This window comes from Symphalangus syndactylus, chromosome 22 (genome assembly GCF_028878055.3).
Source record: "Symphalangus syndactylus isolate Jambi chromosome 22, NHGRI_mSymSyn1-v2.1_pri, whole genome shotgun sequence".
NCBI lineage: Eukaryota > Metazoa > Chordata > Mammalia > Primates > Hylobatidae > Symphalangus > Symphalangus syndactylus.
Genome location: NC_072444.2, coordinates 11,130,376 through 11,243,337, shown reverse-complemented (window position 1 = coordinate 11,243,337; position 112,962 = coordinate 11,130,376). Strand labels below are relative to the sequence as shown.

Genomic DNA, 112,962 nt, shown 5'->3' with positions numbered 1-112,962 from the left:
TGTAGATGGGTAATTTTTATCCTAAAAGCGGTGTCCTGTTCCAGAGGAAACTTAGAGACATCTTAGAGTGATGAGGGGTAGTGCGCTGGTATTTGAGCAGAGGTTGCAGAATTTGAGAAAGTTATAGCTGGGGTTCTTTGTGAGTGGCGAGTCTGCTAAGCCCTGGGCTATGCTAGCAGCTCTGCCTCATGCTCTTTAGTCTTTGAGTCAGTCCTATGGAGATACAGGTGTAGCCCCATTTTGTAGTTGAGAGTGAGGCTCAGATGTGAAGCGACTGGCTGAGGTTAAACTTGATAGTCTGTTTTTACTTACTTTCTGGCCCTCTTCTTATTGCCAAATAATTAGGATGAGTAGGGTAAGCTTGAACTTTTTGGAGTTTTTTTCTTTTTTTCCTTCCTGGGAAATACTGATTTGACTGGCTCTGGACCATGAAAGTAGCTGGGCCTAAAACCAAACGAGACATGAAAACGCGGTAAGGACCGTTCACTAAGACAGCGATGGTAGCATACTGAGTGCCAGCCCTGTCTCCAGGCCCATTCTTACGATCTCGGGAAAAGTCACCAGATGCTTGGGGTCTAAGTAAAAAAAAAAAAAGTAAAATAAATGGCACAAACTAGAGGATTCATCTGATACAAGTCCTGAGGTCAGGCAGTTGTGAGGGCCCAGGTGGGCTTCCTATCTTTCTGCTGTGTTGCCCTCAACATGTTCTTCAGCCACCTCACCTTCAAGGCAGTTGCTCCAGACGTCGTAATTTGCCAGACCAATGGCAAGAGGCTGGAGAACTGCTCCTTTTCTCCCTGTATTTAAGAATAATGAAATATTTCCTACAAGCACCCCAGCAGCGTGTGTTTCGTTGGGCAGATCTGGATTGCCACTCTACTCCTAAGCCAATCATAGCAAGAGGAATGAAACCACAGAATCTGCCTAGACCAGTCAGAATTGTTGGAATTCAATAGAGGAGGGATGATGATAGAGGAAAATGGCTGTTGTGTGGACAGCCTGCTGCACGGTCTCTTCAGGCCTGGTCTGATTCATTGCAGCAGTTAACACTGCTGAGAATTACCCCACCCCTTCTTTTAAGTTGAAAAATAATCATATACCATTAAAAGTCACCACTTTATTTTTAAGAGATGGAGTCTTGTGTTGCCCAGGCTGGTATTCAACTCCTGGGCACAAAGCAGTCCTCCCACCCTGGCCTCCCAAAGTGCTGGCCACCACACCCAGCCAAAATTCACAATTTTAAAGCATATAGTACAGTGGTTTTAGTACATTCACAACATTGTGCAACTACTGCCACTATCTAATTCTGGAATATATACGTGTGTGTGTGGTGTGTATGTGCATATGTGTACATGTATATATATATATATATATTTTTTTTTTTTTTTTTTTTTTTTTTTGAGATGGGAGTGTCTCACTGTGTCACCCAGGCTGGATTGCAGTGGTATGATCTCAGCTCATTGCTCACTGCAGCATCTACCTCCCAGGCTCAAGCTCCCACCTCAGCCTCCCAAATAGCTAGGACCACAGGCACACACCATGCCTGGCTAATTTTTTGTGTTTTTGGTAGAGACGGGGTTTCGCTATGTTGCCCAGGCTAGTCTTGAACTCCTGACCTCAAGTGATCTGCCCGCCTTGGCCTCCCAAAGTGCTGGGATTATAGGCATGAACTACCCTGCCCAGCCTCTGAATATTTTCATCACCCCAAAAAAGCTCCATGCCCATTAGCAGTTAGCTCCCCATTTCTTCCTCCCCCCATCCCTAGACAATCACTAATTTCTGTCTCGACCTTTTCTGGATATTTCATCTAAATGGAATCAATCTGTGTTTTTTCTCGACTGGCTTCTTTCACTTAGCATGTTTTCAAGGTTCATCCATATCATATGTATTTGATAACTTGTACTGCCAAATAACATTCCATTGTATGGATATATCACATTGGATAAATCACATTTTATTTACTCATCAGTTGATGTACATTTGGCTGATTTCCACTTTGGGGCTATTGTGAATAATGCTGCTACAAATATATAGAAGTTTTTATAGGCATATGTTTCTAGTTCATTTGGGCACATACCTCGGAATGAAATTGCCGGGTCATATGGTAACTCGTACTTTTTTCTTTCTTTCTTTTTTTTTTTTTTTTTGAGATGGAGCTTTGCTTTCGTTGCCCAGGCTGGAGTGCAGTGGCATGATCTCGGCTCACTACAACCTCCTCCTCCCAGGTTCAAGCAATTATTCTCCCTCAGCCTCCCAAGTAGCTGGGATTACAGGCATGTGCCACCACGCATGGCTAATTTTTTGTATTTTTAATAGAGACGGGGTTTCTCCATGTTGGTCAGGCTGGTCTTGAACTCCCGACTTCAGGTGATCCACCTGCCTTGGCCTCCCAAAGTGCTGGGATTACAGGTGTGAGCCACAATGCCCGGCCTTTTCTTTTTTTCTTTTTTTTTTTTTTGAGATGGAGTCTTGCTCTGTCACCCAGAGAGTGGAGGGCAGTGGCGCGATCTGGGCTCACTGCTGCAAGCTCCGCCTCCTGGGTTCTCGCCATTCTCCTGCCTCAGCCTCCCGAGTAGCTGGGACTACAGGAGCCCACCATCACGCCCAGCTATTTTTTTTTGTATTTTTAGTAGAGGTGGGGTTTCACGGTGTTATCCAGGATGGTCTCGATCTCCTGACCTCGTGATCCGCCCGCCTCGACTTCCCAAAGTGCTAGGATTACAGGCGTGAGCCACCGCACCTGGCCCTTTTCTTTCTTTTTAAGACAGTTTTGCTTTTGTCACCCAGGCTGGAGTGCAGTGGTGTGATCTCAGCTCACTGCAACCTCCCGCTCCTAGGCGATTCTGCTGCCTCACCCTCCCGAGTAGCTGGGATTACATGCGCCCACCACCACACCCGGCGAATTGTTTGTATTTTAATAGAGACGGGGTTTCATCATGTTGGCCAGACTGGCCTCAAATTCCTGACCTCAGGTGATCTGCCCACCTTGGCCTCCCAAAGTGCTGGGATTACAAGTGTGAGCCACCATGCCTGGTCTCACTTATTTATTATTTTTTATTTTTTGAGACAGAGTCTTGCTCTGTCTCCTAGGCTGGAGTGCAGTGGTGCGATCTCTGGTCACTGCAACCTCTGCCTCCTGGATTCAAGCGATTCTCCTGCCTCAGCCTCCCAAGTAGCTGGGACTACAGGCGCCCACCACCACACCCGGCTAATTTTTGTATTTTTAGTAGAGACAGGGTTTCACCATATTGGCCAGGCTGGTCTGGAACTCCTGACCTTGTCCTTGTGATTCGCCTGCCTCGACCTCCCGAAGTGCTGGGATTACAGGCATGAGCAGGAGCCACCGTGCTGGCTTTTTTTTTTTTTTTTTTTTTTTTTTTTGGAGACAGAGTCTTGCTCTCTCGCCCAGGCTGGAGTGTAATGGCTCGATCTCAGCTCACTGCAACGTCCGCCTCCCGTGTTCAAGCGATTCTCCTGCCTCAGCCTCCTGAGTAGCTGGGATTACATGCATCCGACATCATGCCCAGCTAATTTTTGTATTTTTATAGAGAGGGGTTTCACCATGTTGGCCACCAGGCTGGTCTTGAACTCCTGACCTCAGGTGATCTGCCCACCTCAGTCTCCCAAAGTGCTGGGAATACAGGTGTGAGCCACTGTGCCCAGCCTGTGTATCTTTTTTTAAAGAAGTGTCTATTCACATCCTTTGCCAAGTTATAACTGGGGAGTGTGTGTGTGTGTGTGTTTAACATGCCCCTCAGGAAAGTATTCTTTCTGGGTTGTTTTTATTGTTGAAGTGTAAGAGTTCTTTTCTCTTACTTTTTTTTTTTTTTTTTTTTTTTGAGACGGAGTCTCGCTCTGTCGCCCAGGCTGGAGTGCCAGTGGCGCAATCTCGGCTCACTGCAAGCTCTGCCTCCCGGGTTCACGCCATTCTCCTGCCTCAGCCTCTCCAAGTAGCTGGGACTACAGGCGCCCGCCACCACGCCCAGCTACTTTTTTTTTGTATTTTTAGTAGAGATGGGGTTTCACTGGGGTCTCGATCTCCTGACCTCGTGATCCGCCCTCCTCGGCCTCCCAAAGTGCTGGGATTACAAGCGTGAGCCACCACGCCCGGCCTTCTCTTACTTTTCTTTACTTTTTCTTTTTTTTTTTTTTTTGAGAGGGAGTCTTGCTCTGTCACCCAGGCTAGAGTACAGTGGCATGATCTCAGCTCACTGCAACCTCTGCCTCCTGGGTTCAAACAATTCTCCCTGCCTCAGCCTCCAGAGTACCTGGGATTACAGATGACCACGACTGTGCCCGGCTAATTTTTTTCTACTTTTAGTAGAGATGGGGATTCGCCATATTGGCCAGGCTGGTCTCGAACTCCTGACCCCAGGTGATCCGCCTGCCTCGGCCTCCCAAAATGCTGGGATTACAGGCATGAGCCACCTTTTCTATTCTTTCTTTTCTTTTATTTTCAGACGGTCTCGCTGTGTCCCCCAAGCTAGAGTGCAATGGTGCGATCTCGACTCACTGCAACCTCTGTCTCTCAGGCTCAAGAGATTCTTATGCCTCAGCCTCTCAAGTAGCTGGGATTACAGGCAATGCGCAACCACGCCTGGCTAATTTTTGTATTTTTAGTAGAGACAGGGTTTTGCAATGTTGGCCAGGCTGATCTCAAACTTCTGACCTCAGATGATCCGCCCGCCTCAGCCTCCCGAAGTACTGGGATTACAGGCGTGAGCCCCTGTGCCTGGCCTCAGAGTTCTTTATGTATATGCGTGCGTGTGTGTATGTGTGTGTGTATAATTTTTGATTTTTGAGACAGGGTCTTACTGTGTCTCCCAGGCTGGAGTGCAGTTGCGCAAACACAGCTCACTGCAGTGTTGATCTGGGCTCAAACAATCCCCCCTTGTAGCTAGGACTACAGGCACACAGCACCATGTCCAGCTAGTTTTTTGTTTTGGCGGGGTTTTTGAGGCAGAATCTCAACTCTGTCACCCAGGCTGGAGTGCAGTGGTGCAATCTTCGTTAATTGCAAACTCCGCCTCCCCGGTTCAAGCGATTCTTATGCCTCAGGTCTTCCGAGCAGTTGGGATTACAGGCATGTGCCACCGTGCCCAGATAATTTTTTTTTTGAGACCGAGTCTTGCTCTGTCACCAGGCTGGAGTATAGTGGCAGGATCTCGGCTCACTGCAACCTCCGCCTCCCAGGTTCAAGCGATTCTCCTGTTTCAGCCTTCCAAGTAGCTGGGATTACAGGCGACTGCCACCATGCCCAGCTAATTTTTGTATTTTTAGTAGAGACAGGGTTTCACCATGTTGGCCAGGCTGATCTCAAACTCCTGGCCTCAAGTGATCTGCCCACCTCAGCCTCCCAAAGTGCTGGGAATTACTGGCATGAGCCACCACACCGAGCCTGAGTTCTTTATATGGTTTCCATATTAGATACTTATAAGATCCGTAATCCCCTCATTCTGTGTGTGTGTGTGTGTGTGTGTGTGTATTTTGCTTTTTAGAGAGTCCTGCTTTGTCACCCAGCCTGGAGTGCAGTGGCATGAACACTGCTCACTGCAGCTTCAGTCTCTGAGCTCAGGTGATACTCCCGCTTCGGCCTCCTGAATAGCTGGGACTACAGATGTATGTCATGACGCCCAGCTAATTTTTAAATTTTTTGTAGAGACGGAGTCTAACCATGTCGCCTAGGCTGGTCTTGAATTCAAGCGGTCCTCCTGCCTCGGCCTCCTTAAGCGCCGGGATTACAGGAGTAGCCACTGCGCCTGGCCCTTCTTTACTTTCTTAATACTGTCCTTTGACAAACCAAGTTTTTAATTGTGATGAAGTCTTGTTTACTTATTTTTGGTTACTAGTGCTTTTAGTGTAAGAAACCATTACCTAGTCCACAGTCATGAAGATTTACACCCATGTTCTCCAAGAGTTTTAAATAGTTTTAGCTCTTCATTTTAGGTCTTTGATCTATTTTGAGTTAATTTTTGTATAGTGTGTGAGGTAGGAGTCCAAGCATTTCCTTCTTTTAAAAACTTTTCTAGCCCTCTTCCTGGGCTAGAACTTCTAGTTTCTGAGACAGCATTCCTCCAGCCCCTTTGCAATCCCCTCCTCTTCAGTTTTTCCTCATGACGTCATCGAGCGACTCACATTTGCATCCCTCCCAATCTCTCTTGAGGTCAGTGTTTCCATCAACCTCCTGTGTAGTCTCATCCAGATGTACCACAGGCACACCAAACTCAACATGACCAAAATTCAACTCTCCTTGCTCTTCACAAACCCACCTCCTCTAGTTCCCCTCAATCTTTTACAAGTATTACAGGAAAGAGGTCTTGATCCAGACCCCAAGAGAGGGTTCTTGGATCTCGAGCAAGAAAGAATTCAAGGCGAATCCACAGTGCAAAGCAAAAGCAAGTTTATTAAGAAAGTAAAGGAGGCTGGGTGCAGTGACTCACACCTGTAATCCCAACACTTTGGGAGGTTAAGGCAGGTGGATCACCTGAGATCAGGAGTTTGAGACAGGCCTGACCAATACGGTGAAACCCCATCTCTACTAACAAATACTAAAATTAGCTAGGCGTGGTGGCGGGTGCCTGTAGTCCCAGCTACTGGGGGACTGAGACAGGAGAATTGCTTGAACCCAGGTGGCAGAGGTTGCAGTGAGCCGAGATCATCGCTCCACTGCACTCCAGCCTGGGCAACAGAGCGATACTCTGTCTCAAAAAAAAATAAACATTAAAAATAAAAGAAAGAAATAAAAGGATGGCTACTCCATAGACAGACTAGCCCTAAGGTCTGCTGGTTGCCCATTTTTTTGGTTATTTTTTTGATGATATGCTAAACAAGCGGTGGGTTATTCCTGCCTCCCCTTTTTAGACCTTATAGGGTAACTTCCTGACATCGCCATGGCATTTGTAAACTGTCATGACACTGGTGGTGAGGACGACCAGAGGTCACTCTTGTTGTCATCTTGGTTTGGGTGGGATTTAGCCGCCTTCTTTACTGCAAGCTGTTTTATCAGCAAGGTCTTTATGACCTGTATCTTATGCTGTCCTCCTATCTCATCCTGTGACTTAGAATGCCTTAACCATCTGGGAATGAAGTCCAGCAGGTCTCAGCCTCATTTTACCTAGTTCCTATTTAAGATGGAGTTACTCTGGTTCACATGCCCGTAACAAAAAGCACCACCACCCATTCCACCCCTCAAGCTAGAAACCTGAAAGTTATCCCAGATTCATCTCTCACTCCCCATCGTCGCATATTTTCAGTGAGTGTGTTATGTCATGGTGACTTGACTTTGAAAAAAAATGTCTTTTTTTGGTCATGGAAAATTTCAAATATGTGCAAAAGTAGGATAATACAATGAGTCCCATACTCACACCATACAACTTCAACATTTAGTAACTTGTCACAGTTCTTGTTTATACCACTGTCCACATTAATTTCTTAATATTATGAAATACCCAAATTTTAAAATTTCTAACTGTCCAAGTATCTTCTTTTAAAAATGCACTTGTTTTCCGGGCGCAGTGGCTCACACCTGTAATCCCAGCACTTTGGGAGGCCGAGGCGGGTGGATCACGAGGTCAGGAGATCAAGACCATCCTGGCTAACATGGTGAAACCCCAACTCTACTAAAAATACAAAAAAAATTAGCCGGGCGTGGTGGTGGGCACCTATAGTCCCAGCTACTCAGGAGACTGAGGCAGGAGAGTGGCATGAACCCGGGAGTTGGAGCTTGCAGTGAGCCAAGATCGCACCACTGCACTCCACCCTGGGCAACTGAGCAAGCCTCCGTCATCCTCCTGCCTTGGCCTCCTGAAGTCCAAGGATTACAGGCGTGAGCCACCACACCCAGCCCATTAACCTAACTCACCTTTTCTCCACCAGTCCCCTCCTGTCTTCACATACCTTCTTTGTCAGCTTAGATCCTATGGTCCAGCACGAAGAGAGTTAGACACTGAACTCACTTCTCTATCGCACTTAACCCAGCACTTAGCTGGCACCTGTACCCAAACAGCTGGACGTTGCACAAGAGTACTACACCATCGTGCCAACTAGACGCACCTCATAGGTACAACCGCAGATTTCAAATGGACCCTCAACACTGCCAAACTCTCCAATTACTTTCCCTAATATAGGCACCTTTCCTGTCTTGGATAAACTATTTGACACCTTCACCTCATCTCCCATCTCCAACCTCCTGCTTTCTTCACCCACATCAGCAGTTTCCCTTCATACTTCATGGTGATAGAAGATGTGGTGAGAAAAGAGCTATCTCGTCTTCCCACCACCTCCTCTACTACCTACCTGCAGCACAGTGCACACACCCGTTGGGTCCCCTCCTATTACGGGGGAAATCTCTAAAGCCAAACTTTCAACTTGTGATTGGGACCTATCCCTCTGCTCCTCTAACACTAAACCCACACAGGTACCTCCTCGCTTTCCTTATCCATTTCTTCTATTGGATCATTCTTGCATCTCCCAAATAAAGTGTCAGCTTTAAATTTTTTTTTTTTTTTTTTTTTTGAGATGGAGTCTCACTCTGTCGCCCAGGCTGGAGTGCAGTGGCGTGATCTCGGCTCACTGCAAGCTCCGCCTCCCGGGTTCACGCCATTCTCCTGCCTCAGTCTCCCAAGTAGCTGGGACTACAGGTGCCCAACCATGACGCCCGGCTAATATTTTTGTATTTTTAGTACAGACGGGGTTTCACCGTATTCGCCAGGATGGTCTCGATCTCCTGACCTCGTGATCCGCCCGCCTTGACCTCCCAAAGTGCTGGGATTACAGGCATGAGCCACCACGCCCGGCCTAAATTTTTTAAATATATTTTTAGGGGGCATACATGAAGTTGAATTACGTGGATACTTTGGGTAGTGTTGAAATCTGGGCTTTTAGTGCAACCATCACCTGAAGAGTGTGCACGTGTGCACTGTATCCATCAGGTAATTTCTTTTTTTTTTTTTTTCCTGAGACGGAGTTTCACTCCTGTTGCCCAGGCTAGAGTGCCCAGGCACAATCTCGGCTCACTGCAACCTCTGTCTCCCAGGTTCAAGCGATTCTCCTGCCTCAGCCTCCCGAGTAGCTGGGATTACAGGCATGCACCACCACACCTGGCTAATTTTGTAATTTTAGCAGAGACGGGGTTTCTCCATGTTGGTCAGGCTGGTCTTGAACTCCTGACATGGTGATCCACCCACCTCGGCCTCCCAAAGTGCTGGGATTACAGGTGTAAGCCACCACACCCAGCCTCTATCAGGTAATTTCTCATCCTTCACCACCCTCCCACCTTTCCAAGTCTAGTATCAGCATTTTAATCCTTTCCTCGGCCACCTGTTTCCGAAGGGCCAAGGGTAACACCAGGATGAGACACAATCTAGTCTATGCCACCATTATCTCTTGGGGACCAGTGCATCAGCATACCTGTGAATTTAGCAATGCAGTTCTTATGCCCTGCTTCAGACTCACAGAGTCAGAATCCCTGGAGATGGGGCCTAGGACCATGGCTTTAAAAACTGTTTAGGGCCGGGCACGGTGGCTCACGCCTGTAATCCTAGCACTTTGGAGGCTGAGGCAAGTGGATCACGAGGTCAGGAGTTTGAGCCCAGCCAGTTCGAGACCAGCCTGGCCAACATGGTGATACCCTATCTCTACTAAAAATACAAAAACTAGCTAGGCATGGTGGCACACACCTGTAACCCTAGCTACTTGGGAGGCTAAGGCAGGAGAATTGCTTGAACCTGGGAGCAGAGTTTGCAGTGAGCCGAGATTGTACTACTGCACTCCAACCTGGGCGACAGAGTGAGACTCTATCTCAGAAAAACAAAAAACAAAAACTGTTCAGGTGACTGGGCATGGTGGCTCATGCCTGTAATCCCAGTTCTTTGGGAGGCCAAGGCAGGAGGATCACTTGAGCTCAGGAGTTTGAGACCAGCCTGGGCAACATAGTGGGACCTTGTCTCTACAAAATTTTTAAAAATGAGCTGCCCATGGTGGCATGCACCTGTAATCCCAGCTACTTGGGATACTTAGGTGAATGGATTGATTGAGCCCAGGAGATGGAGGCTGCAGTGAGCCATGATCACACCACTGCACTCCAGCCTGAGCAACAGAGTGAGACCCTATCTAAAAAAAAAAAAAAAAAAAAAAAAAAATGTTTAGGTGATTGTTGTGCCCGCCGAAGTTTGACAAAAATTTTCTTGAGGGGAAAAAGTTTCTAGAGGAGAAAGATTTATTGCTGCCTCCCTGCTTGCTTCCTCCTTGAGATATTTATGAGGATCCGAACCTTGGAGCTGCAACAACCACCTTGTGACCATGAGGCCAAATGCCAATACACTGAGGATGGCAGAGCAGAGGAAAGCCTGGGACAGCACTGAGCTGTCAAGCCAACTTCAGAGCTCCCACTCTCCAGATACTCAGTGAAGTCAAATGCCTTTCTTTTTGCCAGGTACAGTAGTCCCCCCTAACCCACTGTTTGACTTTCCGTGGTTTCAGTTGCCCAAGGTCTGAAAATTTTAATTGGAAAATTCCAGAAATAATAATTTTAAATTATGTGCCATTCTGAGTAGCATGATGAAATCTTGCACCATCTCTCTCCCTCTTGCCTAAGACATTAATCATTCCTTTGTCCAGAATGTCCATACTGTCTGTGCTTCCTGCCTGTTGGTCACTTCAGAGCCGTCTCGGTTATCAGATCGCCAGTCGAGGTACTGCAGTGCTTGTGTTCAGGTAGCCCTTATTTTAATAATGGCCTCAGGCTGGTCATGGGGGCTCGAGCCTGTAATCCCAGCACTTTGGGAGGCCGAGGCGGGCGGATCACGAGGTCAGGAGATCAAGACCATCCTGGCTAACACGGTGAAACCCCGTCTCTACTAAAAATACAAAAAATTAGCTAGGCGTGGTGGCAGGCGCCTGTAGTCCCAGCTACTTGGGAGGCTGAGGCAGGAGAATGGCGTGAACCTGGGAGGCGGAGCTTGCAGTGAGCCAAGATTGTGCCACTGCACTCCAGTGTGGGCGACAGAACAAGACTCCATCTTAAAAAAAAAAAATGGCCTCAAAGCACAGGAGGAGTGATACTCATAATGTGGATATGCCAAAGAGAAGCCGCAAAGTGCTTACTTTAAGTGAAAAGGCAAAAGTTCTCTACTTCAGGAAAAAAAAAAAATCAGGCCCGGCACGGTGGCTCAAGCCTGTAATTCCAGCACTTTGGGAGGCCGAAGAGGGCGGATCACTAGGTCAGGAGATCAAGACCAGTCTGGCCAACATGGTGAAACCCTGTATCTACTAAAACGAATACAAAAATTAGCAGATGCGTGCTTGTAATCCCAGATACTCGGGAGGCTGAGGCAGGAGAATGGCTTGAATCCAGGAAGCAGAGGTTGCAGTGAGCTGAGATAGTGCCATTATACTCCAGTCTGGGTGACAGAGTGAGACTCGGTCTAAAAAAATATATATATGTATATCTCTCTCTATATATATATATATATGCATACTGAGGTTGCTAAGATTACAGTAAGAATGACTCTTTTTTTTTTTTTTTTTTTTTTGAGAGGGGGTTTCACTTTTGTTGCCCAGGCTGGAGTGCAGTGGTGTGATCTCGGCTCACCACAACCTTCACCTCCCGGGTTCAAGCGATTCTCCTGCCTCAGCCTCCCAAGTAGCTGGGATTACAGGCATGTGTCACCACGCCTGGCTAATTTTGTATTTTTAGTAGAGACAGGGTTTCTCCATGTTGGTCAGGCTGGTCTCGAACTCCCGACCTCAGGTGATCCCCCCACCTCAGCCTCCCAAAGTGCTGGGATTACAGGCGTGAACCACCGTGCCTGGCCAATTTCCCATTTCTTTTTAGTTTCACATGGCTACTAGAAATCTGAAGACTGCATGTGTGCTTGCATTATATTTCTATTTGACAGTGCTGCTTTATGTGCATTGCTACTTCACACACTTGTAACATTTATTGAATAGCTTATCTGCATCAGGCACAAGGCTAGGCATGGGGGATGCACCAGTGAACAAAATCCTTGCCCTTATAGAACTTCCTTTCTAAGTAATTTAATTTTTTAGCAACAACCTAACCAGGTAAAAACTATTGTTATCCCATTTAATTTAATTTAATTTAATTTTTTTTGAGACAGGGTCTCACTCTGTCACCCAGGCTGGAGTGCAATGGTGGGATCATAGCTCAGTGCAAGTCGACCTCCTGGGCTCAAGCAATCCCCCGATCTCTGCCTCGTGACTAGAGATGAGCACCGCACATCCAGCTAATTTAAAAAATTTTTTTTTTTTTAGAGACGGGCTCTTCCTATGTTGCTCAGGCTGGTCTCGAACTCCTGGGCTCAAGCAGTCCTTCAACTTCGGTCTCACAAAGTGCTAGGATTACAGGTGTGAGCCACCATGCCCAACCCCATTTTATTTTATTTTTATTTATTTATTTTTTTTGTTGTTGTTGTTTTTTTTTTTTTTGAGACGGAGTCTGGCTCTGTCGCCCAGGCTGGAGTGCAGTGGCGCAGTCTCGGCTCACTGCAAGCTCCGCCTCCCAGGTTCACGCCATTCTCCTGCCTCAGCCTCTCCGAGTAGCTGGGACTACAGGCGCCCGCCACCACGCCCGGCTAATTTTTTGTATTTTTAGTAGAGACGGGGTTTCACTGTGGTCTCGATCTCCTGACCTCGTGATCCGCCCGCCTCGGCCTCCCAAAGTGCTGGGATTACAAGCGTGAGCCACCGCGCCCGGCCTTTATTTTTATTTTTTAATTATTTTCTTGAGACAGAGTCTTGGCTGGGCATGGTGGTTCACGCCTGTAATCCCAGCACTTTAGGAAGATTGAGGCAGGAGGATCACTTGAGCCCAGGAATTCAAGACCAGCCTGGCCAAGATGATGAGACCCCATCTCTAAAAAAGTAAAAATGAAAAAACAATAAAAAAACTTTTTTTAATTAAAAAAAAAAGTTTAAAGAGACAGAGCCTTGCTCTGCCACCCAGGCTGGATCATAGCTCACTACAGCCTCCAACTCCTGGACTCGAGTGATCCTCCACCTTGGCCTCCTGAGTAGTCTGGACCACAGGCATGCACCACTATGCCTGGCTAGTTTTATTATTGCTTGTAGACACTGGGTCTTGCTATGTTGCCCAGGCTGTTTGTTATTCCCTTTTATAAATGAGGAAACCGAAATGCAGAAAAGTTAAATAATTTCCCCAAAGTCACAGAGCCAATGAGTGGTCGAGCTGGGACTTGAATTCGGGCATTTTGAGTTCATCAATTATGTTCTTAACTGCTGTGTGCCATGGATACCCATAATATGCAGTATTATAATTTGTCAAACCAGGCTTTACTGTTGGATGCTATACAGGAACCAAACAATGTTATGAGACTAGGTCACCTGTGATTGAGGGCAAATACAAGAGGTTGAAAAGAGACAAGCTTCAAGTCTGAGGTCATAAGCAGGGCCACAGGTGGGACAATGAGGGACATAAGCTGGGGGTGGGGCTTGGCTGGAAAGCATTGAAGAGACCATAAGTAGGGGGAAGGGGAGGGCTGGTTTGTCACAGTAGCTGCGGTGTGGTGGCACGTGCCTGTCTGTAGTCCCAGCTACTCGGGAGGCTAAGGCAGGAGAATCGTTTGAACCCAGGGGGCAGAGGTTGCAGTGAGCCGAGATCACGCCACTGCACTCCAGCCAGGGCGACAGAGTGAGACTCCATCTCAAAAAAAAAGAAAAAGAAAAAATACAAAAATTAGCCCAGCACTATGGTATGCACCTTTATCTCAGCTACTCGGAAGGCTGAGGAGAGCAGATCAATTGAGCCCAGGAGGTCCAGGTTTCAGTGAGCAGAGATGGCGCCACTGCACTCCAGCCTGGGCAACAGAGCAAGACCCTGTCTCAATAAAAAATAATAGGTTGGGTATGGTGGCCCACACCTGTTATCCCAGCACTTTGGGAGGTCGAGGCAGGCGGATCACCTGAGGTAGGGAGTTCAAGACCAGCCTGGCCAACATGGTGAAACCCCATCTTTACTAAAAATGCAAAAAACTGGCTGGGCATAGTGGTGAGCACCTGTGGTCCCAGCTACTAAGGAGACTGAGGTGGGAGGATTGGGAGGATTGCTTGAGCTCAGGAGTTTGAGGCTGCAGTAAGCACAGATGGCACCACTGAGACTCAGGAGACTGAGGCAGAAGAATCACTTGAACCCTGGAGGCGGAGGCTGCAGTGAGCAGAGATCGTGCCACTGCACTCCAGCCTGGGTGACAGACTGAGACTCCATCTCAAAAAAACAAAAACAAAAACAAAACAAAAAAAAGGCCAGCAGTGGCTCATACCTGTAATCCCAGCACTTTGGGAGGCTGAGGCAGATGGATCACCTGAGGCCTGGAGTTAGAGACCAGCCTGGCCGACATGGTGAAACCCTGTCTCTACTAAAAATACAAAAGAATTAGCCAGGCATGGTGGCACACGCCTGTAATCCCAGCTACTCGGGAGGCTGAGGCACGAGAATCGTTTGAACCCCGGAGGTGGAGGTTGCAGTGAGCCAGGATGGCGCCACTGCACTCCAGCCTGGATGACAGAGCCAGACTGTCTCTAAATAAACAAATAAATAAAAGGACTCAGAATGTATAAGCTTTTTTTTTTTGGGTGGAGGGAACAAGGCCTCACTCTTTCGCCCAGGCTGGAATACAGTGAAGCAAACACGCCTCAATGCAGCCTTGACCTCCTGGGCTCAAGCAATCCTCCTGCCTCAACTTCCACCACACCCAGCTAATTTTGGATTGAATGACTGATGGTAGAAAGTGGGGCTTGTTATGTTGCCCAGGCTGGTCTTGAACTCCCGGCCTAGATCCTCTCACTTTGGCCTCCCAAAGTTCTGAGCCACCACACCATGCCTGCATAAGTTTTAGACCCTAAACAATCTGGATCTTTCCCTGCCCAGAGTGATACCTGCTCACCAGGTATAAAGGGCAAACACTCCAGACTGGGGCAGAACAGAGGACTCCAAGAAAACTTCTTCAAGAACATGAAAGTGATAGAAGATTGATGTGGTAGTCATGGAGATGAGCCTCCCAACCCGCCCCCCAACCCTGCCCGCCATTCAAGGAAGGGCCTGCTGCCCAGCTGCAGGGAGTTTGGACAGTGGACAGCCTCCAGCTGTCAGCTCCAGGGCTGGCCTCAGATGCAGATAGCTGCCTCGCCCAAGATCACATCCTTCCACAGGGCAGCCCCCATCAGGTGACTGAGCCAGGCAGCGGCATAAAGGCCTGGCCATTCCTGCCAGGCTTGGCACACTCTGATGGGCAAAACTCACTCCAGAGCTCCTTGCCAGGTTGGCCTAGGCTTTGCCAGGCCTGCACTGTATGTAGTTTGACTTCTGCCCAATCCTGCTTCATCCCACTTCCTTTCATAGGTGTCGATCCCTAACAAACCTCTTCTCTGTACCTTCCAGAGAGACCAACCTGAGATACCTGATTTGTCTGAATATCTTTTTTTTTTTTTTTTTTTTTTTTTTGAGACAGAGTCTTGCTCTGTCTCCCAGGCTGGAGTGCAGTGGCGTGATCTCGGCTCAGTGCAAGCTTGGTCTCCCGGGCTCACGCCATTCTCCTGTCTCAGCCTCCCTAGCAGCTGGGACTACAGGCGCCCACCACCACGCCCCACTAATTTTTTATGTTTTTTAGTAGAGACGGGGTTTCACCGTGTTAGCCAGGATGGTCTCAATCTCCTGACCCTCTGATCCGCCTGCCTCAGCCTCCCAGAGTGCTGGGACTACAGGCGTAAGCCACCGCGCCCGGCCTGTCTGAACATCTTGAGAAGAGATTTAGATACCTGGTAGGGAGTGGAATACACTAAGCAAGTGGCAAAACAGGTCAATTAAGAGCCGCAGGGAAAACAAAAACTTGTAGAGGAAAGGAATCACAGCGCCGTAGAATAATGTAAACAATGAGAATTGAACAAAATTATGATGGCAGTTTAGAAAGATGGGGATTATGTGTATGGCTGGTGATGGGAAGTGTTAAAACTATCTTCCTCCAGCCTGGGCAACAAAAGTGAGACCCTATCTCTACAAAAAACAGAAAAAGATATTAGCCTGGCATGGTGGTGCGCACCTATTGTCCCAGCTACTCAAGAGGCTGAGCTGAGGATCAGTTGAACCAGGAAGGTCGAGGCTGCAGTGAGCCATGGACGGCACCACTGCACTCCAGCCTGGGTGACAGAGTGAGACGCTGTCTCACAAAAACCCAAAAACTAAAACTATTTTCCATGGTAGAAAAACAAGAGATAGTGTCTATAACTGAAACATCAAGAAAGAGCACAACAAGCACGTTTATTTCGAGATATGGAGATAAATATAAAATGTAGTCAGTTAAAAGAGTTGAAAATGGGTGCCTCTGGTTCAGTGGAATGGGGAATGTCTTTTTGTCTTCTTAGTAGAGATGGAGGTCTCACTATGTTGCCCAGGCTGGTCTTGAACTCCTGCGCTCAAGCAGTCCTCCCACCTTGGCCTCCCAAAGTGCTGGGATTATAGGTGTGATAATCATGCCCAGCCTACTGTTTTTATAAAAACGTATCTGTTTAAACTTTGTGCATATATAACTTTGATTAGGAAAAGAAAAGAGTATAAGCTTCCCAATGACAAAGACTGCAAGAGTCTGGTTACTATAAAATCCCCAGCATTCTACATGTAGTAGGCACTCAAGAAGTAGTTGTTGGCCGGGCGCGGTGGCTCACGCCTGTAATCCCAGCACTTTGGGAGGCCGAGGGGGGCGGATCATAAGGTCAGGAGATCGAGACCATCCTGGCTAACACGGTGAAACCCCGTCTCTACTAAAAATACAAAAAATTAGCCGGGCGTGGTGGCGGACGCCTGTAGTCCCAGCTACTTGGGAGGCTGAGGCAGGAGAATGGCGTGAACCCCAGGGGGCGGAGCCTGCAGTGAGCCGAGATTGCGCCACTGCACTCCAGCCTGGGCGACAGCGAGACTCTGTCTCAAAACAAACAAACAAACAAAAAACCACAAAGTATTTGTTGTTCACGTCATTGAATAAAAGTCATCCCCCAGCTTAGAACTCTGAATGGCTTCTGATAGCACAGTATTAAGATCACAGTCTAAGCCTGGGCAACACAGGGAAACCCTGGCTCTACAAAAGTACAAAAATTAGCCAGGCATAGTGGCACACACCTGTAGTCCCAGCTGCTAGGGAGGCTGAGGTGGAAGGATTGCTTAAGCCTAGGAGGTCGATGCTGCAGTAAGCCATGGATGGCACAACTGCACTCCAGCCTGGGCAACAGAGTGAGACTGTCTTAAAAAAAAAAAAAAAAAGATCACAGTCTGTGTTGCGCCAGGCACTCAGGGTCTGGCCTCTGCAGACTCCTCCAGTTCCTTCTTCAGGCCTCTTTCAGGTGGTCACATGCACAAGGTTTCCTCCTGTCTCAGGAACTGTTTACATGCTGTTCCTTCTCCCTAGAAAGCACTTCACCACCATCACCTGGTTCTCGCACATAAATTGGCGAGATTTCAGCTCAAATGGCACTTCTTCCAGGAAGTCCTCCCTGTTTCTTGGTTCTCCTATCTCATTCCCTCATTCACCAGCCCAGTGGAGCCATGGTGGACCTATCTCAAGATCCCAAAGGGCCTTGCAGGCCATGTTAAGACATTTGCTCTTTGTCTGGAAGAGAACTGGGAGTCACCGAAGTGTTGCCAGCAGGGAAGGTTAAGATCAGATATGCTGATAGATCTGGGGCTCAGAAAGAATTATGAAAAGCGGCAAGCCTCCTTACTTGATACACAGACAACCTTGCTCAACCAACAGTGGGTTCATCCTACCTCCCCAGGGTACTTCCAGTAATTCCCTATGGTAGTGTTTTCCAGAACGGGACATGACTACAGCTGGGGGCCCTAGGTATTTTCTTTTTCTTTTTTTTTTTTTTTTGAGACAGTCTTGCTCTGTCGCCCAGACTGGAGTGCAGTGGCATGATCTGGACTCACTGCAACCTCTGCCTCCCGAGTTCAAGCAATTCTCCTGCTTCAGCTTCCCGAGTAACTGAGACTACAGGTGTGCACCACCACGCCTGGCTAATTGTTGTATTTTTAGTAGGGATGAGGTTTCACCATGTTGGCCAGGCTGGTCTTGAACTCCTGACGTCGTGATCCACCTGCCTTGGCCTCGCCTTGGCAAAACCCCGTCTCTACTAAAAATACAAAAATTAGCCAGGCGTGGTGTCTCGTGCCTGTAGTCCCAGCTACTTGGGAGGCTGAGGCAGGAGAACGGCTTGAACCTTGGAGGCGGAGGCTGTAGTGAGCCGAGATCATACTGCTGAACTCCAGCAAAAAGAAAAAAAAAAAAAAAGCTGGGGCTGGGCGCGGGGACTCATGCCTGTAACCCCAGCACTTTGGGAGGCCAGCCTGGCCAACAGAGCGAGACCCTGTCTCTATTTAAAAAAAAAAAAAAAAAAAAAAAAAAAAAAGCTGGTTGGTTGTTGGGAGGCCTGGCTGCTTTTGGGAAGGATAATCCTCGTCCACAGCAGGTGATTCAGTGAGCAGGGTGGAGGCAGATGCTGGGTGTCCACGCCCCGGCCCCACAGCAGCCAGAGGAAGATACCAGCCCGCGCACCCGTCGCCATGGCAACCTCAACCCCACTCCTGGACCCTAGCTCGGAAGGGGGCAGGGTATCGAAAGCCGATCGCCCAGAGGCTCCTCGGTGCCCCGTGCGGGTCCCCGCCGTCAGCCCCGAGCGGGTCCCCGCCGTCAGCCCCGAGGAGCCTCCTGGCACCTAGCAGGCTCTGCCCCCTTCGGCCACACGGTGGCGGCGCAGAGCCGAGCTCCGCGCCCTACCTGGGAGGCGGCGCCCGCGGGATGGGGCACCTCGGCCCAGCTCCCCAGCCTCGACCAGGACACGGCCCGACATCCAGGCCGGGAGCGTCTCTGGGGCTTAACTGCCGTTCCCCAAGGCGCCCCTCCACTCCTCCAGCGGGCTCCCGCATCCCCCATTATCCGGCGGACCCCAACCCCTGCTCACGTGACTCGCCCGCCACCCTCGAAGAACTCTCGTGGGGCCGCCCCGCCCTGCCGCAGGTCACGCGCTGCGCACCTGGAGGGCATCTGGCCAGCCCCCAGCTAGAGCATGCCCCTTCTCAGGCTCGGCTCAACCCGGGCCCGCGCCTGCTCCGAGCCCAGGAAGAGCGTCCTGTCCAGCTCCCAAGTGCGCCGGCCCGTGGGGAAGGAGGCGGGAGTGGGCTCCAGCGGTGTGGCCCTCGCTCCTCCGACCCGGGGCCCTCTCCACCTCGGGGGAAGAAAGAGGCCTCTGCCTCCGCCTCCTTCCCTGAGCGCTGCCACCTTCACCCCAGCCCTCCGATCGCGGGTCCCAGGGATTGCGCTTAGGGGTCGCCTTGCAGGCACAGAGAAGCTGGCAGACCACGCGCGCGCACGTGCCGGGGCGGGGCGTCGCCGGGGGCGGGGCCTGGAAGGGCGGGGTCGGCGGGCTCGGGTTCCCGCGGGGCGCGCGCGGGGTGACGGGAGCCGGGACTACGCGGAAATGGGGGTGGGGGCCGCGGGACGCGGAGGGGGGTCCCCAGCACCCGCGAGTGGCTTGAGGGAGCACAAGGCCAGCTGAGTCTGGGCGCTGGATGGGCGGCCTTGGTATTAGGTCCAGATTTGGGTCCCAAGTACTGTGCCCAACCGGCCCGAGGGGAAGGGGGAGGAGACAGGAACCCCGCCCATTTTCCGGATCAGGTTCTTGGAACCAGCCCGGAAATCCTGGGACTCAATCTGGGGGCCAGATCCGGAGGCGATGGTTTTTCTAGAGACGGGCTGATGCAGCCCCAGTATGCCGTCTCACTTATTTCCCACATTCCAGGAACGGTCCACATCTGCCCTCCAAGGGTTTGGGGACTCCGCGACTCCCTCTCTCCACAACTGCAGGGTGAGCCCCACTCTGAAAACCTGGCAAAGCGATGGGGGTCCCTCAGAGCCCCTCCTTCATATTCAGTTTCAAAAGGATTGGGCATTGGGGAAACCTTGGGACCTCAAGCCACATGGAGAAGGAGCTCCAGGTCACAGGGCTTGGACCTGAGGGCACCTCGGCTGGCTCCTTTCTCGTGCAGTCTTTGCAAAAGAGGACCGGGTGGTGGCCAGAAGGGCACTTTGAGGGCGGAAGAGCTCAAACTGCACAGGGATAGGACCGAGGTGCAGAGTCCTTGGGGCCCTTTTTTTTCTGTCATGTCTTGTTAGCCATTCGGCCTGGAAATACCCGGAAATTCTTCCTGCCTGTTTTTCCCTCAGAAAAGTTTTTTTATGTAAAAGTGGCCAGGCACAACTGTAATCCCAACACTTTAGGAGTCCAAGGTGGGCGGATTGCTTGAGGCCAGGAGTTTGAGACCAGCCTGGGCAACATAGCAAGACCCTGTCTCTGCCAAAAAATACAACAAATTAGCCAGGCGTGGAGACGCGCGCCTGTAATCCTAACTACTGTGGAGGCTGAGGCAGGACACTCGCTTGAACCTGGGAGGCAGAGGTTACAGTGAGCCACCAAGATCGAGATCGTGCCACTGCACTCTAGCCTGGGCGACAGAGCGAGGTTCTGTCTCAAAAACAGAAAAGGAAAAAAAGAAAAGAAAGGACATCTTGGCCGGGCTCTGTGTGTGGCTCATGCCTTAATAGCAAGACTTTGGGAGCCTGAGGCAGAGGGATTGCTTGAGGCCAGGAGTTTTGAGTCCAGTCTGGGCAACACTGAGAGACCCTGTCTCTACAAAATATAAACAAAATTTGCCAGGTGCTGTCATCCGCCTGTAGTTCCAGCTACTCCGGAGGCTGGGGTGGGAGGATCACTTGAGCCCAGGAGGTCGAGGCTGCAGTGAGCAGCCACTGTATCCTGGGTGACAGAGACCCTGTCTCTAAGAAATGAATGAATGGACATCTTGCTGTGAGATGTGCTGTGTAACCCCTTTGCAATGTCCTCCAGAGAACTTTGGTAAAGGCTTTTGCTTTTTTGCAGTGCTTTTTGGAGTTGGAATGGGTGTGTGTGTGTGTGTGTGTGTGTGCGTGCGCGCGCAAGTAGGGAGAATGGGATTGGTTTTATACATTTTGTTTATTTTTCCTTTTATGAGAATAGAATAGCCTCCCTAGCCTTGCTCATTCTGTGCCCTCTACCCCGAATGCACCGCCTTTCCTCCTCCCGATCCTGTAAGGGCCACCTTTCTCCACCTCATTCTCCTTCTGTTGCCACCAGCTCTTTTCCAGTTCCTCATTATCGTCAAATAAGAACAGGTGACTGGCCTTTCGACTAGTGAACAGGTAGGCCATAATGAATGGGAATTTTGCTACCACCAGAATACTTTTTTTTTTTTTCTCTGAGACGGAGTTTCGCTCTTGTTGCCCAGGCTGGAGTGCCCAGGCGCGATCTTGGCTCACCCCAATGTCCGCCTCCCAGGTTCAAGCCATTCTCCTGCCTCAGCCTCCCCAGTAGCTGGAACTACAGGCAAGCACCACCACACCCGGCTAATTTTTGTATTTGTAGTAGAGACAGGGTTTCACCATGTTGGCAAGGCTAGTCTCCAACTCCCGACCTCAGGTGATGCACCCGCCTCGGCCTCCTAAAGTGTTGGGATTACAGGCGTGAGCCACCGCACCAGGCCCCAGAATCCTTATGATTACAAGAAACTGCTGGTTTGTTGGTTTTATAAACCTCTTGGTTAGCATGATTCTTCTTTCCCTCTTTGTTTTGGTTGGTAAGAAGCTCAGAACTTTTCTATGTCTTTATTATTTTTTGTCCCAGTTTTCTTTCTTTCTTTCTTTCTTTTTTTTTTTTTGAGATGGAGTCTTGCTCTGTCACCCAGGCTGGAGTGCAGTGGTGCAATCTGGGCTCACTGCAACCTCCACCTCCCAGGTTCAAGCAATTCTCTGGTCTTAGCCTTCCGAATAGCTGGGATTACAGGTGCATGCTGCCATGCCCAGCTAAATTTTATATTTTTAGTAGAAACAGCGTTTCACCATGTTGGCCAGGCTGGTCTCGAACTCCTGACTTCAAGTGATCCACCCGCTTCGGCCTCCCAAAGTGTTGGGATTACAGGCGTGAGCCACCACGCCCGGCCCCAATTCTCTTACTTACTTTAAAAAAAAAAAAAAAAAAAAGCAGAGGAGGTCTTGCTATGTTGCCCAGGCTAGATTCGGACTCCTGGGCTCAAGCAGTACTCCCAACTCAAGCTCCCAAGTAGCTGAGACTATAGATACACACCTGGCTTGGTATAATAAAAATATTTTTTAAGGCTAAAAGTAAAGAATAAGCTCAATGCAGTGGTGCATGCCAGGAGTCCGATTATATCCTAGGAGACATGGCAAGACACTGTCTCTCAAAAAATAAAAATTAAAAAAAAAAACTTTTAATTTTGGAAATTTTTAAGCATACATAAAAGTAGAGAGAATATAATAAATTATCATGGCCAGGCACGGTGGCTCACCCCTGTAATCCCAGGACTTTGGGAGGCTAAGGTGGGCAGATCATTAGGTTAGGAGTTCACGACCAGCCTGGCCAAAACAGTGAAACACCGTCTCTACTAAAAATACAAGCATTAGCCGGGCATGGTGGCACGTGCCTGTAGTCCCAGCTACTTGAGAGGCTGAGGCAGGAGAATCGCTTGAACCCAGGAGGTGGAGGTTGCAGTGAGCCGATATCTTGCCACTGCACTCCAGCTTGGGCGACAGAGTGAGACTTCGTCTCAAAAAATAATAAATTATTATGTACCTACCACACACCTTCAATAATTATCAACATTTTGCCAATCTTGTTTCATCCACTTCCCCACTTTTTCCTCTCTCTAGAGTATTATAAAGCAAATTCCAGACATATCCATTCACCTGAATTATTTCATTATCAATCTCAAATAAGATTTTTTCATGGGAGGCTGAGGCAGGAGAATGGCGTGAACCTGGGAGGCAGAGGTTGCCATGAGCCGAGATCTGGCCACTACACTCCAGCCTGGGCAACAGAGCGAGACTGTCTCAAAAAAAAAAAAAAAGATTTTTTCAAACATAACTCTAATGCTACTGTCACACCTAATAGACAAAATTTATGCAAATTCCTTAAAATTATTTAATACCTAGTCCATGTTCAAATTTCCTTTTTTTTTTTTTTTTTTGAGACAGAGTCTCACTCTGTCACTCAGGCTGGAGTGGAGTGGTTTGATCTCGGCTCACTGCAACCTCCGCCTCCTGGATTCAAGCGATTCTCCTGCCTCAGCCTCCCTAGTAGTTGGGATTACAGGTACCCGCCACCACACCAGGCTAATTTTTTGTATTTTTAGTAGAGACGGGGTTTCACTGTGTTGGCCAGGCTGGTCTCGAACTCCTTACCCCGTGATCAGCCCACCTAGGCCTCCCAAAGTGCTGGGATTACAGGCGTGAGCCACCGTGCCCGGCCTCAAATTTCTTTAATAGTTGGTTTGTTCCAATCAGGATTCAACAAGATCCACACACTTCACTTGGTTGATGTGTCTCTTAAGTAACTTTTGATCAGCTCCACTTTTCTTTCCATTTTTTAATGCTATTGAGTTGTAGAAGAAACCAGAATATTTGTCCTGTAAAAGTTCCTACATTTCAGATTTGGCTGATTACTTTCCAGTAGTGTATGTTTTTCTTTTTTGAGACACAGTCTTGCTCTGTTGCCCAGACTAGAGTATAGTGGCACGATCTCGGCTCATTGCAACCTCTGCCTCCCGGCTTCAAGCGATTCTCCTGCGTCAGCCTCATGAGTAGTAGGGATTACAGGTACCTGCCACCGTGCCCGGCTAATTTTTCTATTTTTTTTAGTAGAGATAGGGTTTCACCATCTTGGTCAGGCTGGTCTCGAACTCCTGACCTCGTGATCCACCCACCTTAGCCTCCCAAAGTGCTGGGACTACAGGCGTGAGCCACTGTGCCGGGCCCCAGTAGTTCGTTTGCTTCTAACTTTCTAATTCTCTCATTCTTTTTGCATTGATTAGCTCAATATAAAGAACTTTTTGAGAATTTTGTTTTGAGATGGAGTCTTGCTCTGTCGCCCAGGCTGGAGTGCAGTGGCACGATCTTGGCTCACTGCAACCTCCACCTCCAGGTTCAAGCAATTCTCTTGCCTCAGCCTCCCGAGTAGCTGGGATTACAGCCACCTGCCACTACGCCTGGGTAATTTTAGTAGAGATGTGGTTTCACCATGTTGGCCAGGCTAGTCTCAAACTCCTGACCTCAGGTGATCTACCCGCCTTGGCCTCCCAAAGTACTGGGATTACAAGTGTGAGCCACCACACCCAGACTCGGTAGTGTATTTTACCTTGTTTTTCTGCCCCTTGTATTTCCAGCAAACTGAAAGTTAGATCTAGAGGCTTAGTTAGATTCAAGAATGCCTGAATGTTTCTTTTTCTTTTTCTTTTTTTTTTTTTTTTTTTTTGAGACAGGGTCTTGCTCTGTCACCCAGGCTGGAGTGCAGTGGCACAATCATGGCTCACTACAGCCTTGACTTCCTGCCTCAGCCTCCCAAGTAGTTGGGACTACAGGCACGCCATCACACCTGGCTACTTTTTTTTTGAGATGGGGTCTCACTCTGTCACCCAGGCTGGAGTGCAGTGGCGTGATCTTGGCTCATTGTAACCTCCGCCTCCCAGGTTGAAGCGATTCTTCTGCCTTAGCCTCCCGAGTAGCTGGGACTGCAGGCGCCCGCTGCCATGCCTGGCTAATTTTTGTGTTTTTATTGGAGACGGGGTTTCACCATATTGGCCAGGCTGGTCTTGAAGGCCTGACTTCGTGGTCTACCCACCTTGGCCTCCCAAAGTGCTGGGATTACAGGCTTGAGCCACCGCACCTGGTCACACCTGGCTACTTTTTAATATTTTTGTAGAAATGAGGTCTCACTATGTGGCCCAGGCTGGTCTTGAACTCCTGAGCTTCAGTGATCCTCCCACCTCGGCCTCCCAAACTGGTATTACAGGTGTGAGCCACTGTACCTGGCCCCCTGAGTGTTTCAAGAATACCTTATTGGCAGGCCGGGCGCGGTGGCTCACACTTGTAATCCCAGCACTTTGGGAGGCCGAGGCAGGCAGATCATGAGGTCAGGAGATCGAGACCATGGTGAAACCCCGTCTCTACTAAAAATACAAAAAATTAGCCGGGCATGGTGGCGGGCGCCTGTAGTCCCAGCTACTCGGAGAGGCTGAGGCAGGAGAATGGCGTGAACCCAGGAGGCGGAGCTTGCAGTGAGCCGAGATTGCGCCACTGCACTCCAGCCTGGGCGACAGAGCGAGACTCTGTCTCAAAAAAAAAAAAAAAGAATACCTTATTGGTAACAGTGCTGTGTACTTATTATTACATCACGTCTGGAGACACATATGTCTAGTTGACATTTTTACTGATTGATCAGTGGGTTTAATGCCCTCTTCAGTATAAAATTTCCCATCAACCTTTCACCTGTTGGTTTTATTATCCACTAATGATTCATTTTTATTAGCTATTGCAAAATAATTTTCTAATTCTCTCATTCTTTTTGCATTCATTAGCTCAGTGTAAAGAACTTTTTCTCATTCATTATTTGATTCTTTTGAAATATAGTTTATACAAGACAGACAAGATAAATGCTTAATTTTTCTTATGTATTTTTATGACTTGCTTGAACTCCTTTGTGGAACAGTGTGTTAAAAACAAAAAGGCAGGCCTAGCAGTGGAATTGAGAGAGTACAGGCCTTGGAGTCATACTTACTAGCTGTCTGACCTTGGACAATCCTTGTGAGCCTGTTTCCTTAACTGCAAAATGGAGTTACTGATACCAGCATCTCCCTACCTTCCAGCCTATAGGAGCAGGTGGGTAACATAAGGAAGTTAAATACGTGAGGAGTTCAGACAATGGGGACTCTGGCAGTTTGACAAACTAGCCTCATCTAAAAGAGGTGGCTACTCCATTCCTGCTGATGGTTATAAAGCAGGAATGTGGGCCCGGATGGCCATATTTTTAAAGAAGCTAGAAAGTTGTATTTTTAAAATCTTATTTATTTATTTTGTTGTTAATTTAATTTTAAATTGGAATGATGGCAAGTAATTTGAGATATTTAACAACCTGTGCACAGCAAACAAAACGAGTGTAGTCATACCTCATTTTATTGCACTTTACTTGTGCTTCATCAAATTTTTTTTTTTTTTAGATGGGGTCTTGCTCTGTCACCCAGGCTAGAGTGCAGTGGCGTGATCACGGCTCAGTGCAGCCCCAACTGCCCAGGCTCAAGTGATCCTCTCACCTCAGCCTCCTCGGTAGCTAGGATCACAGGTGCGAGGCACCGGGCCCAGCTGATTTTATTTTTTATTTTATTTAATTAATTAATTATTATTATTATTATTTGAGACGGAGGTTTGCTCTTATTGCCCAGGCTGCAGTGCAATGGCACGACCTCGGCTCACGAAACATCCGCCTCCCGGGTTCAAGCGATCCTCCTGCCTCAGGCTCCGGAGTAGCTGGGATTACAGGCATCACCACCACGCCCAGCTAATTTTGTATTTTTAGTAGAGACGGGGTTTCTCCATTTTGTCAGGCTGGCTCGAACTCCTGACCTCAGGTGATCCGCCCGCTTGGGCCTCCCAAAGTGTTAGGATTACAGGCATGAGCCACTGCACCCGGCCTATTTTTTATTTTTTATGTAGAGATGAGGTCTCCGTATGTTGCCCGGGCTGGTCTTGAACTCCTGCACTCAAGCAGTCCTCCCATCTTGGCCTCCCAAAGTGCTGGGATTCCGGGCATGAACCACCACACCCAATCGATATTTTGTTTTTAACAAATTGAAGGTTTGTGGCAACCCCGTGTTGAGCAACTACAGGCACCATTTTTCCTACAGCACGTGTTCATTTCATGCCTGTGTCATATTTTGGTAATTCTCACAGTATTTCAGATTGTTTCATTGTTATGGTGTCTGTGATGGTGTCTGTGATCAGTGAGCTTTGATGTTACTGTTGTGATTGTTTTGGGCGCCACAAACTGTGCCCATATAAGATGGCAAACTTAGGCTGGGCGCGGTGGCTTACGCCTGTAATCCCAGCACTTTGGGAGGCCGAGGCGGGTGGATCACAAGGTCTAGGAGTTTGAGACCAGCCTGGCCAATATGGTGACACCCTGTCTCTACTAAAAATACAAAAATTAACTGGGCGTGGTGGCTCGTGACTGTAGTCCCAGCTACTTGGGAGGTTGAGGCAGAAGAATCGCTTGAACCCAGGAGGCAGAGGTTGCAGTGAGCTGAGGTCGCACCACTGCACTCCAGCCTGGGTGACAGAGCGAGACTCCGTCTCAGTGGTGTGTGTTTTCTGACTGTTCCACCCACCGGTGCCCTTCCCTCCTCTCTCTCTCTCCCCTCTGGCCTCCCTATTCCCTGAGATAAAACAATATTGAAATTAGGCCAATAAAAACCCTACAGTGCCCCGGAACTTAAAGTATAATAAATAATAACAATAATAATAAAATCCTACAGTGGCCTCTAAGTGTTCAAGTGAAAGGAAGACTCGAATGCCTCTCATTTTTAATCAAAAGCTAGAATTACTTAAACTTAGTGAGGAAGGCCAAAAGCTAGGCCTCTTGTGTCAGTTAGCCAACTTGTGAATGCAAAAGAAAAGTTCTTAAAGGAAATTAAAAGTGCTACTCCAGTGAACACATGAATGATAAGAATGTGGAACAGGCTGGGCACTGTGGCTCACGCCTGTAATCCCAGCTCTCTGGGAGGCCAAGGCAGGCGGATCACTTGAGTCCAGGAGTTGGAGGTCAGCTTGGGCAACATAGTGAGACCCTGTCCCTACAAAAATAAAAAGTTAGCCAGGGCTGGGTGCAGTGGCTCACACCTGTAATCCCAGAACTTTGGGAGGCCGAGGCAGGCAGATCACTTGAGGTCAGGAATTTGAGACCAGCCTGACCGACATGGTGAAACCTTGTGTCTACTAAAATACAAAAAAAATTAGCTGAGTGTGGTGGTACATGCTTGTAATCCCAGCTGCTTGGGAGGCTGAGGTAGGAGAATTGCTTGAACTCACGATGTGGAGGTTGCAGTGAGCAGAGATCGTGCCATTGCACTCCAGCCTGGGCGGCAGACCGAAAATTCATCTAAAAAAAAAAAAAAAGTGCAAGGTGAAGCAGCAAGTGCTAATGGAGAAGCTTTAGCAAATAATCCAGAAAATCTTTATTTATTTATTTATTTTGGAGACGGAGTCTCCTTCTGTCACCCAGGCTGGAGTGTAGTGGCACGATCTTGCACTGCAACCTCTGCCTCCCGAGTTCAAGTGATTCTCCTGCCTCAGCCTCCCATGTTGCCGGGAATACAGGTGCCCACCACCACGCCTGGCTAATTTTTCTTTTTTTTTTTTTGAGACGGAGTTTCGCTCTTGTTACCCAGGCTGGAGTGCAATGGCTTGATCTTGGCTCGCTGCAACCTCCGCCTCCCGGGTTCAAGCGCTTCTCCTGCCTCAGCCTCCCGAGTAGCTGGGATTACAGGCACGTGCCACCACGCCAGGCTAGTTTTGTATTTTTAGTAGAGACGGGGTTTCACCATGTTGACCAGGCTGGTTTTGAACTCCTGACCTCAGGTGATCCACCCTCCTCGGCCTCCCAAAGTGCTGGGATTACAAGCATGGGCCACCATGCCCAGCCTAATTTTTGTATTTTTAATAGAGATGAGGTTTCACCATGTTGGCCAGGTTGGTCTCGAACTCCTGACCTCAAGTGATCCACCTGCCTCAGCCTCTCAAAGTGCTGGGATTACAGGCGTGAGCCACCATGCCCACCCAACATATTTTCAGTGTAAATGAAACAGACTTCAGTCCCAGCACGGTGGTTCATGCCTGTAATCCCAGCACTTTGGGAGGCTGAGGCGGGTGGATCACTTGAGGTCAGGAGTTCAAGACCAGCCTGGCCAATATAGTGAAACCCCATCTCTGCTAAAAATACAAAAATTAGCTGGTCATGGTGGCAGGCACCTGTAATCCCAGCTACTTGGGAGGGTGAGGCAGGAGAATCACTTGAACCCAGAAGGCGGAGGTTGGAGCTGAGCCTTGGAGGGAGCTGAGATTGCGTCACTGCACTCCAGCCTGGGTAACAAGAACGAAACTCTGTCTCTCTCTCTCACACACACACACACAAACAAAAACAAGAGCCTTCTATAGGAAGAAGATGCCATCTAGAACTTTCATAGCTAGAGAGAAGTCAATGCCTGGCTTCAGTGCTTCAAAGGACAGGCCGACTGTCTTGTTAGGGGCTAATGCAGTTGGTAACTTGAATTTGAAGCCAGTGCTCATTGACCATTCTGGGGAAAATCCCAAGGACTTTAAAACTTACGCTGAATCCACTCTTGCTTTCCTCTGTAAATGGGACAACACAGCCTGGATGACAACACATCTGTTTACAGCATGGTTTATGGAATACTTTAGGCCCACTGTTGAGACCTACTTCTTAGGAAAAAGATTTCTTTTAAAATATTACTGCTCATTGTCAACGCACATGATCGCCCAAGAGCTCTGATGGAGATGTACAAGATTAATATGATTTCCATGCCTGCTAACACAACATCCATTCTGCAGCCCATGGATCAGGCAGTAATTTTGACTTTCAAGTCTTATTATTTTAAGAAATACATTTTAGGCTGGGTGCAGTGGCTCACGCCTGTAATCCAAGCACTTTGGGAGGCTGAGGCAGGTGGATCACCTGAGGTTGGGAGTTCAAGACCAGTTTGACCAACATGGAGAAACCCCATCTCTACTAAAAATACAAAATTAGCTGGGCGTGGTGGCACGTGCCTGTAATCCCAGCTACTCGGGAGGCTGAGGCAGGAGAATCGCTTGAACCTGGGAGGTGGAGGTTGTGGTGAGCCAAGATCATGCCATTGCACTCCAGCCTGGGCAAGAACAGTGAAACTCCGTCTCAAAAAAAAAAAAGAAAGAAAGAAATACATTTTAAGGCCGGGCGCAGTGGCTCCCACCTATAATCCCAGCACTTTGGAAGGCCAAGGCAGGTGGATTACCTGAGGTCAGGAGTTCGAGACCAGCCTGACCAATATGATGAAACCCCATCTCAAAACAAAACAAAAAACAAAGTGTATGTCCTTGACCAAATCACTTGGCCTCTCTGTGTCTTACTTTCCTTTTTCTTTTTTTAAGACAGAGTCTCGCTCTGTCGCCCAGGCTGCAGTGCAGTGGCCCAATCTCGGCTCACCGCAACCTCCACCTCCCAGATTCAAGCAGTTCTCCTATCTCAGCCTCCCAAGTAGCTGGGACTACAGGTGCCTGCCACCACGCCCGGCAATTTTTTTTGTTTGTTTTTAATAGAGACAGGGTTTCACCGTGTTAGCCAGGATGGTCTGGATCTCCTGACCTTGTGATCTGCCCACCTCGGCCTCCCAAAGTGCTGGGATTACAGTCGTGAGCCACCGTGCCTGGCCTGTGCCTCACTTTTCTTATCCATAATACAGGGGTAATTATAGCACTTACTTTACAGGACTGTTGCAAGGGTTAAATGAGCAAGGTCAGGACCTGGGGGAGGTTAATGAGGTACTCCTCTAAAGTACAAAATTTAAGGAGGCATCAAAAATCTCAATAATCAAGACAATAACTTTTTTTTTCATGTTTTTAAAAAAGAGGCTAGGCATGGTGGCTCATGCTTACCTGAGCACTTTGGGAGGCTGAGGACGGTGGACAACTTGAGCCCAGGAGTTTGAGACCAGCTTGGGCAACATGGCAAACTCTGTCTCTATGAAAAATACAAAAATTACCCGGACATGGTGGTGCATGCCTGTAGTCCCAGCTACTAGGGAGGCTGAGGTGGGAGGATTGCTTGAGCCTGGGAGGCAGAGGTTGCAGTGAGCCGAGATCACACCACTGCCCTCCAGCCTGGGTGACAGAGCGAGACTCTGTCTCAAAAAAGAAAAGGTAGTCAGGTGTGGTGGTAAATGCCTGTAGTACTAGCTCCTTGGTAGGCTGAGATGGGAGAATCACTTGAGCCCAGGAGTTTGAGGCTGCAGTGAGCTCCACTGCACTTCAGCCTGGGCGACAGGGCAAGACCTGTGTCCAAAATAAATAAATAAATAAAATGATGATTATGATGGATAACGTAATGATGTAAGCCACTGTGGGTCCTCTTCTGTCTTCAGGTCAGTGGGCACCTAGTGTATTTGACACACAAAGAGAATCATATTTTAACCTCCATTTGTCAGAATTTTTATCAGTAACAATTAAGAAATAAAACAAATAATCATGGTCAGAAAGTAAACACAGTGAAAATTTTATTTATTTTATTTTTTTTATTTTTTGAGACGGAATCTAGCTCTGTTGCCTGGGCTGGAGTGCACTGGTGCGATCTCGGCTCACTGCAAGCTCTGCCTCCCAGGTTCATGCCATTCTCCTGCCTCAGCCTCCCAAGTAGCTGGGACTACAGGCACCTGCCACCATGCCCAGCTAATTTTTTGTATTTTTAGTAGACAGGGTTTCACCATGTTAGTCAGGATGGTCTCGATCTCCTGGCCTTGTGATCCACCCGCCTCGGCCTCCCAAAGTGCTGGGATTATAGGCGTGAGCCACCGTGCCTGGCTCTTCCCTCGTTTTTATAGTTACTGTGGTATCACTGTTGATTTCAAATTTGTTGTTTAAATGCAAGGATGTGGCGACATGAACTACTCCCAAAGTGAGCTCCCATGATTTCGACCCACTGGGAACTCTCAAACTAAATGTGTGTAGCTGACTCCCTGTGTGCTGGGGGCCAAGCGTATAACTCAGAGTAATCCAAATTAGCTTCCATGTAGAATATATTACTTATTAAAGGTTAGGTAATAAAACATATGAATCTGAAGCTTACATATATTCTTAAAACTTACAGCAGTCCCAATGCTTTGGGAGGCCGAGGTGGGAGGATCCCTTGAGCCCAGGAATTCGAGGCTGCGGTGAGCTGTGATTGTGCTATTGCCCTTCAGCCTGGCTAACAGGGGGAAACTCTGTCTCTTAAAAAAAAAAAAAAAAAAAAAGAACAAAAACCAAAAACCTCACAGAAATCACGACAATTAGTACTTTGACCAACAGAGGGATCTCTTTGGGAAGGACGATTTTATCACCGACATTATTTAGAATTGCCAAGCCATGGTGATAGTAAAAAGCAGACCTACCCATTTTCATTGATGTTTTTATTTTATCTTTTTTTTACTTTTTTTGTAGAGGTGGGGTTTCACCATGTTGCCCAAGCTGGTCTTGAACTCCTGGGCTCAAGCAATCCACCTGTCTCAGCCTCTCAAAGTGCTGGGAGTACAGGCGTGAGCCATGGCAACTGGCCTCACTAATGTTTTTAAATTCTCTACAGACAAAGCATGCCTTATTTCTTGCACATGGCAGACTCACCACCACCCTTACCTGATTCACCTCTGCCTCAGGCTACCAGTTTCCCATCTTTGGCCAAGACAAAGGCCCCTTCCAAAGCTGACAACATTCCACTACTTTTTTTTTTTTTTTTGCGATGGAGTCTCACCCTGTCACCTAGGCTGGAGTGCAATGGCCCGATCTCAGCTCACCGCAACCTCTGCCTCCTGGGTTCAAGCCATTTTCCTGCCCCAGCCTCCCAAGTAGCTGGGATTGCAGGCACGTGCCACCACGCCCTGCTAATTTTTTGTATCTTTAGTAGAGACAGGGTTTCACCATGTTGGCCAGGCTGGTCTCGAACTCCTGACCTTGTGATACACCCACCTCGGCCTCCCAAAGTGCTGGAATTACAGGCATGAGCCACTGCGCCCAGCCCTTTTTTTTTTTTTTTTTTTTTTTTGAGATGGAGTGTTGCTCTGTCACTCAGGCTGGAGTGCAGTGGCGTGAATTTTTGTCTCCCAGTTTCAAGCGATTCTCTTGCCTCAGCCTCCTGAGTAGTTGGGATTATAGGCGTGCACCATGATGCCTGGCTAATTTTTGTAGTTTTAGTGGAGATGGGGTTTCACCATGTTGGCCAGGCTGGTCTCAAACTCCTGACCTCAAGTGATCCATCTGCCTCGGTCTTCCAAAGTGCTGGGATTACAGGCATGAGCCACTGCGCCTGGCCAACTTTCTTTTATTAATTCTTTCTTTTTTAAAAAGAGACAAAGACTGCCTCTAAATCCACTCTTTCTAATTTTGGCTCCACAAGCTATTTCCAGCCAATGACCCTGGGTAAGTCAGTTCATCTCTTTAAGTCTGTTTTCTCATCTGGAAATGGAAGTAACAATCCTTACCCATGCCTTACCCCTGTGAGGGCTCCATGAAGCAGTGGGGGAGAAGAGTGTTTAGAAAGAGGGGGGCACCACCCAGGTGGCAGGGGTACACAGATGGCAGGCCTTGACAACAAAGGTGATTATGTTCTTCTGAGGTCACAAGCTCTTCCTGGATCCAGGATCTGGGAGAGGGGAAGGGGATCTGGTGGGTGCTAGACTGCAATCACCAAGAGATTTTTTTCCTTCTAGGGAAAGGCTAGATCCTCTTGGCCAGGAGGCAGGGGACTGATCACCATGACCTAGGCTGCTCTGCTGCTGTATCAGAGCCTGGTTGGATAGAGAACTTCTCTTCCAGGGGAAGGTGGCCAAGGAGCAGGGTACAAAGAAACACTGAAACCAGCTGGTTCTTGTCCTGGGAAGCACCCGGGAAAGAGCTCACCTAGTTGTTTAACTGTCTTCCCCAAAGAAAATGTAACTTTTTTTTTCTTTCTTTTCTTTTCTTTGAGACAGGGCCTCATTCTGTCTCCCAGGCTGGAGTACAGTGCCATAATCATTGCTCAGTGCAGCCTTAACATCTCAGGTTCAAGCTATCCTCCTGCCTCAGCCTCCTGATTAGCCGGTACTACAGGCACAAGGCACCAGGTATTTTTGTATTGTTTGTAGAGATGGGGTCTCACTATGTTGCCCAGGCTGGTCTCAAACTCCCGGGCTCAAGCAAGCCTGCCTCGATCTCCCAAATTGCTGGAATTACAGGCATTAGCCACTGTGTCTAGCCAGATAATGTAACTTTCTAGAGCAGGAGTCAACAAACTTTTTTGGGGGGGAGCTCAAACAGCAGAACTTTATTTCTGACAGTTCTGGAGGTTGGGAAATCCAAAATCAAGGTGCTGCCAAGGTAGATTTCATTCTGAGGACTCTTCCCTTGGCTTGTCATCAGCCACCATCTTGCTGTGTGCTCACATGACCACATGACCTCTTCTTTGTGAGCTTGAGAGAGAGGGAGTAAGCTATCTGGTGTCTGTTCTTATTAGGGCACTGTCTTAGTCCATCTAGGCTACTACAGCAAAATACTTTACAGTGGGTAATTTATCAAAGGCAGAAATTTCTCCCAGTTCTGGAGGCTAGGCAGTCAAGGATCAAGGCTCCAGGAGATTTGGTGTCTAGTGATGGCCAGTTCCTCATACAGAGCACTTTCTTTTTTTTTTTTTTTTTTTTTTTTTTTTTTGAGACGGAGTCTCGCTGTCACCCAGGCTGGAGTGCAGTGGCGCGATCTCGGCTCACTGCAGGCTCCGCCCCCTGGGGTTCACGCCATTCTCCTGCCTCAGCCTCCCGAGTAGCTGGGACTACAGGCGCCCACCACCTCGCCCGGCTAATTTTTTGTATTTTTAGTAGAGACGGGGTTTCACCGTGTTAGCCAGGATGGTCTCGATCTCCTGACCTTGTGATCCGCCTGCCTCGGCCTCCGAAAGTGCTGGGATTACAGGCGTGAGCCACCGCGCCCGGCCTAGAGCACTTTCTATGTGTCTTCACATGGCAGAAAGACAAGGCAGCTCTCTGGTGCCTCTTTTTTTTTTTTTTTTTTTTTTTAAGACGGAGTTTCCCTCTTTTTGCCCAGGTGATCCGCCTGCCTCAGCCTCCCAAAGTGCTAGGATTACGGGCGTGAGCCACCGCTCTGGTGCCTTTTTTTTTTTTTATTTTTTTTTATTATACTTTAAATTCTGTGCTACATGTGCAGAACATGCAGGTTTGTTACATAGGTATACACGTGCCATGGTGGTTTGCTGCACCCATCAACCCGTCATCTACATTAGGTATTTCTCCTAGTGCTGTCCCTCTCCTAACCCCTCACCCCCTGAACAAACTTTTTTTCGAAAGAGCCAGCTAGTAAATATTTTAGGCTTTTCAGGCCATATGGTCTCTGTTGCAACTACTCAACTCTGCTGTTGTAGTGAGAAAGCAGCCATAGACGATACGTAAACGGAGCGTGGCTGTGTTCCAATAAAACTTTATTTATGGATACTACAATATGAATTTCATATAACTTTCACATGTCATGAAATATTCTTCTTTTGACTTTTAAAATGATTTAAAAATCTAAAACCCATTCTTAGCTTGCAAGCATACAAACACAGTAGGCCAGATTTATCATGTGGGCCAGTTTGTGCGCCTCTATCCTAGAGGGCAGAGACTGTCTTCTCTGCTGTATTCCCAGTGCCTAGAACAGTGCCTGGCATGTTGCTGGTGCTCAGTAACTATTTGTTGGTGATCAGCTGCTCCCTCTTCCGCCCCCCCTTTTTTTTTTTTTTTGAGACGGAATCTCGCTCTGTCACCCAGGCTGGAGTGCAATGGCACGATCTCGGTTCACTGCAAGCTCCGCCTCCCAGGCTTCAGCAGAGGGACCCAAAACCCGGCCCTCAGCCCCTGTCAGTTCAGCCCCCTGCTCCTTACCAGAACTGCCTCTTCAACAGGTTGCAGAGTGGTAGCCTCACTCGTGTCTAGCAAAGCCCTTTCACACTCATGTCACTCATTTAACAAACACCTCAAGGCCAGGCGAAACCCCGTCTCTACAAAAATCTTTTAAAAATTAAAAATAAAAAAAATATAGCTGAGTAGTGGTGCATGCCTATAGTCCCAGCTACTTGGGAGGCTGAGGTGGGAGAATTGCTGGAGCCCAGGATGTTGAGGCTGCAGTGAGCCATGATTGCACCACTGGACTGTAGCTTGGGCCACAAAACAAGACCCTGTCTCAAAAAAAAAAAAAAAAAAAAAAAGCTAGAATTTATCCACCACTCAGAGTGTAGCATTTCAGAGCATGCAATTCGATTGCCTGGGTCTGAGTTGCAAATTTACCATTGCATAGCTGGGTGGTGTTGGACATACTATTCATTTAGTCTTTTTTTTTTTTTTTTTTTTTTTGAGACGGAGTCTCGCTCTGTCGCCCAGGCTGGAGTGCAGTGGCGCAATCTCAGCTCACTGCAAGCTCCGCCTCCCAGGTTCACGCCATTCTCCTGCCTCAGCCTCTCCGAGTAGCTGGGACTACAGGCGCCCGCCACCACGCCTGGCTAATTTTTTGTATTTTTAGTAGAGACGGGGTTTCACCGTGGTCTCGATCTCCTGACCTCGTGATCCACCCGCCTCAGCCTCCCAAAGTGCTGGGATTACAAGCATGAGCCACCGCGCCCGGCCTCATTTAGTCTTTTTGAGTACCTGTGTGGCAGGCAGTGTGTCAGGTGTCAGGAAGACAATGAAGAACCAACAAGACCCAACAGCTACCCTCTCACAGTTTACAGTCTAATTTAAAAGCCAGATGTAGGCTGGGGGCAGAGGCTCACGCCTGTAATCCCAGCACTTTGGGAGGGTGTGGCAGGTAAATCACCTGAGGTCAGCCTGACCAACATGGAGAAACCCAGTCTCTACTAAAAATACAAAAAATTAGCCAGTGTGTGGCGGGCGCCTATAATCCCAGCTACTCAGGAGGCTGAGGCAGGAGAATCACTTGAACCCAGGAGGCAGAGGTTGCAGTGAGCTGAGATTGCACCATTGCACTCCAGCCTGGGCAACAAGGGTGAAACTCCATCTCAAAAAAAAAAAAAAAGCCAGATGTTAATCAAATAGTCACATAAACACATGCAAAAAAGTACAACTTTGAGAAGCACTGTCAAGTATTGATTGCTATGGGTATGAGTACTATGGAGGTGAGGGAAAATGTTCTGGAGGAAGTGATGTAGAGCTGAGCTGGCTTGAAGAACAAAGAAGACTGTTTCAAGTACAAGGAGTGGCATGTGCAAAAGCCCTGTGGCAGAACTGAAGGAAAGCCAGTGTGGATGGAGCCACGAGACAGGTGGAGCACCCTTTTGTGCACTGAAACTGCAGCGGCATCTGCACCTGTGGGCTACGGTTTGTTCTGCACAGCTCTCTGATGAGTGACTGCTATGCCTACTCCAGAGATGGGCAAGCTGACCCCTGGAGAAGCTCTCCAGGTAAAGCCTAGATGTCCTCTGGGCTCCCCTCTTACCGGCATGACCCACTCATGGGAGAGGGGACACAGGAAGTGAAGCTTATTCATAAAAGGTTGAAAGCACAACCATTCAGTCCTTAAGTGAGAGGATGCGCTTGATAGGGAGATTACTTTGAGAGGGAGAAGAAAGAGGGTCAGGGACCCAGGAAGGGGGAAAGCTGAAGGTAGAACCACTCCTGCTTTCCCTCACCTGCTCTATTCCTGCCATCCACCCCACCTCTCTGTCCCAGCCCCTGACTCTCATCCTGTGGGTCTCAGTGTCTCTCTTCCTAACTTAAATGTGGCTGACTGCAAGCCAGGTATCTGGCAGCTGTGTGCGATCTGTTCCAACTCCTGAGTATAATTACTAGATCTAGCAAATCAAAATACATGATACCCAATTTGAATTTCAGATAAACAACACATAAACTTTTAGTCAAAATATGTTCAAGTATAACAGCTCAAACCGGGAGCAGCAAGAGCTGGGGCATCACAACCTGCTTCCAGGTAACTGAACAGGACGATCCCCACACTGATGTGAATAATGGCTGCCAACTCTGGTCCAGGCTGCCGTCTGTTTTGTCCTCACCTTTTCTCATCAGGGAGGTGGAGACTATGTGAACAAAAGAACACACTCTGTGCTGGGTGCAGTGGCTCACACCTGTAATCCTAGCACTTTGGGAGGTCGATGGTGGCAGATCACCTGAGGTCAGAAGTTCAAGACTAGCCTGGTCAACACGGTGAAACCCCATCTCTACTGAAAATACAAAAAATTAGCTGGACGTGGTGGTGGGCACCTGGAATCCCAGCTACTCGAGAGGCCGAGGCAGAAGGAGAATGGCTTGAACCCGGGAGGTAGAGGTTCCAGTGGGCTGAGATGGTACCATTGCACTCCAGCCTGGGCAACGAGAGTGAAACTCTGTCTAAAAAATAAATAAATAAATAAATAAATAAATAACACACTCTGGAGCCAGACTGTCAGGTTGTCTCTCAGCTCTGCCATTTTTCAGTCCTGTGGCTTTTTTTTTTTTTTTTTTTTTTTTGAGATGGAGTTTCCCTCTTGTTGCCCAGGCTGGAGTGCAATGGCACAATCTCAGCTCACTAAAACCTCCACCTCCCAGGTTCAAGTGATTCTCCTGCATCAGCCTCCCGAGTTGCTGGGATTACAGGCACCCGCCACCATGCCCAGCTGCTTTTTCTTTCTTTCTTTTTTTTTTGTATTTTTAGGAGAGATGAGATTTCACCATGTTGGCCAGGCTGGTCTCGAACTCCTGACCTCAGGTGATCCACCTGCCTTGGCCTCCCAAAGTGCTGGGATTACAGGCGCGAGCCACCGTGCCTGGCCGCAGTCCTGTGGCCTTGGAGGGACCCAAGTAATGGGATGCTTACTTTCTCTGCCCTCAGTTTCCTCATCTGTACACTGGAGAGAATAATAGCACATAACCCATAAGATTACAAGGATTACCTTAGTTTATGCAGGTAAAAAACGCATAGAACAGTGCCTGGTCCATAGTAAGTGCTATGTTAGTGTTAGCTGTCATTATTTATTTACACCACAATGAATGTAAACTCCATAAAGGCAAACACTTTATTTATTATGTATTTTATTATTTATTTATTTATCTATTTATTAGCAATGGGGTCTCACTCTGTCGCCCAAGCTGGAATGCAATAGCGTGATCATAGCTCACTACAGTCTCAAATTCCTGAGCTCAATGGATCATTCTACCTCAGCCTCCTGAGTAGCTAGGATTACAGGTACCCAGCTAAGGACTTTAATTTACTCATTGCTATATTCTCAGCACCTAGTAGAAAGCCTGAGCTGCATCCCCTGGTGTGCTGAGGCAAGAGGATTGCTTGAGGCCAGGAGTTCAAGACTGTAGTGTGCTATGATTGCGTCTAGGAATAGCCACTGCACTCCTGCCTGGGCAACATAGCGAGACCCCATCTTAACAAATAATAATAATAGGCCAGGCGCAGTGGCTCATGCCTGTAATCCCAGCACTTTGGGAGGCCAAGGCGAGCAGATCACGTGGTTAGGAGACTGAGCGCATACTGGCCAACATGGTGAAACCTCGTCTCTACTAAAAAAAAAAATATATAAAATTAGCCAGGTGTGGTGGCACACGCCTGTACAAAAATTAGCCAGGTGTGGTGGCACATGCCTATAGTCCCAGCTACTTGGGAGGCTGAGGCAGGAGAATCATTTGAACCCGGGAGGCGGAGGTTGCAGTGAGCTGAGATCAGGCCACTGCACTGCACTCCAGCCTGGGCTACAGAGTGAGACTCAGTCTCAAAATAATAATAATAAAAAGAAGGCTTGGTTTACGATACATGCTCAGAAAGAGGGTCTAGTGTGTAATATATAGCCATAAATAAGCCAGGTGTGGTGGCTGTAATTCCAGCATTTTGGGAGGCTGGAGGATAGCTTGAGGCCAGGAGTTTAAAACCAGCCTGGGCAAGATAGTGAGACCCCATCTCTACAAAAACAAAACATATAAAAAATTAGCTGGGGGCCTGGCGCAGTGGCTCCCGCCTATAATCCCAGCACTTTGGGAGGCCGAGGTGGGGGGACCATGAGGTCAGGAGATTGAAACCATCCTGGCCAATACAGTGAAACTCCGTCTCTACTGAAAATACAAAACGTTAGCCGAGTGTGGTGGCACGCACCTGTAATCCCAGCAACTCGGGAGGCTGAGGCAGGAGAATTGCTTGAACCTAGGAGGTGGAGGTTGCAGTGAGCTGAGATTGAGCCACTGCACTCCAGCCTGTCAACAGAGCGAGACTGTGTCTCAAAAGAAAAAAAAATTAGCTGCGCATGGTGGCACACACCTGAAGTGCCAGCTACTTGTGGGAGGTGGGAGGATTGCCTGAGCCCGGAAGTTCAAGGCTGCAGTGAGCTATGATTTTACCACTGCACTGTAGCCTAGGCAACGGAGCGAGACTCCATCTCTAAAAAACAAATAAAAATATGTAGCTGTAAATAATTTATTGAATTAAAATGAATCTTGTCCTATAAAGCTGAAAGATTGAGATTATAATTCCCATTTTACAGATGGAGAAATTGAGGGTTAGAGGCATAAAATGAGTTTCCCCGTGTTAAGAAGGTAGCAGAGCTGGAATTCAAACCCAGATTTGTTGGGTTCCAAAGTCCTTTCACCCAAAATTCAGTTCAACAGCTGAGGTCCTACCCTGGGAAAGCCATGGAAAAGGGGAGCACGTAGATTCTGGAGAAATCCTTACCCACTTTGATTTTTTTTTTTTTTTTTTTGAGATGGAGTCTCCCTCTGTCGCCCAGGCTGGAGTGCAGTGGGGCTATCTGGGCTAACTGCAAGCTCCGCCTCCCGGGTTCACGCCATTCTCCTGCCTAAGCCTCCTGAGTAGCTGGGACTAAGGGCGCCTGCCACCACGCCCTACTAATTTTTTGTATTTTTAGTAGAGACGCAGTTTCACCATGTTAGCCAGGATGGTTTCGATCTCCTGACCTCGTGATCCGCCCGCCTCGGCCTCCCAAAGTGCTGGGATTACAGGCGTGACACTTATGTTTTTAAAGCCCTAGTCTGTTCTCAACCTCTTGTGTGACCTTGGGTAAGTCACTTCATCTTTCCGAGCCTGTTTCATGATTTGTAAACTAGGTGGTGGTAATCACTCAAGGAAATCACATGGCTCGCAGGAAGCTCTTGATAAACATTCCTTCCCATCCCCCTGCCTTAGAACAGCTTTGCAAATAACTGACCAGTCTTCCTGCAAAACCAGCAAGCTTGTCCCTCCAGCAAGCTTGTCCCTCCAGCAAGCTCACTCCTCACTTGTGAATACATCTCACCACACCTGGACCCCTAAGGCTCTTTAGGTGGAGGCTGAATCTCTCTAGGGGAACCAGTCTCCCTGGCCTTTCACTCCAAGTCCCACCAAGCCTCGGTTCATCCTGGGAGCCTGGTCCCTCCTCAGAGAGTCGCAAACCCAAACCAGTCCAGAGCTGGGGCTACAGGTGACTCCAGGGAGACCTGGCCTGAAAGGACCCCCTTCAAGTGATAGGGCAGAGCACAGACTGCAAAAACGCATATTAAGAAATCACTCTTGGCCGGGCGCGGTGGCTCATGCCTGTAATCCCAGCACTTTGGGAGGCCGAGGCAGGAGGATCGCTTGAGCCCTGGAGTCAGAGACCAGCCTAGGTAACACAGCGAAACTTCGTGTTTCTCTCTCTCTTACTATATACATGCATACATATACGTGTATATATAAAACATTTATTTATATATGTAATATTTACATACATTATGTAAAATCAATCGATCAATCACTCTGTGCTGGCCCTGTGGGTCCTGATGGTGGTAACAACTGCTGATGCCTATCTGGGCCTGGGGCACTGAGATCGCCCGGAGATCACAGCGTTAGCTTCAGTGCGGGGTAGAAATTAGTAGAGGTTAGGGGATCTCTAGGGCCTGGTGAGTTGAGGGCCCAAGGGGAGCGGGTCCCAGGCTCCTTCCAAGCCTCAGCCTAGATCAGGCCCAGGAACCCAGTGTGAATGTGTGTGCGGGGGGCGGGGATAGGGTGCTTCCCTCCCGTTGGAAGGAGAAGGAACATCTGGGCTGGGATTCCAAAAGAGCTGAGCGGGGGAGAACGGTGGCCCTGGTGTGGTGTGTCCAGGGGGACACCGCTGGAAGGCAAGGAGCCAGCAGGGCCTCTCGGGCGGAGCCGAGCGCGGGCCGGGGTCTCGCGTCAGGGGCGGGGCCGGCCCTCTGGGCGCGGCGGGGGCGGGGGTCCGCGCTGGGAATGCCGCGCCGCGGGGGCTGGGGCGGGGCTTCTCCGGCTCCGCCCCCGCGCAGGTAGCCAATGGGCGCGGCGGCGCCGGGTGACGGAGGGAGCCGAAGTGCTAGTGCCGCGGCGGCGGCTGCGGACGGCCCAGCCGGAGCGCGAGGGGCTCGGCGGGGGGGCGCGGCGGTTCGGGTCGCAGAGCCAGGGACCCCAGGACCCGGGAGGCGGCGCAGCCGGGGCCGCCGGAGGAGCGCGGGTAACCCGGCGGCGGCGCGATGCCGCTCGCCCAGCTCAAGGAGCCCTGGCCGCTCATGGAGCTAGTGCCGCTGGACCCAGAGGTGAGTGAGCGGGGCGGGGGACGGGCGCCCGCGGCCGGCGAGCCCGGATCCTCACAGGGGCGGGGCGGCCCGAAGCGCCGCTGCAGCCCGGCGGGCGCCCGCGAGGGCGCGAGTGCCCTCCGATCTCTTGCCCACTGTCCGGCTCCACCCCCCTATGCCCTGGGTGTGCGTGTGCGAGGGACAGTTCCACCAAGCGCCGACTACCTCCCCGCCATAGCCAGGAGAGGGGATCGTATGGGGCTCTGAGATCTGGTAGCTTTCATCCCACACCTAGGACCCGTCCCGGCATCTGTCCAGAGCTGTCGGAGCTTCCTCCATTAATGCAGACGGGGAGATCTTCAGTGCCAGATGCCTGGGATTCTACCAGAGACAGGGGTTATGGGACCCCCACTTCTCCCAGGGCCCTCCGCCAAGAGCTCCCTGCTTCTGGCTTCACCGCTGCTGAGCCTAGAAGGATTGCCCCTCTTGACCCCTGGCGGATGTGGAGTGTGGGATGGCACCACCCGTCTGGGGCTGGAACTCCTGGTTTTCTTTGCCCTGAGGCTAGGGCCAGAGGACACCTGTGTCCCCTACCCCGGGCTGTGGAGAAGAGAGTGGGGAAGAGCCCTTAGACCTTGTGAAGATGATTCCTGGCAGGGCGTGGGGGGACCTTGGTGCCTGCCTCCTTTCTTATGCCCCTTCCGGTAGGAAGGGCTGGGCCCTTGGGGAGTTTGGCTTCTGCCAGCCCAGACTCCCCAGACAACCCAGCTCCTTCTCTCTCAGAAGCAGCTCCTGACCTCCCTTGAGGGCTCTGTGGCTCCAGTCCCTAATCGTGCAGAAGGTCACCTCTTCCTGTGCCTTTTGACCCCAGGGTCAAGGTCAATCCCCTGAACGAGCTGGTGGAGAGCCTCCTCCTTAACCTCTCGCTGGGAAGGAAGCAGGTGATATTCTCCTTCCCAGGTGGTTGTTGGGGGGATGCAGGGAGGGAACGGAGACCTCATTTGAGCCCAGGAGCTGAGATGACTTTCTCCCAGCTTGGGCCTGGAGCCCCTGTCTCCGTCCCCTCCTCTGCCCTCTCTTACCTGGGGCAGCCACCAAGTGTCCTGCCTCTCAGGACCACAGGCTAAGATCAGGGTGAGCACCCAGGGTCCCCGGCCCCCAGGGTGTGCTGCCCCTTTAAAGGGATGGCCGACACTGGCTATTGGAGGGTGGGCGCGGCAGGATTAGGTAACCAACCTGAAGGCGCAATTTGGAGTAAATTGCTCTGGGATTCCTGCCATGGGGATTTTACAGGCACTGCTAGGCTGCTCAGAGGTTCTCTCGCTGACTCACCCTCTGAGGTGAGGAACACTGCCCTCTGCAGCCCCTGTACTGCCACCCCCCGTACTGCCACCCCCCTACTAGGACTGGGGCACAAGGTCCTGGGGGTGGTGCTCAGAGGTGGATTCCTTTGCCCAGGCACGTCCCTGGGACCAGGCCTCCAAAGGGGAAGGTAGGGCTGGGAGAGGCTGGGGAGAGACTTTATGCTGATAGGGAGGGTGGACACCCAGGAGCTCGATCCTGGGGCACCACTTCCTGCTTCTCTTTAGGGAATCCTGAGGCAGGGGCCAGCTTCACCAGGGGGCTAGGTTTAACTGGGAAACTCATCTCAGTTTTGAGTTCTGTAACACCTCAGGTCTGTGAGAGGCGAAGACCAGCGGACTTCCTGGGATTGGTGGGGCAGGGGGACGCGATTTCCTCAGGAGCTTCGCTCCAGAAACGCTGTGTGATCCTCAGTCAGTCCTCAGCCTGTCTGGGCCTCTGCTTCTCCAGTGGCAAGTGCTAGGTTCTAGCCTCCATTTCCTGGGCCTGAGAGGGTGCAGAGCGCTGGGTACTGTTGTCTGGTCCCCCCTCCCCCACTCCTGGAGGTGCCAGGCGACTGGGTGTTATTGTTTGGGTAACAGGAGCCACAGGGCAGCCACGGTGCAGGTTGGGCTGTTGTCACTGGAGAACAGGGCCTCGCTGTTCTTAGCCCAGGTGACATGTAAGCGATACAGCCGCCTGACCTGCATGCAGGTGTAGGCACCACCGCTGCTGGCAGCTCCTAGCCAGGAAGGAGGCAGGTGAGGGGTTGGTGGGGGACTTTTCACAGGGACCTAGGATCTGGACTGCCCTGCCCTCCCCTAATGCTGCTGAAAATGGGCCGCTGGGAGGCAGGGCCTGGCCCAGGGTGCAGCCCAGGTGGAGTAATCTATGGGAAGCGTGGGCGAGGATTCTGCCTGGGCCTCGCTTAGCCCTGTTGAAAGCAGTAGCCTTGTCCCCAGGCCCAGTTCTGCCACGTACAGAGCTTTACTATGTGCCACCCATTCTGCCTTACGAATCTCACCCCACTTTAATTCTCACAACAGCTTCTCAAGGTAGGGATTATTACCCCTGTTTTCAGATGGGACAACTGAACTCAGGCTTATGCATTAATATCAGAGCCAGGGTTGGAACGAAGATCTCTCTCTCTTCCACCGAGTGGGAGAGGCTCAGGGATGGAGAAGGGCTGGAGCCACACTAGCTCAGGTGGAAGGTGCTCCAAGAGAGGCTCCGGATGTTGGCAGACTCTCCTTATCCTGCAGGGCCCTTGTCCAGTCTTTGCTGAGGGCTGGCCGTGCCAGCCAGCCCTGGCACCTGGCCCCCAGCCTCCAGCAGTGAGCAGGGCTGCCAATGCTGGGCTCAGAACCCAGCTCCTGGGGCTGCTTCCTGCCTGTGGGGCACGTGCTGTCCTTCTCCATCTGCTGCCCAGCTTCTCCAGACGCTGCCCTGGGCCCCTCTTTCCAAGACAGAGCTGCTTGGGTGGGAAGGAGTGATGCCGGTTGGAACCCATTTCTGACATCTTGGAACTGGGGGCAGTGGTCTGGGGCCCTGGGCATCTGTCCTCATGAGCAGTGCTCTCTGAGAAAGAGGGAGGAGTGTGTGTCTTCAACCTCTAAGAGGCCAAAGGACTCCTAAGACAAGGTCCTTCATTCAGTACTCTGCAAGGTCAGCACCATTGTCCCCATTCAGTCATTTATTTAGCACTTAGGTGATAAGTACTATTTCAAACAACAAAGTGCAGTTGTAAGCAAGACACACCTGTCCTCGTGATACAGATGAGGAAACAGACTTCATTATTATTATTATTATTTTGAGACATAGTCTCGCTCTGTCGCCAGGCTGGAGTGCACTGGCGTGATCTCGGCTCACTGCAACCTCCACCTCCCGGGTTCAAGTGATTCTCCTGCCTCATCCTCCCGAGTAGCTGGGACTACAGGCCTGTGTCACCACGCCCAGCTAATTTTTGTATTTTTAGTAGAGTCGGGGTTTCACCATGTTGACCAGGATGGTCTTGATCTCTTGACCTCGTGATCCGCCCACCTCGGCCTCCCAAAGTGCTGGGATTACAGGCATGAGCCACTGTGCCCGGCCGAAACTGAGACTTTAAAAAGTGATAATGAGGCCATGTGTGGTGGCTCATGCCTGTAATCCTAGCACTTTGGGAGACTGAGGCAGGTGGATCACCTGAGGTCAGGAGTTTGAGACCAGCTGGGCCAACATGGCAAAACCCCGCCTCTACTAAAAATACAAAAATTAGCCAGGCGTGGTGGTGCAGCCTATATTCCCAGCTACTTGGGAGGCTGAGGCAGGAGAATTGCTTGAACCCAGAGGGGGCAGAGGTTGCAGTGAGCCGAGATCGCGCCACTGCACTCCAGCCTGGGCAAAAGAGTGAAACTGTCACAAAAAATAAATAAAAATAAAAAGTGATATGACAGACCCAAGGGCAGAATAAGTGGCTGGCAGAGCTAGGATTAGTGGCTGTATCTTTGTGGCTGCACCGCTGTGTGCTTTCAAGGATCCTGTGCAGCAGTCAGGCCAGAGGCAGATGAGCCAGGACCCGGGCTCTGAGTGGGAAGCCGGCACCCCGCAACCCCCCTGACCCCCCTACCAGTCTGTTCTCCAGGGCTGCCTGTTCCCCTGCTCTTACAGGTTTGGCATTCCATAAGAATGACACCCAAGCCACAGGTCCAGGGAGTGGAGGTAGCCAGACTGCCTTGGGGGGTCCCTAAATCATCCAGGCCACTGCTCAAGAAACCCACACCTCTAGGTACACCTACCCCTTCCTCCCCACCCTCAGTAGGCTTGCAGCCACATGACTTTGGGTTATGGTCACATGTCTGCCACCTGCCTGCTGAGGGACCTCGGTGAGTCCCTTAACTCTCTGAGCCTCATCTGAAAAATAGGAGTAATGGAACCTGCTCTGGCCTCCTTGCTCTCTTTGCTGGGTTGAACTTTCACTGGATAAACCACATGTTGGACTCTGGCTGGGTGCCAAGGAGTTGATGATGGACAAGCCATGGCCCCTTCCCGAGTTAACCTGCAGTGTGCTTGGTGCTATGGGGGTAGAGAGGAGGGAGGAAAGAACATGAGGCTGTGTGGACAGGGGTGACATTTGAATTCAGTCCTGATAAAAGATCAGGTGTTTGCCAAAGTGACAAGGCAGGAAAGGCTTTCTTGGTAGAGGGAGCCACCATACAAATGCTGGGGATATAAAATAGACTGTTTTCAGGGTCTGCGGTTGTTCGGTTTAGCTCAAAAATAGGGCCCAATGATAAGAATGGCTATTGTTTGTACGCCAGTTACATGTCAGGTGTATCTATTTATAGGCATTATTTCATTTGCTTCTTGCCGCCACCATTGAGGTATGTTACTTTGATCCTCATTTCACAGGTGAGGAAACTGAAGCCCCAATAAATGAACTAACCTTCTAGGGGTCATGCAGGTGGTAGAAGCCAGAATTTGAACCCACAAGGTCAGGTTGCAAAACCCACATTCCTAGTTATTGCGCTGGGCAGTTGAAGTTGATGGCCTTGATTTCTGTGCTAAGGAGCTGGGACTTGATTCTACAGGCAGTGGAGGCCACGGAGGGGTTTGGGGCCTGGTACATAGAAGATTCTCAGCAAATGTTGACTGAGTGAGTTGAGCGCAGCAGTTGCACTTGATTTTAGGAGTGATGAGGGTTTGGCGTGGGGAAGGCTGTGGGGCAGGGAGCTGGTGGGTAGGCTATTCTGATCATCTGCAGGAATTATGTCAAGAGTCTAGAATGCTGGGTGAAGTGGAGCTCAGTCTACAAAAGCATCCCTACCCCAGCCCAGCCCCTGCGCCCTGACCAACCCATCCCTTCTCCCCGGGCTGCTGAGAGATGACAGTGTGTGTATGGATGTGTGTGTGGAGGGGCCTGTAGAACATTTGGCCCCTGGGGAGAGATTAGGGGCATTAAAGGGGCTCAGGGGGGCAGGATGTCCTGGGAGTGGCAATGGGGAGCTGTTCCAGGGGCAGGGAGATTATGTAATGGGTAGAGCACAGCTGTGCCTGCTACTGCCAAGCAGGGCTACAGCTGCCCCATGGACCCAGCTCCTGGCTCCAAAGTCCAGATCCAGACCTGTTCTCGCGCAGGCCTTCCTAGCTGTTGGGAACCTCCTGTCTGCCTCACCACACTCTCCCTGTTCCAAGAAGGGTGGGGCAATTTCTTTTAGCTTCCAAACGCCCAGATAGGGTAGGTTACTTGCCTCACATCACACAGGAAACAGATGGGCTGGGTTTGACAAACCCCAGCATATTTAATAACCACCTGAAAGTGAAGTCTGGGGGCTGGAAAAGGCAAGACTGACCAGAGGGGGGCTCTGGGCTCTGGGCTGTTTTTCAGCTGACCTTTTTTGAGCACCTCCTGGATTTGGGACCAGATTTTGAATCCCCTCTCAGCAGTTGTGTGACCATAGGCGTCATCACTAGGTCCCCTCAGAGCCGCAGTTTCCTTCTCTGCCAAATGGGGCCAGGGCCCACCTCCCAGGGCTGTTGTGAGGATTAAATGGTGCCACAGGGGCCAGGCGCAGTGGCTCATACCTGTAATCCCAGCACTTTGGGAGGCCGAGGCGGGCGGATCACCTGAGGTCGGGAGTTTGAGACCAGCCTGGCCAACATGGTGAAACCCCCTCTCTACTAAAAAAAATACAAAAATTAGCCAGGCATGGTGGCATATGCCTGTAGTCCCAGCTACTTGGAAGGCTGAGGCAGGAAAATCGCTCGAACCCGGGAGGCGGAGGTTGCAATGAGCTGAGATTGCACTACTGCACTCCAGCCTCAGCAACAGAGCAAAACTCTGTCTAAAAAAAAAAAAAAAAAAAATGGTGCCACAGGTGCGAGGCACTGAGCCCAGTGCCTGCCATGTGGCAGAGGCTTGGAAGAGAGCAGCAGCTGTTAGCACCAAGCCCTCATCTCTGCCCTCCCGGGACTCCCCGTTTATTAGGAGGGGCAGGCCTGTGTGTAAATAGTCCCTGCAGTGTGACAAGTGCTACAATGAAGGCTGAAGTGGAGGCAGCAGTCATTCTGCCTGGCAAGGTCAGGGGAGGGGTCCCAGAGTGCGGCAGGGCAAGGATAGCCACCATCTCTGGGTTGCACACTTTCCCAGACTTTGTCTCCTTCCACCCTTGCAGCAACTCTGAGAAGTCAGTGTAACTACCCCACCCCATGTTATAGATGGGGAAACTGAGTCCTCTCACAGTTGACTAGTTTGTACAAGGTTTGTATCTGGTACAGCTGGAAGCCACACATGACCCTTCCCTTCTCCCTGGGAGGAGGTGACATCTGAACTAAGTCTTCAGAGATGAAGCGTTTGCCAGGCAGACAGCATGAGGGTCAGAATGCTGGTCCCTGGGAATATTCTGCCTGAGTCATGAGGGGCCATTGCTGCCAGAATACTTGGTCCCTGTGCTCACACTGTGAAAGTGGAGGTGGAGGGACCCACCCAGGACTCCTGCCCCACCACCATGGCCTCCATGGCTATTGGGAGCAGCTAAGGGTGGGGGTGCCCCACAGAGTCCTTCTCCCAAGTCTGTAAGTTCTGACAGTGCTCCCCAAATCTCCTTTCTCTTTTCCAGAATGGACAGACCTCAGGGGAAGAAGCTGGACTTCAGCCATCCAAGGTGAGGACCGGGGCCAGCACCCTGGGCGAGGGGCTGTGGAGGGTCCTGTTTGCATGGCCTTGGAGGAGGTCGAGGGCTCCAGCCTCCAGCCCGTTTGCCCAGCTCACCCGTCCTTCTCAGGCCCACCAAATCCTTGTGGCAACCCTGGGCATAGAAATCACTTGTTCCAACCTTCCTATTTTGTAGGTGAGGCGACTGTGGCCCAGAAAGGGTGAGGAGCAGAATCCAGGTCAGGGCTCTGGTTACCTGTCACCCAGGCCCGGATGCCCCTGTGGTTTATTTACTCATGGAATTCGGGCTGGCTCTAAGGAGCGATGGGAGGGGCTCAGGCCAGCTGTGCTGCTCCTTTTGATAGAGCTGCGCTTGCCAAGAGCCTGGAAGTGAGCATCTGGGCACATGAACTGGAAAGGGGGTGCTGGTGGCCTCTCAAGGCTAACCAGGCCCATTGCCTGGCATTTCTTAGGGCTTCCACTTCCCAGTCTGAGGCTCATTCCCTTGCCCCTGCTATCTCTGCTTCCCCTGGACCCCTTTCTGTAGCCCCCTAGCCCCTGTTGCTGGTTTTGTGTGTTGCCAAAAGCACCAGGACTAGGTGACAGTGGTGTGACCTTGGGGAGGTTCCTTGCACACTCTGCGCCTTGGCTTTCTCATCTCTATATTGGAAAAGACCACATCCCCTTCACAGGGTGGCTGTGAGGTCACAGGAGATGCTGGCTGTGGAGGGTCTTTGGAAGCTGCTTAGGCAGGGACAGAGCATGGTGTTAGAGCAAATCCGAGTTCCAGTCCTGGCTCCATCCCCACCATTTAACCAGAAGCTCTTCTCCCTTCTGAGTCTCAGTTTCCTGAGCTGTAAGTTGGGGAAACAGTGCCTATTTCACAGGAGCAATGTGAAGGACGATGAGGTAGTAACTGCCTGGCACATGGCAGCTTCGGTGCCAGCACCGAAAATGTCTTGGTATATTGCTCAGCTCAGCTTCCTGCCAGTGGCCCCACCTTCCAGACCTAGGTTGGCTTGAGCACCAGACCTGCCATAAGCTTGACCTTTGAGATGGATGCAGGATTAGTCCTGATGTTTACCTTGACTCAGCTTCCTAAGATGAGGTGACTGAGCTGGGCAGGGTAGGGCAGGTGAGGGAAGTATTCTCCCACTGCTTCTCTGTGGGTTGCTGTGGCAACCTTGGACCAGCAGAGGCCAGTAAATAGTGTGGACTGGGCCCCTTGGTTTATCTCAGCCCATGTCTGCAGAATCTCCTCCCACAAAGTAGCTACCTCTCGTTGCCTAGTAACAAAATGAAGAACTATAGGTTCCCAGTGAAGAAACACGGTGTTCAGATCTCAGGGCTGAGGTTCTGGGGGTTGCAGAGGAGCTTGCAGCATTTAGGGACCTGTGCTGAGTACAGCTTCTCACCTCAAGAACTGGAGGGGCTGACTGGGAGATGGCAGGAACTTGCTGAGGCAGGTAACCTTTTGCTCCCATGCCTATGACTCTTGCTCTAGAGCAGAAGATCCTGGGGTGGGAAGAGAGACAGGGCTGGAGATGGATGGGACATGGAGTCTCGAATGCCACTTAAGGAAGAGAAAGAGCTTAACCTATGCGTAGCATCATACCAGGTGCTTTGCATTTAGTTCTAACTATATCCTTGGAGGTAGATTGTTACTATCCCCATTTTTTTTTTTTTTTTTTTGAGACGGAGTCTCGCTCTGTCACCCAGGCTGGAGTGCAGTGGCGCGATCTCGGCTCACTGCAAGCTCCGCCTCCCGGGTTCACGCCATTCTCCTGCCTCAGCCTCTCCGAGTAGCTGGGACTACAGGCGCCCGCCACCACGCCCGGCTAATTTTTTTGTATTTTTAGTAGAGATGGGGTTTCACCGTGGTCTCGATCTCCTGACCTCATGATCCGCCCGCCTCGGCCTCCCAAAGTGCTGGGATTACAAGTGTGAGCCACCGCGCCCGGCCTACTATCCCCATTTTACAGATGAGAAAATTGAGGTTCAACATCACATAGCTGGTGGGCAATGAAGACAAGTCTTGTTTGGCTTCAAGGTCATTCCTCATAGTCCAGAGAACCCTGAGTGCTGAAGAGGAGGAGCACTGGCTTTCCGTGATTCCAAGTGGGACCAGTCCTGGGCACCTGCTACGTCCATCTGTTGTCCCAGCCACCAGTGTCCCTAATGCCCACTTCTGGGCTTAATACACCAGGGGGCGCTCAACCTGTGGTCCGGACCTCATCTTTGTGCAGTGGAATGAGCTGGCGATGGGCCACTTTATCCTAATCAGACATTCGGTGCACCCTGTTGTACACAGGAGGGCCTAAAATGAAGTCACCATCCCCCACCTTCCAGGAGCTCCCATCTTTGTGCAGAGGGTGGAGACAGGAAAGCCATGTGGTAGGCGCTATGATGGGGCAAGAGCACAGCTGTGGGCACATAGAACCTCCACTCTGTGCCAGGCCCATGTTGGGCAGAGACATATACCACCACCTTCCAGGTGCCCACATTTCCCTCCATAGCATGACGAGATGAGCATGTCCCCGGGAACCCAGCTGATGGCATCTGAGTTCAGGGCTGAGTGTGGACCAGAGACATGGTCATTGCCGTGCATGGCCAAGGAAGAAGAGTTGGAGTGGGCTCTAGGGCACAGGCCATGTTCCCTGCTGAACTGGCATTTGGCTGGGGCTCGAAAGGCAGGATTTGGGCAGCTGGAGAAAGAATTGGGCCTTCCAGGTGGCAAAGAGGCAGAGAAGAGAGTCAGGGATTCTGAGTTCAGAATCCTCCGCCTGTTTTTTATTTGCCTTGTAACCTTGGGCAAGTCACTTGCCCTGCTGAGGCTCGGGTTCTTTCCTGAAAAATAAAAGGAGAATAAAGCCTATTTCTCAGGGCTACCTGGAAAAGAGAATGTGGTACATATAAATTAAAACATCTAACAGGGCTTGTGGCACAATGTTGCTGTTTAATGCTTATTTTATTCATTTCAGGCAGCAAGCGGGATTTGGGATTTGGCTTTTAGCAGCAATAGTGTGGATAGCCATCCAGGGTGAGAACTCTCTGGATCCCCTCAGCACCTAGGTGCATGTGGTACCCTCAGGCACACCGGGGCTCCATTTGCCCTCCCTCCCTTCCTGGGAGTGGACTGGGCATCCCAGGCCCCCTCCCCCAGCTATCTCCGGAGCTGGACCCCTTTGAAGCGCCTGCAGGTCTATTTTGAGAGCTGAACGTCTCCCCTCCCCTCCTCTCTTCCTGTTTATGAAACCCTGATCCCTCCCGGATCCCTCATGCTCCCCTGGCCAGAGCTTAGGCAGGATGTGACTGTGGACTTCGGGGAGCCTTGGGCAGCCTCAGGTGTTGGGAGGAACTTCCCTTGGCCTGGCCAGAGAAGGCCAGCCACCCTCCTAGTACCTGGGACCCTGTGGCTGGGCTCTGTCCCTCTAGCCTGCCCAGGGGAGGCCTCACAGCAGTATGACTAAGTAAACCTGGGAGAAGTTCTGTTTCCAACATCCCCTCGTCTCTGTGGCCCATTTTGCTTCTAGAAACAATCTGAGTGTGGAGCATATTGTTCTAACCTTCATTTTACAGAGGAGGAAACCGAGGTTCAGACAGGAAAACAGATTTGCCCGGGAGCACCCAGCTAGTGAGTGGCCAGCTCTTCCTGACTTCCCACCCTACCCTCCTGGCCGTAAGCCCCTTGGTCACACAGGTCTTTCTCTACCTGAAGTGTCTTTTTTTCCTCCTTTCTGCCTGGCCAGCACTTGTTCATCCTCAGGACCCAGCTGGGCTGCCCCTCTCTGGAAGGTCTTTCTTGACTTCATGCACTGGCAGATAGTCACCACCTCTGGGCACCCACAACACCTTGATTATGGCTGTCTCAGGATAGTTGTGCTTTTTTGGTTTTGTTTTTGTTTTGAGGCAGGGCCTCCCTGTGTTGCCCAGGCTGGAGTGCAGTAGCACAACCACAGCTCACTGTAGCCTTGACCTCCTAGGCTCAGGTGATCCTCCTACCTCAGCTACCAGAGTAGCTGGGACTACAGGCGCACACCACTATGCCCAGCCAGGAGTTCAACACAAGCCTGGGCAACACAGGGAGACCCATCCCCCAAATTTTTTTTTTGAGACGGAGTTTCACTTTCGTTGCGCAGGCTGGAGTGCAACGGCTTGATCTCGGCTCACCGCAACCTCCGCCTCCCAGGTTCGAGCAATTCTCCTGCCTCAGCCTCCCTAGTAGCTGGGATTACAGGCATATGCCACTATGCCCAGCTAATTTTGTATTTTTAGTAGAGACGGGGTTTCTCCATGTTGGTCAGGCTGGTCTTGAACTCCTGACCTCAGGTGATCCACCCGCCTCGGCCTCCCAAAGTGCTGGGATTACAGGCATGAGCCACCATGCCCGGCCCTCTACAAAAAATTTTTAAAAAATTAGCCAGATGTGGTGGTACGCATTTGTCCTCCCAGCTTACTCCAGAGGCTGAGGTGGGAGGATCGCTTGAGCCCAAGAAGCTGCAGTGAACCATGATTGTGCCACTGTACTCCAGCCTGGGCAACAGAGTGAGACTCTGTCTCAAAAAAAAAAAAAAAAAAAAAAATGCCGGACACAGTGCCTCACGCCTGTAATCCCAGCACTTTGGGAGGCCGAGGCGGGCAGATCGCCTGAGCTCAGGAGTTCGAGACCACCCTGGGTAATGTGATGAAACCCTGTCCCTACTAAAATACAAAAAATTAGCCAGGCATTGTGGAGTGCACCTGTAGTCCCAGCTGCTCGGGAGGCTGAGGTACGAGAATCACTTGAGCCCAGGAGACGGAGGTTGCAGCGAGCTGAGATCTCACTACTGCACTCCAGCCTGGGCAGCAGAGTGAGACTCCCTCTCAAAGAAAAAAAAGGCTGTGTGCGTGCAATAACGGCTCAATCAGCAGGAGGCACACTTACCATCATCTCTCCATGCCAGTCGTGACCTAGTGTTGGAGGCCACCTCCCCCTCAAGGCTGCCAGGGAGCTGTGGACCCCTCCTCACCTGCCTGGAGGCATGCTGGGAGATGCGTCTGAGGACATCTGTCCCATCTGAGGGAGGGGTAGAGCCTGGGAGGGCCCTGCAAATGCTGCCAGCTGGGGAAGGGGCTGTTGGTGTCCGTTAGGGCCAGGATTGGCAGGTGGGCTTGGCTACAGCTGGCAGGGTGGGGACCCTAGAGACCAGGGATCAGGCCTGGGGGCTCTGGGCTTCTCTTCCAGCTGCCCTGTAGGAGGAAGTAAAAAAAGAGGAAGTCCCTATGCGGGGGGGATGGGGCAGGGACCAAGGGATGTGGGCTGGTGGCTGTCCTCCCCCCGCCCGCCACCAGAGGCCTCAGGACCCACACAGCCTTCAGCAAAGGCAGCGCTAAGACTGTTTCCTTCCTGTTGCCCCTTCTGATACCCTGCTGGCCGCAGAGGCTAGTGTGGACTGGGCTCCTTGGTTTATCTCAGCCCGTGTCTGGAGAGTCTCCCCCGACAAAGTAGCTACCTCTCTATCTTCTTTGCATCTGAGGGACCAGGGGTTGGTAGGGAGGGTGAGCTTTGGGGCTTCGAGAGCTGCCCCAGCCTCCAAACCCCTGTCTGAGGAAGCTGGAGAGCAATGAGAGGCTTGGCTGAGGGAGGCATCTTTCACAATCTACCGGCAGCCATCCACCCGCACACACTCTGCGAGGACAGGGAAGGGGAAGTCCGTGTGTGCGTGGGGGCGTGTGTTTCTGCATAGGGGTTGTCTGTGGACAGGGTTTCCGATCATCGGCCTGAGTATATGTGTGTGTGTGCATGTCAGTTCCTGTGCTGTACTGGTGTAAGTGATGAAGCGAGGCCACGTAGAAAGGGGCTGGGCCTCGTCAACCCCTGCCCCATAGCTGCCTGCTCCTCCTCTCAGACCTCTGTGAGGTCCTTGGTCAGGCTTTCTGCCTGCCTTACCCATCCTGGGGCTTGGGACTGGCAGCCTTCTTCGGGGCAGCTGAGCAGGGCAGGACCAGGGGGGCCACTGGTGCCTGCTTTCTGGGCTGCCATTGTGGCTGGGCATAGCCATAGGAAGGATGCTATGGGGGGGGTGGGACACAGTATCTAAGCTCTGGGCTGGACAGTCAGGCAGTGGCCTTTGCTGACTTTTGCCCCACATTCTCTCAGGTCCTCCCCTCACGTGGATGTTTGTGGGTGCTGATATGCCCACTGTGTCACTGCGTTATCGCCTTGTGACTTTTGTCTCTGCTCTTGTCTCACCTCCTTAGAGTCAGAGGACATAGGGAGAGGTGTGCCCCTGGGCCTTCCCTGGGGTCATGGGCTTGGGGTCTGCAGTGTCCCCTCCTCTGCAGAGGAGCCTGACCCATCTTCTGCCCCTCCTCCCTGCAGAGGGGGAAGTGAGAAGGAGGGGGGCCAGAGACCCTGCCTTCTGGGCCAGGAAGGCTAAAAAAAGCAGAAGTAAGAAGAGTAACGGGGCCCTCTGGCCACCGGCTTGAGCCCCACCATGCAGACCCCGGCAGATTTCCCCAGGGTTGAGAGAGACTTGGTTCCCTGTCCCAGAAAGGTGAGCAGAAGAGTCGCCTGCCTCCAGCAGTGTCTGTCACCATGACTGGGCAAGGATTGGGTTTGGCGGTGGCTCTGTCCCCTGGGGTTTCTGGGTGGTTTCCTGCCTCTGTCCCCAGGGAGTGCTCTCAGTCAGAGGCAGACAGATGAGGTGGGGCTCAGATCTCAGGATGGGGTGTGCAGGTATCGCCGTGTGGCCTTGGCCCCCTGCTTAGTCCCTCTTTGAGCCAGGCTTTCTGCCTGTCCCGCCAGGAGGTTACACTCAGGGGTCTGATTTGACTGCAGCTTTGTGGTGTTTTTGTGGGGCTGTTCCACCCACTCCTCCATCTGTCAGGGAGGGTTAGGTATCTTCCCCTGAAGATAAGATTGTGTCTCCGAGGGCCAGGACCTATAGTGGGAGGTCCCAGATGGACCCTAGTACTGAAGGAGAAGAGGTTTTGGGCAGATGTGGGTGGGCAAGACATGGCTCTGGCTGATTTACCTGCCCACACTTTCCTGGCATTTGATGCCTGCTGACCCCAGGCCAGGCAGTAAGCAGGGAGGCGTCTGGGTCCAAGCTAGCTCTGCCACTGTTTGCTTTGAGCCTTGGTGAGTCACTGTCTTCTGGGCCTCAGTTTCCTGTTCCTGGAATGAGGATAACAGTTTTTAGGATATGATCAGAGTCAAAGACATCAGATTGCACTCAGGAGATAGTCCTATCAGCTACTGTCTGGGTCTCCCTCAGGTCTTGGCATAGGAGGAAAATCCTAGGGAAATGGGAGAGCTCAGAGGTGGGTCTGCAGGAAATACCAGAGTCCTCTCCTGAGTGGCGGGAGTTTGCAGATGTCTCCCCTCATCTGTTTCCCCAGCCCAGGTACAGCAGCAAGAACCCACAGCTCCGCCCTTAACCCCTTCCTGGGGATCCCTGCCCTGCTGCCTGCCCGTGTATCTGCCAGGTGTCAGACCTACCTGCCCTAGGTATTGTCGGTCTGCTTGGGGCTCGCTGACTCTGCCGCTGTCTCTCTTTGCTGCCTACCTGTGTCTGTGGTTGGGTTCCAATCTCTGTCTCCACTTGATAAGTGCCTGACCTTTTGGGTACATGTCACATGTTAGGTGCCTGTTGTTCATGTCCCCTTCTGTCTCTGCCTGTTGGGTTTATGTCTTCATCTGTCTCTGCCTGTTGGATACCTGTCCCCTTCTGTCTTTGCCTGTTGGGTTTGTGTCACCATCTATCCCCTTCTGTCATTGCCTGTTGGTTTTTGGTTTTTTTTTTTTTTGAAACAGAGTCTCACTTTGCTGCCCAGGCCAGAGTGCAGTGGTGCGATCTTGGCTCACTGCAGCCTCCGCCTCCCAGGTTCAAGCCGTTCTCCTGCCTCAGCCTCCTGAGTAGCTGGGATTACAGGTGCCCACCACCACGCTCAGCTAATTTTTTGTATTTTTAGTAGAGACGGGGTTTCACCGTGTTAGCCAGGATGGTCTCGATCTCCTAACCTCGTGATCCGCCCGCCTCGGCCTCCCAAAGTGCTGGGATTACAGGCGTGAGCCACCGCGCCCGGCCTGCCTGTTGGGTTTATGTCCCCTTCTGTCATTGCCTGTTGGGTTGGTATTCTCTTCTGTCTCTGCCTATTGGAGATGTGTTCCTCCTGCCTTTGCCTGTTGGGTATATGTCCCCATCTGTCTTTACCTATTGGGTATATGTCCCCATCTGTCTCTGGCTGTTGGGCTCGTGTCCCTATCTGCCTACACACATTGGGGATGAGTCTCTGTCCACCTCTGTCTGTTAGATATGAGGATATGAGTCCCCTCCTGCTTCCCTTGTTGGGTACGTCTCCATCTGTTTTCTGTTGGATATGAATTCCTCCTGCCTCTGCCCATTGGGTGCGTGTCCTTATCCATCCCTGCCTGTTGGGTATGTGTTCTCTCCTGCCCCTGCCTGTTGGATGCCATTCTTTTTTTATTATATTATTTTTTTTTTGAGATGGAGTCTCGCTTTGTCACCCAGGCTGGAGTGCAGTGGCGCTATCTTGGCTCACTGCAAGCTCCGCCTTCCGGGTTCACACCATTCTCCTGCCTCAGCTCCCGAATAGCTGGGACTATAGGCGCTGGCCACCACGTCCAGCTATTTTTTTTCTTTTTTCTGTATTTTTAGTAGAGACAGGGTTCATCATGTTAACCAGGATCATCTCGATCTCCTGACCTCGTGATCCGCCCGCCTCGGCCTCCCAAAGTGCTGGGATTACAGGCGTGATGAATGCCATTCTTATCTGTTTCCACCTGTTGGGTGCCTGCTTCTGCCTGTTGGGTGTCTCTTTTCATCTGCCTCCACATATCAGGCACCTGTCTTTGTCTGTTGGGTACCTGTTTGCTATTGGTACCTCTCTGCTCTTGGGTACCTGTCTGCTCAGCAGCTGCATTCACAGGGGGCTTTCCCTTTGTAGGCCCACAGGGAGGATGGGGGAATGGCCAGAGGGCAGCCCTCAGGCTCTGAGGAGAGGGGGAGAGAGAGGAAGGGAACGTGGTGAGGGTGTAGGCCTGGTGCTGGGAAACCACAGGCCCTGAGTGATTGGCTGCCCTGGGCCGGGCCCAGCCCCCGCCCTTACCCTGCACATCCGCCTTGGTCCCGGCCACCACTGCGGCAGTCCTGGACTCTGCCTGCTCCTGCCATGGTGCCGTGGCCCTGCTGGGCGGATGGAGCAGGATCCCAAGCCGCCCCGTCTGCGGCTCTGGGCCCTGCTCCCCTGGCTGCCCAGGAAGCAGCGGCCCAGGATCAGCCAGACCTCTCTGCCTGTCCCTGGCCCTGGCTCTGGCCCCCAGCGGGACTCGGTGAGTGTGCCCGAATGTCTGGTCCTGGCCTGGCTGTGTCCCTCACAGCAGGTGCCTGGGAAGCCAGCTTAGCATAAGCTGGCTTTGGGCTGTCCTGGCCCAGGCCTGGCCCTGCGGGGTGACTGGACCCTGCCCAGACTTGCTTCCTGGGGAAGTGAGGAGGCACTTCAGGGCTTCAAGGCAATGGCAGCAGACTGGAGGGAGGGTAGAGTTAGAGTCCTGGAACGGCTAGGACCTGGCAAGGGGCTTCCAGGAGGTTTGTATGAGGGGGGTTGGGAAGTTGAGCCGTGCAGTCTCTGGCCTTAACTCTGACCTGCCCCAGGCCAGCACTTACCGAGTTGATGGGGGAGTTTGGGTGACTCTTGGGTCTTTGTGCACGTCAGCCCTGTCCTGCTGACCAGAGGGATCCCCTCATTCCATCCTGACCAGGAACGAAGGCCCAGCTCTACCTCCCCATATGAGAACAAACCTACTTCCTATTGTGGCAACACTAAAACAGCAGGGGGAGGGAAGCCCCATGGGCGGACCTGGGGCAGGTCTGTGGGTCTCAGCCAGATCCTGGGGTTGACTCAGCCTGTCCATGCCTGGGCATCCCTTTGGGCCTAACCAGGCCAGAGCATCGTGAGCAATAGGAGCGGTGCCTGATCTGGTTTGCCCTCCCCAGCCCTTGAGGCTCTTTTGAAATCGATGACCCTGGAGGCTAGCCCTTCAGGGAAGTCGTCTGCTGGGCCTTTAGGTCCCATCTGCTGCGGTCTGGTGGGAATGGACTTGGGCAGGGGAGCTTCCTGCTGCCTGGATGGGGCCCAGCATGCCCACCAGCTCTGTCCCTCCATCAGGATGAGGGCGTCCTCAAGGAGATCTCCATCACGCACCACGTCAAGGCTGGCTCTGAGAAGGCTGATCCATCCCATTTCGAGCTCCTCAAGGTTCTGGGCCAGGGATCCTTTGGCAAAGTGAGTCATGAGCCCATAGCTGTGAAGGCAACAGTCGTCATGTTAGAGGTGGGGGTCAAGGGTCACCTAGGGGCCCAAAGGATCAGAGGTCACCTTGGTACCCAGGGAGAGCAAAAAGGTCAGCCTGGGGCTCAGAGAAGATAGAGGTCAGCCTGGACTCAGACCTCTCCCATCTTCTGCCTTGCTTCCCGCTCTGCCTTCTCAGGTCTTCCTGGTGCGGAAAGTCACCCGGCCTGACAGTGGGCACCTGTATGCTATGAAGGTGCTGAAGAAGGCGACGCTGAAAGGTGAGTGGGGACCCCTCTCTGTGCAGAACCCAGGCTTGGCTGAGGGAGGCAGCCCAGACTTCAAGGGCCTTGGGTCTGGCAAGGGAGACAGCTGTATCTTCAGGAGCACCTAGTTCAAAGGTGGAGAAACAGGCCTGTTTCTCAGCCATCCCTCCCCAGCCAATCCCCCTCCCCCTAAGCCAAGTGCCAGGGACTGGCTGTGAAGGTCTGGAAGGTGGTACTAGGGTAAATGCAATGTGTTTGTCAGGGGGCGGGGCCCTCAACGACCAAGCTGGTCAAGCAGAGGCATTCTGACTATTGATGCTAGAAGAGTCTGAGGGAGACCTCTGTGGCCCCTAACTCAGGGGCCTGAGAGAAGGGCGTGAGTGAAGAGGCAGGGAGCCTGGGGAGGCAGCTGGGCCAGGCAAGAGAGGGTGGGTCCAGGCAGAGCCACAGAGCTGGATGGCAGAGACGTTCAGAAGGGAGCCCCGAGCCAAGGTTAGAGTTCTGGGGACCTTCCAAGGGTGTAAGGATGGCTGGTGGTGGGCTTTGGGTTGGATACTGACCACTTGGCCTGGGAGCCTGTGTGACCACTGACCCAGCAGAGTCATAGCCAAGTGCCCTTCCTCGACCAAGTCTCTCTTTTAATAAAAGTCAAGGCCGGGCGTGGTGGCTCACACCTGTAATCCCAGCACTTTGGGAGGCCAAGGTGGGCGGATGATTTGAGGTCAGGAGTTCAAGACCTGGCCAACATGTTGAAACCCCGTCTCTACTAAAAATACAAAGAAATGAGCTGGGTGTGGTGGCGTGCACCTCTGATCCCAGTCAGAGCCGAATCCTAGCTGGGGAGGTAGTGGGGGCAGTAGGAGGCGTCAGCCTTAAGGATGTTTTGGGTGGCTTTGGTATCCTAAGGCCAGCCTGGTGGGTGTGGGAGTCATCCCCCAGGAGGTATGGTGGCAGCTTCAGAGGGAGGAGAAAGATGAAAAGCCTGGGTCCCTGCTGTGAAGGCCTCGCAGGCTGGGCAGGACAGGCTAAGCACACCCAACAGTGTTGTGCAGCCGGTGCTGTGACTGGTGTGCATGGATGTCCGACAGGCTGGGGAGCTGGGAGTGGTGGTGTAGTCTCTTAGAGGGTGGGCCCAGAGGCCAAGGGGACACCTAAGGAGCGGTAAGCCTTGGAGGATGAGTGGATTTCTCTAGACCAAAAATGGTCGAGGAAGGGGACCCTGGGAAGGAGAAACTGTTTGCCTGAGCTAAAGTGTAGAGGTGGTTTGAAAATGTAAGGTAAGCTGGGCGCCATGGCTCATACCTGTAACCCTAGCACTTTGGAAGGCTGAGGCGAGTGGATCACTTGAGGTCAAGAGTTCGAGACCAGCCTGGCCAACATGGGAAAACCCCATCTCTACTAAAATACAAAAATTAGCTGGGTGTGCTGGTATGCGCCTGTAGTCCCAGCTACTCAGGAGGTTGAGGCACAAGAATTGCTTTAACCCAGGAGGTGGAGGTTGCAGTGAGCTGAGATCGCGCCACCATACTCCAGCCTGGGCGATGAGAGCGAAACTCCATCTCAAAAAAAGAAAAAAGAAACTGTGAGGTGACCAAAATAGTTAACTCCGGTGTGGTCCCTGTCATGTCTAATGAGGAAAACACAAAAATTAAAATAGAGGAAGGGGACCAGCTCCTGCAGCCCTGTGTGCTGACATGGAAGGTGTGTTGGAAGGCAGCTGCAGCTTCTACTTGTAGCAAGGGCCAAGGATGGTGTCCTGAACAAGACTCTGGAAAGACGTGCAGGAGGAGTACATTGGCCAGATCTCCTAAGATAAGTAGCTGTGAGCATCAATTCTGGAATGACAGTGACGAATGTATAGAATTCATACTAGATGGATGGACTAGTGAAGGCTTTGGGACTATGAGGCTGGAGAGGAAACTGCCAATCCAGTACATGGACCAAAAAAGCCTTTAGTTTTGCATTGTGTGTATTGCTCAGACATTTTGTCTGGTCTTAGTAAGCACTCCCTAGCCTTCCCCCTCTCCTTTTAATAAAAGTCAAGGCCGGGTGCGGTGGCTCATGCCTGTAATCCCAGCACTTTGGGAGGCCAAGGTGGGTGGATCATTTGAGGTCAGGAGCTCAAGACCAGCCTGGCCGAATGGTGAAACCCTGTCTCTACTAAAAATATAAAAAAAATGAGCCAGGAGTGGTGTGCCTGTAATCCCAGCTACTCGGGAGGCTGAGGCACTAGAATTGCTTGAACCTGGGCGGCAGAGGTTGCAGTGAGCCGAGATCACACCACTGCACTGCAGCTTGGGTGACAGAGTGAGACCCTGTCCCATTAAAAAAAAAAGTCAAAGGCCATATGAGAGGTCTCAGTCAAGGGGTAATCAATATTGTGATAAACTTAGTTGAAACACAGTGCCCAAAATGAACCTAGGCAGTCAAGTCCAAAAGCCTGTTCTTTTTTTTTTTCTTTCTTTCCCGAGACGGAGTCTCACTCTATCGCTCAGACTGGAGTGCAGTGGTGTGATCTCGGCTCACTGCAACCTCCGCTCCGTGGGTTCAGGCGATTCTCCTGCCTCAGCCTCCTGAGTAGCTGGGATTACAGGTACATGCCACCACGCCTGGCTTATTTTTGTATACATATTTTTTTATTTTTTGAGATGGAGTTTCACTCTCGTTGCCCAGACTGGAGTGCAATGGTGCAATCTCGGTTCACCACAACCTCTGCCTCCCGGGTTCAAGTGATTGTCCTGCCTCAGCCTCATGAGTAGCTGGGATTACAGGCCCACACCACCATGCCTAGCTAATTTTGTATTTTTAGTAGAGACGGGGTTTCTCCATGTTGGTCAGGCTGGTCTCGAACTCCTGACTTCAGGTGATCCGCCCGCCTCAGCCCCCCAAAGTGCTAGTGTTACAGGCATGAGCCACCACGCCTGGCCAATTTTTTTTTTTTTTTGAGACGGAGTCTCACTCTGTCACCAGGCTGGAGTGCAGTGGCGCGATCTCAGCTCACTGCAACCTCCACCTCCTGGGTTCAAGCGATTCCCCTGCCTCAGCCTCCTGAGTAGCTGGGACTACAGGCATGTGCCACCAGGCTGGCTAATTTTTTGTATTTTTTACTAGAGACGGGGTTTCACCACGTTGGCCAGGATGGTCTCAATCTCCTGACCTCATGATCCGCCTGCCTCGGCCTCTCAAAGTGCTGGGATTAGAGGTGTGAGCCACCACGCCTGGCCCCAATTTTTATATTTTTAATAGAGACAGGGTTTCACCATGTTGGCCAGGCTAATCTCGAATTCCTGACCTCAAGTGATCCTCCTGCCTCGACCTCCCAAAGTGCTGGGATTACACGCATGAGCCACTGCGCCCGGCCCAAAAGCCTGTTCTAATCAGACTAGTGAAATCAATAAACATGACACTTGGTGGGCTTCAATAAATTTAGAAGGCAACCTGAAAAAGAGAAAAGTGCTCCAAAGGAGAAGCACAAGCACTGTAGGAATCCAGAGGGCCCTAACCCAGCTTGGCAAATTAAGGAGTGCTGCCTGGAGAAGGTGAGGCCTAAGCTGAGTCAAAGAACCTGCTGAGAATCAGAACTGCCCAATAACTTTTATTCTTTAAAAAAAAAAAAAAAAAAAAAAATATATATATATATATATATATATATATATATATATGAAGGGTGCCCACCCAGACCTGTAGATCGGGATTTTAGGCCCAGGGATCTAGCTCCCCAGGTAGCCATTCTTACCAGCCCCCAGACTAGAATTTGGGAATTTTTATGCCAGATGGAAAGCAGGGCTGGTGAAGGCATGCCAGGGGGAGGTGCAGAGGCAAAGTCTGAGGATCTGACAAAGCAGAGAACCTAGGGGAGCAGGTTGCTCAGACTGGCTGATTAACAGGCTTTCATGGGGCCTGATGGGAAAAGGGACCAGAGAGATGGGCAGGGTGCCAAGGCCCCAGCTGTGGGCACTGCTGTGAGGGGTGGGGGCAAGGAGTCAGCCAAGGAGCCAGAAACAGACTGGGAAGGAAGAAACCTGAGGATTGAGTGTCCCCAAAGCCCTGGGTGAGGGGGCCTTGGGCGCTCAGGCCTGGAGGAACAAGTGGAAAAGAGATCCCTTAGCGGGGGCTTGGGAGTGGCTGTGTTGAGTGTCTAGGCTACTGGTGACTTCCTTTCTCGTCTGGCCAGTACGTGACCGCGTCCGGACCAAGATGGAGAGAGACATCCTGGCTGATGTAAATCACCCATTCGTGGTGAAGCTGCACTATGGTAAAGCTGCAGGCCCTACCTGAGCTCCTACCCCACCCATCCTTCGCCCTTGCCTGTGGTCTGCACGCTGTCCCACCGCCTGCCTGGCAGGCCAAGGGAGCCAGGGCTGGAGAAGCAGATCATAAGGCCCCACTGACCCTACCATTGCCTTTCTCCCTCTTCCTAGCCTTCCAGACCGAGGGCAAGCTCTATCTCATTCTGGACTTCCTGCGTGGTGGGGACCTCTTCACACGGCTCTCAAAAGAGGTGAGCTGACATCTACTGCCAGAGGGCCCTGGGGTGGAGCTGGGGGATGCCAAGTCCTCCCATCCCAGGGCCCTGTACAGAATGTGTTTGGTGTGGCTTGAACCTGGAACCACCCAGGCCTGCCTAGCAGCCCCCTGGGCCAGGAAATACCACGCACCCTGGAATGGAGGCCGTAACGCCCTGGCAAGGTCTCTGAGAGTTTCTCCCAAAGAAACTCCGGGGAGCGAAGGGTTCCTCTCACCTCTGCACCTGCCTTCTCCCAGGGCTGCTCTGGGCAGAGGTGTGAAGATAGGGGGGAAGCCCAAAGTCACCCAGAGAACCAGAGACTTTAGCAGTCACCTCGCATATGTCATCCAAAAGGATTTTGAAGCAGTATAAAAGGATTTGAGGCCGGGCGCGGTGGATCACACCTGTAATCCCAGCAGTTTGGGAGGCTGAGGCGGGCGGATCAGGAAGTCAGGAGATCGAGACCATCCTGGCCAACATGGTGAAACCCCGTCTCTACTAAAAATACAAAAATTAGCCAGGTATGGTGGAGTGTGCCTGTAATCCCAGCTACTCAGGAAGCGGAGGCACAAGAATTGCTTGAACCCAGGAGGCAGAGGTTGCAGTGAGACGAGATCACGCCACTGCACTCCAGCTTGGCAGCAGAGGGAGACTCTGTCTCAAAAAAAAAAAAAAAAAAAAAAAAAGGATTTGAGCTAGAAAATGGGACCATTCGTACAATTCAGATTTTAAAGAGAATCTAGCTTTTTTTTAAATTGTAATTTTTTTTTTTTTTTTGAGATGGAGTTTTGCTCTTGTCACCCAGGCTGGAGTGCAATGGCGGGGTCTCAGCTTACTGCAACCTCCGCCTCCTGGGTTCAAGCAGTTCCCCTGCCCCAGCCTCCCGAGTAGCTGGGATGACAGGTGCACGCCACCACGCCTGGTTAATTTTTGTATTTTTAGTAGCGACAGGGTTTCTCCATGTTGGCCAGGCCGGTCTCGAATTCCTGACCTCAGGTGATCCGCCTGCCTCAGCATCCCAAAGTGCTGTCTGGGATTATAGGCGTGAACCACCATGCCCGGCTTAAATTGTTATTTTCCCAAGTAGCTGGGATGACAGGTGCACGCCACCACGCCTGCTTAATTTTTGTATTTTTAGTAGAGACAGGGTTTCTCCATGTTGGCCAGGCTGGTCTTGAACTCCTGACCTCGGGTGATCCACCTGCCTCAGCCTCCCAAAGTGCTGTCTGGGATTATAGGCGTGAGCCACCATGCCCGGCTTAAATTGTGATTTTAATGTTTGAATAGGTAATACATTTACATGATTCAAAAGAAAAATATTCATGAAGAAGTCTTCCTCCCACCCCAGCCCCCTCTATCCCCACCCATAGGTAAACATTTTTATTGGTTTCTTGTTTAACTTTCCCATGTTTCTTTTGCAAACAAATCAGATATATGTTCACTCCTACCCCCACTTCCTTATGTAAAAAGTTCTATTCTGTATACACTGTTCTGTACCTTGCTTTTTTCAAGATAGTGTATCTTGGAGCTCACTCCATATCAGAACATGGAGAAACTCCTTGTTCTAGTTCATGGCTGCAAAGCACTCCATTATGCAGGGGAGACAGCTGATTCCAGCCTTCTACTCTTGGACCCTAGGCCTGTTTCCAACCCCTTCTATTTCTGAACGATGCCACAATGAGTGGCTTGCGTATTAGTCATTTCATACTTCAAATCCTTTGTATGATGAGAAGGCTATACGGCCTGGGGTTTCCAAGGGTCCTCCCAGCGTGGCCCTTCAGGACCAGGAAGCTGCTGACCACCCAGTGCCCCAGCTCTTAAGGAAGAGGAGGTCCCTGCTGAAGGCCCCTCCTGTCTTTTGCAGGTGATGTTCACGGAGGAGGATGTGAAGTTTTATCTGGCCGAGCTGGCTCTGGGCCTGGATCACTTGCACAGCCTGGGTATCATTTACAGAGATCTCAAGCCTGAGAAGTGAGTGAAGCCTCCAACCCCACCCCAGCCTCCCCAGGGGAGGCCTCTTCTAGGACAGGGCCGTCCTGAGGTGGGTGGGCATGGCTTTCTCCAGGAACGTCCCCCTCTCTTGGGCAACCTGAGGAATGGGTGAGTGGGGTGGGTGGTAGTGCCAGCTGCCCAGTCACTAATGCTACCATTACCAAGGGCCAGGTACCTTCCATGCAGGTGATGTTGCCCATTTTTTCTGCTAATCTAGTGTGACATTTGAGATGCTACCTTTAGAGGTCTTTCCTTGATAAAGCCCTATAGAATTTTCCCTAATATCTAACTACCCTCAGATGATAACTAAGGAGCCAGGGGCAGGTGGTGAGTTGGAATAAGATCTGGCTTTAGTGTTAGGCAGCCCTGTATTCAAATCCTGTCTCCACCTACTAGCTAGACCTACTAGCTCAATGACTGTAGAGCTACTTAACTGCCCTGAGCCTTAGTTTTCCCATTAGCAAAATGGGGCCCTAATAGTACCTGCCTCACGCAGTTGCTTCAAGGATTAGCAAAAAAGATAGGCAACACCCCTGTGTGGCACTGCCACCACCCTGCAACACCCGCCCAGTCATCAGAGAGAATTGGGTGGAGTACCTCCTCTGGGCTGAGCCCAACTCCCACAGCCCTGTGGTGACACCACCGCCCACATGGCCACAGCTGAGGGGCCCTGACCCCCATTCCTGTATTACAGCATCCTTCTGGATGAGGAGGGCCACATCAAACTCACTGGTGAGTGGAGGGCGCCTGCCCCCTCGGGCCCCAGGGGAGGGCAGGACAAAGTCATGATAGGACTTGGCTGAGTGCTGGGGGCCCATTCTTCTCGAGAAGCTGTGCCAGTTACTTGGAAGTGGTCAAAAACTCAGGCCTCAGACTTGGAACACCCTCAGTTGGAATCCCAGCCCCTCATTGTGTAATGCTGGGCAAGTCACCTGACCTCTCTGGGCCTTAGCTTCCTCCTGAGTGTCATGGGGGTGATGCCTTCTGGCCTCTGGGCACGGGGGTTGGGTGTGCAAAGGGTGGCAGCAAGGAAGGCAGGGGTCCTGAGGTGTGTCCTCCTGCCCTCCCTGCTGTAGACTTTGGCCTGAGCAAGGAGGCCATTGACCATGAGAAGAAGGCCTACTCTTTCTGCGGGACAGTGGAGTACATGGCCCCCGAGGTTGTCAACCGCCAGGGCCACTCCCACAGTGCGGATTGGTGGTCCTATGGGGTGTTGATGGTGAGTGCCCAGATAGGGGTAAAGGATCCAGCCCAAGCGTCTGGCCTCAGTCTCCCCATCTGTACAGTGAGGGGGTTCATCATCTATAGGGCTCTCCCCGTCTCCTCTCACAGCCAAGCTGGCCTCACCCTATATGCACCTGCAGTTTTCTTCCTTGGAAGGATCCCAGGCTTGACCCCACCTGGGACGCGCCTAACCCAGTGCTGGCCTTCTCCCCAGCCTCGCGCCCCCACTGCCGCTCCTGGTGGTCTGGTTGGCAGAGGCAAGAGGGACGGACATAATTCCTGCTCCAGGCGGACTTGGATGTATCAGCAAGAATTCTGGGACTGGGGCAGAGGGGCCTGATTGGGAGGAGGCGGGAGGTGTGTGGGAGACAGGGATCAGAGCCTGAATAGACCCTTGTCCTCTGCAGTTCGAGATGCTGACGGGCTCCCTGCCCTTCCAGGGGAAGGACCGGAAGGAGACCATGACACTGATTCTGAAGTAAGCCCCAGGCCTGCCCTGATAACAATGGACTCCTCCAAGCCCCAGCCCCAGTTTGGGGGTCAGAATATTATTACCCTGTCCCTGCCTCAGATTTCCTCTCTAATGAGACTCTCTTCTGGGTTAAACATTAGACCTTCCAGAGCCCCTCTTTCATCATGGGGGCCTGTGGGTGGGATCCCTGAAGCCTTTGGGAAGTGAATTAGTGGATGGCTTGTCTAGACTGAGCTGGGAACTAGATCTGGACGGGGGCCGGGGGAGATGGGGCCTCTGGGGCGGGGCTCAGCCTTGATGAGTCCCGGGGGCTGTTTCAGGGCGAAGCTAGGCATGCCCCAGTTTCTGAGCACTGAAGCCCAGAGCCTCTTGCGGGCCCTGTTCAAGCGGAATCCTGCCAACCGGCTCGGTAAGCAGCCCCAGCTCAGGGGAGGGGATGTGGCGATGGGGAGCCGGGTACAGCTGCAGCCTAGGCCACGGGGCCACATCTGGGCTGAAAGGGGCTGTTGTCCTTTGTGTGGGCAGACAATGCCGCGGGCCACCCTGCCTTCTGGCTCCATGTGTGGTGTTGTGGAGGGGGGAGTTGACCTGTGTGTAGGGGGAAGGCAGGAACTGAGTCATCCCTACTCCCTCTGGGGACAAGGACAGAGGCCCCCACACAGCTTCTCCGCCAAGGCTGCTGGCACAAGAGAAATAGCATGAGCTCAGGAGTCAGAAGGCACAGGTCCCAATCCCGGCTCTGTGTCAGGTCCCCACTGCCTGGCACGAAACAGTCCCTCTATAAATATTTGTTAAACGAATGAGGCCACTTATGAACTAAGTGACCCCGGGCAGGTAACTTCACCTCTCTGCACCCCAGCTTCCTCGTCTCAGTGGGAGATGATGATCCCAAGCTTGCTTCAGGGCTCTGTTGATGAAATGAGGTTGCGTGAACATGCCAGCATGTAGTAGGTGTCCAGTGTGTGCTGGCTTCCCTGGCTCCTGGGTTCATCTGGTCCATGACCAGCTATGTAAGGTCCAGTCAAGGCCCCTGGGGTCGAATGGAGTGACAGCCTGTCCTATGGTTGAAAAGGTCAATGGGATAAGAGGAACAGAGATGAGGCTTGCCTTGGAATGAGGTGGGGCTCTCTGTAGGTCTCAGAACAAGCTCAGCTTCTGTTCTGACTGTGTGGCCTTGGAGAAGTTGCCTGAAGTCTCTGAGCCTTCCTCCTCCCACTAGTGCATAGGGACTTCTTCATCAGAAGCTCCAGAAAGTGGAAAATGCTGAGTAGGTGACAGGCCTTAGGGTGATGGCTGGGAGGCAGAGTGAGCCCATTTTCCCCTCTGCTCCAGCAGCTGGTCCCAGAGCCCTGTGAGGCTGCTCGGTGGGCAGGGTAATATCTGGGACTTGTGCCAGCCGGGGACAGACCCTTCATTTGGGCTCTTTCAGGCTCCGGCCCTGATGGGGCAGAGGAAATCAAGCGGCATGTCTTCTACTCCACCATTGACTGGAATGTGAGTGTGTCCGCCCACACCAGGGCTCTGGTCAGGGCTCCAGCCATCTCGGCCACAGGAAGCGTGGTGGGAGGGGAGCCTCTGTCAGCGAGCGCCCCAGACGCAGGAGCAGAGGGTCACAGCCTGCCCTTGAAGACAAGGGCTGGCCTCCTGAGGGCAAGCAGTTATGCTCTTGTCTGCTGGGCAACATGGCCTATGTTCCAAGCCCAGCACCTCCTCCTGCATGGGGCTCCTGGTGGGCTGTTGAGGATGCTGTGGTGACCAGATTGCCCACCCCACTGTGCAGAAGCTATACCGTCGGGAGATCAAGCCACCCTTCAAGCCAGCAGTGGCTCAGCCTGATGACACCTTCTACTTTGACACTGAGTTCACGTCCCGTACACCCAAGGGTGCGTGCCTTATCTGTTTTGTCTGTCTTGGGCTGGTACAGGAGGGAAGCTGGCAGTTGGTGGCAGCTTGGGGGGCAGAGATAGTCAGGGACACTGGCAGGCCGAGGTGTGTGGGTGGGCAGGCGGGTGAGTTTCTGGCTCCGTGGGACTCTGACTTTGTCCCTGTCTCACTCCGCCCGACTCTCTCACTCTGGGGCTCTGTGGGTCTCTTTGTGTCTGGTGAGAGAGTGGGAGTGGGGATGTGTGGGTGGTGAAGGCCACAGTAGAAAAGCCAGGACCCCTGCCTGGGGCACCTTCCAGCCCACTGGGAAGACCAAACACATCAGGCTTACCATCACGTCAGGGAGAAAGAATCTGACCCAGCCACACTGTGTGGTGGCTGAGCAGAGGTGACAGTGCCCATAGGTCAAGGACAGGCATGGGAATCAGCTTTGGCTGCCCTGACTGCCGGGCCTCCGTGTACTTATCTGGAACAAGGGCACAGCCACAAACCCACTCATTCCCTGGGGTTGCTGCAAGAAGCCAGTGAGGGAGCTTCTGGGAAGGAACCTGGTGAATCCTAACTTTTTGGCCAGATATTGACAGTGGGTGTGGGGTGGAATGTTCTGGGAAGCCTCCTATAAGGGCATGTTTTAGGAGAGGGGGTGCTTTTCTTCTCTCCTCTCCTCCCCTCCCCTCCCCTCCCCTTCCCTCTCCTCCCCTCCCCTCCCCTCCCCTTCCCTCTCCTCCCCTCCCCTCCCCTCTCTCCTCTTTTCAAGATGGAGTCTCGCTGTGTTGCCCAGGCTGGAATGCAGTGGCGTGATCTCAGCTTACTGCAACCTCCGCCTCCTGGGTTCAAGAGATTCTCCTGCCTCAGCCTCCCAAGTAGCTGGGATTACAGGCATGTGCCAGCACGCCTGGCTGATTTTTGTATTTTGTATTTTCACCATGTTGGCCAGGCTGGTCTCAAACTCCTGACCTCAGGTGATCCATGAGGGGGTGCTTTTCTCACTGCACTTGCACACCTCTGATGACAGAGACAGCGCTTCTCCAAGCAGTCCACTGGGCAGCGTGACAAGTGCAGCTTCGTAGGAGTCAGGGGCCGGAGGAGCAGCATCAGGGAAGGCTTCTCAGAGGAGGGAGCGTGTGAGCTGAGTCTTGAAGGATGGGCAAGGAGTGGATTATCTAGTTAAAGGAGTGGATTATCTAGTTAAAGGGAACAGTGTGTGCAAGGGCTCAGAGACCCCTTTAAGGATCTGAGAAGTCCAACGTGGCTCAGCTGTGGTGTGGTGAGAGAGCAGGCGAGGATCACGAGGCCCTCAATTGCCAGACTCAGGAGCTGGGCTTACTCCTGAAGGCAGAGGGGAACCTTTGAAAGGTGTGGGCAGGTTTGTGGTTGGAACCTTCCCTCTGGCTGCTGTGCAGAGATGGACCTGAAGGGGCTGACGTAAGACGGGGAAGCTGGGGAGGAAGCATCCAGGAAGGGATGAACTGTTTCGGCTTGGGATGGAAGTGGATGTGAGAGTCCAACAGGGCTGAACTGTTCTAAACACATATGCAGCTGGGCTGAGGCCTGTGATGGACAGGCCCTCTGCAGGCTCCCGCCATGGCCAGTCCCTGAGGCAGGTCTGGAGGCCCTGTGCTCCCCCTTTGCGGGGCTGCCTCAGGGTCGCGGGGACCTCCTCAGGTACCCTCACATTCCCCTCCCATCCGTACAGATTCCCCAGGCATCCCCCCTAGCGCTGGGGCCCATCAGCTGTTCCGGGGCTTCAGCTTCGTGGCCACCGGCCTGATGGAGGACGACGGCAAGCCTCGTGCCCCGCAGGCACCCCTGCACTCGGTGGTACAGGTGAGGGGGGCAGGGGGCTGCTGCTCCATTATCCTTTTCTAAAGAATGGCTGAGTACACAGGCTCTGAGTTGGACACAACCAGATTCATACCCTCATGCCACTGTGGGACCCGTAGGGCCTCCAACATAAAACAGGAACAGTAAGGCCCACCTCATACAGTGGCCCTGATAATTTGATGATGATATGGGTATCCATTTCCCAGCACAGAGCCGGGGTCTGGGTACATGTCAGGAGGTGCCCAGGGCGGTGGTGCCGAGTGACTGTCATGTCTCTGGCATAAGGATGGTGAAGGACTTGTATCTCTTCACACTTGTTCCCCATTTGTACACTTCTACTACCTCCTGAAAGTTTCAGGTTGAGAGGCAAGAATGTAGACTGTGGAGCTCATTGCGTGGGTTCCAGATTCACAAGATAATGGACTTTGGGGTTTTTTTGTTTGTTTGTTTTTGAGACGTAGTCTTGCTCTGTTGCCCAGGCTGGAGTGCAGTGGCACAATCTCAGCTCACTACAGCCTCCACCTCCCAGGTTCAAACAATTCTCCTGCCTCAGTCTCCCGAATAGCTGGGACTACAGATGTACACCACACCCAGCTAATTATTATTATTATTATTATTATTATTTTTGTATTTTTAGTAGAGATGGGGTTTTACTATGTTGGCTAGGCTGGTGTCAAACTCCTGACCTCAAGTGATCCGTCCATCTTAGCCTCCCAAAGTGCTGAGATTACAGACATGAGCACCCGACCAGATAATGGACTTTGGATGAGATACTCCCTTCCTCGTGCCTCAGTTTCCTCATCTGTAAATGGGGGAAATGATAGAAGCCTCCTCCACAGAGCTGTTATGAGGATTATTAGAGTTAAGATGTATAAAGTTAATGTGGGCTGGGCACGGTGGCTCATGCCTGTAATCCCAGCACTTTGGGAGGCCAAGGAGGGTGGATTGCTTGAGGCCAGGAATTTAAACAGACCCATCTGGCCAACATGGCAAAACCTGGTCTCTAAAAATACAAAACTCAGCTGGGCGTGTTGGCGTGTGCCTATAGTCCCAGCTACTTGGGAGGCAGAGGTTGCAGTGAGCTGAGAACGCACCACTGCACTCCAGCCTGTGCAACAGCGCAAGACTCTGTCTCAAAAAATAAATAAAAAATAAAGTTAAGGTGACTATGTAATTTATTTTCCAAACTGGGACATCTTAATCCAGGACAAATATTAAATCCGACTGGATGCAAAGACCGCACGCGCAAGCCAGCTGGCCATGGGGCATGCAGTCACCTGATGAAAGTGCTTAGAATAGTGCCTGGCACACAGCACACACTAAGCACCATTCAGCATTGCTGTGGCTAATGTCCCAGAACCTTGAGACACCCCATGAGTTGAGCTGTGACACCCCAGAAAGGGAGGCTGGTCACTCAAAGCCATACTTAGTGGCATAGCTGGAACTCAGCTCAGGGCTCCTGCATCCCCCCCCAGGCCTGCCCAGGCTTTTCAGAACTAAAGTCCTCTCCATGTGTGTGTGACCCTGTTGCCCACTCCCTACACTGCCCTCTGACCACAGGCTGCAGTCTAGGCAGGCTGGGAGCCAGCGAGTATGCCCATTATATAGAGTAGAAAACTGAGGCCCAGAGAGGGGCAGGCTGTCAACTGCGGTCACATGGTCAACACCCTACCCCAAGTCTCCTGGCCCTTTCCTGGTGCTGTCTCTACTGAGCCAAGACCTTGGGTGCTGGGGGATGACCCCTAGCACTCTGGAGCCAGGGGTCAGCCACAATTTTTGGTCTTCTACAGCAACTCCATGGGAAGAACCTGGTTTTTAGCGACGGCTACGTGGTAAAGGAGACGATTGGTGTGGGCTCCTACTCTGAGTGCAAGCGCTGTATCCACAAGGCCACCAACATGGAGTATGCTGTCAAGGTGGGCCTCCTGACCACGTCTCGGCCAAGGCTGCCAGGCTGGGGGCAGGTCCCCGTCTGGTGGGGAGGGGTGGTGCCTGAGCTCTGCAGATGTATGAAAGGTGTGTGGCCGAGACCTCCTGGCCTGCTCCGTGGCCGGGAAGGACCCTGGACCCTGTCATCCTGACACTGCCACATGCACCCCCTTTCTTCAGGTCATTGATAAGAGCAAGCGGGATCCTTCAGAAGAGATTGAGATTCTTCTGCGGTACGGCCAGCACCCCAACATCATCACTCTGAAAGATGTGAGTGGGGGTCCTTAAGACTGGGGTGGGGACTAGGAACTCGACTCTTCGGATTTGTCTCAGGGTTGCCATTCCTTTGACTTCTCATCCTCTTTCCAGTGGTCATGTGGAGGGGAAGGAGGTCCCTTGGTCCTTTCAGTCTGCCCATACCCCAAGGGCCCCTCCTTCAGACTCAGACATTTTGAGGACCTTCTTGCATATCAGGGGACCAGTGTCAGCATCCTCCTTTTGGGGAGGGCAGGGCCACTGAAGAGCAAGCAGAACACCTGCCTAAGGCTCATGTCATTCTTCCCTGCTCTGGGGCGCTGCTGACCAGGGGGCCCAGGCCTGACACTGGGGAGAAGAGCCTGATGGTGAGGTCTTCGGCAGGTGTATGATGATGGCAAACACGTGTACCTGGTGACAGAGCTGATGCGGGGTGGGGAGCTGCTGGACAAGATCTTGCGGCAGAAGTTCTTCTCAGAGCGGGAGGCCAGCTTTGTCCTGCACACCATCGGCAAAACTGTGGAGTATCTGCACTCACAGGGGGTGAGTCTGGATTCGGGGAGGCAGTAGGGGGATGCCAAGGGTCATATCATCAGCAGAGAACATGAACCACATGCTGACCCAGGAATGGCAGCCTCCAGCTAGCCACACTGAGGGGACACTAGGGCTGGGTGGGTGGATGCGTGCAAAGGAGGGAGGGAGAGGTGGCCAATTGTGAAAGGGAAGGTATGGAAAGTTATTCAGTATCTACTGTGTGCCAGGCACCATGATAAGGTTTAGCATAAGATGAAGTTTCCAGGCCAGGCATGGTGGCTCACGCCTGTAATCCCAGCAACTTGGGAGGCCAAGGCGGGTGGATCACTTGAGGTCAGGAGTTTGACACCAGCCTGGCCAACATGGTGAAACCCTGTCTCTACTAAAATACAAAAAAATTAGCCAGGTGTGGTGGCAGGCACCTGTAATCTCAGCTACTTGGGAGGCTGAGGCAGGAGAATGGCTTGAACCCGGGAGGTGGAGGTTGCAGTGAGCCAAGATCACGCCATTGCACTGCAGCCTGGGCAACAGAGCGAAACTCTATCTAATAAATAAATACATAAATAAGATAAAGTTTCCTTACGTTATCTCAATTGATTTTCACAACAACTCTGAGATAGATGCTGTTACTGGCCCCACTTCACAGGTAAGAAGACCGGAGCTCAGAGATGAAAGTTCATTTGCTCAATACCACATAGCCAGGGAAGAATGGAAGAATTTCAGACTGAAGAATTTAGGTGGGGAGTGGCTTTTGAGCTGGGAAGCGGCAGGGTCACCGTGGGGGAGCTGCAAGGCTTCAGGGAGGTGAATTTGACTGTGGGTTCAGTTGCTAAGGGAGAGGAAATGGATTCAGGAGGGAATTCTGCTGGAAACGTAGCAGGGACTGCAGAAGAGGTGTAGGTGCAAATGGCAGAGTTTGGCCTTTATTACTGCACAAGGCGGGGAAGCACTGGATGATGGTGAGGCAGGAAAGTTCATTACAGTGGAGTAAAGCCCAGAACAGTAGCATTAGCTTCTGTCTGCATGAGATAATGTTTTAGGCTGCATCTGATCAGACAACATGGGGGTTAAGAATGCAGGCTATGAATCCAGCTGGCTGAGTCCAGGTCTTGCCAGCTCTTGGTGTATGAGGTTGTTAACTTGTTTTCACATAGTACCCAGTCCATAGACACATTTCCCCTATTTTCCCTTTTTTTTTGGAGATGGAGTCTTGCTCTTGTTGCCCAGGCTGGAGTGCAGTGGCATAATCTTGGCTCACTGCAACCTCTGCCTCCCGGGTTCAAGTGGCTCTCCTGCCTCAGCCTCCTGAGTAGCTGGGATTAGAGGCGCCTGTCACCACGCCTGGCTAATTTTTTTGTATTTTTAGTAGGGACGGGGTTTCACCATGTTGGCCCGGCTGGTCTTTCAAACTCCTGACCCCAGGTGATCCGCCCACCTCGGCCTCCCAAAGTGCTGGGATTACAGGTGTGAGCCACCACACCCGGCCCCCTATTGTCCTTTCAAAAATGTCTTTTTTGACTGGTTTATTGAAATTAGAATACCTGTAAGTTCCACACATTTCATCCAGTTGGTAAATCTCTCCCCTTTTTTTCTGAGACAGGGTCTTACTCTGTTGCCCAGGCTGGAATGCAGTGACACAATCGCAGTTCACTGCAGCCTTGACCTCCTTGGGCTCAAGTGATCCTCCCAGTTCAGCTTCCCAAATAGCGGGGACCACAGGCACACACCACCACACCTGGCTAATTTTGTATTTTTTGTAGAGATGGGGTTTTGTCTTGTTGCCCAGGCTGGTCTTGAACTCCTGAGCTCAAGTGATTTGCCCACCTCGGCCTCCCAAAGTGCTGGGATTACAGGCCTAAGCCACCTTACCCAGCCTCTTTTCTTTTTTTTAAAAACTGGAGGAAATTTTGCATACAGTAGATTTCAAGGGTACATTTTGATGAATTTTGTTAAATGTGTACACCCATGTCACCTCCACAATTAGACCTCCCTTTTTTATGCCACCGACATATTGTATATGCGTTCTGTGGAATGTCCACATTCTGAATTTGTCTGTCGGCTGCCTCCTGGATCATTTACATTATCTCTCCATTGTCTATATTTCCTGTAAACCTCAAGTTGCTCTAACATCATTATTAGCCTCAGCTTTTTGCGGGGGATGGAAATGAAGTTCAGATGGCTAAGGTTGGGCCGAGCATGGTGGCTCATGCCTGTAATCCCAGCACTTTGGGAAGCCAAGGTGGGCAGATCACTTGAGGCCAGGAGTTCAAGACCAGCTTGGCCAACATGGTGAAACCCCATCTCTACCAAAAATACAAAAATTAGCCGGGCATGGTGGCCCATGCCTGTAATCCCAGCTACTCTGGTGGCTGAGGAATGAGAATCACTTGAACCTGGGAGGCAGAGGTTGCAGTGAGCTGAAATCACACCACTGCACTCCAGTCTGGATGACAGAGCAAAACCCTGTCTCAAATAAAAAATAAAAATAAAAAAAAAGAAGGCCAAGGTCATCCAATCTATGGAGGTACACTTCACAGTGCATCACATCCACGAGTGCACAGTGTCACGCTGCCCACCTTTTTTAATTTTATTTTATTTATTTATTTATTTTTGAGACGGAGTCTCGCTCTATCACCCAGGCTGGAGTACAGTTGCACGATCTCAGCTCACTGCAAGCTCCACCTCCCGGGTTCACGCCATTCTCCTGCCTCAGCCTCCCGAGTAGCTGGGACTACAGGTGCATGCCGCCACACCCAGCTAATTTTTTGTATTTTTAGTAGAGACGGGGTTTCACTGTGTTAGCCAGGATGGTTTCAATCTCCTGACCTTGTGATCTGTCCACCTCGGCCTCCCAAAGAGCTAGGATTACAGGCATGAGCCACTGCGCCCGGCCACGCTGCCCACCTTTAACCATAGCAGGTGGTAACTGTCTGATCTCTTTATTGTAAAGATCCTCATCTAATGGTTTCATCCTTTCAGAATCTTGCATGAAAGTGGTGATGCCTGATTATGTCTAATTTTTTAGGGGAAATTCCATAAAAAAGAACTTTACCTCTTAACCAAAGCTCCAATTTGGTTACCCGCTGTGCTTTTAATTGTCATGTTTGAAGTGGCTTTGGTTTTTGAAATGCCAGTGCAATAGACTAATATTTAAACAGGTCAGAGAGTAAATGTGTTTCCTTTTTTCTGTTTTGTTCTTAAGTGTGTACTTGTTAAACTTAAAAAGGTTTAGAAGACAGGCAAGCCAGTGTACCCATGGGTCACCTGAAGCTCAAAGTAAGGAGGAACTTTCTGAAGAGGGGAGCTGCCTCCAGAGGCAGTGAGCCTCTTCCACTAGGGATGTGCAAAGCTCCAAGTATAGATAACCACTTGGTGAGGATGTTGTTGGAGGAAGTCGTCCCCTTCCTGAAGCTAGGAGTGTACGTGTCTCCAAAGTTTCTGGCTCTTTGCTAATACCGGGGCAGATGATGAGGAATGGGAAGCTCTTCTTGTTGAGATATTTGGAGGGGATACCCTGGGTTGGTTTGTCGTTAGCAGTAGCTATGGTCTGTAAGCTGGGAGTCTCACAGGAGCTGAGGGATGGGAAGGGGATGAGCAGGGAGCAGGGTCCACTGGGACCCCTGTTTGTTTGAATATTATCTTTGTCTTGAAGCATTGCATGAACACTGAGGAGTGCACAAATCATAACGGACAAGTTAATCAATTTTCAAAAAGTGAATACACCTGTGTAACCAGTACCAGCTCAATAAACAAAGCATTTCCAGTTCCCCTGGAGCCCCCCCACCTGAGGATAACCATCCTAAGCTAAATTCTAGTAGGTTCATTTTGCCCATTTTTGAATTTATTTTTTTCTTTTCTTTTTTTTTTTTTTTTTTAAGACGGGGTTTTGCTCTTCTTGCCCAGGCTGGAGTGCAATGGCATGATCTTGGCTCACTGCAACCTCTGCCTCCCAGGTTCAAGCAATTCTCCTGTCTCAGCCTCCCAAGTAGCTGGGATTACAGGCACCCGCCACCACATCCAGCTAATTTTTGTGTTTTTAGTAGAGGCAGGATTTCACCATGTTGGCCAGATTGGTCTCGAACTCCTGACCTCAAGCGATCCACCGGTCTCGGCCTCCCAAAGTGCTGGGATTACAGGCGCGGCCCCGTTTTTGAATTTCATACAAACTTTCTCTTTTGTATCTGGCTTCTGCCATTCAGTGTTGTCTTTGAGATCCATCCACATTGTTTTGTGGCTGCTGTTCATTCATTTTATTGCTGTATACAACTCTACTGTATGTATAATTGTCCATTCTCCTGTTAATAGACACCAGATAGTTACTAGATTTTTGACTATTACAAATAATGCTGTTGTGACGTTCTATCTGTTGATTGTACACCTAGCAATGGAATTGCTGAGTCAGAGTGTTTGTGTGTTCGTCTTTAGCAGATATTGCCAAACAGTTTTCCAGAGTGCTTTTGCTAATTTACACTCCCAACAGAAGTATGTGAGAGTTCTGGTACTTGCCAACAGTTGGTATTTTTAATCTCTTCAATCATTGCCATTCTGGTGGGTGTGGAGTGGTATCTCACTGTAGCTTTTTTTTTTTTTTTTTGAGACAGAGTCTCACTCTATCGCCCAGGCTGGAGTGCAGTGGTGCGATCTCGGCTCACTGCAACCTCCTCTACCTCCTGGGTTCAAGTGATTCTCCTACCTCAGCCTCCTGAGGAGCTGGGATTACAGGCGTGCACCCACCGCACCCAACTAATTTTTTTGTATTTTTAGTAGAGACAAGGTTTCACCATGTTGGCTAAGCTGTTCCCGAACTCCTGACCCCAGGTGATCCATCCACCTCATCCTTCCAAAGTGCTGGGATTATGGGCATGAACCACTGCGCCCGGCTCATTGTAGTTTTAATTTGCATTTTTCTGATGTTTAATGAAGTTGAGGACCTCTTTATATGTTTATTGCCATTTGGACAGCCTCTTTTATGAAATGCCTCTTCAAGTCTTTTGTCCATTTTTAAAAATTGGTTGTCTTTCCTTTGCATCTTATGTGGCAGGAGTTCATTATTTAATATATGGAGTCTTCTTAAGTCGCCAGGCCCCCTCTACGTTGTTTCTATAAGCTTGTGGACTCTACAATAGAGAGGGCTTCTCCCTTTAACCACATGAGTCACTTAGAACAACTTCGCCTCTTTTTGGCTGGTCACAGGTGCCTAAATGCACATCCTCTCATGCTGCTCCTGAAGATGCCACTGCCACTGCTGCTAATGGCAGCTAACGCCACGTGCCACTTTCCACAGGCCAGGCGGGGTTCTCTGCACTTTACATATTAACTCTTCTTTTTTTTTTTTTTTTGAGACAGAGTCTCACTCTGTCACCCCAGCTGGAGTACAGTGGCATGATCATGGCTCACTGCAGCCTTGACCTCCCAGGCTCAAGTGATCCTCCCTCCTCGGCAACCTGCACCCCGCATAGCTAGGACTACAAGCGTGCCACCACACCTGGCTAATTTTTAAATTTTTTTTTGTAGAGACAGGGTCTTACCATGTTGCCCAGGCTGGCCTCAAACTCCTGGGCTCAAGCAATTCTCCCACCTCAGCCTCCCAAACTGCTGAGATTTACGGGTGTGAGCCACTGCACCCAGCCCAGAGCCTGTGCTGCTTTGAATGGCATCTGGTCTCTAGGTTTTGTTGTTGTTGTTGTTTGTTTGTTTTTGAGGCAGAGTCTAGCTCTGTCACCCAGGCTGGAGTGCAATGGCGCGGTCTTGGCTCACTGCAACCTCCGCCTCCCAGGTTTAGGCAATTCTCCTGCCTCAGCCTCTCGAGTGGCTGGGACTACAGGTGCATGCCACCACGCCCGGCTAACTTTTGTATTTTTAGTAGAGACGGGGTTTCTCCATGTTGGTCAGGCTGGTCCCGAACTCCCAACCTTGTGATCTGCCCTCCTCGGCCTCCCAAAGTGCTGGGATTACAGGCATGAGCCACCATGCCCGGCCTGGTCACTAGTGCTTCTTCCCAAGCCGTCACTGTGTCTTAACATCTAGCATGATAGAGGAGTTCAGTCCAAGGCAGTTCTGGGGTTACTGTGATGTCCGTCATTTCCCAAGCCCTTTGCTAAATATTCCCATCCTTCTCTATAAGCCTGGGGTTGAATACTATTATCAGCCCCATTTTACAAGTGAGGAAACTGAGGGCTAGAGATGTTAAATGTCATGCCCAAAACCACACAGCTATGAGTGGATGGTAAAGCCAGGATTCACACCCTGGCCTGCCCGACTCCTTCCTGTGACTGGAATCCCAACTCTCCTGGAGGTCATATTGCTCCAGTGCCTGCATTTTGGCCTACACCTATATTTTGTTTGGCCTGCAAGATATAAGGGGTGTTTTTTGATTTGAGGTATGGTTTAGTAAGGTTTGGTAATTTGGCTGCTTTTAAAACCACTGGGGCCGAGTTGCTACGTAGCAGCTGTCAGCTGGAGCCAGGTAGCCGCTGTCCTCTGTGGACTGCTTGGAGGTTCCCACTCTGCCTGGCTTCACTCATTACTTGCCCAGCCTGTTGTGATTTTCCATACAGTGAGATGTGAGACTATACTTTTCCTCCCCCCACGTACGCTCCTGAGGGTCAGGTATCAGAATCACCTGTGGGGCTTTTTAAAGCTGTACTTCCCCTCCCCGACTCACCATCCCTACTATTCTGCCACTGGCAGTGGTGAGAGTTTCCTATAGGAATTTGTAGTTTCTCTATGTTGTATTAGGGTAAGAAAAAAGATCAACAACTTGAGCCGGGCGTGGTGGCTCACGCCTGTAATCCCAGCACTGTGGGAGGCTGAGGCAGGTGAATTGCCTGAGGTCAGGAGTTGGAGACCAGCCTGGCCAACATGATGAAACCTCATCTCTACTAAAAATACAAAGAATTAGCTGGGCGTGGTAGCAGACACCTGTAATCCCAGCTCCTCAGGAGGCTGAGGCAGGAGAATTGCTTGAGCCTGGGAGGCAGAGGTTGCACTGAGCCGAGATCGCACCATTGCACTCCAGCCTGGGCAACAAAAGCGAAACTCCGTCTCAAAAAAATAAATTAAAAAAAAAAAGGTCAACTTCCATATCCCTGTGTCCCAGTAGTGTCATGTGTGCCATACTAAACTGGAAAGACTATGGAATTAAGGTTAGAACTGGGTTCTGGTCTTGCCTCTGCCTCTAACCTACATGTAAGTCAATTGTCCTCTCAGGCCAGGCGTAGTGGCTCACGCCTGTAATCCCAGCACTTTGGGAGGCCAAGGTGGGAAGATCACTTGAGGCCAGAGTTTAAAACCAGCCTAGCCAACAGGGTGAAACTCTGTCTCTATAATACAAAAATTAGCCAGGCATGGTGGCGCACACCTGTAATTCCAGCTACCCGGGAAGCTGAGACATGAGAATTGCTTGAACCTGGGAGACGGAGGTTGCAGTGAGCCAAGATTGTGCCGCTGGCGAGACTCCATCTCAAAAAAAAAGAAGAAAATTGTCCTCTCAGAGCCTCGGTTTTCTCCTCTGTAAAATGGAGCTAATAATTCGTGTCCACCCACCGAAGTGCAGTAGGTGGCTCCAGTGAGATCATGACTGGTAACGTTCTTTGTAAACTGGGAGTTCACTTGTGCAGGATAGTTGGTGTCCTCAACCAAGCTGAGCATCCCTGACCTCTAGGAAGAGTCCACATTCCTGGGGGCCTGGCCTTGTGCTGTGGGCATACAATTTGTTTGAAGGAGAGAGCCCACGGGACTTTCTCTGAGGCTTGGATACAGTGCGTTGCTGGGGCCACCCTAACAGTGTGGCCCTTTCCCCCTCATCTACCTGGCACTCTTCTCCCTATGGAGGTGGACTGTGCTGGGCCATGTCTACCTTCTCCACAGGCTCCACGGGCATTGCTGGAGGGCTTGGAGAGCAACTGAGACTATGAAAAGACTATCTGAATAAAACCAACTAACCTTCAAAACTCTGCTAATCTAAACTGCAAGGTGTCTGTCTCTGTGTTTCAGAGGTGTGATTTGTTCATTCATTGCACAAAGTTCACTTAGCATTTGCTCTGTGCTAGGCCCTGCACTGGTTGCTGAAGGTAAACGGGCATTCCACAGACATAGGGTTATGATCGTTACCGAAGGAGCCCCTGGTGGCCTGAGCTCAGGGCATCTGAGGGATGCAATGGACAGTGACGCTGGAACAAATGATGGCTGTGCCTCCCATGTTAGGGTAGGGACTTTAGGCTTTATCTTGCAGGTAGGGAGCCTTTGAAGGTTTTTTGACAATGCCCAGGGAGGTTCCATTAGCTTAGGGGAGGAGGAGCAGGAAGATGAGAACATGAGGAGTTTAGTGTGGGATGTGTTGAGTTTGAGGCTCTGTGGAACATCCAGTGGTTGCTGTATGGTAGGCAGTTGGATTTATGAGCCAAGACTCAGGAAAGTTCTGGACTAGGGTTAGAGATCTGAGAGGTATTGGTAATTGATAGTTAGAGGATTGACTATGAATGGAACTGTACAGGCCAGGCACAGTTACTCACACCTTTGATCCCAGCACTTTGAGAGGCCCAGGCAAGAGGATCACTTGAGTCCAGGGATTCAAGAGCAGCCTGGGCAACATAGCGAGACCCCGTCTCTGCAAAAAATGTTTTAAAAACTAGCTGGGTGTGGTGGCACATGCCTCTAGTCTCAGCTACTTGCAAGGTTGAGGTGGGAGGATCACTCGAGCTCAGAGATTGAGGCTGCAGTGAGCCATGAATCATGCTGCTGTACTCCAGCCTGGGCAACACAGACCCTGTCTCAAAACGAAACAAAACAAAAAAGCCTTACAGAGTGTGGGGAGGAGAAGAATGAAATGTGGGGTGGTTCAGCCCCCTCAAGTTACAGATGAGCAAACAGGGCCCAGAGGAAAGCCGTTTGCTTATGGCCTCAGCAGTGTCATTCATCCATTCATTCAACAGATATTTATTGAATACCTGCCATGTACTAGGAGCTAGTTTAAGTGCTGGGATACAGCAGTGAGCAAAACACTCAGAGAGCTTACATTCCAATGGGCAGACTCAGAAAACAAATTAAATATTATGTTAAGTAGTGGGAAATGCTACAGATAAAAGTAAAGCAGTGTATTCTTTGATTTTAAAGGTAAGGAAAATAGGGCCGGGCGTGGTGGCTCACGCCTGTAATCCCAGCACTTTGGGAGGCCGAGGCGGGCAGATCACTTGAGGTCAGGAGTTTGAGACCAGCCTGACCAACATGGTGAAACCCCATCTCTACTAAAAATACAAAAATCAGCCAGGCATGGCGGCGGGTGCCTGTAATCCCAGCTACTTGGGAGGCTGAGGCAGGAGAAACGCTTGAACCCAGGAGGCAGAGGCTGCAGTGAGCTGAGATCGTGCCACTGCACTCCAGCCTGGGCGACAGAGGGAGACTCCATCTCAAAAAAAAAAAGAAATGACTTTTAAGATTTTGACCTAAGTAACAGGAAGGATGGAGTTGCCACAAGGTAAGATTATGTGATGAGTAGGTTTTAGGGGAGAATTGAGAGTTCAGTTTTGGACAGGTTAACTTAGGGCTACCTGTAGACACCTACACGGAGTCAGTAGCAGCAGCAGTAAGACCCTCATTTCAGCCCCTTCCCCTTCTCTCGGATGCCAGGTCCATGCACCCGTCCCTCTGCACCCTGTCTGTGTAACTTCCTAATCCCTGGCAGCTGACCTGGGCCACTAGCTGCCTCCCCACACTGAGAACTGACCCAGCCCCCTGCCCCTAGGTTGTGCACAGGGACCTGAAGCCCAGCAACATCCTGTATGTGGATGAGTCCGGGAATCCCGAGTGCCTGCGCATCTGTGACTTTGGTTTTGCCAAACAGTTGCGGGCTGAGAATGGGCTCCTCATGACACCTTGCTACACGGCCAACTTCGTGGCGCCCGAGGTGAGTGGCCCAGCCTCCTCAGCTGTAAGAGTGAGGGGGAATTGGAGGCTTTGTGCCCACTCCCAGAGGCCCCACATTAGCCAGGACTCCAGTCTCTGTGACCTTGGCCCAGCTGGCAAAGGAAGATCTAGCAGGTGCCTGGGACCCTTGTCCTGCCCTTGAGGGGAGTAACAGGAAACATCTGTGGCGACTTTCTACCGCCCCCCCAGACTGACCACCTCCCCTGCCCTGTTGCCAGGTGCTGAAGCGCCAGGGCTACGATGAAGGCTGCGACATCTGGAGCCTGGGCATTCTGCTTTACACCATGCTGGCAGGGTGAGTGCCCTGGCCTGGACCCTTCCCCACTCCTGCAGCCCTAGCATTTGGGCTGAGTGGTGCTTGTCTGATAGGAATGGCTCAGCCAGCCCTGCCCCAGAATGGTCTGGAAATAGAGACATGCTCCTGCCTCCGGGAGCTCTACCTTGGGAGTACCCCATCTGAGGGGGAGACAGAGTCTCCCACCGCAGCCCCAGCCCCGGTATGGAGGCCAGAGTCTGCACCTAGACCGTACGGGCTTTTCTGCAGATACACCCCATTTGCCAACGGTCCCAGTGACACACCAGAGGAAATCCTAACCCGGATTGGCAGTGGGAAGTTTACCCTCAGTGGGGGAAATTGGAACACAGTTTCAGAGACAGCCAAGGTGAGTCTGTACGGCCTGCGTGGGCTTATTTGGAGGAGGGAGGCAGGGTCCCATCCCAGGGCTTTTCAGCAGTTCATGAACAGCCTCATTTCTCCAAATGGATGTTCCACAAATCCCTGTTGCTGTATTTGTCCAAGTGGAAGATTCCCAGGCAGACCACCACCACCTCCGCACCTTGTTGGGGTAACCTGGTGATCATTCATTGGCGCTTCTCATTCTGGACCCTGTGGGGGCACCGAGGGCTGCATCATCACAGTCCCGGCCTTGTGGAAACCTAGTGTAGTGAGGGATACAGGTTTGCACACAAGGGGCAGACATGCCTGGAGGCACAGATAGGTGGACGCTCTTGGCCAGGGGTGTGGACCGTGGAGACACAGAACAGAGCAACTGGCCATGCCTAACAGAGCCTCCTCGGAGGAAGTAGCATGTGAGCTTTCAGTATTAGGAACAGTTTTTGGTTACTGGGAACCCGTATGCCAGACAGAGTTGAACCCTCTATGTACGGCCACCTCACATCAACCTGTGAGGCAGGGAGTGGTTATTCCTATTTCTCAGCAGGGAAACTGAGGCTCAGAGAGTTGAAGGAACTTGCCCAGGGCACTCACTTGATGAGTGCAAAAGGCGGGTTTTGAACCTGAATCTGTCTGACCCCAAACCTGAGGCTTTTCCCACCTTCCCACATGGCTTTTTGAAGGCAAAGGAGAAATGGAAAGGTGTTCCAGGACGAAGGGCCTAGAGCAGCGAAGGCCCAGCGACAGGAACCTTGGCTGTGTGCGGGGAGCCCTGGAGCAGAGTGGAGAACGGATCCCAGGGGCTGCTGCAAGGGTTCAGGCGGGAGCTAGCAGGAGATGGTTGCCCTCCTGTGCCCCATCAGGGGCCTGCTCCCCTACAGCCCTCCCACCACCCCCTTGCCCACTGTGTCCCCAGGACCTGGTGTCCAAGATGCTACACGTGGATCCCCACCAGCGCCTCACAGCTAAGCAGGTTCTGCAGCATCCATGGGTCACCCAGAAAGACAAGCTTCCCCAAAGCCAGCTGTCCCACCAGGACCTACAGCTTGTGAAGGTATGGCCACCCTTGGGCTGCTGGGCATCTGGGGGGGTCAGCCCAAGGTGGCATGGTCAGGGACTTGTGAAAGAGCCAGGCAATGCCATGTCTGTACCAAGCACCATGAGGTGGAACATAGGAGAAGAAGACACAGCCCTGCCGTCAGGGAGCCTAACACGCTACAGTGTCACGGTGCACTCAAAGCCCCCAGTCCTCTGGAAGACACAGCTGCTGACCTCTGAATCCTCCAGTCTGATGGGGGAGGCAGGACCCATGACCATAAAGGACCACTGAGGCTGGATTAACAGTGGGCTAGGCTGGGCGCGGTGGCTCACACCTGTAATCCCAGCATTTTGGGAGGCCGAGGTGGGTGGATCACAAGGTCAGGAGTTCAAGACCAGCCTGACCAAGATGGTGAAACCCCATCTCTACTAAAAATACAAAAATTAGCCAGGCATGGTAGCAGGTGCCTGTAATCCCAGCCATTTGGGAGGCTGAGACAGGAGAATCACTTGAACCCTGGGGGCGGAGGTTGCTGTGAGCCAAGATTGTGCCACTGCGCTCCAGCCTGGGTGACAGAGTGAGACTCTATCTCAAAAAAAAACAAAAACAAAAACAAAACAAAAAACAGTGGGCTGTGGAACACTGAGAGGGGCTGGCCTACCCTTGGGGCATGCATCCCCTCCCTGCTACATCTCCCACCATTGTGACCTGACCTCCCCCATTCTCTTTCAGGGAGCCATGGCTGCCACGTACTCCGCACTCAACAGCTCCAAGCCCACCCCCCAGCTGAAGCCCATTGAGTCATCCATCCTGGCCCAGCGGCGAGTGAGAAAGTTGCCATCCACTACCCTGTGAGGCACCAGGACATTCAGGCCACAGGGCGGTGCTAGCTTGACGGAGGCAGCATGCTTCCCAGAGGGGGCAAGCCGGAGCCACAGGGCCAGAGGGAGCTGGAACCCGGGGGGCCGGGGAAGCCGCCAGCTCAGAACACCCCTAGTGAGGGTGTGAGAAGTGCCTTCTCCTTCCCCAGGATGGACTCTTCTCTGCTCAGGCTCTGCTGGTGGAAAGCGATTCACTGTATAAACTCTTTTTTATGGAAAAAATGGCATCGACCACCATGGATTTTTACAAGATCCATTTGCCTTTCTGGGAGCAGAAACAGCCATTGCAGCCCCAGGAGGGGAACTGAGTCACGTTGGGGCTCTCTGAGACTCTTTAGAGCAGCTTTGGGATCCCACCCTGGGGACCCCCACGACTGGCCATCTGTAGCCATCTGCACACACCTCCGAGACAGTCCAGTGTCACCTCTCTCAGAGCCTCTGGCTGTTTAGCAGAACTCATTCTATCCCCAATCAGCTCCTTTTCCGTTCTGTTCTGCTGGGAGTTCTAGAACCACTTCCTGCTACAGGAGGGGACTCATGCCCTGCTGGCTTCCAGCTTCAGGCACCAGCATCCACCTCGGCTCTGCCAGTGGATCCCCTGCGGTCAGGCTGGGCAGCCCCAGAGAGCGGATGTGGAAAGCACTTTTTGGCTGACTTCATTTGGGGTTGGCAACAGGACAGAGTTCACAGGAGGCCAGTGGGCGGGCCATGAGGGACAGGGGCTTTTTTCATTTCTTCTTCAGCTGGTTACTCAGGGTTCGTCTGTCCATGGCCTTTCTAATAAACTGTTGAGTTGAAGCACGCTCTCCTCCACTCTTCATCCCTGAATTTACCCTCTCTGTGCTATTGGATGTTGAAGACATTGGCAGTGACAGAAAATGGGCCAGGGCCAGTTAGCCCAGCTGCTTGGAACCAGGTCATCTGGGGAGTGTGTGGGAATCCCGCTGGCCTGGCCCACGCGTTCCTGCCAGGGGATTCCATTGTGGTATTGATAACAGTATTATTAGCCACTGGTGACCAAGTGCCAGGCACTATGCCTGGGCCTCACATGAATATCTCATTTAATCTTAACCCTGTGAGGTAGATGCTCTATATTATCCCTGTTTTATAGATGGGGAAACAGGCTCAAGTTGGGGAATGACATTTTCTCATGCAGTATTTTCTGAGCACTCATTCTGGCCCTGTTCTGGATGCTGATGAACCAGGTAAAGAACAAGGTCATTCTGTCCAGGGGTCTTACCTCCCAGTAGGGGAAACGGACACTTAACAAGCCATGGTCAGCTACTGATAAGACACATGTAGAATTAAACTGGGGTGAGAAATTGGGTGATCAGGGAAGGCCATTCTGGGGAGGTAACCCAGGAGCTGAGATCTGAATGGTGCAAAGGGGTCAGCCAAGACTGGCAGGCAGAGGGCAGTCAGGACAAAGGCCATGAGGGGGAAACGGGCTCAGTGTGCTCAGGGATGAGAGGAGGCTGATGTAGCTGTGACCCCAGAGCCAGGCGTTTGCCCAAGATGAGGCTGGAAAGGAGGCAGAGGCCAGCTGTGCTAGGCACTGTAGGCCAGGATTAGGCGTGCGTTTAATTCTGAGTGAGGTGCAAGCTCCTAAAATAATTTGAGCAGGAAAGTGACACGATTTGATCATGGTTTGATTCACATTTTTAAAAGATCACTCTGGGCCAGATGCAGTGGTTCACACCTGTTATCCCACCACTTTGGGAGGCCGAGGCAGGCAGATCACTTGAGGTCAGGAGTTCAAGACCAGCCTGGCCAACATGGCGAAACTCTCTCTACTAAAAATACGAAAATTAGCTGGGTGCGGTGGCACATGCCTGTAGTCCCATCAGCTCTCAAGGCTGCGGCATGAGAATTGCTTGAACCTGGGAGGCAGAGGTTGCAGTGAGCTGCGATCGCACCACTGCACTCCAGCCAGGCGACAGAGCGAGACTGTCTCAAAAAAATAAAAGATCACTCTGACTGCTCTGTAGAGAATTTGGGCAGTGAGGTGGGGAGGCAGCAGGGAAGCAGGGTGACCAGGTCGGTGGCTACTGCAGTAGCAAGAGATGAGGTGGCTTGGACTAGGGTGGTGGAGTGGAGATTGGGATGGAGTGGATGGGGTCAGGATATGCTTTGGAGGTAAAGTAGACAGCACTTGCTGGCAGTTTGCATGCAGAGGATAAGGGAAACAGGAGATTCAAGGATATCTTCTAGATTTGGGGGGAAAGAGTTTTAGGAGAAGCATTGGAGAGAAATAGGTTTGAGAAAAATTTTTAGAGCTCTGTGGGAGGTAACTTTTAAATATCCAAATGGCCAGGCATGGTGGCTCACACCTGTAATCCCAGCACTTTGGGAGGCCAAGGCAGGTGGATCACCTGAAGTTGAGAGTTCAAGACCAGCTTGACCAACATGGAGAAGCCCTGTCTCTACTAAAAGAAATACAAAATTAGACCGGGCGCGGTGGCTCACGCCTGTAATCCCAGCACTTTGGGAGGCCGAGGCGGGCGGATCAGGAGGTCAGGAGATTGAGACAATCCTGGCTAACATGGTGAAACCCCATCTCTACCAAAAATAGAAAAAATTAGCCGGGCCTAGTGGTGGGCACCTGTAATCCCAGCTACTCAGGAGGCTGAGGAAGGAGAATAGCGTGAACCCAGGAGGTGGAGCTTGCAGTGAGCCGAGATCGCACCACTGCACTCCAGCCTGGGCGACAGAGCGAGACTCCATCTCAAAAAATAAGTAAATAAATAAAAATAAAAATATCCAAATGGAGATGTCAAATAAGAGTTGTAATTAGACGTTGAAGTTCTAGGGAGAGATCTGGACTGTAAAGATAAATTTGGAAGTCATCAGCTTGGAGAAAGTTTGCAAAGCCAAGAGACGGGGCTTCTGAGAGTGTGGTGCACGTACCAGTAGCATTGGCATCATCTGGGAGCTGGGTAGAAGTGCTGAATCTCAGGCCTGTCCCCAGACCTGGTTAATAGGAATCTATCTTATAACAAGGTCTACATGTGATTTCTGTGCATATTAAAGTTTGAGAAGTGCTGTTCTAGGGACTGAACAAAGACGAGGGGGTGGGGGGATGCCTGTGCTGAGCCCTGGAGCACCAGCAAGGGACACTCAGGGATGACAGCCAGAGGACCCCCCCACCCCCAGTCTGGCAAGATTCCAAGCCTTATGAACCAGGCCTTCGTTTCCATTACTTCTCAGCCTCCTCACTTTACAGATTTTAGAAAGCCAGGGCCTTAGAGGTGAATAAGTCCTGTTATGATGGAAGGAGATTCTGAAAACAGCAGCTAAGTTTCGGGGCTGGCCTAAGTGTACAGATTCTAAGCCCGGCAGCCTCCCCACAGGAGCAAGGAGGGTGCTGTTTGGGCCCCATGGGCTCAGAAGCCCTCCTGTGCAACCTGTGACACTTACGTGGTACTTAGCCCCAATCCATGTCCTGTGTGTTTCACTTCTTGGAGACTTGGTTTCCCCGTCTTGGAACCAACATTTCCTGTCCCACCCATCACCCAGGGTTGTCTCCCCTGGACCCCATCACCCAGCTGGAATCCTGAGCACCACCCTGCCTCCTTCCCCCCACTTCTGCATCCTGGCACCATCAATTCTGTTTCCTAAATATTTAGAGGATCCATCCCCTCCTCTCCATCCTCCCTGCCCTTCTCATATTTTTGTTCTTCCAGTAGCCTACTAAATCTCTCCAGACTTTTGTGTCCCCAACACCCTCCATTTACAATCACAAATCTGACCCAGCATCTGCCCTGAAGTGACTCCTCACTGTCTACAAGATAGAGCTGAGGCATCCTCGCTTGAATTCAGTGCCCTGTGTGATCTGGCCCCCACCAAGATCCCAGTGTCAGCTCTGTAACTTGTCCCCAAACTGCTCACAAGACCCAAACCTGCCATGCTCCTGCCTCCACTGGATTCTGCTGCCACATGTGCCCCGCTAATTTCCCATCCTTTAGGAATATTCAAATGACACCTCCGGGGAGCCAACTAGGACACCCCAAACTGTGTTTGGTGACCTTTGGGGTCCCCAGACCCCGCTCCGTGCCCCATTTCTGTGTATACCACACTTTTGGAAACAGCTGATGATGTGTTTTCTCCCCACTAGTCTGTGAACCTGAGGGTGTGGGCTGTGCTTTGTTCATTCCATATCCTGCGCACCTGGCACACAGCTTTTTGGTCCTCAGCTAGTGTTTGTTGAATGGGTGAGTGAACGAGAGCAGACTTGATGGTGCTGGGGGAAGCATAGAGCTGGAGCCTGACAGGCATCTGGGGTGGAAGGGAAGCTGGTGCTCTGAGGCATTGAGCAGTTAGTGTCTTGCTCCGGGCACCAGAAGGAAGATTCAAGAACCAGGAAATGGTGGTGGATGGGTGGGTGGGGTGGGAGTCCATAGGTTTCTCAGCAGCCAAACCTCGAAATCCTAACATTTCACCTCTGTGGGCTTCAGTTGCCGCACTTGCTGAATGGGGATAATTGTTGCCCACCTCACAGCATCACCTGAAGATCAAATGAGTGTGTGAATATGAATGTGTTTAGGAAGGTAAAAAGCTTTGCAATTAGGCTTATTATAGTTTTCACAGGTTGGGACAGCCCCCCAGGGACTCACCGGACTCCAGAAACGCAGTTCCCAGCCACCAGCACCTCCAGTAGGAACTTTCCTCTCTGACTGCTGACTGCCTGGACAAAACCCACTAATAGGCTGGGCATGGTGGATCACGCTTATAGTCCGAGCACTTTGGGAGGCCAAAGCAGGAGAGTCGTTTGAGGCCAGGAGTTTGTGACCATCCTGGGCAATGTAGTGAGACCCAAGATCCTGTTTCTATTTAAAGAAATAAAAAGTAAAAATGTTTTTAAACCCACTAATGAGAGTGTATATTCAAGGCAACTTGAATCTATGCTCCCAGGAAATATTTTAAATAAGTAAAAAAAAACACTAATAGCAATAACCCAGCTTGGGAAAACAAATGATCAATCCTCATGTCCCCAAGTTCCACAGTCACTCTTCCTTTTTTTTGAGAGTCTTGTTCTGTCACCCAAGCTTGCTGCAACCTCTGCTTTACAGGCTCAAGTGATCCTCCCACCTCAGCCTAACAAGCTGGGACTACAGGTGTGCGCCACCATACCTGGCTAATTTATTTTATTTTATTTTGTAGAAACGGGTTCTCGCTATGTTGCCCAGGCTGGCCACTCTTCCCTTTAATGCCCAGATAACAACCCCTGAGCACTCACCCTGCAGAATGTTCCCTCCCATAAAATAGTGGCTCCCATCTATCAATCAAATGCTCGTGACGGGAGTGCTGGGCACCAAGTGCTTCCCTTACTTTATTTCCATTTGATCCTCATTATGAGGGAGATGTGATAATTTCACACACAAGAAAATTGAGGATTGGAAATTAAATGACTTGCCAGAGGACCCAGCTAAGAGGCAGAGCAGGACTCAAATCAAGATCTCTATGTTTCTGAAACTCACACTTCACCGGTGTGCTGTCCAGCCTCTCTGCTTCTGAAAATGCCCAAGACCTAGTCGCATGTTCCACAGATCTGTCTGGTGACCACCCTTCCCCTCAGCCAGCCAGGTGATCATAAAGTTCCCATAACATTGGGGTCCGGTGTCAATTAGAGGGCACAGTTGGAAAGTTCTATTTCCCAGCTGGCAAGCTGTAAAAAACAAGATGGGGAATTTGGGGAGTTTCCTACAGACATTCTCAGAAGGTAGAGAGTTCCCATCACCTGTGCTGCACACGCAGTGCACTAATGACGTGTTGAGGTCTTAGAGGAGATTCCTCTTCCCATAGGGAACTGTTTAGATGATCTCACATGTCCCCTTTGGGTCAGAGACTCAGATTCTCAGTTGATGCAGACATCAAAATCCCTGAGGATTTTTTGCATTTTACCCACTTACGTATCATGTTTTCCATGATTATTTCAGAGACAGGCCCCCATAGAGAAAAGGATGGTTTCCTACATATGTTAAATAATTCAATCAGTTAGCACCTTGGTTAACACATGGATTTAATTCACTCACTCACCCTGTAATGAAAGGCCACAAAGAACGCACCGACCCATGATTGGTCATTTGTTCATTGGCTACGGTAGGCACAAGGTCTTCAGCTCCTTCTTTAACCAGGCAGAGTATACACATGATCCCTAATATGCAAAGCAATGTAATGAGGGAGGTATTACAATTTCCATTATTTATTTATTTATTTTTTGAGATGGAGTCTTGCTTGGTCACTAGGCTGGAGTGCAATGGGACAGTCTCGGGTCACTGCAACCTCCGCCTCCTGGATTCAAATGATTCTCCTGCCTCAGCCTCCCCAGTAGCTGGGACTACAGGTGCACACCACCATGTCCGGCTAATTTTTCTATTTTTAGTAGAGACGGGGTTTCACTATGTTGGCCAGGCTGGTCTTGAACTCCTGACCTCGTGATCCCCCTGCCTCAGCCTCCCAAAGTGCTGGGATTATAGGCGTGAGCCACTGCACTCAGCCTACAATTTCCATTTTATAACAAGGAAACCGAGGCTAAGGGAGGACACTTGCCCACAATCCCCAAGCAAGGAAGTGGTTCAGCCAGGTTTTGAACCCAGGCCTATCTGGCTCCAAGCTCATGTGTGTCCTACTATTCAACCAACCCTGGTGCACAGGCTACATATCTTCCCGCAGTGACTCATAAAATCTCACAGTCAGAAGGGCTCTAAAGGCCTAGACTCACCCTCCACCCACTATAGGAATCTCCCACAGATGGTTTCCACTTTCTGTTCAAATACCACCAGTGATGGAGAATCCACCACATCACAAGGCAGTCCCCCACACAGTTGGAAAGTTCCTCCACTTTGAACTGAGGGCTTCTGAGTAGCTTCCACTTCTTGTCGGGGGTTCCCATTAACTCCTGGGGACCCAAGGAAGCAATGATTCAACAGAAGCAGGAGAGAGATCTACACGAGCACCACCCCACTCCCCGTGGAGGTAGCTGCAGGCGGCAGGCAAAGGAGTGGTATAAGGCTATGCCAAGGAGAGGGAAAGACCCTGAGAAGTGAGCAGGAGGCCCTCGTGGGCCATCATTCCCCAGGGCCTTTGCAGTGGTCCCCACCTTTTCCCTCCCGCCTCAGCTCCTGCCCCACTCATCTGTGAAGGCAGCAGTAGGTAATGGGAACAGGCAGAGCTAGACAGTCCTGAGATCATACCCCAGCCCTAATGCTGACCTGCCGTGTGACCTTGGGCAAGTTACTTCACTATTCTGACATTTCAACTGTCAAACAGGGCGATAGTGAGCATTAAATGAGAAAATGTTGGCCGGACATGGTGGCTCATGCCTGTATTCCCAGTACTTTGGGAGGCTGAGGATGGCGGATCATTTGAGGCCAGGAGTTTGAGACCAGCCTGGCCAACATGGCGAAACCCCATCTATTCTAAAAATACAAAAAATAAATAAATGAATAAATAAATAATTAGCTAGGCATGGTGGCAAGTGCCTGTAATCCCAGCTACTTGGGAGGCTGAGACATGAGAATCACTTGAACCTGAGAGGCAGAGACAGCAGTGAGCTGAGATCGTGCCACTGCACTCCAGCCTGGGTGACAGAGTGAGACTCTGTCTCAAAATAAAAAAATAAAATAATAGCCGGGCGCGGTGGCTCGCGCCTCTAATCCCAGCACTTTGGGAGGCCAAGGCGGGCGGATCACCTGTGGTCAGGGGTTCGAAACCAGCCTGGCCAACATGGTGAAACCCCGTCTCTACTAAAAATACAAAATTAGCTGGGCGTGGTGGCAAATGCCTGTAAACCCAGTTTCTTGGGAGGCTGAGGCAGGAGAATCGCTTGAACCTGGGAGGCAGAGGTTGCAGTGAGCCAAGATCGTGCCACCGCACTCCAGTCTGGGCAACAAGAGCGAAACTCCGTCTCAGAAAAAATAAATACATAAATAAATAAAATAATAAAATAAAGAGGAGAGAGCGTGTGAAGTGTGTACGGAGCTGCTCAGTTATAAGCAAACAACATGAGGACATGGGAAGCAGGCTAGAGTAGTGTGGTTAAGTGCAGACCTGGGGTTAGGCTGTCCTGGATTTGTTATTTAACTTTTTTTCTTGAGGGACAAACAGTCTTGGCTTACAATCCAACTTTGACCACTTGCTTGTGGGTCTTGGGGCAAGCCATTCAATCTCTCTACCTTGATTTACTCATATTATTTATTTATTTATTTTTTAGAGACAGAGTCTTACTCTGCCTTGTCCCCTAGGCTGGAGTGCAGTGGTATGATCATGGCTCACTGTAACCTCGACCTCCCAGTTTCAACCAATCCTCCCACTTCAGCCTCCTCAGCAGCTTAGACCCACAGGCATGGACCAACATGCCTGGCTAATTTTTATTTTATTATTATTTTTTTTTTGTAGAGATGGGTTCTCACCATGTTGCTCGGACTGATCTTGAACTCCTGGGCTCAACTGATCCTCCTGCCTCAGCCTCCCAAAACGCTGCGATTACAGGTCAGAGCCAACACGCCCGGCCTTCCCGCCGGTTTAAGTAGAAGGAATCATATCCAGAACCTGGACAGGTCAGCTCATTTAAGCATCCTTGCCCATGAAAAGAGGGAGCCCTTTCATTATGACCTTTACTCTCTTTCCAGAACCTCTCTCTGAGTTATAACTCATGTTTATGACTCAGTCTGAGACTTCTTTTTATAATTTCCTCTGTTTCTTTTCCCTTCTTCTGCTCCCCACCACCCCCGCCTGCTGTGGGCTGAGTTGAGAAACCGAGGGGTGATGACACATGTCGGAGTTGGGCATGAGGCCTGCACTTAGGATGGGCCTGGGGTCACTCATCCGTTGCAGAATCTTCTTTCCAGACCTGGACTTGGGCAAAGTCGTTCCTGCAGTTGTTAGGAAGCTTTTCAGCTACTGGGTCCTTTGTGGGCTTCTGTGAGTGGGGGTTGGAATCAGAAGACACAAATGAGGTCAAATCTCAACAGCAGCCATCACTAACTATATGATCTTGGGTAAGTCACTTGGCCTAATCTTATTTGCCTCATCTGCAGACCATCATCAGAGAGTTATGGAGGAGATAAAAAGAAACAATGAGAATAAAGGCTCTGGCAGGAATCCGATCCAGAATGAATGATGGCTGAATTGCAAGAATGCTTGATAGAACCTTCAGGCCTAAGTGAGATGTTCCAGAACTAAGAGATCCGAATTCAGGGCCCATGGCATCCCAGGCATGGGGAGATATGTAAAATGACCTGTATATCTACCCAGGAGGAGAGGGTACAGGGTTTGTCATCAGATTCTCAAAGTAATTCAAGATCTCCTAAACAGTAAGAAACATTTTATCCAGGGGAGCAGATAACTAACACTTTTACTTTTCAAGCATGTAGAACAGCAGTCCTGCCACAGCACTGTGCGATAGTTCTTTCAGTAGACTTAACGTTCCAGGCTGGGCACGGTGGCTCACACCTGTAACCCCAACACTTTGGGAGGCCGAGGCAGGTGGATTGCTTGAGCCCAGGAGTTTGAGAACAGCCTAGGAAACATGGTGAAACCCTCTCTATACCAAAAATACAAAAAAATTAATCAGGCATGGTGGGGTGTGACTGTGGTCCCAGCTATTTGGAAAGCTGAGAAAAGCTGAGGTGGGAGGATCCCTGGAGTCAGAGAAGTTGACCCTGCAGTGAGCTGTGATTGCGCCACTGCACTTCAGCCTGGGTGACAGAGACTAGGCATCCAAAAAAAAAAAAAATTAAATTAAATTTAAAAAACACAAAAATTAAAAACTTATGTTCCAGACACGGAAGATACTAAAATGAGAGCAATTGGCTTCTTGACTTTCTGGAGCATTGAACTTCAGAGAGGTTAAACGATTTAGCCAAGGTCACACAGTGCTGAAGGAAGCCTGATGCTGGAGTTTGACCCCCAAGTCTCTGACTGCAAAGTTGGCCACTTTGTGTCTTGATAAAGGAGCCTTCTCAGGGGTCAAGTTCCTTCTGTTGGCTGAGACCAACAAGATCAGCATTCCACAAGGCCTGGGAATGGTCATTGGTTGGGGTCACAATGAGGGCCTCTGCCAGGGAGATGAGTGTGAGCTACCAGCTCACCTCCTGGGGGTGCTGATGAGCTGCCTGTAGATTAACTGATTGGGGTTGTTAATCACCCGTGATTCAGGGAGAAGGGGTTATCTTGCTAACTGCAGGCTGACAGACCATGAGGGAGCTCCACATGTGTATTTATATCAACAATACTAAGGTTTAATTTACATACAATAAAATGCATAGATAGGCCAGGCGCGGTGGCTTAAACCTGTAAATACTCAAAATACAAAAAGTAGCTGGGCATGGTGGTGCATGCCTGAATCCCAGCTACTTGGGAGGCTGAGGTGGAAGAATCGCTTGAACCTGGTAGGTGGAGGTTGCAGTGAGCCAAGATCGTGCCACTGCACTCCAGCCTGGGCAACAGAGCAAGACTCCATCTTAAAAAAAAAAAAAAAAAAAATCACCGGCATGGTGGCTCACACCTGTAATCCCAGCACTTTGGAAGGCTGAGGCAGGTGGATCACCTGAGTTCAGGAATTCAAGACCACCTGAGTTCAGGAATTCAAGCTACTTGGGAGGCTGAGGCAGGAGAATCACTTGAACCTGGGAGGTGGCAGTTGCAGTGAGCCAAGATCGAACCATTGCACTCCAGCCTGGGCAAAAAGAGCGAAACTCCATCTCCAAAAACAAAACAAAACAAAAAAAAGTAGTGTTGGCCGGGCATGGTGGCTCACACCTGTAATCCCAGCACTTTGGGAGGCCGAGGAGGGTGGACTACCTGTGGTCAGGAGTTTGAGACCAGCCTGGCCAACATGGTGAAACCCCATCTCTACTAAAAATACAAAAATTAGCCAGGCTTAGCGGCAGGTGCCTGCAATCCCAGTTACTTGAAAGGCTGAGACAAGTTCACTTGAACCTGGGAGGTGAAGGTTGCAGTGAGCCAAGATCACACTACTGCACCCCAGCCTAGGTAACAGAGCAAGACTCCGTCTCAAATAATAATAATAATACAATAAATAAATAAAAATAAAAAGTTGTGTTGTTGGCCACACATGGTGGTTCATGCCTGCAATCCCAACAATTTGGGAGGCCAAGATGGGAGGATCACTTGAGCCCAGGAGTTTGAGACCAGCCTGGGCAACATAGTGAGACTTCGTCGCTACAAGAAAAAACTTTTTTAGTTAGCTGGGCATGGTGTCACATGCCTGTGGTCCTAGTTACTTGGGAAGCTGAGATGAGAGGATTGCTTAGGCCTGGGAGGTAGAGGCTGCAGTGAACTGTGATCATGCCACTGCACTCCAGCCTGGGTGACTGAGTCTCAAAAAGAAAAAAAAAGATGAGAAACCTACAAGAGGAGAGGTTAAATAACTTACTCAAGGACACAGGTAGTAAGAGACAGAGCTGGGATTAAATGCAGGTCAGTCTCACCTGGAACTTCCTGCTCCTAATCCTTACTACTTTACTGTCTCTGTAATTTAAGACCCAGGTGGTGATTAGTCTGGAATTTTTTTTTTTTTTTTTTTTTTTTTTTTTTAGAGGGAGTCTTGCTCTGTCGCCCAGGCTGGAGTGCAGTGGCACGATCTCGGCTCACTGCAAGCTCCACCTCCCGGGTTCATGCCATTCTCCTGCCTCAGCCTCCCGAGTAGCTGGGACTACAGGCACCTGCTACCATGCCCGGCTAATTTTTTGTATTTTTAGTAGAGATGGGGTTTCACTGTGTTAGCCAAGACAGTCTCGATCTCCTGAACTTGTGATCCACCCGCCTTGGCCTCCCAAAGTGTTGGGATTACAGGCGTGAGCCACCACGCCCAGCCTAGCCTGGAAATTTTAAAGATCTGCAAAGTTTTCTAATAGGATTGCATAGGATCTATTGCTTAACTTGAGGAGAATTTACATCTTAACAATACTGAATCTTCCAATTCATGAAATATCTACTTAGATTTTATTTAATTTTTCTCAGCAATTTATAGACTTTAGTGTACAGGATTTATATATCTTTTGTTAAATTTGTCCTGAAGTATTTGATATTTTAAATATAATATTGTCAATGGCATTTTTTTTTAAATTTTAGTTTCCAATTTTGTGTTGCTAGTGTATAGGATTATAATTGATTTTTTTTTTTTTTTTTGAGATGGAGTCTCCCTGTCTGGAGTACAGTGGCACCATCTCAGCTCACCACAACCTCTGCCTCCTGGGTTCAAGTGATTCTCCTACCTCAGCCTCCTGAGTAGCTGTGATTACAGGCATGTGCCACCACACCTGGCTAATTTTTGTATTTTTAGTAGAGACAGGATTTTCACCATGTTGGCCAGGCTGGTCTTGAACTCCTGACCTCCAGTGATCCACCTGCCTTGGCCTCTCAAAGTGCTGGGATTACAGGTATGAGCCACCATGTCTGGCCAATTTACTTAGTTTTAATAGCTATTTTTAGATTCCTTAGCATTTTCTACAGAGATAATCTTTTTTTTTTTCTTTTTTGAGATGGAGTCTTGCTCTGTCACCCAGGCTGGAGTGCAGTGGTGCGTTCTTGGCTCACTGCAACTGCCGCCTCCCGGGTTCAAGTGATTCTCCTGCCTCAGCTCTAGAGTAGCTGGGACTACAGGCATATGCCACCACACCCCCTAATTTTTGTAATTTTAGTACAGATGGGGTTTGGGGTTTCACTATATTGATCAGGCTGGTCTCGAACTCCTGACCTCAGGTGATCCACCTGCCTTGGCCTCCCAAAGTGCTGGGATTACAGGCATGAGCCACTGCACCCAGCCAAGATAATCTTGTTCTTTGCAAATAAATACAGTTTTACCTATTCCTTTCAAATCTATATGACTTTTATTTCTTTTTCTTGCCTTATTGCACTAGCTAGAATTGCTAGTATAATATTAAACAAAACATCCTTACATCCTTCCCTTCTTGATATTAGGAGGAACACATTCAATCTTTCATCATTAAGTATGATGTTATCTGTATTATTCTAAATACTTTTTATCAAGCTAAAGAAGTTTCCTTCTCTTCCTACTTTGCTGAGAATTTTTACCATGAATGAATGTTGAATTTTCTCAAATGCTTTTTTCTGTACTTATTGAGACGATCATAAGTTTTGCTTTGTTTTTTAGTTGGTTAATGAAGTGAATTATATAGATAGATTTAAAATGTTAAACCATTGTTTCATTCCTGAGATATATGGCTACTCAGGTTATTTCTTCTCTTCTTCCTCTTTTTTTTTTTTTTTTTTGAAACAGGGTCTCACTCTGTTGCCAAGGCTGGACTGCAATGGCACAATAATGGTTTACTGCAGCCTCAACCTCCTGGGCCCAACCAGTCCTCCTACCTCAGCCTCACAAAGCACTGGGATTACAGGTGTGAGCCACCACACCTGGTGTGCAACATGTTTTATTTATTTATTTAATTTTTTTTGGAGACAGAGTCTTGCTCTATCCCCTAGGCTGCAGTGCAGTGACATGATTTCGGCTCACTGCAACCTCCGCCTCCTGGGTTCAAGTGATTCTCTTGCCTTAGCCTCCTGAGTAGCTGGGATTACCGGCATGGGCCACCATGCCCAGCTTAATTTTGTATTTTTAGTAGAGATGGGGTTTCTCCATGTTGGTCAGGCTGGTCTCGAACTCCCGACCTCAGGTGATCCACCCACCTTGGCTTCCCAAAGTGCTGGGATTACAGGCGTGAGCCACCGTGCGTAGCCCTCAACATGTTTTAGAAAGCTAAAATTAGCTGGGTGTGCTGGCTCACACCTGTAATCCCAGCACTTTGGGAGGCTAAGATGGGTGGAGTGCTTTAGTGCAGGAGTTTGAGACCAGCCTGGGCAACATGACAAAACCCCGTCTCTATAAATACTTAAAAAGTTAACTGGGCATGGTGGCATCCGCCTGTACTCCCAGTTAGTTGGAAAGCTGAGGTGGGAGGATTGCTTGAGCCTAGGAGGTTGAGGCTGCAGTGAGCCAAGATCCCACCACTGCAATCCAGCCTGGGCGGCAGAGAGAGATCCTGTCCCAAAAAAAAGAAGGAAAGAACAATGAAATTTACTTAGTAGGGCCAGACACAGTGGCTCACGCGTGTAATCCCAATATTTTGGAAGGCTGAGGTGGCCAGATCACACGAGGCCAAGAGCTTAAGACCAGCCTGGCCAACACGGTGAAACTCCGCCTCTACTAAAAATACAAAAATTAGCCGGGCGTGGTGGTGTGTGCCTGTAATCCCAGCTACTCCAGTGGCTGAGGCAGGAGAATTGCTTGAACCTGGGAGGTGCAGGTTGCAGTGAGCCGAGATTGCGCCAGTGCACTCCAGTTTGGACTACAGAGTGAGACTCTGTCTCAAAAAAAAAGAAAAAAAATAAGTTTATTTATTACACCATATATTGCAATGATGGCATCTGCTCATTTGTCATTCAACAAACGTTTCTTGAGCATTCACCTGGCATGTAATTTTTTGGAGGAAAATTTATGACTTTGGTTTGCTATTTGTCAAAAGGCACTCTCTGTTCCTTCCTGCCGTTTACCATATGCTAAACAGTTTACTAGAAGCTTTAAATGCTTTGGCTTATTTAATCACCAAAACAACCTAGCTAAGTGGATATTATTATTTCCTTTTATACATGAATAAAATGGAATATCAGATAACTTAAATCAAATGGAATCAAATAAAAAACTTTAATCCCTTAATCAATAGTTTACATTTATTGAGTGCTTATCAGGTGCCAAGCACTGTAATAAATGCCTTATAAGTATTATTGCCTCTATTTCCTTATGGAGTGAAGACTTTGATTATACTCATTTTACTAATGAGTATGAGGTTAAATTACCTAATACCCAAGGTCATCCTTTTAGAAAGTGGTAGAGCTGAGGCCGGGCGCGGTGGCTCACGCTTGTAATCCCAGCACTTTGGGAGGCCGAGGCGGGCGGATCACGAGGTCAGGAGATCGAGACCACAGTGAAACCCTGTCTCTACTAAAAATACAAAAAATTAGCCGGGCGTGGTGGCGGGCGCCTGTACTCCCAGCTATTCAGGAGGCTGAGGCAGGAGAATGGTGTGAACCCGGGAGGTGGAGCTTGCAGTGAGCCGAGATTGCGCCACTGCACTCCAGCCTGGGCGACAGAGCGAGACTCCGTCTCAAAAAAAAAAAAAAAAAAAAAAAAAGAAAGTGGTAGAGCTGGTACCAGCATTGTACTTCACATTAGAAAACCTGTGTTCACATCTTGTTTATACAGTGTGATCTTGTGATCTTACAGCCACTGAACAGCTCTGAGCTCACACATATATGTGTGAGTCTGTCCCTGAACTCTCCATTCTACTGATGTACAGATCTTTCTAATAGCACAGTTTTGATTACCATGCTTTATAGTGCTTATAACTCAGTCTTGAAACTGGGTAGCTTAAGTCCTCCTCTCTTTTATCTTTTTTCTTGGGGGGATAGAGATGGGGTTTCCCATATTGCTCAGGCTAGTCTTGAACTCCTAAGCAATGAATATTTTCAAAATTTCGAAAAATAGAGCAAAAATCATTCAATTACTTATGAAAAAGAAGAAAAATATTTTCACACATATTAACTCTTTTAATCCTAATAGCCTTTGAGGTAGGTATCATATAATCATTCCCATTTTACAGATGGAGAAGTTGATTCCCAGAGACTTTGAATAACTTGCCCAAGGAAATGAATAAGGTTTGAACCCAGGCAGTCTGGCTTTAGGGCATGTAAGCAATTGGGTAAGCAATTCTCTCGCCTTGGCCCCCCAAAGTGCTGGGATTACAAGCATGAGCCATCATGCCCGTCCCCCTGCTTTTTTTTTTTTTTTTTTTAAAGAAACAGGGTCTTACTACGTTGTCCAGGCTGGAGTGCAGTGGCTATTCACAGGCATAATTCCACTACTGATCAGCACAGGAGTTTTGACCTGCTCAGTTCCCAACCTGGGCTAGTTCACCTCTCCTTAGGCAACCTGGTGGTCCCCCAGCTCCCAGGACCTCACCATATTGATGCAGAACTTAGTGCAAACAGACACCCTATGGACATAGCACACTATGGCCCAGAACTCTTGGACTCAAGCCATCCTCCTGCCTCAGCCTCTCATGTAGCTGGAACAACAGGGTGCACCACTGAACCTGGCTCTTTTATTTTTTTAAATTTTCTCTCTCCCCCTTGATTTTGTGCAGTTTGCAATTTCTTTATGATGAGATTATTCTTCTTCTTTTTTTTTGAGAAGAAATTTCACTCGTCATCCAGGCTGGAGTGCAATGGAGCGATCTCGGCTCACTGCAACCTCTGCCCCCCAGGTTCAAGCGATTCTTCCTACCTCAGCCATCACAGTAGCTGGGATTCCAAGCATGCGCCACTATGCCCAGCTAATTTTTTGTACTTTTAGTAGAGAAGGAGTTTCCCCATGTTGGCCAGGCTGGTCTCGAACTTCCAACCTCAAGTGATCCACTCGCCTCGGCCTCTCAAAGTGCTGGGATTACAGGCGTGAGCCATCGCACCCAGGCCCTCATGCCCCTTTCAGTCTGAGCTTTTCCATCTCCAAAGTGCAGCTTCGTTGTGAGGATGTATGGTGTTAGCTTAGCTTGGGGACTGGGGAAATGGAGCTTCTGTTACTGCAGACATACAGCTGGGTAGTTAAGTATACATGCCCTAAAGCCAGACTGCCTGGGTTCAAACCTTATTCATTTCCTTGGGCAAATTATTCAAAGTCTCTGGGAATCAACTTCTCCATCTGTAAAATGGGTATGACTATATGGTACCTACCTCAAAGGGCTATTAGGATTAAAAAAGTTAATATGTGTGAAAATATTTTTCTTCTTTTTCATAAGTAATTGAATGATTTTTGCTCTATTTTTTGAAATTTTGAAAATATTCATTAGCACCTTGTCTGACATGTGGGGATTTGGAACTCCAACTTGGGAGCTTCTGAATTAAGTGTAGTTTCTCAGTGGTCTCCTTGCAAATCTGTACTATTAGGTCTCTGATGAAAGCGGTAATGGTAATTCTCAGAGTCACCACAAGAGGGAATAGAAATGTACTCTTGTGGCTTGTGAGGACAATTCAATTATATTTCTGATCTACCCACTTGGAAATAACAATTTGATATCTGAGCAACCAGCCGCTTCTTGGTATGTTACATCTGGGACTTATGCAAGTGACTTAGTGTTAGTGTTTTGACTATCCTGAGTCTCTGTGGTTAAGCCCTACAACACACATAGGAACAAAAGGATTCACAGCCTTTGGAGCATAACCTGTTTACAAGTAGCAGTAGAAGTACTAAAATAATAACAGTGGCCAACATTTATTAAGTTAACACGTTTGGTGCTATTCTGTTTTCCATTAACCTATCCTATTATGATAGGTATTCTTATTATCTTATTTCCTCACTTTAAAGGTAAAAATATTGGGGTCTAGAGGTGAGGAAACTTGCCAAAGGTCACATGGTCATTAGAATGATTTATAGTTAATGAAAGGTAATTTCATAGTAGGAGAAAAAAAGAGACTTTTTTAATGAAGGTGTTTTTTTTTTGACACAGTCTTACCCTCAAAAAACAATTAAATATATGTACTTTACTCTTAGAGAGTTTGTGTAAATAAACTAGCTTTTGTAAAAGCACCTGACAAGTTCTGACATATAGTAGGAGCTAAGGACACGCTTAGTTGGATGCCTGGGGAAACTTGGAAGCCGACCCTGAGACAGTATTTCTCAGTAAGAGATGTTTGTTTGTTTGTTTGGGAGACAGTCTCACTCTGTCACCCAGGCTGGCGTGCAGTAGCACAATCATGACTCTGCAGCCAGCCTTAACTCCCAGGTCAGCTGATCCTCCTGCCTTAGCCTCCCGGGTAGCTGGGACTGTAGGCGTGTGCCACCACGCCCAGCTAATTTTCTTAATTTTTGCAGAGATGAAATTTCACTGTGTTGCCCAGGTTGGTCTTGAACTTCTGGGCTCAAGTGATCCTCACCTTGGCCTTTCAAAGTGCTGGGATTACAGGCATGAGCCGTCATGCCCAGCCTTTTCTTTCTCTTTTTTTTTGGCGGGGGTGGGGTGGGGGACAGGGTCTTAAGGAAACGCTCCAAGGAGTCAGTAGGGCATAGGAGAGGTTGAGCTGGGAAGGGAAAAAGCAAAAAGCCAAGCAAAGGTGAGATTTCAGCCAAAGTCCTTGAGAGAGTAGTTTAATCCCTATTAATCCCTGAGGGAGCTCAAGAGTATAAATTCTACCCAGAGGCAAGAATGCGGGTCTTTCAGACTGCCGCATCTAATCAATCCTTTGCTAGAGACCAGGGAATAGGGAAGGAACAAAACCATTCTAGTAACTTGAGGATCTTCCTCTTTTGAAGTGTCGCAGGAGCTGGTTACTGGGAGCAAAAACAAACAGAAGCCAAGGGAGGGTCAGGAGGAACTGGTAGAAGATCTGAGAGGATCTGGGCACAGCGACAGGATACAGGGTCGTGGTTTTCTCTTCTCAGAAAAACTGGGCTCAAATTCTTGCTTTGCCACTTACTAGCTGTCTGCTGTTCTTCATCCATAAAGTCATCACAGTAATTAATACCTGCCCTTACTTTCTCACATGATCAAAAAAGATAAAATGGAACAGTGCAGAGAAAGCCCTTTGAAAGTTAAAATGCTGGGCTTGACATGGTGGCTCATGCCTGTAATCCCAGTACTTTGGGAGGCCGAGGAGGGAGAATTGCTTGATCCCAAGGGTTCCAGAACAGCCTGGGCAACATGGCGAAACCCCATCTTTACCAAAAATACAAAAATTAGCCGGGTGTGGTGGGTGCCTGTAGTTCTAGCTACTCAGGAGGCTGAGGTGGGAGAATTATCTGAGACTGTGAGGTCAAGGCTGTAGTGAGCTATGATTGTGCCACTGCACTCCAGCCTGGGTGACAGACTGAGACTCTGTCTCAAAAATAAGTAAATGAATTACATTTAAACAAACAAACAACAAAAAAGTTAAAATGCTAGATAAATTCTACATGATTTATTCCACAGACGTTTACTAAACATCTACTATAAACCAGGCACAGTTCTAGGTGCTGAGATACACAATCTAGTAGGAAACTCATAAGCTATTAAGGAGCTTTTTATTCTAGTGAGGGAGACAGAAAAGGAAACAGAAAATTATATGACCTTGGGATAAGTGATGTCATTAAATATGTTGGGGAAGGGGAGCCAGTGGCACAAAGGAGGATATGACCAGTTCTATCAGGGGGCAGAAAACCAAGAGAGATTTCCAGAGGAGCTGACATCCAGCTACCTAAAAGATGGGCATGGTTTGTCAAGTATATATGGCCAGAAAGGGCGTTTCTGTCAAGGAAAACAGCACAAGCAAAATCAAAGAGGTATAAAATAACCTGATAAATGAGGGAACCTGAATTCAACCCAGAGGCCTTGAATGTCAGGACTAGGATCTTGAACTTAATCCTATAAGACAGTGAGAACCGGCCAGTTGCAGTGGCTAATGCCTGTAATCCCAGCACTTTAATTCGAGACCAGCCTGGCCAACATGGTGAAACCCCATCTCTACTAAAAATACAAAAATTAGCTGGGCATGGTGGCAGGCACCTGTAATCTCAGCTACTCAGGAGGCTGAGGCAGGAGAATTGCTTGAACCGGGGAGGCGGAGGATTGCGCCATTGCACATTGCACTCCAGCCTGGGTGACAAGAGCGAGATAAGAAAAGAAAAGAAAAAGAAAAGAAAAGAAAAGAAAAAAAAGAAAAGAAAAGAAAAGAAAAGAAAAGAAAAGAAAAGAAAGAAAAGAAAGAGAGAGAGCCATTGAAGGATTCTGAGCTGGGGAATGGCTTGACCAATTTTGCACTGGAAAATGATTACTCTGACTGGCAATGGTGTGAACAACGCCCTGGAGAAAGGAAGACCAGATAGGAGACAATTAGAGTGGTAGACAATGAAGAGCCCAGGGGAAGCATTCATTTGACTTAGATTACTGGGTGGAGAATATGCCTTTTAATAGCATTATAAATCCTATTATTATTTTGCCAAGAGTGAGGGAAAATTAAGTTTCGTATTTTCCCTATTAATCCCAAGGAAGAAACCAGGGATATGGATAAGATTGGGGAGAAACAGCTGGGCACAGTGGCTAACGCCTGTAATCCCAGCACTTTGGAAGACCGAAGTAGGTGGATTACCTGAGGTTAGGAGTTCGAGGCCAGCCTAGCCAACATGTCAAAACCCCGTCTCTACTAAAAATACAAAAAATCAGCCAGGCGTGGTGGCGCGTGCCTGTAATCCCAGCTACTCAGGAGACTGAGACAGGAGAATTGCTTGAACTTGGGGGGCAGAGGTTGCAGCGCCCCGAGATTGCGCCACTGCACTGCAGCCTGGACGACAGAGTGAGACTCTGTCTCAAACAAAACAAAACAAACAAACAAAAAGGATTGGGGAAAACCTGTAGACAAAATAAAATATTAATAATAAATCAGGGCTGGGAGCGGTGGCTCACGCCTATAATCCTAGCACTTTGGGAGGCCAAGGCAGGCGGATCACCTGAGGTCAGGAGTTCAGGACCAGCCTGGTCAACGTGGTGAAAACTCGTCTCTACTAAAAATACAAAAATTAGCTGGGTATGGTGGTGCGTGCTCGTAATCCCAGCTACTCGGGAGGCTGAGGCAGGAGAATCGCTTGAACCCAGGAGGCAGAGGTTGCAGTGAGCCAAGATTGCATCATTGCACTCCAGCCTGGGCAACAGAGCAAGTCTCAAAAAAAAATAATTTAAAAATAAAAATAAAAAATCAGCCCAGGGACAGTGGTTCATACCTGTAATCCCAGCACTTTGGGAGACCGAGGCAGAAGGATCACTTGAGCCCCGGAGATCGAGACCAGCCTGGGCAACATAGGGAGACACTATCTCTACAAAAAATACAAAAATTAGCTGAGCATAGTGGTGTGGTCCCAGCTACGTGGGAGGCTGAGGTGGGAGGATCACTTGAGTCTGGGAGGCCAAGGCTGCAGTGAGCCATGATCGCACCACTGCACTCCAGCTTGGACAACAGAGTGAACTCTGTCTAAACAAATTTTTTTTTAATAAAAACAAAAATTAGCTGGGTGGAGTGGTGCACATCTGTGGTCCCAGCTACTTGGGAGGCTGAGGTGGGAGGATCAATTGAGCCCAGGAGTTAGAGGCTGCAGTGAGCCATAATCATGCCACTGTATTCCAACTTGGGCAACAGAGCAAACCCTGTCTCAAAAAAATTAAATAAATAGAAAGTGAGGCCAGGCTTGGTGGCTCATGCCTGTAATCCCAGCACTTCGGGAGGCCGAGGCGGGTGGATCACCTGAGGTCATGAGTTCAAGGCCAGCCTGGCCAACACAGTGAAATCCCGTCTCTACTAAAATAATAGCTATTATTAATAAATAATAATAATACAAAAATTAGTCTGGCGTGGTGGCACATGCCTGTAATCCCAGCTACTCTGGAGGCTGAGGCAGGAGAATCGCTGGAACCCAGGAGGTGGGGGTTGCAGCGAGCCGAGATCACGCCACTGCACTCCAGCCTGGGCAACAGAGCGACACTCCATCTCAAAAAAAAAGAAAGAAAAGAAAAGAAAAAGAAAGAAAGAAAGGAAAGAAGAAAGAAAGAAAGAAAGAAAGAAAGAAAGAAAGAAAGAAAGAAAGAAAGAAAGAAAGAAAGAGAAAGATCCTTTAAAAAAATTTTTTAAAGGAAGATTTTTGTTTTTCCTGTGGGAAGTTTTTCCAGAGAAGAGAACCATCTTCAGTGTTACAGCTCTTTTAGAATTTGTCTAAGAGAAAAATTTCAGTGAACACTGGAAAACCTGATAGACAAATTCTAAAAGAGGTGTAACACTGAAAATTTTAACTATACCAATAACCGTAATCAACTGATGGACATCTGGGAGCTAAGCTTTCCAACATTTTGCCTCCTCTGTCTGGTTCTCTGCTGTTGTTCCTCTTTTGAGCAGCAGATGGCAGGAGAATCCCACAACAGGTGGTCATGATTTAATTTAATTGCAATGAGAAGAAAATTGCTTCTTTTCCCACATGTATTTCTTTCCCGAGATAAACAGTACGTTGGGAATCTGCCTCTTTATTGGAAGTAAGATATGTAAGAAGGTACCTTTTCAGCAAGGAACAGCAAGGTAACTAACATAAATTCTGAGCCTTAGATTATTACACTGCAAAACCAAGTTTCTGAGAAAGGAGCAAATGGAGGTTGAAAGCCAACTATTAAAATTCCACATATTCTAGGTTTCCTCAGTTAATAATCATAAAAAGTTTATAGCCAGAAAGTCACAGAGGCCCTTCTGTTGCAATTGTTTGGGTTTAGAGTCAGTGGGAACACCCTTCTCACCCAGGGGATTTTAAAAGCCAATCCCACCTCCTCCCCACAGTCCTCTCCTCTAACGCTCATTTCCCATCTCCTCACAAAATTGCCAGGGTAATTGACTCTTAGATGAGATGAGTTTGACTTTCTACCCTGATTTTGTAACAGAAGTTCTTTTGGTGAGGTTCTTTGTTTGAAAATGCACAATAAAAATGGCTTTAGAATGACTTCAGAGGGCTCTTTTTCTGGTGCCAATAACAGATTCCAAAGCAGCTATTATTCGAGGTGGGTGATAGGATCCCTTGAGACTGTTTAAGTATCGGTTTTCAAAGTGCCTAGGAACCTGAAATGTCCTGTATGGTATATTTGCAGGTGCATAATTGGCCAAGTGCTCCAGGGGTTATAAAGATTGCTTTCCTGTAGTTGGAATAGACAGATTTAGCCTCTTACTGAAATTGAAGGCTGCAATGTCGATAACAAATCTGATTCTAACTCTCCTGTGTCACTTCAGCCCAAAGGTGCCTTTGTCTCCCAGGAGAAAGAGGTTAGAGGTAAGTGAATGGCCCTTAACCAGAGCCATGTAGAAAACATTGCTAAGGAAGACTTCTGTCCTGAGAGTGGAGGTTTAGGGCTGTTGTGTGTGAGGTAAATTTGCTTTGTTCACAGCCAATCTGACTGAATGCAAGTATTGCTGAGGTGACTGGAGCTGAGGAGCAGCAAACTGCTTTAAAAGCAGATTTCAGCGGGAAACTTTAAGCATACAATGACTTTATTTTTGTTAAACATAATTCTCCAACCTTGCTTTTTTATTGCACTAACCAAAATAAACCTGGATAAACTTAAAAGGCTGCCTTGATGTCAGTAGGAAAATGGATATTGTCTCTCCCGAAAGTGTTTGAATGATAGTACATAATCCAGCTACATCCAGATAAGAATACACCTCCGCCTGTAGAAAGCTTTCCTGGAACGGAATATCACCAAGAGTATTCACTTTGGGGCTTGATGGTTCCAGCCCGTCTTACTAAAACTTCTAAAGAAATAGTTTGCCTGCTCTTTCACTCCTCCATTTGTAGTTAATACTTATGTGTACTTAGTGGTGTTCTGAACTCCTTTTATTTCTCAAGGCCTCTGGCATTTGATGATACCTGTGTAGCAGGGGCTTTCATCATACCAAACACAGGGTGGTGTTTAGTGGAGAAGGGGCCAGGAGAGGAAAAAAGCCTAGGCTTTTTTTCCTAAGTTACTTAACTTGGGAAACCAATGGGCTCCTTTTAAGATTAAATGTGTCTTTAAAATACCAGGATCTTCAGTTATGAAGATATGGGCAAAACTGCTTCCACCAGACAAACCTGAGGTGGGGGATGTAGGTGTCACATTCAAATCAAAAAGGTGCCTCTCAGCAGGAAAGATTTAATCAGCTCTCCTTCCCAGGATCGGCTGCCAGGTTTGAACATTTACTTGTCTGAGTTGCAGGCAGGAGACACTGCTAATTATGGGAGCAATTCCCATGGCTACAGAGAAGAACTGTCTCAGCTGAGGAGTCAAAGCTCTGATCAAGAGGGGACTGAGAGGAAAAAAGCCCCCAACATTCTCAGAGGAAATTCTGGAGTTGATAAGATACGTGCCTTCTCTGCAGGAATGTCCCCTATATCTGGCATTTGAAGATCTAGAAACATCCTTCCCTTCACCTTCCTAACTTATGTGTTAAGAATCCCTTTGTTTGACAAATAGAATTTTCAAAGCAGTTTCTTTCGTTCAAACACTACCTGATTAAGTTTGTTTTGGAAAAAACACAGAATGAGGACTTTACTAAGAGTGATTCTCACAAATGATGGTACCTGAAAAGAGGCAAACTTGGCCATCAGGGCAGCCAAAATGGCACAAGCATTTGGAACTTGTTGCCTCATCCTTGGCAAAGACACCACTGGATCCTTTCCGCTCTACGTAAAGTAAGCTGTGGCAAAGTTTACTTTTCTTGTGGCACAAAATCTAGACTCACAGTGAGCTTCTTCACCATTAGCTTCAATTTCTATTCTGCCTCTCTTCTTTGTCCATTATTCAGGGCACCTGCTCTCTGTCCCTCCCCCACTCCTCCAGCTGTCTGTCTGTCTCATTTGTGTCAATTAGGAATTCAATACTGCTTGATTTAATTGAATGACTTTCCCTGTACAGAATCTCAACTACAGACAGGGCATCAACCATCACTCCCATTCCCCAGAATAAAAAATTCTGAAAAGCCAAAGGCATGCAAGGATACCTAAGAAAGGAGCAAGAGGTCCTTGCTAGCTATGCCAGTGAGCCTGAGAAAGATGGCAAGACTGCATTTCCTGGCACCCAGTTATGTATTTGGTGGCCTACCAAGAGTCAGCATTGCATCCAAGATCATTTGAGTCTACTCTATTTAGTAAAGGTTTTCAAAGAGGATCATAAGACTTAGAAACCAAGAAGCAATTGGAAGAAATAAACTTTTTATACCATTTCCTAGTTTACGACAGGCTTTCCCATCCTCAGAAGAATGACTTTGTCTTTCTGTTAATTCAGTCATTGAAAACATCGGTCCTATTCTTTAGTCAACTGCCTCTACTCACCTACTATGTGCCAGGCAGTGTTATCAGAGCTGAAAACAGTGTTCTAAGAACAGAAAATAAAATAAAGTTCTTATTCTCATGCAACTTACATTCTAATGGGAAGGATCAAAATAATAAATAAGTAGACCTATAGTGTATTAAATGATAATGAGGGTATTGAGAATCGTAAAGCAGTGTTAAGAGAGATAGAAATTATGGTTTGGGCAGAGTCTTTTTTTTTTTTTTTTTTTTTGAGATAGAGTCTTGCTCTTTTGCCAGGCTGGAGGGCAATGGTGCGATCTCAGCTCACTGCAACCTCCGACTCCCTGGTTCAAGCAATTCTCCTGCCTCAGCCTCCTGAGTAGCTGGGATTACAGGCATGCGCCACCACGCCCAGCTAATTTTTTGCATTTTTAGTAGAGATGGGGTTTCACCACGTTGTCCAGGATGGTCTTGATCTCCTGACCTCATGATCTGCCCGCCTTGGCCTCCCAAAGTGTTGGGATTACAGGCGTGAGCCACCGCGCCCGGCTGGGCAGAGTTTTTTTAGTTTACAAAGGGTAGACAGAAAGAACTCACTGATAAGGTGATTTGAGCTGAGACATAAAAGAAGAGGGAGAACAAGCCATATAAATATGAGGGGGAGGAGCTTGCCAGGCAGAGGGCACAGCAAATGCATAGGTCCTGACACAGGAGTTTCCTTGTTGAAGGAGACCAGTGTAGCTAAATAGAATAAGCCAAGGGAAAGATGTAAGAGAGGTCAGGAAAGTGGGAGTGGAGGGGACAGACTTGTAAGGCCTTGTAAATCATTGTGGGGTCTATGTTTATTTTGTTTTGTTTTGTTTTAGACAGACTCGCTCTTTTGCCCAGGCTGGCTGGAGTGCAGTGGCACAGTCTTGGCTCATTGTAACCTCCGCCTCCCAGGTAAGCGATTCTCCTGCCTCAGCCTCCAGAGTAGCTGGGATTACAGGTGTGCACCACCACACCCAGCTAACTTTTATATTTTTAGTAGAGATAGGGTTTCACCATGTTGGCCAGGCTGGTCTTGAACTCCTGGGCTCAAGTGATCTGCCCGCCTTTGCCTCCCAAAGTGCTGGGATTACAGGTGTGAGCCACTGTGCTTGACCTCTCTGTTTTTTATTCCGAGTGAGATGAGAAGCCACTGGAGGGTTTTTAGTAGGGGAAA

The 112,962-nt window shown here is 50.0% G+C and overlaps 1 protein-coding gene and 1 pseudogene across 7 annotated transcripts; both read left to right on the top strand.

Annotated features, from left to right (window-relative positions):
* Positions 1-19,714: 19,714 nt before the first annotated feature.
* On the top strand, positions 19,715-87,697 carry RPS6KA1 (ribosomal protein S6 kinase A1). 7 transcript variants are annotated; one of them, XM_063631429.1, is made up of 22 exons: positions 19,715-19,887; positions 49,165-49,209; positions 59,373-59,489; positions 59,695-59,776; positions 63,936-64,016; positions 64,183-64,262; positions 66,133-66,239; positions 66,955-66,992; positions 67,337-67,479; positions 67,892-67,962; positions 68,277-68,365; positions 69,386-69,450; positions 69,737-69,839; positions 71,537-71,667; positions 73,455-73,580; positions 73,774-73,863; positions 74,233-74,391; positions 84,125-84,286; positions 84,525-84,601; positions 84,851-84,968; positions 85,896-86,033; positions 86,751-87,697. In XM_063631429.1, exons 1-22 carry the CDS (start codon positions 19,792-19,794, stop codon positions 86,871-86,873), a joined length of 2,241 nt encoding a protein of 746 aa, XP_063487499.1. In that variant the 5' UTR covers positions 19,715-19,791; the 3' UTR covers positions 86,874-87,697. The 7 variants fall into 7 exon arrangements, with proteins under 7 accessions (XP_063487499.1, XP_063487501.1, XP_055117159.1 ...); XM_055261184.1 differs by lacking the exon at positions 19,715-19,887 and adding an exon at positions 42,022-42,247; XM_063631430.1 differs by lacking the exon at positions 19,715-19,887 and adding an exon at positions 42,046-42,247 and having other exon boundaries at positions 67,925-67,962.
* A 20,943-nt stretch (positions 87,698-108,640) lies between these two features.
* Positions 108,641-108,670, top strand: LOC129472757 (uncharacterized; annotated as a pseudogene).
* Positions 108,671-112,962: the final 4,292 nt, after the last annotated feature.

What these genes read in the sequence shown, in the direction of transcription:
- RPS6KA1 (XM_063631429.1), top strand. Translation starts at nt 19,792, where the DNA reads ATGCCGTCTCACTTATTTCCCACATTCCAGGAACGGTCCACATCTGCC. An exon ending in GAATCCTGCCAACCGGCTCG is followed by an intron (nt 68,366 to 69,385) that starts GTAAGCAGCCCC and finishes GGGCTCTTTCAG; the next exon opens with GCTCCGGCCCTGATGGGGCA. An exon ending in ACTCCACCATTGACTGGAAT is followed by an intron (nt 69,451 to 69,736) that starts GTGAGTGTGTCC and finishes CCCACTGTGCAG; the next exon opens with AAGCTATACCGTCGGGAGAT.